Source organism: Andrographis paniculata, unplaced genomic scaffold (genome assembly GCF_009805555.1).
Source record: "Andrographis paniculata isolate CXL003 unplaced genomic scaffold, ASM980555v1 Contig57END, whole genome shotgun sequence".
Classification (NCBI taxonomy): domain Eukaryota; kingdom Viridiplantae; phylum Streptophyta; class Magnoliopsida; order Lamiales; family Acanthaceae; genus Andrographis; species Andrographis paniculata.
This window is the reverse complement of record NW_026137592.1, coordinates 3,303,158-3,447,336: the sequence shown is the minus strand read 5'-3', so window position 1 is coordinate 3,447,336 and position 144,179 is coordinate 3,303,158. Positions and strand designations below refer to the sequence as shown.

The window sequence follows — 144,179 nt, the reverse complement described above, 5'->3', positions numbered from 1 at the left end:
GCACTCTTACAATCTACTCGTAAGAGAAATTTTTTGTTCATCAAATCACTTTGAAATTTGGATATGCAAAGAACAATACTAGGGCTTCTTTTTTTTATAGTAGAATAATTTTTTTGTGTATCATTCCAATTAGCATAAGTAAATTGGATAATGACTTTCCTATTATCTTGTAGTTTTTTTAGTATTCCTTCATAGCCAATATCAGAGGCATTTGTCTCAACTATTTTTGGCAGGTTAAGGTCAGCTAGATGGAGGCACGGCATTTTAGTAATTTTCCTATTAATATCCTGTATTAGTGTTGTATGAATATCTGTCCAGGGTATCGGGTTCTTCTTTAATCTATCGTGAAGCGGTTTGATTTTTCTGTTTATGTCTGGGTAGAAATCTAAGACGTTGTTTAGACTTCCTAAAAATCTTTGTAATTGGTTTTTGTCAAGGATTTTATCGGGAAATTTAGTGGCAAAGTGAAGAGATCTTTCAATTGTGTAATAGTGTCTTGTGTTATATAGTGTCCTAAGAATCTTATTTTTGTTCGAAAAGGACTTATTTTAGATTCAAAAAGTACTAAAACATTTTTCTTTGTTATTGATAGAAAGGTACGAAGGTGTTTAAAATGTTCTTCTATAGTTTTTGAATAAATTAAGACATCATCAATATAGATAATACAGAATTCATGGAAATCATTACATATATCATTCATAATTTTTTTGAAATTCGGAAGATGCATTTTTTAATCCAAAAGGTATTACGTTCCATTCATACTGGCCGAATGGGATAGTAAATGCGGTTTTATATCTATCTTCTAGAGAAATTTGTATTTGCCAAAAACCAGATTTCATATTATAACACCTTCAATTAGCTCATACTGAAAATGCTACCGCCACACTGCATCATAAGGTCGTTACATCCTACTTCGGGCCCCACATTATAGTGTTAAGGCTAAAATCAACTATAAAAACGCATTATTATATAACAAAATCTTATTTAAGAATATTTACAAAACCCACTCCTAAACAAGAGGTTTTTCCGGTTAAAAATTTACATATAATATAATATATGTAAGTTCACTCACTTAGCCCGTCTTTCTATATCCCGAGACGTCCCCTGTTCCGGAGGTGTCATGCATACCTGAACCAAATATTTTTCTTAAAAGAAGTCTAGAATTAAATTCATTTTAAGGAACTAACGTGAAATATGTCATGTCATACCTTTTAAAATAAAGTCTAATCTTTGTCAATCATAAAATACATGTCATGTCATGCCAATAGTAAAATAATGCAACAAATATATCAAACTCGACAATGATGCACATGCACATATATATACATCTGTCAAAGTGACCAGCCAAAAAAATCTCGGCTCCATAATAATAGGCTCACTGCATCTGTCTAAGTGAGCAGTCGGAATAACCTCGGCTCCATAATAACAACCTCACTAGACCATCATCAATAAATAGCCGGAAAATCCTCAGCTCAAGGAAGGACCTGATAAACCCATAATAATATAACGGTCATCCGATCACTTCCATATACCCACCATACAACTCCCACAATAAATACATGGATAACCGAATGTTGTCACCATTAACCACAAGACGCCCCATAGTCTGTGATAGCGAAGATAGAACCCCCACTGACTAGCCCTATCCCGTGTAATGTAGTAGAATCCGTGCAACCTGGAATCACCCAAGGAAAACTCGGAAACTCTACTCTTCCTCGCACACCCTAATGGGATCACGTCTGGAGTTTGGCATATGATCCTAAACTACCGGTAAACCTCACCAGTGGCTAGCCCAATGAGTGGAACAACACCTAACACGAATTATTAAACCAAATACGTATCAACTACAATGGGTTTAATCCTTGAATGACTGTGCGACTAAGTCACCCAGTTGTCCGACTACTATCGTCCACTATCGCCAAAGTGTTACGGTACATCGGGGTCGAATATCCTAACCCCAGATGATGCCCTCGCCTAGCACTACCGCATACGGAGACTAAACGATACCATAAAACATAACCAATAAACCGTGCAATATGTGTGCAGCATGTCAAATAAGTAAATTTATCAGAAAGGGCTGGTGAGACAGCTCACATATCCTCATTTTCATAAATTCACCAACGCGAACAAATACGTATATCAAATATCATAAAATGAGAAGTCTCACACATGCATACGCACATATCTATATATATAAATATATACATGCACTGGCAGAATGATCCACATAATATCACATTAACATATTAATCAGAATCGCATGCAATTTCTTAAAATTAGATCTAATTAGCTATTGCTTACCTCTTATCAACACTCCTTAACTTTTGCAATATCACTCAAATCTCCTTCATCATACACATGCTCCTCCATCATACACTTGCTCCATTATTTACTCAAATCAGATGAGGTATATGCTTATTCATAGGAGCTACTTGTTTATTCAAAAAGCTAATTTCTATAATTAGCTCGTTGGGCTTTAAACTTTTATATTTAGTAGAATACGATATTCTAACTATAAAACTGTTATACCTCGTAATATTTAGATCTTTCAATTATTAACTAAAAATACTTAAATATATGAATAAACAGTCATATGCAATAGACTACCATTTTCAATTCAGCTTGGATCAATACAAAATTCTTATAATATAACGCTAGGACTCCGAATAGACTATTTGCTAAAGCAACTAGTCGATTAAATAGTCAATTATGAATTTTTTAAGAATTTCTAATTTAATATCTTTAATATCTAAATTTATATTAAAAAATTCATAATTAAACTATAAGTATAGCATAGAATACAATAACGAAGTTGGAATTGAAATCGAATGGCTAATTTTTTATTGTTTTTTCTTTTCTACTCATTCTCCTTCCTTCTGCTCTGCGTGTGCTTCGAAGGTGAGTGAGTGTTTTTTTTTTTTTCTTCTTTCATTTACTATACATATAAAAATATTATTATTATTATATATCATATTATTACTATTATTATTAACATCCTCGTCCGCCCACCATCATCATTATCATCTTTACTATTATTATATTATTAAATTATTAAATTATATATATATTATATTTTATATTTATTTTTATCGATATTTATCTTTTAACAATCTTTTCAATCATATTATATATATAAAATAAAAATAAAATTTATTCTAAAATATTAATTTTTTGATCCCAAAATATAATAAAAATATTTATTTGCTATAATAATATTATTTTACACACTTCAAAATTGGGGCATTACACATATCAAATTTTGAGAATATATAAGCGTCATATAACTTTTGTAATAAATTTCTTTTATTAGGAATAGGGTATCGAATCCATTTTAAAATTTTGTTTAACAATGTGTTTATTACTAACATTGGGGTTCCTCTTTCAATTTCAGAGATTTTGTTAATGTGATAACATGTTTCTTTCCTTCTCAGAAAGCACTAGGAAAATTAGAACATGTTTATTGTTTTATTAATTCAAACATATTAGAAATTCTTTGTTTAGTTTCTGGATTTTGTAGTTGAGTTTCAATTCTTTTATAATGAATATCCGTTTTTAATTCATTTAGGGTAAACATCTTTGATTGTACAATATTATGTATTGAAGTTGAATAGATAGAGCTGACTTCTAATAAGTTGGTTTCTGTTGCTTGTGGTTTACTTATAAAAGTAAAATATAATTTTTTTATTATTTATTTTGAATGAGATTGATTTCAGACCAACTGTATAAGGTGTAATTAAATTTAAAAAATGGGTTCCTAACATAACCATATGATGTATATTCTTTACTACGACAAATGAAGTTCTTAAATGAATTCCTTCATTTACTACAGAAGCTTCAATCTGAGATGAGACGCTTAGTATTGAATTATTTACTGCTTTTATTTTTGCATGAGTTTTGTGGAGGAATCTGGTAGGGGAAAATCCATCTTTATATAATTTAAGTCGGCTCAAAGAGTGCTATAGTATTTAGACAAAAATCCGTTAGAGAATTCAAGTTGTATTTTTATGATATATTTTCTTGAGGTGATTTCTTTTATAACATCCTTTAGAGAATTCAAAGAGTGCTATATTTTCTTTTCTGGTGTGTTTTGAATAGATTGTATTTGGTCTTGTATCGCCTCATTAGATGTTTCAACGACATCAATAGTGTTAATAATTTCGATAATCTTTTATATTTTTTGGGAGTCTTGGGTTTGTTGTTCTTTTATTTTTTTGATTTCATATTTTAATTTTTTGATTTCCTTTTGAAGGGTATGAATTGTAGGATTTTTTAATATATTTTTTTTATTTCCTAATATTTTGGTTAGATCATATGTCTATGGGCTAGAGTTATCACTACAAAAAAATAATATATTTGTAACGGAATTTCGTCCATAAAGTTCACGTAGCTAACGTAATTCGGTTCATAATTCCGTCTCTAATGTCATTAGTAACGAAAAAAGTAGATTTAGAAAGAAAAAAGTTTTGTTACAAAAATAATTTTTTCTTGTAGAGTATGTTGGTGTGTTGTTTTTTTAGATGTTGGAGTAATTTTTCAAAACATGTTTCTTGGATATCTAGATTATTTATCTGTTTAATTATATCAATTAAGTTTTGTTGTTCTTGTGTGATTGTGTTGATAGATAGACCAGAGCTAGAAGAATCTAATGAAGTTTCATCTTTTTCTATGTTACATCTTTTTTATCTTCATGAGATGAGTAAGAAGATTTTATTTATGTTTCGGATTTATCTTCTTCGGAAGATGTTAAGAAAAGATTATAAAGTTTATCAGTAATTTTTGCTTCAAGTTGTAACTCTTGAGTCTTTCTTCGAATTTTACAATATTTAGCTATATGTCATGTTTTGTTGCATCTATAGCATTTTATGTTATCTTTGTTCTTTCTTTTGTAGTTATTATTAAGAGGTTTTTTATATATTATTTTTTTTTGGTATTGTTGTAATATATAGGGGTTTTAAAGAGTTTGTAATCTTTTTTATGATATTTTCTATTAGACTTAGATGTTTCTTTGCAATTGTAATTTTCATTAGAAGGTTTAGGACTACAAGCTTCAAATTTCTTACAAACGGTTCTTAATACTATTTTTATTTGTTTAAGTTCTCATTTTAGGTGTTTTTGTATTTTTTATATCTTGACATATTCGAAGTGCTTCTTCTGTTATTATACTAATTAATTGGCCATAGGTGTAATTATGATAATCTATAATATGTGATCCTGATAAAGTTTTAATTCTATTTAGGACTTTTTCTCCTAATAATGTTGGTAATCCTGCGAGAAATTTTTCTTTCGAGAATGGTTGGTTTGATTCGTCACGAGTTAGTAGAGTATCAAGAAAATCTCTTTTGTAATTAGGGAAATCACTAAGTTTTTTTACATCTGAGGTTGAATAAGAGTTCAGTGTTTCTATTTTTAATATGGGTGGGATCTCCTAAAAAAAATATTGATATGGTCTAGATTAAAGATGATACGGCATCTTGTATAGTATCACCTAATTCATTTAAGATCGGAATTTCGTATTCATCTATTTTAATGGCATCTAATATATCTTGTTGTTGAGTATAGGTGAGATATGAATGCCACCATCGTTTTAACTGGACATTTGCAGCCATAGTCATTTGTTGTAACAGAAGTATGATTTGATGTTCTCCTAAACCATCGAAATTCCAATTATATGGGACGAAGAATTAAAGGGAGTTTGAGGGACGGGCTGAAATACAAAGGTGAGAGGGAGCGGTTGAGCATCCCAATTAATCCCAGTCTAATGTGAGGAAATGACATTTAAGCGAGAAGATGATAGTATATCATGAGCATATTCAGCGTTGGTGGTGCCTATTCGTGAAAGATGGGATTAGAGTTCTTTAATAAAGTCAGATTTTCCTTGTATAAGAGTTGGCAGAGGAAATTTTTAGATTTGATTTATACAGTGTTGTGAATTGTGTATCTAAAATATGAGATTCAATCCTTTCTAGATATTTTCCGATTGTATTTAGATGAATGTTGGTGTAGTTGGTTTGACCAATTAAATTTTTAATATTGACCTTTTCATCCTCATTAACTTGTTTAAAGGGCAGTATTTATTTGTTGATCTTTAATAGAAAACTTAAAAACTTATAGATTAGATTAAAGAGTGGTCTGATATATATATATATATATATTAATACGAAATATTATCTATTTATTTATAAAAAATAATAATTTAATACAAATTATTATTTTTTTATTATTAGACGAATTCGGGATGAGTTTTGTAAACCTCATAATTTACCTGTCAACAAATTTTAGGTCCCAAAACGTGCTTTATTTTACCATAGCTCCGTCTCCCCTTAAATTTGCTAGATTTATGGCAGATCCGAAATATTCATTTTGTTTTATAAAAAAAATAATAAATTTTTCTTTTTGCGTGAAACATTTATCCAGTGTCACTTTTTTGTAGCAGCTGCGAATTCTTACGTTATATAAATATATATATATATATATATATCAAAATACCCATAATATATCTTCAACGAAAGTAGCATTAGTATACCATGTGATAAAAAAAACCGAGTTCAGGATGGGATTTTGATAAAGTTTAAATTCTTAAAAACTCATAACCAGAAGTTCCAAATCTGATTCCAGCTCAATTCCCATGCCTACAAAGGATTGTGGCACCCCCACTAAGTCAAGTCCCATTGTTCAACAAAGAATCAATCAATCATTAAATTAAATTAAATTTATTTTCTACTTGACTCTCAATCACCATTCACCATACAAACTTGACCACAGAGTGTAAAAGAATCCTATCACATTAATGGAATGAGATGAAAACACATGAAAATAAAAGCAATGAAGACAAATAAATAAATATAAGTGTAAAAGACTAAAGAAATCCAAAGAAAATATAACCCCACATAAAACAGATAGAACCGCTTCAAGAGCATTCTTTCACTTTTATCTTTTTTTCAATATTCATTCATGACATGACACTGACACACCAAAACAACAGAAATTCCCAACAATAACATTGCATATATATATATATATGCCTAATCTAGAACACCAACATTTTATACACAAATCAAATTTGAGAGGGGTGGGGGGGGTTAGCAGCTCAGCTTCTGTATGCACAACCTAAAGTAGAAACTACTATATTGTCTTGTCACCCATCCTTCATTGCATCAAAATAAGGAGGAAGACGACCAAGTATATATATATATATATATATGTCGTGTAAGGTAAGAATTTGTACCATTTCTTGCATGGTGATGTGGTGTTAGAAAATCAGCTACACGTAATGTCGGCAACAAAAATGGGATCAGCAGCATGCCATGTGCCTTTTTTGTTCCAGGAGCATTGCTTCTTGTTGAATTTGCAAGACCTGTGTCCTCAGATCACAGTGCATAACCTATATATAGCACATGGGGTGGGGGGTGGGGTAACTTGGGTTGTTAGAGTACCACATGCACGCACATATTGGTTGATCGTCTATCTTGGGAAAGTGTAGTGTAAATGATTTAAAGATTATCAATTTTTTTACAAATAGTTGTCACCTGCAATGGAATGAATGTCACGGACAAGAAATCTTTGCATTCAGCAAGAAAACGATGGCCTTGTACGCTCGTATTGGAAAGTTCCGACACTAGTAGGTTCATCTGTTCCACCTGTTGAACCGATGCAGTAAAATGTTCAAGAACTTCAATAAAAACACTTACCCAAAACATTTAGACATAAAACCACATTATTTGATGCTGCATGTTTTATTCTAGGGAAAACAAGAATTCCTTACACAATGTACCTTACGGCCCACGGTAACATTCAATTAACATGCAAAAGACTAGATTCTAAAAATTGCGCTTACACTTAAAAGTGTGACTTTACATTTTAAAGGTATAATCGCGGTACTCATCAGAAACAGGTGCATTGCATGATATATACTAAAGGTCAGTGTATAGTTTGAACAATTCACTTATTAATGAACTACCTTTGATAACAATGAGCAGATTGAAGATGCCATTGCTTGCATAACATCAACAGCCGAAGATATTGCTAGTTGTACCTTATGCACATCAGCCTGAAAAAGCGAAAAGCACAGAGAATAAAGTCGGAGATGTGAGATTCTTTTAGTTAATCATGACAAACTACAAAAGACAGAAGGTCCATCACGTGCTTTAATAACATTGATCAAGTTTGGCAATGATGGATTCAATACAAAAAAAATCATTGTACCTTAGCACCACATACAATAGGAAGACGAACTGTACTAGCTTTCAGGGCATCTACAGCTGAAGACACTGAATTGCAGTGACCTGTATCAATCAGCCCCCAGCATTCCAAATGCGGTTCCTGCATGTAGAGATAAATGCCAAACAATGACCTTAACCTGTGGGTATCGTATGTTCATCTGTCACAGCAGCCGCTACTTAACCACATTCATTGTAACAAACACAAATGATAGAAATTTGGGACATAAATGGAGGGTGTGCACAGGAATTGGAGAAAAAAATCTTTATTTACAGTCTGACAAGGTAGCATTTGTAAGATTCTTCAGAATCAAACTATATAAATATTGATAGAGTAGATAGAATAAAGAAAAGAACAGAATCAAATCTTACTTGTTTCAATAATATATAATGAAGCTTCAGCTTATGCCTCACAAGTTGTAGTTCAATCCTCTTGGATGCAACCAAGTTCTGCAGTTTAGAGTTTTTCATCCAAGCATCATAGAGGCTTCCCTGGGGAGGTTAAAAAATAAAGCCAAGAGTTGAGATCAATTCGCCAAGAGAGGGCATATATTATAATGAATATACATATATTATAATTCTAAATCAAATTAAGGGCACGTCTCGCAGAAATCCCACACAACCAAATTATAGTTGAGAACCAGAAACCTCTGCTACAAAACATTTTCATTCCCAACCCTTTCACTTCCATCAGAAACCTCCAGTATTAAACATCCAGCCTCAAAATAAACACTTCTATCAGAAACCTCAGGTATTAAACATCTAGCCTCAAAATAAACTCTCTTTAAAATTTTGGAACTAATAAGAGAATATAACATCTTCCATATGGTTTTGACATAGATTGAGTATTACAAATTTGGACCATAGAATCCAAGAAGAATGTAAAACATACCCCATCATCGATAAACTCTAAACCTAATTTGGGCTCCACACTTACAGGTAAGGATAAAGTTGAAACAGATATAGATAATTAACAGTACTCCAAAAATGTGACAAAGACACGAACACCAGATCAATTTTTCAAAGTGAGCTTCAGAGATGTTTATTTCAAGGTTTCAGAAATTACAGTGTTTGATCAGTTATTCCAGTTTCGACGGTGAGAAATTAATGTTATGTTGGGACCTTGCAAATTTTGGAAAAGACGTTCTCTTCCAAAGAAGTCATAAAATCCAGACGTTTGTTAGCAATTAAACATTAGATTGTAATGCTGGAAAATGCCTGCATTGTCTATGGATGGACTCAAAAAAGTTCTGCCGATAAGAGCAAATGCCACACAAAGAATAAAACATAGTTTGCCCAGTATATCAACCAGATAGAATTTTCTGTGTAAGAATGATTATCTTGTGTCAAGCCTTTTCCAATTCTGTGCTGCATTTTATTAGGCAAATAAAAAACTTTTCAATGTACTTCATTCTTCCAAAGCCCAACCCTGATGTCAAATAGACCACTATATGCTAAGCCAGCTGTAAGCCATCTAATTTGCAGCTCAAATATATCAAATGCTTCTGATTAAGTTGTAAATATACATATTTGACTTCACACATGATAAGTTTTGGTAAAAGTAACATGACTGAACTACTAACATAACCATAAAGCACAGAAAAATCTAAACTCTGCATTGATCACATAACTTAATAATACCATGGTTTAGCTCCAATAAAGTGGCAAATTATGTCCATTTCTACCATTTCGGATTATCCATGTCAAGCTTAACTCACACGGCTGAATTGGAAGCAGAAAAAAGCACACAAAATCTGTGATATGATGCATAGACCAATTGCAATGGCGTTAATTAATTTATACTTTATTCACAAAGGGCAGGGAGAAGCATATACCTGTGCCATATGTTTTTGAAAGAACAAACTATGTTCCCGCTTCGCATTCGCTAGTCGCCACTGCAAAAGCCGATTATAGAGTAATCTCAACTCATGCGACTCGGCAATATAATTTTCTCCCAATTTGCCTTTCCTGGCATCAACAGAAAAGTGAAACATAGATGGTGTTCTACATATGTTACTTTCATTCATCGGTAAGCTGCCATTTCTAGCTCTTGGCGGAGTAGCCATACCCCTCATAATAGCACCAGTTGATGGAGTGAAGGCCTTGCCCGGTGAGGCAGACCTGACAACCCCTCTATGAGGTGATGATCCCCTACTTGTAGAAGCCTCCTTAGGCCATGATAAGAGACTATTATTCTGAACCTTCTTTGCTGCAAGCAATTTTGATGGAGCTACTGATCTATTTGTAGCAGCACTCTTTGGTGAAGGTGAATCAAGGTATTGCAGTTCTTGTGCTTTGTTACTCGGATCCTGCCAAATTCTTGCAGGCACAACCAAACCATGGGGTCTTCCTTTTAGTTGAATTGAATTTCTACTGGCAGTGCTCTCGAGTGAGACGCTCTTAACATCTGAGTTAATTGAATCACCGGATTTCGATCTACAATCAAGCTCAAGTCTGAGTCCACGACCCTCAGCATCGTTGGACCTTTCATCAGCCATGGATTTTCTCAATTCCTTGATTCCAGAATACGATCGAACCGATTGCACTCTCTCAGCGCTGCAATCCAAGCTCCGAGTGAGGACGCTCGAATTCTCGCTGCGCAACCTTCCCGGCCAACGATGCTGTTGCTGATTACTCGGCCGCGAGTTCTCCCAATCCTTCTCCTTCCGATCTCTACCCGGTGTAACCCCAGCTTTCCTCCTCTCCTCCGCCGTACCTTTCCTCGGCCCTACGGAGGTTCCAACCGTCGTCGGAGGTGCCTTAACTTTACTCACAGGTACCGAATACGAGTCTCCCTGAAACGACACAGATAAGCTCCGCATCGACGTTACTAGCATCCTCTCCGCACTAGAAGGCGTCGCCGGCGCCCGACGCCTCTCAGCAGACACCGCACGCTGCTGGCTCTTGGGCGTAGTAGCAACCACGGTTTTCGTGCTGGTGATCGGAGACCGAGGCCTCCTCGAAAAGGTTGAAAACCCTGAGGTGACCGAAGACGAAGTTGTGTTGGTCGAGGAAGAGGAATTGGAAGACGAAGACGTGGTGGCGGCAGACAAATACCGCGAAGTGACTTCGCGACTCTTCGGACGCCGTACCGGCGGCCCATTGCCGGCGTCGGAAGGCAGAAACGGCTTCAGCTTCGTATTTTCCGAAAGGCGGTGGGTCGATGCGACAGCGGTTACCATCTCTCTTATCACATTCCCAACCACCGCCTCCCTCCCCACCCAAAATTCCGCCCTAATTAAGCTGATTCAACGAGGGAACCGTGAGCTCGAACGCCTAGAGAGAGAGAGAGAAACGGAATGGGAGAGATGTGGAAGACGAGAGAGTAGAGAGCGAAAACAGAGTGAGGCTAATCGGTAATCGGAAATATGACCGTTGCCAATCCGACGTTTAATATATACATATAACTATATATACATACGCATATACATATACATACATACATCTGTATGTAAGTGTCTATTTTCTGACTAGGAAATAAATATATTTGTTAAATTTAATTATTATTTTATATTTAAATTTTCTTTTTAGTTACTACTGTAGAATTTTCTCTTGGAAAGTATTCATTAAATTTTAAAATTCTCCGTCAATTTCCATCGGAAGAGTGGCATTTCGTTTTATAAGCAGATTTTTGAATATTAATATCATATTAGATTGTATTAAAAAAAGATAAAAATACCTTTATTAGTACGGTGTAATATAAAAATAATGACATTTGTATAATACATTGTATAATATATTGTAAATTGAAATAGTATTTATTATGTTAGGTAGACAGTACAATTACTAAATTAGAAAATTATAATCTTGATTTGGAACGGATAAAAATAAAAAATCGTAATCTTTCAATGGGACGGAAGGAGTATTAAATACAAAACCCAAATTTTACAATTACATCTTCAGGTGTGTGTGGAAATTGGGTTTTAGATTTGAGTTTTCAATAACAAAAACTTAATTTGATGTGATATTAATAAATATTAATGTGATATTTTAATTATAAAATTAAAATTAATATATAACATAAAAAATAAAAATTCCATACCATTCCGTTCACGTCTGAAGTTTACATTTATAATGTGATATGTTTTGTTATAAAATATTAAAATTAATTTCCCTCCGTCCACATAGAAAATTTGTTTTTTAGCATATTGATCCTTAAATATTAATTATCAAAATATAGTACAAATAAAAAAATGACAAAAATACATGTATTAGTTTTTTATAATACAAATATAATGACATTTGTATAGAAAACTATACAAATATAAGTATATTTTTAATGTTAAATCACTACAAAAAAAAAAATGATATATTTGTAACTAAATTTCGTTCCTAAATTCACGTAGCTAACATAATTTCATCTCAAATTCCGTCTCTAATGTCATTAGTAACGGAAAAAGTAGATTTAAAGACGAAAAAATTTATGTTACAGAAATAATATTTTCTTGTAGTGAATACAACAACGTAAAAGGTAAATGTAAACTTATTAAGTTAACGGAGGGAGTATATAATATAAAAAATAAAAATTGCATACTACTCCGTTCACGTCTAAAGTTTACCGTTATCTTTATACTTTAACATTAAAAATACTTTCATATTTATATAATTTATATTTCTATAATAAAATACTAATAGAAATATTTTTATTTTTTCTACCTATTTTAATATAATAATTAATATTCAAATATTAACAAGTAAAAAGTAGATGTAAACTTTAGAGAATGAAAAAAATACACTTAATTTGACATTCTTTTGGAAATTAAAGGATATGTTTCTTTTGATGAGTTTTGAAAAATTTTGGTCTGAGTTTAATATTAAAATAATATACGATGAGATATTTTGTAAGAGAAAAAAATATATTTTTTTTAAAAAATCGTAAAGTTCAAATAGTAAAAAGTTAGAGTTAATGGCAAATGAGACAAACTTGAATAATAGTTATTAGTTAAGAGAAAGAGGTAGTATTATTTTAAACATCTACTTTATATAGATATATAAAACTATGAATAAATTTATATTATTTGAATTTTTCTTAGCTTAGTTATTTACATTATATTTAGAGCAGCATTCAATTTCTTATCTGTTTAAAAAATTTTAATATTTTTAAAAATAATAAAAATTTAAATATTTGATGTATTACCATAAATAAATAACGCTACTAAAGTGAAAAAAATAATAACATAGATAAAATTTGATTATTCAATTCAATTTATGTATATTTTTTATTATTATTACATAAATATCATTACTTTTTACACAAGTACAAACATAAAGATATTTTAGTTTTTTAATATTTATTTTATACCCACTTTCAAAATAATACTATTATTTTTTAAATTTTATATTAAACTCAAATATTCTTATTATTTTGAGACGAAAAAAATATTATATTTATAAGGTAACAACCTAAATGACATATATATATATATATATATGACAATTTTTTTAGAAAAAAACAAACAAACTCAAGTTTTACATAAAAATAAAAAGTAAAAAATTAATAAAAAAAAAAAGAAAATCATAAGTTAAAAACTGATATTTCATGTAATATGAGGTCTTTTTTAAAAAGTTAAAAGTAAATTTAAAAATAAAAATAATTTGATTTTCTATTTTAGTGTATTATCATAAAATAATTTTTAGAAATAAAAATAAACATAATAAAATTAAAAGTGTTATTAAAATGTCAAAATTATCAAAAAAGAACATTATGTTAATGTAAATATATCTTTTTTTACTAAACTTTTTATAATTTACTTTAAAAAATTATAAATTATATTTTAAAAAATAGTTATTTAGTATAATTATTAATACATTTATAAAATTTACTATTGAATTATATTTTCAAATTTTAATTTAAATATGATATATACTTAATTAAAAATAAAGATATATTTTTTTCAAATTAATAATATTCTATAATTTATTTTAAAAAACTTTAAAAAATCATATTTTAAAAATTTGACCTACTTATAATTAATTAAAAATCTATATTTTTTAAAATTTGATAGTTCAATTATATTTTTAAATTTAGATTTAAGTTTAATATGTAAATTAAAAATAAAAATACAATTGTATATTTAAATTTTAAATTAATCATAATATATCAATTCATTATTTTTAGTTACATTAGTTATTATTATTATTATTATTATTATTATTATTATTATTATTAAAAACTAACTATTAGTAATTTTAATTTTAAAAGTACCTCTGTTTTTTTAAAAGCTACATTCAATATGTTTTTTTTATTAATATATATATATATATATATATTTGAGCTTTAAAATCTATTTTTATTTTTGAACAAAAATCAATACAAACAGCTATATATATATATATATATAGAAAATTGTAAAAAAATCCCACATTGTACTCATGTATACTCACATGTTTACAAAAATCGTTATTTATATCATTTGGTAGCGCGTAGCCGCACGTCATTCCGCTTAGTATGAATGTCACGAGCGGCTAAAGGACAAAAATAGCAACTTTTACAAACATGTAAGATATATTTTGCCAACAAGATAAATATAGGACAAAAGTAATAATTAGTATATATAGGAATATTTTTTGCAATTTCATATATATATATATATATATATATAGAAATAGAAGTCTAAACGTCATTTGAGAAGCTCATAAGCGTGTGTATTTGACAATTTGTTTTTTAAATAAGTAAATACTAAAACTCAATAATGAATTTTGATAAATATTCAATATACATGGATTAATAATAATAATAATAATAATAATAATAATAATAATAATACTCCCTCCGTCCCATATAATTTGTTCCTATTTTTTATTTTCGTCCGTCCCACATAATTTGTCATTTCTTTTTTTGGAAAATTAATTATACACTTTAATCATATTTTAAAATTTAAAATTTAAATTTTTTTTAATCTTAATTAAACTATTTAGTTATCTTAATCTTAATCTATAATTATTTTTATTAAATAATAATTATTTTTACTAATACATTTTTTAATTACTTATTAATTATACTTTACCTAAATTCTCGTGTCTATAGTAATACACCCATGTTACATAGGGAGTAATATAGTTAAAATATTGTAAAATAATTTTATGTCACCATCTTTTATTATGTTACTAGTAGAAAGAGAATTATGATATATATATATATATAATTGATATTTATTGACATAAAAACATAATGATATATAATTGATATGTATTGACTTTTGATGATGACGTGCAATAAATTGTAAACGATGTCAATGCACTATTTTCAAATTTCAAAATCAAATCCAGAAACAAAAATTTAATTTACAACTTAAAAGTATTTTGAATTTAAATTGACATTAAAATTTTCAGATCTTATCAATTAAATTACAATTTGGTATTTATTTTAAATTAATAATGCGCACAAGAATTTGGAATAAAGCTGAACCCAAACTTTGATTTATAGTACACAATACATAATAATTAATCCCTCCGTCCCAAAACTATGGTTTGGATTGCCTTTGGCACGAAATTAAGGAATATTGATATTATATTGGTACTAGATAAAAAGTACGTATAAAAGACTTTTTTAATCTTGTAAGTGTATTAGTATAAAAAGTAGTGATAATTGTGTAATATTAATGAAAAAATAAGGATAATTTTATAATGATACAGTTATTTATGAAAATGAGACTATTGTTTTTGAACGAACAAAAATACTAAACAAGACTATTTGTATTTAAAAGAATGGAGTATTATAGAAAATTGGATTTGTTTTGTTTTGTTTTGGTTTGGTTTGACTGGAATTTTAATTTAAATAATATTTTTATATTAATTGTTGAAAATTATATTGTTTTAATGAAATTTTTATTATTATTTTTAAAAAATATTTTATCAGATGAAATAATATATGTTTATTACTTCTTTAATTTCAAATACTGTGCAAGATTTATTTTCGTCACGAGAATTTAGGTGGATAATATTAAAAAGAATAATTTAAAATTTTATTAATATGATTAAAAAGAAAAATGTATATTAACTTTCATTACCCTCGCCAACACTAATACCATAAATTAATGTCACGGTTGAAATTAATAGAAAGGGTATAATTGTAATTTTATAGTATCTTTGTTGCGCTTCCTTCCTTTTATTCTCGAATTCAACAGATTTTTTTTTAATTAAATATATAAATAATTAAATTAGCAAACTTAAACAAATGAAAGAAATAAGAATTTGTTTTTCATAATGTAGGCATGGGCTTTTTATTATGTAAATATATGTTAAACTATTAATTTTTTATTTTAAACTTAATAATATACTATTTTTTTTTTTTTTTTTATTTTTTATGATGTGAAAATTCTCAGCTGCTATCCGAATGTGCGCCCTGAGTAAACCCCGTCTGAATCTAATATTCTGCAAACCAGGCTCTACAAAAAAATAATATACTAATTTTACAATGTACTTGTTGTGTAATGAAATATGTTTATTATAGTGTAAGTATTTGTTATTTAAATATAAATATGTGTTAAATACAACTGAGATATTCTAAATGTAATAATATGCTAATTTTGTAATAGGTTTGTTATGTGTTGAAATATTCTCATTATAGTGTAAACATTTTATATTTAAATATAAAAATATGACTAAATACAAATGTGTTATTTTAAATGTAATAATACGATGATTTTGCAATCTACTTGCTGTGTGCTGAAATATACTCATTATAGTATAAACGTTGGCTATTTAAATATAAATATGTGCTATTATAAATACAATAATATGCTAGTTTTACAATCTTATTATTGTGCGTTGAAACCTGTACATTGTAGCGTGAGATCTAAATATAAATATATACTAAACTATAAATATTTTATTTTAAATTTAATAATATACTAATTTTACAGTATCCTTGTTGTGTGTTAAATATGCTCATAATAGTGTAACTATTTGGTCTCAAAACATAAATAGTAAAATCAAACAAATAAATAAGCAAAACTCATACCTAAGTTAGTAAATACAAATTTACCACTTATATTTTATTAGTTAGTTGAAGTGTGTAAAATGTTTTGACATTTTTTTTCTTTTAACTTCATGTAAAAAGTAATTATATATATACATATGTAATAATATATTTGTAATTTAAATATAAATTAAAAGTATTTTGATATTAGTGTATAATTACTTTTAGGGTAAATTCTTTTTTTTGTCTCGTAACTGGACTCCCTTATCATTTTAACCCCGTAAGTGGAGTCTGTCGCAAACTAGTCCCATAAGTGAAAAATTTCCGTTGTTTTAGTCCTCCAGCGCTGGAGACGCCCACGTGACTCACCGGAAGTCACGTGTCCGCCAGGTCAGCGACACGTAGATTTTTTTTTTTTTTAATTTTTTTTAATTTTTTTTCAATTGGACCAAAAAAAATTTAAAAGGCAAATAAAATTAAAAATTAATTTAAAAAAATTACAAAAAATCAAAAAATAATAATAAAATTCACGTGTCTGCCGAGTGTCGCTGACCTGGCAGACACGTAGCCTCCGACGAGCCATGCGGGCGTCTCCGGCACCGGAGGACGTTACGGGACTAAAAAAACAGTTTATCTTAACTTTTATTAAAAAGAAAAAGAAAGAAGAATATATCTTTGAGTCGAATAAATTAAAATATTGAAAATACTATTTTGATAAAAAAGTATATACTCCCACCGTCCCATTGAAAGGTTATCATTTTCCATTTTCGTCCGTCTCAAAATAAAGTTACAATTTTCTAATTTAGTAATTGTACTACCTACTTAACATAATAAATACCCTTTCAACTTACAAAATTACACAAATGCCATTACTTTTATATTACACTATACTAATAGGGGTATTTTTGTCTTTTTTACTACAATCCAATATAATATACTAATATTCAAAAATCTACGTGCAAAAAGCAAACGTCACCCTTCCAACGGGACGGAGAGAGAATTTAAGATATGTCACTAATATATATTTATATAATATTAAATAACTATTTTAATTATAAATTTACTATTAATTAAAATTCAAATTCAAATAAAAAAACTTTGACGTATGTAATAAATGCAAGAGTAAGGGGATGTTTGGTGACCAAAATTAGAATATAATAGTGACAAATCAATTGGCAAAAACATATACGCGTTGCTTCCATTTGTCAAGTGTTTAGTTGGTCCCCTCTATTTGTACCATCAAATATATATATATATATATATATATGTATTTGTTTATATATTAATTCTAAAAGTTTGAGGTTGTGTTTTTATTTTATTTTATTTTATTTGGATTTCTAACAATATGTATACTATTTATTTTATTTTTTTTCTAAAAAACATTATCAAATCAAATAATTAATATTTTTATTTTTATATTATATTAAAAATAAATTTTACATTCAAAATATCGCATCAACATTTATTTATATTATATCAAACAATTATTTCAATTCTAACTTAAAAATCAAATTCACAAACCAACCACGAGTTTTGAAGAATTTTAAAAATAATAAAAATTTAAGTATTTGATATAATATTTTTCAAAAAAAAATATCTATTGCAATATATATTAATTATTATTAATTAACGAATAATTTCAAACTTATATATTTCTAAACATAGCTTATGGGACTTTGGAATTAAGCAATGTATATGCATTCATTCTTATATATGAGCTAAAAATGAGAGTTTTGACCTACACTTATATATATATATATATATATTTATTATTTTTTTTTTTAAGACACATCTAAAAATATTAGTGAAATATTTGGATTGATTGCCCCGGACATACATCATTTTGATGAAATAACAAAGCTTTGCATTCATATGTGATTTCTTGTTTTTCTAATTTTCACAACAAAATGATAAAATCGATAAGATTAGCATACATTTGCTTGAATGATTCTTAAGTAAGTATTTTCAATTTTAAACTACACTAAAGAAGTCATATGATGCGATATTTTATGATAGAAACTATCGAGGCTTAATATTTTAGAAACCCTTTAAATAAATAGGATATGTTCATAGCAAAAATAATAAAACAAAATAAAGTTATTTGAATATTTAGAAAATAATTTAAATCATACATATTGCATTTGAGTTCTCTTTACACAATAGAACGAGACAATTTAGCTTCGAAAAGATACTCTTTTTTTTTTTTTTCGCAGCCACTAACCGAAAGTGCGCACTGGATAAACCTCCAGCCGAACGGTCATAAATCGAACCCCTACACCACCAGCTCATTCCTTATGGGAATTCGAAAAGATACTTTATTGATATAAAGAGAAGTTCAAATGATACATCTTTTTTCATTGTTAAGGGATTATAATTACTTAATTAATAAGCACTATCATATATTAAAGTGGCATTCAGCACATACATTAATATAACTCGAAATTAATTCGAAATAGGATATTGATTTTAGTTTTATTTAAACAGTATTTTGATTTAATATTTTGTGAAAGAAAAAAAATGCTTTTTTTTTTCTTAATTCAAAACTGCGTATTATATTGGATGAACATACATGTGCTCTAAAAGAAAGTAAATATATATTTATTCCGTCCACCAGATTTATTCTCTTTTTTTTTTATCTGTCCGTTAAATTTATCTCGTTACCATATTTGAAAAAATCAATATTTAATTTTACATTCATTCAACACTTGTTTACTACAAATATCACAACTTTATTAAATTATCTATTTATTCTTTTTAATTACTAACTAATTTTTCAAGAATATCTCTTACTATCTTTCTACTTTTTTTTCTTCATATTTTTAATAAAATATTAGTTATTTAATTATCGTTCAGAGCTTAAATGATATTTTTTAAAAATAAATAAAATATTATTATAATAATTTTTTTTTTTTATAGTTTTCAATAATTAATATATATATATTAGTGTATGCATGTATGAGGTCTATAATTTAATTAATTATGCTTTAGAATTGAGCTTATACTAATTAATTACAATTTGTCAGTGTACTATATGGATCTCTCGTCCAGTTAATTTTTTTATTGAGAATAATTTAAAATAAATTATTTTTTCAATTAATTTTTAGATAATTGATTATCAATTGAAATTTTTGAATATATAAAAAATACTTATATACAAACATTTCAATTACTTAATATATTTTATAACATGCATGTGTCAATAACCCTATAAGTGCTAATCTTTTACAAATTAAGGGTGTGTTTTTTGGAGATTGATTTTTTATTTTTTATTTTTTTTTTTGAATTTTTACTTGAATAACAGTTTGAATCTGTTGTTTTGTAAAAACAAATAATAACACTATATTTTATAAGAAATCGCGATGATTAATTGTATTTAAAAAAATTGGTATTATACTCCGGACTTGTTCGAGGTGAGAAGTATATGTCCTAAGAACAATAGAATATTTTGGATATGTTAATGCATCAAAGAAAATATCAACATTAATACTATTATATATTATTGATATTGTATATAAAAATACTTGAATATATATATATTTACAAACATATATAATTTTAAATTTTTAATTAATTAAAATTTCACAAAAGCCCTAAAATGTCAGCTGACAAATATTCTATGCTACTAGTATATTATAATATAGTACTAATAATTAGGGAGACAAATTTGTGTAAATGAAGCATAGGTGTGATGATAAAAGATGGTTGGTTTATGTTAATCATGATGCTTTGCAATTATTTTGCCTTATAAATAAATAAATAAATATGGTGTAACTTCACAGCCCAGCAAAGAATGAAAGAAAAAATCGAAAAATGAAAAGGGAGGAAAAATGATCATGTACATAATAATAATAATAATAATAATAATAATAATAATAATAATAATAAAATAAAATAAAAAGATAACACTACCCAAAAAGTGGACCTTTGTATGTATGAAAGTTGAAAAGGGATTTTGCAAGTGTTCTATGCATATGATATGATTTGCAAGCCAAGTCTTGACCCTCAAATGTGCTTTTCTTCTTTAATTAAGTTTCATTGCTTTTTTTGGTGCCTTTCTTATTGGCTTAACTCTCAAAGTCTCTTTATATATATATATATATATATATATATAATCATATATACACACTCGAGGGCGTAGAGATGGGATAATTATATAAAGTTGTAAAATAAACGAACTGTTTGTGAGCTCGACATTGAAAGTTTTTTAACAAATGTACATATTACTCGTGATTATGTATGATAAAAAAGAATGCATCCCCCTTATTGAATTACACTGCATTTTTAGGGTTGTTGAAATTTTATAAAAAAATAATAATAGAAAAAATTCTTATGAAGGTTGAATATCACTAAACTAATTTTACTGTTGGTAAAAGTTTGTTTTTATTGACATGGAAATTTGATATTTTCAACTTAAAATTAATAAATTGTATGTTACTCCAATAAATCCAATAACGCTACTTATCTATACAAGGGATAGTTTCGTCAATTTATATGTAAGGATATAATATATATATATATATATGATAACATATTCGATGGGTTCTCAGATAATTCGATGCAAATTTCTAGTGGTAGGCAAAAAAAAAAAGAAAATTAAGAAAAGACAATACAAATTAGTTGAAGAACAACAGGAGAAAACATTTTGTATTTGATTGACAATCAAATAACATTACTTCTGCAAAAATAAAGGAATAAAATTACAAGAAATAAAGAAAATAAAATGATAAAATTGTTGGATAAGTTGCAGGGTTTCGGATTTAGGGTTTAGGGTTCCGGGATCAGGGTTTCGAGTTCAGGGTTCCGGGTTTAGGGTTTATGAAGAAAAAAAAAAAAAAAAAAAACTTCAATAAAATTTTGCATTAATCTTCTCAATCATTGCACTCGATTAAATTTTCCTTAATCACCCACTGCTCCACTGCTTTCACATCTTCACCTATTGCCAATATATTGATCATCTTCTTTAATTGCATTTTTTTTCCTCCATTATTACTTCCATTATTGTTTCTACTATTTCATTGGCAAACTTCAAAGGTTCTTGTAACCTTCATGCAACCACCAATACTCCCTTAATTCAATTTTAAATATCTTGTTTTTGGAAATTAACTCCAAAGCTCTTTACCAACTTTATTCACCTCTCTATTTCAGTCGCCAAACTTCATAAGTCATCGATCGGATTGATTTTTCATCGTGGTTGCATTCTTTTGGACTGCCGCTAATCATAATGTACCATTGATTGGTCCAATTTGGATGTTTAGACCTGATACTAACAAAATTATGTTGCATCGGCCTAAGTCGTTTCGAATTTGGTTAATCAAAATTCTTCGGAATCCGCCCGCCATTATCTATGAAATTTTTGTGTAGCAATACAATTCACCCTTATATTTCACAAAATATTAAATACTATTAGATATGAAATAAATTTTGTAAGATATATACTTGAATTGCCAAGGAGTAATGCCGATTGACTTGCCACAAAAGACAATATATGTCATGCCACAATGAGTGTCTATCCATTAGATCGACTTGGCAACCATCCGCACCAAAAAATTGTTTCACTAAAGTGGGCGTCTGAGTTGTTGACAATCGAGCATTAATTGCAACCCATTTTTTACTTGATTGCTTCGGTGAATGCTCCCAAACTTGATCAATATTCATTTTGGATATGTGGCAATCGAGTCAAACTCTTTTTTTGCTCACGGTGACTCATGATTTGTTCCGATTCTCTCACCACTCACCACCACCAATTTTCTTTCGCCACAGCATGTTTGATGATCAAACTGGAGTTTTCTTCGCTTATTGCAACTACTGACCTGTTTAAATCCATTCATTGCCGCTCATTTCCTCTCAATGCAGACTATTTCTCCAACTTCTCGGCCCAAATTTGTAGTTCGATCATATGATATTTTCAGCATTCGCTCATCATGAATTTTATTCGCCAATCTCTTCCTTTGGCGACGACTCTTTTCAGTCCATGTCAAGCGCCTTGCCGCTTGACCAACCAACATCTTTCAATTGGCAAAACTATTCTTTAGTTGATTGTACAATAGGTGATTTTCTCATTGTACGATGGCGCCTTTCGTTTGCAACTTTTTTCTTTTTCTACTTATTTAACCATCATTTTTAAAAATATATATATATTTGAAATATTTATATAAGTTTTTTAGTTGTTCACTAAACTTATATAAATCTATTCGCAATTATAATTTTATCTACTCATAATTATTATAGATACTTTGACCAATAATAGTCAGTTTGTTATTAATTTTTTCTATTTATACCATCACTTTTTATCAACTACTTAATAATTCTTCTGGTATTCTCACTTTACTTTTTATCAATTCTATTTTTATATTAAAATATTATTTTTAGGGGTGTTTTTGGCAATTAGTTGTTAGTTTTTAGTTGTTAATTGATTAACTGGTAACAGATTCGATTAGTTGGTTAGTTAATTGATTCAATTAGTTGTTTATTTTAAAATATTTGATAAAATTATTGTTTAGTATTAGTTGTTTATACGTAAAGTAAAATGATAATTAAAAATATTTTATATGTTACTTTTAAAATATCTAATTGAATTATTTTGGTGTGGTGTATAGGATTTTTTAGAATTTTTATTATTGATTATTGAAATTTATGAAAATTTTATTAAAATATTTTTTATTTTTAAATATTTTGTAAGAAAATTAATGTATTTTTTATTGAAAAATATTAGTATTTTTTCTTTCCATTTGAAATAGTGTAAATAAAAAAAAATTAACAATTCATATATGTATTTTGATTAGTTTAATTTTTAATTAATTAATTAAATTTATAGTTTTAAATAAATATATTTATCGTTAATGAAAAATAGATGTGATAAAAAATATATAAATAAATTAACAGTGTTAATATTTTGTTGCCTTTATTTTAATAAATTTAAAAAAATTATAAATAAAATATTTTTTTAAAAAAAATTATAAAAATAAAATTTATAAGCTATTAGAAGAAAATATATTCAAATCATTATTATAAAATATAATAAAAAATATATATTAATATAATTAATAGATTACCATTAATATTATATACATTTATTATTGGTATGATTAATGAAATTATAGCTAATAAATATATTTATTAAAATTCAAATTTTATTATTATTATTATCTATATATTATATATATAATTTAATATTCATTATGTAATTTAAATTAGTTTTAAAATCATTAAAAAATCAAAAAAATAATAATAATAAGAAAAAGCTTTGAAATTGCGGGATCCACCGAGGTCAAATTGTAATAAATAATAAATTACATAATAAAAATTAAATTATGTATATAATATATAGATAATAATAAATTTTGAATTTTAATAAATATATTTATTAGCTATAATTTCATTAATCTTACCAACAATAACTATATAATATTAATAGTAACCTATTAATTAATATTATTATTTTTATTAAAAAATCAGAAAAATAAAAAAAGTTTTGGTCGAATGGGATTCATATCGAGCTCAAATATATAATATATACACTATGGTTGTCTAATAATTTTGATACGGTGTATTATTGCATGTTCCCAATATTATTATTACATTATCATAAAGCATCCCATGGACTTTGCGACCTACGAGTGATTAGAGGATTTGAAGATTTGTTCTGATCCATATGTAGCTTAATCACTTCACAACTAATAGTTATAATTTTCAATTCCTTATATATGATTTCAGGCTGATCATGCGCAATTCATTACAAGAAATTATCAATTTTATAACGAGATCTTTTCGTTTCTAAATTTATTTTTTCTGTTACTAATGATATTAGAGACGAGATCAGAGATGAAATTACGTTAGCTACGAGAACTTTAAAAACGAAATTCCGTTACAAATATACTATTTTTTTTTTGTAGTGATTATTTTGTATGTGATGGAAAAGTTTTATTGATAATGCACTCGGCATATCTCCAATCCATTTTTCCTATAGCGATTTATATGAAATAAATAAATAAATAACCAAATTAGAGCATACCTGGATCCATCGAGTTCTTTAATGTAGAATTGAGAACTCGACCAATTGGTATTACGGTCTTCCTCAACTAAATCGCCTAATGGGTCCTCATAATCTATTCCGATGGAAATAATAGAGAACAATCATTGATTTAGTGTATTGGGAACCATAACCGAATGTCCTTTATATAGTGATCAATAGGCCACCCATAATCACCTAATTGATACGCTATTTGGTATCTGCTCAATTTATTTTATATCAATAAGGTATTAATTGACTTGTTCTATAGATCACGTAATTTAAGTCAATCAAATAAATAATCTAATGTTTCTACAATCAAATCTCGTAATCGTCAATCAAATAAATGATTGATTATTTTTATAATTAGATTACGTAATTTAAACCAATCAAATAAACTAGAATACTAATATAATTGTATATTATTATTTATATATATTTAGATAAAGAAATATATATTTTCCTAACAGTATGTTCTAACCCAATGCAATGCAATACAATACAACCCGCAGCCTAATTGCGTTTACCATACATAAGCTGCAGGTTTGCATCCATCTTCGTCTTGTGGATTCGGGTTTAGGGTTAGGGTTAGGGTTAGGGTTTCTGCTTTTTATTATATTTTCTTTAAATTCATTAGCTACATATATTTCTGAAAATTTTCATAACTAATTTCATAGAATTATAAATGTTCTGTTGTAATGAAAACTTGCCAACAAGGAAGAATTTGGGGTTTTTAAGAATCATATATGAGTTAGGACATGCAAGAATCAGACAGAGACAAAGCTAAGTGTCGAATCGATTTGATATATTCATATAAATTTATTTACGTATATCCAAGGTTCGATATATTCAATACTTCTCCAATCTTCAACTCGAGGTTTCACAATACAACACAAAATTAATTTTTCTAAATTCCGACTTAGATTGAATGCAAACAAATTTCACCAACTTCATTGGTCACCAGATAAACCTGCAAAAAATATTACGACCAAAACTATTTATACCAATAATATGTACATACGTAGATATATAATTCTATCAATATATATATATATATATATAATAAGATAGTGATTTGCAATGACATTTAAAGTTTAGATATTTAAATTCTTCAATTACTTCTATTTTTTTTTTATTTATGTACTATCGCTCAAAATTTAATATTGTATAAAAATTAAGTCAAATTTTAATTTTTTAGAAGTTCAATTATTGTAATAAAGTACGTGGTGTTATAGTAATGGAATTTAAAAGTTCAAAATCTCGAACATTCGCTACCATTACTTGATTTGATCGAGTCAGTATATCACATAGACACATATAGCATATATTTTTCTATAATACAACATACGTCGTATTATAAGGTATCATATACTGAGTTATACCATGAAATATGTTGTATTATAAATATGTTACAATGATATATAATACTCCCTCCGTCTCAGATACCATGTCCATGTTGCCGTTTCTGTCCGTCCCACATACCATGTCACTTTCCTTTTTTAAAAAATGATTACACACTTTAATCTCATTTTAAATTTTTTAATTTTTTTAAATTTTAATTAAACTAATTAGTTATCTTAATCTTAATTTATAATTATTTATATTATAGGATAATTATTTTCACTAATACATTCTTAATTATCTACTAATTACACCCCTCCTAAAATACCGTATCTACAGTGTAGCAGACACAGTATCTGGGACGGAGGGAGTATATGCTTATTAACTTGATGTGATATGTTGATCCGATTAAATCAGCATCATATCCACAGTCTATATCATATACATCAAAATATATATATATATATATATAAATATTTTGTATCTAGAGTCTGCCACATAATCTTAAGACGCTCGAGATGACCAAAGTGGGTGGATGTGAAAATGACGCGTGGCTCGGGTACGCAAAAAATACTTTTTTTAAATGTAGATGATGTATTTTTTCAAAGAGATAAATGGAAGACAAAAATGATTTTGATATATATATATATATGTGATATTTTTGTAATTTTTTCTATATTATTGCTAGCATACTCATTTACTATTTTATTAAATTGAAAATTGTATAATTGGAATATAAATGGTGATGTTTGGTTAAAATAAATGCTTTTATATGTTATACCGTGATGATACAATATATTAATATATAATGTATGAAAAAATCATTTAAATTTTACAATTGTTTAATATAATCATATGATTAAAAGTAATTATTATCTTTGGGTGTATGTATATCTATATGTGGTAATAGTTTATGGTAAGTACAATAATATTTACAATTATTTATAGTAATTATTTAGGGTAAAGTTACCCTAATTTTTTTAGTAATTATTTATGGAAAGTATAATTGTAGTATTTAAAATTATCATAGTAAGTGTTTGTGGTAATAACATGTTGATTGTGGTAAGTAAAATAATATTTCTTAATTATTTATGGTAATTTTTTATAGAATTGTGGTAATTAACAGTATATATATTGGTTGAATTTCCTGGATCCAGTGTGTTTCTTTTGCTTAATGAGTTTGGAAATTTTTTGATTGGATCTGATATTAAAATAATGTTTGACGGGATATTTTGTAAGAGAAAAAAATAAATTTTTTTTAGGAAACACAGAGTCCAAATAGTAAAATTTGAAAAAATTTATCAAAAGAAACATAATACTATAAATTAGTTACGGTAAGTATAATAATATATTAATTGTTTATGGTAAGTATAACAATATATATAGTCTCAAAAAATGGTGTCTCCTGTGCTACCATTAGTATTAACATTTTTTTGTTCAATTTTCAGGGGTTACTTTGGGTGTGTTTGTTTTTTTATTTCGAATAAAAAAATTATACTATTGATCTCATGTGGTTTTTAATAAATATATATTATTTTTTTTCATAAAATATCATATTAAAATACTATTTAAATTAAAACTCAAATTATCATTTCAATTTTAGATCAAAACCATTGTTTGGTTTTTATTTGAGTTTGAATTTTGACGTGATATTTGTGAGAAAAAATAGTGTTTTGTTTTTTTATTATTGAAAATTGTTTGGACTAAACAGTGGAGATTCGAGTTCTGAAACTTAATTATACCAAAGACACAAAATGGGTGGCAATGTTGATCCATTGTGTTTGTTTGTGGGTTTGAATTTTTGAATAGCGAAAATTTGATTAAATAGTTTTTTGATGTGATATAAATAAATATCGATGTGATATTTTTAATGCAAAAAGGATTTATAATATACTATCTCCGTTCGGCTTTGAAGGTCGTATTTACTTTTTGCGTGTTGATATTTGAATATTAATTATTATATCAAAACGTAGTACATATTAAGAAAAAATTGTAAAAATACTCTCATTAGTGTCTTATAATACTAATAGAAGCGGAATTGTACAAAAAAAATTATACAAATATAAAGATATTTTTAATGTTAAGAATAATAACGCAAAAGGTAAATGTGACACTTTAGAGGCGGACGGATGGAGTAATATAATACTACCTCCGTCCGGCTCTAACGGTCTCATTTACTTTTTGCGTAATGATATTTAAATGTTAATTATTATATAAAAACGTAGAATAAATCAAGGAAAAATGACAAAAATACTTCTATTAGTATCTTAAAATATTATTAGAGTAAAAATCATTTTTGGTCTCATTCAATATCATAATTATCAATTTTGGTCTCATTCACAAAAAAAAATTATCAATTTTGGTCTCACTCAAATGAAAATTTATCAATTTTAGTCCTAAAATGGTTGACTGGGACTGAACACGGCCGTATTGGCTTGAACACGGCCGTGTTGGATGACTCAGAAGGTGACTGGGCGTCCCAGACAGCCAACACGGCCGTGTTGGTTACCCTGCACTTCTTAACACGGCCGTGTTCCTGCCCGTGTTCTGAACATAGCCGTGTTCTGAACATAGCCATGTTCTAGGCCATGTTCCAGTCCATGTTCTCAACACAGCCATGTTCTAGGCCATGTTTACGATCATATTTTTAATATAATCATATTATAAGTTATATTTATTATTATTTTTACTTTTTTATTAAAATTATTTGATATATATTTATAATTCAACAAAAATATTTTTTTACACTTATTTCATAATATAAAAAATAATCAATTTTTAATATTTTTAAAATATATAAAAATAATAATATATTAATATATATTTTTATTAATCATTATATATATTTTTAAAAATTTATAGTAAAAATTTTAAAATATTATTTTAAATTAATTATTCCTATAAATTATAGATTGAATTTATTATTCAAAATAATATTTTAAAATAATACTTCCTCCGTCCCACGTTGGATGTCTGGGTCACCGTAGACACGAGAATTTAGGATAAGTATAATTAATAGATAATTATGAATGTATTAGTGAAAATAATTATCATATAATATAAATAATTATAAATTAATTTTAAGATACCTCATTAGTTTAATTAAAATTTTAAAAAATTAAATTAAAAAATAGTGTGTAATTATTTTCCAAGAAAGGAAAGTGATATGGGATGTGGGACGGACAGAAACGGCAATGTCGACATGGTAAGTGGAATGGAGGGACTATTATTAAAAATATATATTAATATGTTATTATTTTTATATATTTTTAAAATATTAAAAAATAATTATTTTTAAAATTATGAAATAATTGTAAAAACTATTTTTTTTAATTATAAATATATATATCAAATAATTTTAATCAAAAAGTGAAAATAATAATAAATATGATCTACAATATGATTATATTGAAAACATGGTCATGAACGTTGCCTAGAACATGACTGTGTTGAGAACATGGGCAGAACATGACCTAGAGCATGGCTGTGTTGAGAACATGGGCATGAACATGGCCTAGAGCATAGCTGCGTTGAGAACATGGGCAGGAACATGGTTGTTTTTAGAACACGGGCAGGAACACGGCCGTGTTCAAAAGTATAAGGTAACCAACACGGCCGTGTTGGCTGTCTGGGATGCACAGTCACCTTCTGAGTCATCCAATACGGCCGTGTTCAAGCCAACACGGCCGTGTTCAGTCCCAATCAACCATCTTGGGACTAAAATTGATAAATTTTCATTTGAGTGGAACCAAAATTGATAATTTTTTTTTAATGAGACCAAAATTGATAATTATGATATTGAATGGGACAAAAAATAATTTTTACTCATATTATTATATAAAAATGTAGAATAAATCAAGGAAAATTGACAAAAATACTTCTATTAATGTCTTACAATATTATTATAATGATATTTGTGGAAAAAATTATACAAATATAAGAATATTTTTAATGTTAAATACAATGACTTAAAATGTAAATGAGACCCTTAGAGCTAAACGGAAAGAGTATAAAAAAGAAAAAATAATTATTTAATTTGATAATTTTAGAAAAAATAAAAAAAATAATAATTATTATTTAATTTGCTAATTTTAGAAAAAATAAAAAATAATAATAATAATATTAATAATAAACTGTGAATAATAAAGGTTCATGCTCTTTACTTTTTGGATAAAAATAATGTGTAGTGCAAGACCAAATCCAAATATTTAAAAAAATCATAACTACACAAATTGGCACTTGTGGAAGTTGGGGTTAGGCCGTCCATAAGACTAGCTACTCTGTCTGAGGTCTTGGCATTTGCAATTAATTAATTATTAATTTCAATTTTAAAATATTGTTACCAGAGATGATGACGGGCCAGCGAGTAGTGGGCCTGAATCGGCTGGCAGGGGATGTGAATTTGGTTGATTGGGCCGGGCCGGATGTGGACCATATTTTGATATGAGTAGCCCAATTTAAAAAATGTTTATATGTAGTATTAGCTCCTCATTAAGCAACTTCATCATGTGTTATTATGTTCTTACTTATTTAGAAAGTATTGTAGTGTATTATAATTTAATTAATTGATATATATGTATATATATATGTGTGTGAGAGAGAGAATGTATATTAAATGTTTTATTATGAATTACTGCCATCCGTCCGGCTTTAAATGTCTCATTTATTTTTTACGTATTGATCTGTGAATATTAATTATTGTATCAAAATATAGTACAAATTTTTAAAAAAAATTTGCAAAAATATTTTAATTAGTGTTTTATATTATTAATAGAAAAATATTTATATAAAATATATATATATATATAAATATAAAAATATTTTTAACCATGTGTGGCAGGTGACGAGGCATAAGAGGTTTAAACTCATAATCTCACCGTCCAACCCTACAGACCATCGATTACGGGACTATATCTGATTTGCTATTGTATTGAATAAGTGTGTGTGATTTTATTTTTACAGAGGTCAAATTAGAGAGACATAAAATGCAGCAGCTGTCATGCACAACTAGTCTTGGATGCTTTCTCTTTCATAATAATAATAATAATAATAATAATAATAATAATTTATATATTTATACATATATATATATATAAATTGATGGAGTGAGATATATATATAAGATGAGTTTAGAGAGCATTGTGTCATTCATGCGAGTCTTACTACAGATTTTTATTATTTTTTTTTTTTTAAAAAAAATATTATATTAAATAATTTTATTTTTTATATGATATTACAAATTTATTTTACATTCAATCAGTCTCTAATTATATAGCCTCGTATGATTATTCAAATTTAATTTTTTACTTTTTAAAAATTCAAATTCAAAAATTAAAATATTGCAACAAACAACGCCCATAATGATTGGGACTCAAATCCCTAAGCATGTTCAAAATAATCATATCATCCAACATTACAATTCTATAATATAATAATATTCAATTATAATTCATCTCCAGATTCCTTGTCACACTTTACACCAATTTCATTTAATTTCCATTCTTGACTATCTCCCTCTATATATATATATATATATATATAATAGTAGTATTAAATTTGGTTCATTGGGCACAGTGCATGTCAATATATATCATTTCTCCGTCCAATTTTTATTGTATTAAAGTATATTTGTATTATTTTTTAGTTAATTATTTTTTTGCTATGAATTAACTAATTTGTCCTTAATTGTACGATAGAGATTAAAAGTAATAAATGAATGGAGGGTAAAAATATAAAATTTGTGTCTAAAAAAAATAAGACAATAGTTGTTGAACGTCCAAATAAAAAAATAGAATATTAATTTGTAGATAGAGAGAGCATAAGTTTAAGATTTTCGTTACATAAAGGCAATAAGTCAATTAAAAAGGCAAATAAAAAACTCAAATTAATTAATTAATTAGTTACAAGAAAAGCAAAAAACTTTTTATTAAATTAATTAATTTACCAAATAATTAAATAATTCATACACACTTTAAATTATTATTATTATTATTATTATACTGTAGTTTCTGTATAACTTTATCGTAGAAATAGAGCTTAATTATATTATTTAATTAGTTAATTAAAAATTTAAGAATATTAAATTAATATTATTAGCCATGCTACAACGTGTCTGCGCCGTTGGCCATTATTCCCTTTCTAAAGAGTGCAAATTCTGTTTAATTAGTTAATTCATTTTAATTTGTTAATTCATTATTATGAAAATAAAATAAATAAATAAAAAGTTTTTTAAGTAATTAATTAGGTAAATTAAATTATTTGTACTCAATATAGGTAAATAAGAGTGTAGATTTATTTCCCCTATTTTTTAATTAATTTATTTGTATTTTGGAGTGTTTTAAATTTAAAGCTTTTTGAGCAGAAAAAATAAATTACCAAATAAACAGTTAATTAAACACACTCCTATTTTTCTTTGATTAATTAGTTTTAATTTGATTTAATATTATGATTATGAGAAAGACATTTTATAGAATAAGTAGAAAATAATGCTGACATTAGCGGTGTCAAAAGTAAACTCGACCCGAAAAAACCGAACCCGTTTCGGGTTTGGGTATTTCGAGTTTGAAAAAAATCAGGTCGACTCGAACCTGAAACGAAAAAAATTCGTGTCGTGTTCGGATCGTGTTTCAAGTTGACCTGATAACCTGAAATATCAAAATCATGTTAGGTTTTGGGTTTCGTGTTTCCGGTTGACCTGAAATTATTATTATTATTATTTTAATTTATAATATTTATATTATTTTAAATATAAAATAATATAAAAATAAAAATAAAAATGATATTTTTTATATCAATTTAATTTTTTTTAAAAATTTTCTGGTCTGTTTCGTGTCGGGTTCGTATCGGGTTTGTTCGGGTTTCGGGTGACCTGAAACTAATTCAGGTCAACCTGAACCCGACCTAAAAGAATTCGTGTCGTGTTCGGATTGAGTTCGGATTGACAATTTTTTTGTTATCCTCGTGGCTCAACCCGACACGAATACGACCCAAAAATACGAATCGACATCATTATATTGACCATAATTAGTTTGTTGTCACACTAACATAATAATAATACTAATAATAAAAATTAAAATCAGATGAAGGGGAATATAATTGTATTTAAATTTTTCTTAAATCAAATAGTCAATTTCAAACTTATAACAAAAATGAATTCAATTCATAATTTGCTGGTCAACTCCAAATTTCATTTTCCAACTTATTACAAAATTAATTAGCCTTTTGCTTAGGTCATTCACTCTATCGAAATCTGTATTATTATTTCAGCAACCAAATATATAATACTTCCCCAGTCCCATAAATATAGTTTTTATTGGGTTAGATACGGAATTTAAGAAATATCGATATTATATTTGCAGTTGTAAAAAGTAAGGGTAAAAGACTTTTTTTGTCCTTCTGAGTGTATTAGTGTAAAAAGTAGTGAAAATTGTGTAATAAAAATGAAAATGTAGTGTAGTTTTATGATGATATGATTATTTATAAAAATAAGACTATTGTTTTTTGACAGACAAAAAAGTAAATAAGACTATTGTATTGGAACGGATGAAATAGTTTATTTTATCATAATAAATATGTTCTTGTATCCGGTCGATTTTTATAAATTAAGGTAGTTGTACACACAAATACTTAATATATAAATTAAGCCCATTATTCCTTTGGACCATATCTACATAATTCATTGATTATTCGTTATAACAATAACAATGACAATAATAATAATAATAATAATTCCTCTGTCGTCCCGGTGCAAGGATGTCATTTACTTTTTGTACGTAGATTTTTGAATATTAGTATTATAATGAGTTGTAGTAAGAAAGACAAAAATACCCTTATTAGTATTGTGTAATATAAAAGTAATGACATTTGTGTAATATAATGTAAATTGGAAAGGTATTTATTATGTTAGATAGGTAGTACAATTACTAAATTAGGAAATGATAATTTTGTTTTGAGACAAACGAAAATAGAAAATGACAATCTTTCAATGGGACGAATGGAGTAATAATAATAATAATAGTAGTAGTAGTAGTACACAATTAGGTTGTGTTTGTTTGTGGGTTTTAGGTTTTGACTTTGGAGTTTTGAATAGTAAAAAATTGAATTTGAATAGTTGTTTAATGTGATATAAATAGAGGTTGATATTATATTTTGAATGTAAAATAAATTTGTAGTATAATATAAAAAAATAAAATTGTTTGATGTAATACTTTTTTAAAAAAATATATTTTAAATAATAAAAATATGTAATAAAACTCGCAAAAAATACAACTTAAAGACTCTGCAATGGCCAAAAAGGGAACGATAAAAATATTGAGGTACTAAGTCAAAAGTGAAACTAAGAAATAATTCGTATACAGATATATGTGTTACGTATGTATATGTGTTTACTTAGGAAAAATAGATTAATAAATAAAATAAAGAAATAAATATAAATAGGGTTGGTTGATCCTTGGAAATCCTAATAATGTCACAAGTTGCAACGCAATTTATTATGGGAGATTAAATTAAAATCCTATTCGGGTCACACTTCTAATAAATTCGATAATAATTGATGTATTAGTGTTTTGTGGTTGGAAATTTTTATAATATAATAAAAAATATATGAGAAGTAGCAGAAAAATCATAATTAACGATTTATTATAAATATTTTTACATACGAGTTACTAAATTTACTATCAGAAAATTAGAATACATCATCATTATTTGAGAGTCAGGGTTTGACAACATCATCCTAAGATTCCAAGATTTGACAACATCCTACTGTTTGTTTGAAAAAGAATATTTTAGCATGGCCGGAAGTTTGTTAATTATCGTATTCGCTTCCGCTAATATTTGATTTAAGAATTATTTCTTTCATTTGGTATCAGAGCCAAGTTTGGCCTCTGTGTTGCTTTGAATTTTCTTTCTCATCAAATTCTTGATTAAGATTCACTTTAATTTCTTATTTAAAAATATTTTGGTTTTTATTTGTTTTAATCAATTACTTTGCGATATTTTCTTAATAAATTGTTATTAAATTAATCCATACATGCATCTGTTTGTATGTATCACTATCTTTTGAATGCATTAATTGTATGTGTTTTTTTATTTATTTATCCAATTATTTTGGATTTATAAGTAATTTTATTTTATGTTTTGATAAAGTATGTTGTAGGATTTTAAAGTACTTATTAGGATTAGTTCAATTAATTTCCTTTGGATTTTATAGATTTAGATATGCATATTTGGCGTTTGCTTAATTTTATTTATTTATTCTGAAATCAAGGATCACAATTTCAATTTCGACATTATGATTAGATTAATTTATTTATTTAATCAACTGTTTGGGTGGAAATTGACATTTAATTTATACATATGCATTCAATTTGATGATTGCAAAATTTATTAATGTGCATATGTTAATGCATTTGCAATTAGATTTAATATGTGCAAAATTTATTTATTTATTATTGCTGATTTTATAAAATCAGATTAATTATGATGTTTAATGATGCAATTAATTTTGGATACAGTAGCATGTAATTATATGCATTTATTCAAATTCGACATTATGTATTGTGCAAATTCGACTATAATTATTTGGTGTATTAATTTATAGTTTCTTTGGGGTAGCATATTTTTGTCCTTGCGATTCCGCTGTATATAATACTATTTTTTGGACGACTTGATTATTTTTAATGAGTCCATAAATTAATTGTTGCTATTATAGTTTTAATATGTATTAGACGTACATATATGATATATTTAATGTGAATTTAATTAGCAATAAATAATATAATATATTTTATAAATTAGTTGAAACAGTAATGTTGTCAAAGCAGTCTCTGCTGTGTAGATCGGTTTATTTTATATGTTAGAAGGTTGTGTATGTAATTTATAAGGCTGATGATTGACCCAAAGGCAAGTCAGCGATTAAGTACTTACATGCATGTTTAATGACATTGAATCTGGTGATGATAATTTGATTATTTTTGTGTATGAACAATAGATTTGTCCAAAGATGGAGTATTGTTTGACACACTACTTTATTGTCAACTTTCAATTGTCAAAACAAATTTATCACTGGCGAGTCAGTAATTTGTCCAAAGACAATTGTTGATGTTGCTCGATAAGTTGTAATAAGATTGCTAATTTATTTTATAAATTCACATACGGAGCACTCAATAGCTTATAGACATGTGTACTTCAGATTGCATGTTCATTATGTTTGTGATTTATTTTAAATTTTATTTAATTAGGGAATAGTCACAGCATCCTCGATTAATTAAACATTTGTTCATGATTTATTTGAAATCACATTAATAGACATCGATTGTAATTATCATCTACAATGTGATGAGATCTATCCACAGGAGTCTTGTTATGTTTATATGAGTAATTAAGATAAAATATCGAATTGTATTTCTTAATCTACCCACAGGAATTAAGAAAATGAACACAATTTGATAGTTTTATTGTTAGGTTTTGTTTGAGTCTGATTGAGTAAAAACTTTAGCCCACACACAAGTCTTACGTCTTTAGATTCATGTCTTAACATGTTTACATTGGTAGAACATGTAATTTATTTGTCTCGTTTATTGATGAGCATGTATATTTAATTTTTGAGCGTTTAATCCTATGAATTTCTCTGACATTAAGTGTGATATTCCTGAATTGACTGGTGATAATTACAAAATCTGGAATGAGAGGATCCTCTTTCATTTAGGCTGGATGGACATTGATTATGCTGTTCGGAAAGACAAGCCGCCGAGTATTACTGAAACCAGCGAGCCAGATGATGTGGATCTTTATGAGCGATGAGAGAGATCTAATTGTCTTTCCATGATGCTCATAAAGACTAAGATCTCTGCTGGTATCCATGTGTCTGTCAATTAACATAATAATGTCAGAGAGCTTTTGAAGGCTATTGATGAACAATTCGTCAAGTCTGATAAGGCTCTTGCCAGTACATTGATCATTCAGTTTTCCACCATGAGATTCACGGGTGTGAGGGGTGTGCGCGAGCATATAATGCTTATGCGGGACATTGCGGCGTAGCTGTAAGCTTAGAGGTGATCATGTCTAAGTCTTTTCTTGTCCATTATATTTTTTGCACTTTACCTTATTAATACGGTCCATTTAAGATATCCTACAACACACATAAAGATAAATGGTCCATCAATAAATTGATGATCATGTGTGTTCAAGAGGATAAAAGACTTTTGATGGGGGAATATGAGAAAATTTAGTCTCTAAACTTAATAAATCCATATATGGATTGAAGCAAGCCTCCCGCCAATGGTATTTGAAATTTCATGATGTTATCTCTTTATTCGGCTTAGAAGAAAACGTCATGAATCACTGTATAACCAAAAGGTTAGTGGGAGTCGTATTTGCTTCATTATGTTGTACGTGGATGACATTTTGCTTGCAACTAATGATAAAGGGATGTTATATGAGGTGAAACAATTTCTCTCAAGAAACTTTGATATGAAATATATGGGAGAGGCATCTTATGTCATTGGCATTAAGATCCATAGAGATAGAAATCGAGGCATTTTAGGTTTGTCTCAAGAAGCCTATATCAAGAAAGTTCTAGAAAGATTTAATATGAAAGATTGTTTACCGAATGTAACTCTCATTGTGAAGGGTGACAGACTCGATTTGAGTCAGTGTCCGAAAAATAATTTTGAAAGAGAACGCATGAGAGATATCCCTTATGCTTCAACAGTCGGAAGTCTTATGTATGCTCAAGTTTACACCAGGCTTGACATATTATATGTTGTTGGAGTATTAGGGAGATATCAGAGTAATCCGGGTGTTGACCATTGGATAGATGCAAGGAAAGTGATAAGGTACCTTCAAGGTACGAAGGATTTCATGGTCATGTATAGAAAAACTGATGTTTTAGAAGTGATTGGCTACTCCTATTCGGACTACATTGGTTGCATTAACACTCGAAAATCTACATCGGGTTATGTGTTCATGTTGGCTGGTGGAGCTACCTTTTGGAGAAGTGCAAAGCAGTCTATCCTTGCTACTTCCACTATGGAGGCTGAGTTTGTTTCATGTTTCGAGGCTAGCTCGCATAGTGTATGGTTAAAGAGTTTCATATCCGAGCTTAGAGTCGTTGACTCTATTTCTAGACCGATCAAATTGTACTGTGACAACTCTGCTGCGGTGTTTATGGCTAAAAAACAATAAGAGTGGGAGTCGAAGTAAGCTCACGACATCAAGTATTTAGCCTTAAAAGAACATGTCAAGAAAAATAAAGTGGTCATTGAACACGTTAGTACAAGAGTTGATGTCCCTTGACTAAAGACATACCACTAAAGAATTTCAGGGATCACGTAGCAACTATGGGACTTAGTTCTACAATGTAGTTTATTTGCGCACATTGTTATTTGAGACTCTTATTCAGTTTGATGTTTTCTCGCGTTATTGTGCACATATTTGTTTATTATTGAGAAAACTCGCCTAAGTTTAACCCGGAATAAATATAAGATTTATTCATTAAATTGTGAATTTAGTTTAAGATGTTTGACATATCGTGATGCATGGAAGGTAACATTCGCTTATAGAACACCTACCGCCATGATTCATATGTAAAGTTTCTCGTTATATTGTGATGGTCTGAGTGGGCCAAGTAGGAGAATGCTAGTTTAATTAATTAATTAATTATATTTAAATTTTGATTATTTTTAGATTATCTTATATAATTAAATTAACCTTAAAAATTATGACCCACTTTTCTCTCAATAAGTCTATTACATTCAAAATATACGTGAGAAGTGGCAGAAAAATCGTGATTGACGGTTTTTCTTTTTAATTATAAATACTTTCACATACGGGTTACTAAACCTACTATCAGAATATTAGAATACACCATCGCTATTTGAGAGTCAGGGTTCCTAACGGTTCCAGGGTTTGGCAACACGTTCTTCCCACAGTTCCAACCTACTGTTTGCTTAAAGAAAAAGATCTCAAGAACAGATTTAAATTTTAACAATGGCGGGAGGTTTGTTAAGTATCGTATTCGCTTCCGCTAATATTTGATTTAAGAATTATTTCTTTCATATATTTGTTACCTTTTCCTTCCGATTTACCGTGTTCAATTTTTTATTTGTCTGTTTTACTTATTTTGTCATTTATTTAAAGAATTATATATTTTAATTTTATTCTAAATTTTTTAATTTAATATTAGACCAATTATTTATCTTAATTTAAATTTATAATATTTTTATTATACAATAACTATATTTATTAATTTATTAATATATTTTTAATTATTTATTAATTATATTTTTACTAAATTTATGTGTTTATAGTAAACACCGTAATAGGACAAAGGAAGTATATGATTTTTGTGAAATAAAAATATCTTTACTATGATATTTTTAAATATATATATTATTTAAAAATAATAGTAACAATTTATTTTTTAAAAGTTTGTACTAAAAAAAAAATCTAAAAAAATCTCATGTAAAATTAAATGTTGAGTAGTGATGATGTCTTGTCTAATTCATATTTCTGACACACACTTGCTATGATTTGTCTCTGGTCAAAATTATTTAATTATAATAATGTATATCATATATCTTATATATATATATATATATATATTTGTATATAACTCCTATAAAATTATTTGTAGGGTCTCTAGTTGATTTTATTTTTATTTTATTTTATTTTATTTTTTCCACAATTACTTATATCTCTAATTTGGACCTAAACATAGAACAATTAATACTACACAATTTAATGAACTATATTCATTATTAACTTCAGCTAAATAAAAAATAATACTAATAAATAACACATGGGGAGCCTCCAATTTTTTATCATGTTTCAAAGTAAGGGTGAGTAAAATATCTTAAATTTGAAAATTCGATCTAAATTAAACCAAAATTTAAAATTTAGTTTGAATTTTTGGATTGGTTTGGATTGATTTTTGCCAAATTTCATATTTTCGGATCAGATCGGATTGGATCGGTATTTTTAAAATTCGAATCAATATGAAATTCGAAATATAATTGTTGATGTAATTTTTCAACAAAAATAAAGTAAAATTCAAAGATATAGAGAATATCCTTAAACTTGATTAATTAGTGCCTGAGATTAGGAATCTCTAAACACTGTAACGTACAGAAAAATAAACTGGAAAATAAAAGACTGAAATTTAAAGTGGTGATCCCCAAATCTGACTTTGCTTTGTTGAAGTTGATTGAAGATATCTTGCCAAATGATGATTCAAACCTTTAACCGTACTGAAAACCGTCACCCGAACGGTTACAACGTCTCCTTCCCAACCGTCTTCCAACCCTTTTCATGCTGACACGTGTCCTCAGCAGACCAAAATTATCCTTATATTTCACTCTTTGAACCGACCACAGACCTTCCGCTCTTTTGGCCCGACTTCGTCCTTCGCCCGACCTGCTTCTTCGCCCGACCTCGCTTGGGCCGACCTCCGCATCAGCCGCCCTCCGTCTTCGACCTTCCTCTTAACAGACCTCCGCGTCTGCCCGACTTCGGTCTGGATTTGGATCAATTCTTGAGATCTTAACTTTCTTCCTTTTCCCGACCTGAAAGCCTCCCGACCTGCGGACTTCCCGTCCTGATGACTTTCCGTCTTGAGGACCTACCGACCTGAAGACCTTCCGTCCTGATTACTTTCCGTCTTGAGGACCTCCCGACCTGAAGACCTTCCGACCTGAGGTCTTTCCGTCTTGAGGACCTACCGACCTGAGATCCTTCCGACCTGAGGTCTTTCCATCTTGAGGACCTCCCGACCTGAAGACCTTCCGACCTGAGGTCTTTCCATCTTGAGGACCTCCCGACCTGAAGACCTTCCGACTTGAGGTCTTTCCGTCTTGAGGACCTACCGACCTGAGATCCTTCCGACCTGAGGTCTTTCCGCCCTGAGGACCTTCCGTCTTGAGGACCTTCCGACCTGAGGTCTTTTCGCCCTGAGGACCTTCCGTCTTGAGGACCTTCCGTCTTGAGGACCTACCGACCTGAGGACCTACCGACCTGAGGACCTTCCGTCTTGTATTTTCCTTAGAAATAAATCTATTTTCCTTGATTTCCTCACGGTGTCCTTCAGCCAGTTCAATCAACCCTATTGCCAGGCCCATTCTTCTTTTTACCTTGGGCTTTTAACCTAATTCTAAATTTCGTACGTAACAACTTGCCCGCCGCCAAGGGACTTTCAAACGCCATTTAACAATCAATGTTTGGAAGTTCATAAATCACCACCCTCTTGAAAAACTCCCTTAGCAACTGCACCAGTTACTGCAACACTCCTGATTAACTTCCTTCTCCGCAATATAAGCTTTTGTGAATCACAATCCCAAAACACTCTAACTATGGCGAATCAATACATTCCTGCCCTTCCTTTCGACGGAACCCTCCCGGAGGGCCCATTTTCAGCCTCAAAAGTACTAACTCCGACGATCCGTCCATACTGCACTACTCCTGAAGACTCAAATCGGATGAGGGAAGTTTTGGAATCCCGAAATTCTTTGGCTATCAACAATCCTAACTACCAAGCAGTTCGCATTCGAGACAGCATCAAAACCCATCTCACAGACCCAAAAGATCCTTACCGCGCTTGGTATCGACGGGTAGCAGAACACTTCCAGGCCCAATGGCGATCTCAAAAAATCGACCAAGCCATACTACTGTCCACCATGCCTATCAACCTGCATGAGAAGGTGCTGTTGGCCATGTCTGCCTTCTGGAATGCGGAAAATGGGACTTTCCTCCTACCATCTGGCCCCTTTGGTCCAACTCTTATGGACGTGGCAATGATCGCGCATCTCCCAGTCGTGGGTGAAGACCCTGTAATGGGAGCCCTAGATGGGCAGGAGCCATCAGAAGACCATCCAGGGTGGTCTTTACAAGGTGTGAAGGAATGGGGTTGGACAAAGTTCGCAACCGACCAGCAAGGGGCTCCAGGGACCCCTGTGACCGACCGGGAGCATACTGCCTTTATCCTTTTTTGGCTTTGTAGGTATGTCATTGTTTCCCCTTCCAAATGTGTTCTTCCTTCTCATCTCGACCTGGCCATTCATATCGCGTCAGGTCGGTTCTTTTCCCTTGGCACCCTGTTTTTAGCCAATCTGTTTGAAGGACTTACTAGGGTTAGCCTTCGTCTGACAGATAATGATAGTAGAAAATTAGACACTGCCGCATCGGGTCCTTTTTGGTTTTTAGAACTTTGGTTCCGTCTTTACTTCCCCAACGCGTTTAACTTAGGATCTCCGCCCACTATGCCAACAACTGAAAAACATTTGGGATTAGCCCTTAACCGACTCTGCTCAGGACGCAATAAACTCCAATCTTCCGATCCAATAATAATCGCAGTTTTAACAGATACCCGCAATAACTCTCGATTTTCTATGTATAAAAAGTATGCGGGCTATGCTCCCGACCATTTTTGGCCTTTTTCAGTACCAAATCCGCTTCCGACTCCTGAGCCTTGTCCTCATTCCACTTATCCTTTTGCCTGGGACGTTGCCCTCAAACCCAGGTCTCTTTTTAGTAGCAAAAAACTTGATAAAAAGGGGCAGAAAACCTTTTACACTTTTAATTATGAACCTCAATTCGTGGCGCGCCAGTTCGGCTGTTGCCAAGGTATCCCTGGACCCGTCGCGTGTCCACATATAATTTTTCAAAGCCCTGACCGACGAGTCCTACCGAATTCAATTCCTTCTTATATCTCCCAGCTCACCACGTATATAACTTCCAATTCTTATATTCCTTTCCGCTCCAACCCTGAGACTGTAGAAACATTCAATGAATGGTGGTCGGTTGTATGGCCCCTGATCTCCCCTGATGAGGGTCGGTTGCTGAACATACTCCTTCCCCCCCAAGGATTGGTTCTAGGGGCGGCTAGACATACTAGCACTCAACAACAAACAGCCGCCCCGGGGATCGGGTCTAGTGCTCCAACGCGAAAAAGGAAAGCGTCCCAGCTGCCAACACCCCCGACCTCGGGGACCGACCAGCAAACACTAGCAGACCTTGGAACAAATAGGACGTCAGCAAGGGCCCGACCCCGAATTGGTAATGTTTCTTAACACCGTGAACCAATTCACTATATCTTAACTTTGATGTCACATATTATTCACCAGAACCGACCTTGGCAGCACCGACCACACAACCGACGCCGACCCCAGCCGACCAACCTTTGGTCCCGACTGAGGCAGTTCCTCTCCAAACCCCTACTCCACTTCTCACTTTGCCAATGAGCAGTCGGACGGAGGACCCGACGAGGAGGCAAACTCTTCCTCCTGCACCGAGGAGCGGTCGGGCCAGGCACCCGACCAGGAGGCAATCTTTACCAGTAGTGCCTAGAGAACCAGTAAGTTCTCTCATCAGTAATACTTAGGATTCTAATGATCAACCCTGATATATTTAACAACCAACATTTCCATGATTTTTTCACAGACACCTTCACCCATCGGATCAGCAGCAGGGGTCTCTTCTGACAGCGAGGGAACTACTTCCCAGATGGGTCGCCCGCCATACATGGCATCAGACTCATCCATTTCGAAGGAAAGACCAACTGCCCTCGCCGAAGCTGACCCTCAAAACAACATCCTTGATGTTGCTGATCCCGAAATCGAAGGTGCCCCAGAGATTCCGGCTGCAGTGGCTCTAGAAGCAGCCGCCCAACCTGCAGCCGCCCAGCCAGCAGCGGCACTTCCTCTAGCAATCGAGTGGCAGGCAGAAGAACCACCTGTGGCAGCCCAACCTCCAGAAATGGAAGAAGTGTCTTCATCCGATTCGGAGACTTCTGTGAATTTGGTAAGATTAAACCAATCCATGCCACAATGTTTCTTTCAGAAAACACTAACTGTTTTACATACTACTTTCAATAGGGACCCAGGTCGGCACCTCAGCGACCATTTGCAGCAGCCGACGAGTCGGCTGCTGTTATACCAGCTGTCCGCCCGACTCGACCGACCTCATTGCTGCCCCCCTCACTGACAGCAGTCCGCCCAGAGGTAACACATATCTTATAAGAACAAATTTGCACCTCTCTTGGAATACTTATTGACATTGTAGGACTTGCAGGGGCCTTCGGACTTAGCTGTCCTATCGACTGTTCCGGTTCCGGCGGAGGCCCGAACCATATTCACTGAGGCCATTAACCATCCCTTGTCAGAATTGAGATCCGACTTATTGGACAAACTCATTCAGACGGTTGGTGGCCTTCTATTTTACACTCCAACGGAATCGCCAGCCGTCCCTATTCTGCATCGGCTGATGGAAAGACTTACAGAGCTCAAGACTGAAGTGTTAGTCATTGGACTCCTGTCAGCCGAAACCCCCCAGCCCGACTTCGATCAAACAACGCTGGAGAATTCTTTGGCTAAGACTCGAGAATCCCTTCAGCAGACTACTGGAAGGCTGGGCGGTCTCCTTAGCACGAAAGCTCTAGTTGATGATGCCATTCAGAAAAAGGAGGCAGAATTGCGGGAGCTGAGGAAAGAACAGTCTACCCTGGATAAGCAAATTACCAATGAACAGCGTCTGCTTGAGAAGTATACCAAAAATGAGGCTGAATTGGATCAAGAGCTGAAAACCCAAGCCCGATCCCAATTCATCATAAGATATCAGACGGCTGCCAATACCAGAAGGCTATCCAGGGATGAAATCAAATTGACCCATATAAAAACTGCCCTAGGGGCATTGTTGTAATACTTCCCCCTTTGTAACAACATTTGACTTAGTAATCCATTTTTTCCTTTCTTCTCTCAAGACAAGGATCACCTTTCAATTTCCGACTTTGTAGGAATCGAAACAAACTCCTTCTTTAAAAGAACATTGTTTCTCATATTTTAAGAAACACATTCCAAGGCATATTTTGAAAATCAAAACACTTGAAGTGTTAACAAACATGGCGAATGACCGACCTTATGTTCCATCAAACAACTGGCAGGGTGTTCTTCAACCCTTCTTTGTGGGTAATCACCCTATTGGAGGCCATGCAGAAGACTTGTTACATATACTCAAACAACTAGACTTCAAATTCCGATTCTCCCAACGAGGAAGAAGAACCATTCATCGTGTCATCCGCCTGATGGAAAAGGTCATTGAGGGGTATGAACCTCTTCGTGACATCCTTAGCCGCATTCCTGATCTCCATCACCACATGGAAATGATAGAAAATCACGCAGCAACTATACTTCCAGATCTTGGTTGGGATAACATCTTTTCCAATCAACGAAAAGTCTTCTCAAGATTACGGACCATTGTTGATCGTGAACATCAAGCCATAACAGACATGCAAGCACGTACCCATCAAGATTTAGATGAAATGCAAAGCCAATGGGAAAGGTACCGACCAGATTTGGAAGATCTTATTGAAGAAGAACCAGAGCTAATATCCACTCACTGGGATGAAAAGTCTGATTCAGAGGCAGAAAATTTCTCACCAATACATGATGACTAACTGAAATGAACCTTTAAATAGGTTCGAACCCTACAAATGGGTTCTGAATAATATTTTGTTTCAGGCAGTTTTGTTATCTGAAAAGGCAGGATAATACCTCTTCAGATATTTAGCATTAATACAATCATGTACTCTTCTACCTTCATGATTTACAATAATGAAAGCACCATTCCCAATATCTTTTTGAACAATGTATGGTCCTTCCCAATTCGGTGACCATTTTCCCAATTGGTCAGTTTTCTTATATGTAGGAAGAATGGTCTTCCAGACTAGGTCTCCTTTTTGGAATGTCCTGTGAAGAACTTTCTTTCCGTAACTCCTTGCTCTGATTTCACTCTGTTTCACACTTCGCTCTATTGCATGGAGTCGGTTAACATCCAAATCTTCTAACTGTTGCAACATAAGTTGTTGGTATTCTTCTGTAAGACCACTATCAGTAAATTCTGTTCGGCCAGATGATACTCGGATTTCGGCTGGTAAAACAGCATCTTGGCCAAACGTGAGTTGGTAAGGTGAGAACCCTGTTGCCGTATTTCTGGTATTCCTATGTGCCCACAAAGCCTGAGACAATAACAAATGCCACTTTCTTGGGTTCCCTTCAACCATCTTCTTTATAATCCCAATAATAATCTTATTTGCTGCTTCCGCTTGTCCATTGGCTTGGGGATAATAAGGTGAAGAATGATGTAAACGAACACCGAATTCTGCCAAGAAACTAGAGAACTTTTCCCCTGTGAAGACCAAGCCTTGGTCGGTTGTTATAGACTGAGGAATACCATATCTGTGAATAATTTGGTTCAAAACGAAGTCTATCACTTCTTTCTGATCCACATTTTTCAAAGCCACTGCTTCTACCCATTTGGTAAAGTAGTCAGTCGCGACCAATATGAAACAATGATGTTTCGATGAAGCAGGATGTATCTTACCAATAATATCCATGGCCCATGATTTAAAAGGCCATGGTTTTGCCAAGAATTGCAATTCGGTTACTGGCAAATGGTTTAAGTTTCCATGTTTCTGACATTCCTGGCAGCCTTTGGCAAATTGTATGCAATCTTGAAAAATCTTTGGCCAGAAAAAACCCAAACGATGAATGGCCCATCTCATATTCAGACCTGCCCGATGAGCTCCACATATCCCACCATGTACTTCTGTCATTACCTCTAGAGCTTCTTTAGACCCCAAACATTTCAAAAGTAAACCTTCAAATGATCTCTTGTACAAAATTCCATTTATCAATTGAAAACGTAAAGCTTTCAATCGTGTCGCAATCGAAACACTCGCACCTGGATTCTGTAAATACATGATAAGCTCTGTTCTCCAATCGGGCGCTATTTCGCCGTCGGACTCCTGCCTGATATCAACTACGCAGTCGGGCTCCTGTCCGACAGTCTCCTGCTCAACCATAACTTCGCAGTCGGGCTCCTGAACGACCGTCTCCTGCCCGACGGCCTCGCAGTCGGGCTCCTGTCCGACAATCTCCTGCCCGACCATAATTTCACAGTCAGGCTCCTGAACGACCGTCTCCTGCCCGACGGCCTCGCAGTCGGGCTCCTGTCCGACAATCTCCTGCCCGACCATTCGGTCACATATTGGGTCCACCTTTCCTTCTATGCCCGACTTGACCTCCGACCACATATCCTCCAGAATTCCTTTACATGCCCTTTGAGCCAATTCATCAGCACGTTGGTTTTCTTTCCTCGGAATGAACTCAATTATTACCTCTGAGATTTTCGTCAGTAACCGACCCACAATGTCCCTATATCTACGAAGATGAGGGTAATTGCAAACATATTGATTGTTTACCTGGTTGACTACTAATTGAGAATCCCCCCTTATTATTACAGACTGGACCTTCCTGGCTATTAAAGCCTCCAGCCCCAAAATTAAAGCCTCGTATTCTGCCGAATTATGGGTCATGGCTTCCAATCGTAATTGTAAATTGATCTTCTGACCATCAGGTCCTTGCAAAAAGACCCCTGCCCCTGATTTGTTTCCAGAGGTAGAACCATCAAAGAACATCAACCATGTTCTGGTACTTATATAAGGCACACATCCGACCTGTAGGGTATTCAGATATGATGAACAACCAAATGGTCGGACGCTATCACTATGAGAATACCCGACTTGGGAAAATTCTGCCAAGAAGTCGGCTACTGCTTGTCCATTGACTGCCCTCAAAGGGGAATGTTGAAGATCAAAAGGAGCCAATTTGATGGCCCACTTCATGAGTCTGCCCTTCATAGTAGGTCTCTGTAAAATCAATTTGATGAGATCCACCTTTGATATGACCTCAACTCTTCTGGGCAGCAAATAATGCTCGAGTTTAGTACAAGCGAAGACCAATGAATAACACATTTTTTCTGGCATAGTATAATTCAGTTCTGGTCCTGTAAGGGTTTTACTGAGATAGTAGATTGCCCTTTCCTTCCCGTCATCACCATCCTGTGCCAATAAACAGCTAACCACTTCATATGTATTTGCCAAATAAAGTTTGAGTGGCCGACCTTGTTTAGGAGGCATCAAGACTGGAGGGTGAACCAATGCCTGCTTGATAGCATCTAAAGCCATCTGTTGATCTGGACCCCATTCAAAAGCATTTTTTCCAGCCTTCAACAATTTAGTGATGGGTCTGACCTTGCCAGCAGCATTAGAAATGAAACGCCTCAAATAGTTCACCTTACCCAAAAGACTTTGGATTTCTTTAATCGTCTTGGGTGGCCGACTATCAAGAATGGCTTTAGCCTTATTGGCATCGATTTCAATTCCTCTCTCATGAACTAGAAATCCTAAAAAGCTCCCGGTTGATATTCCAAAAGCACATTTGGTTGGATTCATCTTCAACTTGTACTTCTTCATTCTTTCAAATGCCTCTTCAAGATCTCTCAAATGTTCGTCAAAACTGGCAGATTTAACTATAACATCATCAATATAAACTTCCATAGATCTGCCAATTAAATCATGAAAGATTGAATTCATGGCTCTTTGGTAAGTTGCCCCTGCATTCTTTAACCCGAATGGCATGACTGTCCATTCATAAATACCTAAAGCCCCTGGGCATCTGAATGCTGTCTTAGGAATGTCTTCTTCTGCCAAGAATATTTGGTTATAACCTGCATAACCATCCATCAGACTAAGGATTTTATGCCCTGCTGCTGCATCTATCAACATGTCGGCCATAGGCATCACATATTCGTCCTTAGGGGTAGCTAGATTCAAATCCCTGAAGTCGATGCATATCCTTATCTTACCATTTTTCTTGACCACTGGCACAATGTTAGCCAGCCACTCCGCATAACGGCAAGGCTGAATGAAACCCACTTTGAGAAGTTTTTGGATTTCTTCCTTGATTTGAGGCATTAGATCCGGGCTCATTCGCCTTGGAGGTTGTTTGTAAGGTTTACAACCTTCTTTGATAGGCAATCGATGCTCTATTAAACTTCTTGTCAAACCAGGCATCTCTGAATAATCCCATGCTAAACAATCAATGTTGTTTCTAATAACTTCGAGCATCATTGTTTGTTGCTCTTTAGACAAATAACCACTTAACCTGATCACTTTTGGAACCAATTCGGTTCCTAAATTAAACTCCAATAACGGGTCTTGTGATGAAGCTGTTGGTTCTGTTTTTTCTAATAAGTCGGGCCAACGAAATTGTTCATCTTTTTGGAGGTGAACATCCAGAATCTCTTTACTATTTTCTGCTTTATGTAATAATTGCTTTAAATAGAACTTATTAATAAGAGAACTACATACTTCTAAGCTTGTATCTTCCATTACAAACAAATTATACGGGAATGGGTGTGGCTTTATCATGAGCCATACAATAAAGGTGTTCTTTTAATAGAACATCGAGTTCTGGCCAGTGACTTTATAACCCTTGATTGGGTATTCCCTGGCCATGTACAACTGAGACATCGGAGCCACCTGACTGGAATAAAACACTGACTCTTCAACTTGTTCTGTTACATCGAATGGATTATCATTCGCTTCCATTTTGAAGACCTGATTTCCTTCCCAGAACATTAATTGTTGGTGCAGGGTTGAAGGCACACATTGAGAGGCATGAATCCAGTCTCTTCCCAGCAAGAGAGAGTATGTAGTATCTGCGTCCACAATAAAGAAAACAGTGGAGATCTTCTTTGGTCCGACCTCGATTGTGGCAACCATCATGCCTTCAGGCTTAGTCGGCTGCCCTGTAAAACTTGTCATTTCGAATTCCACAGGAGACAGATCATGAATTCCTTTCCCTAACTTCTTGAGGGTCTTCAATGGCATAACGTTAAAGACTGCTCCATTATCCACGAAAACCTTAGTGATTGGTTTCCCACAAATGTGAGCATTAACATACAGAGGTTTCAAATGAGAGATCGCACCCTCTGGAATAGGAGGAAACACAATCGAAGGTGTTTCCGAATGAGGGTCGGAATCTGAGGTCTTTGCCCCCTCTGTCTCCTCTAATTCACCATCTGCCAAGAATGCCCATAAAGGTTCGTCCATAGTTTCATCTACCAGACTCGCCCACGTCGGTTCATCACTCATCTGATTAATCTCTGTCATTCGACAAGGGATTCGTGGTCCCAGACGAGATTTAACAGATCTTGAACTTTCCTCTGTAGTTACTACTTCTTCCTTTGTCTTATCCCGAGATTGAGGTTGAACCGTCAAAGATTCAATACGGAATTCTTCAAGAGATGGATTGATGTTGATTCGTTCACAATGTTGGCATCTAAAACCTTTAATTATTTCATCTGCCACTCCTTTACCTTTCCCCTGTCCCGACGAACTTCTTTTGGTATGGTCGGAAGCGCCTAATCCGTCATTCGGTTGCTTTCCTGACCAGACCCGACTGGACCGACCAACTGGAGACTGAATGGCTACTCCCTGCTCGTTGGTCGTTTGTTCTGTAAAGACCCGAATGGACTGATCTCCTGCCAAGTGGTCGGCTGCTTTTTGTTCGTCGGTTAGTTGTTTTGCTGAAGGACCTCTTTTCCCATACTTTGCAGCATACCTGCGTTTGGCATTGCGAATCTGTGTACGATTCATACCCGGGAAACGAGGGTCTATATCAACTGGTAAAGGCTTTTTATTTCGAGCCCAATTGCTCCCGACCGACCCTGTTTTTCTGGTCGGGTGATCACGTACCAAAACCTTTTCTTTCACCTCCACATTAAAAGAACCATCTGGATGGTCCCACTTTTCAGCAACTGGCTTCTCACAAACTTTGAGTCGTTCTTCTGGTCGGCTGCTGTTTGGCCGACTTCCTTTTTTTGTTTCGGGGCTTGGCTGGTTTCGTTCCCCTTTTTGTCCATCGTTGGCCGAACTTTTCCTTGTTTCCGAACTTGGTTGGATGTCAACCATTGCCGTTGTTACATTCGGAAACGGTTGCTGGTCTACACCTAGAGTGATGTATTTGAGCCGACCTGTCTTGATGGCCTTTTGAATTTCCTTCCTAAAATGAGTACACTGACTTGTAGTGTGTGTGAAAGAATTATGCCACTTACAATATGGTCTCCCTTTGATTTCTTCTTTAGTGGCAAGTCTTTGGCCCTTTGGAATACGGATCTGCCCATCAGTCAGTAGGATATCAAAGATTTCATCAGCTTTCGAACTATCAAAGGTCGGTTGCTCCTTTCCTTCAGATCCTGGTACTGGCTTCAATTTAGGACATACATACGGTTTTCCAGAAAGGATTTCGGCTTCCATCTCTTCTGACTGATTAAAATCAAAGTCACATGTTTCTGTTCCCATACTCGCCATATGTTGGCCTCTATTACGCCTTGTTTCCGAACTTGGTTGGATGTCAACCATTGCCGTTGTTACATTCGGAAACGGTTGCTGGTCTACACCTAGAGTGATGTATTTGAGCCGACCTGTCTTGATGGCCTTTTGAATTTCCTTCCTAAAATGAGTACACTGACTTGTAGTGTGTGTGAAAGAATTATGCCACTTACAATATGGTCTCCCTTTGATTTCTTCTTTAGTGGCAAGTCTTTGGCCCTTTGGAATACGGATCTGCCCATCAGTCAGTAGGATATCAAAGATTTCATCAGCTTTCGAACTATCAAAGGTCGGTTGCTCCTTTCCTTCAGATCCTGGTACTGGCTTCAATTTAGGACATACATACGGTTTTCCAGAAAGGATTTCGGCTGCCATCTCTTCTGACTGATTAAAATCAAAGTCACATGTTTCTGTTCCCATACTCGCCATATGTTGGCCTCTATTACGCCTGTTATGCTGATCTTCCTCTCTGAACAAAGACTCTAAACGTCCTGCCTTGGATGCAAGACTTGCCAAATCCTCAACATCCAGGGCAGTGAGTGCCTTTCTTAAACGAGTATGCATATTCCGGACCACTAAATTGGTCATCTCTTTCTCACTGATTACCGTAGGACATCGTCCCTTCATCAATCGCACCCTTTCTATAAACTGTGAAGCAGTTTCTTCTGGATACTGTCTCAATTCAAGTAAATCAGTTAAAGAAACAACTGGCAAAGGATTAAAGAATCTAGCATGAAATGCCATCTCCAGTCCTTCCCATGTCTGAATTTGTCCTGGAGGCAAACTTACAAACCACGAAAACGCCGTTCTAGTAAGAGATAAACCAAACAGCTGTAACTTATAAAAAGGGTTATTGCCAACTTCTCCTAATTGTGCTGTGAACCGACCAACGTGTTCTATGGTGGAAGATCCGTCCTCCCCTGAGAATGCATGAAAGTCGGGTGGTCGAAAATTCCTTGGGAGAGGGTGTTCATTAATGATCCTTTCTGGGAAAGGTCTCTGATATGCAGGGCGGTTAGCCATCTGAGGAGTTAATCCATACTGATCCCTTAATATATGTGCAATCTCGTCAGGATCTACATGAAAGCGTTGATGATCAGGAACATGGAACGGATCCTGCACAGGAATATGAATAGGATCATGTATATATCCTTCAGGCCTGTCCTCTCTTGTATTGCTCGGCTGCGGATTGGTAACCCTTGGTCCCAGTGGAACATTGTTGGGAAAAGTCAAAGGAGATTTTCCCCTATCCATTCGGTTGGGATTTGTGGCACTTGGGAATGTACTATCCACGAATGATGGCCCTGCGAAATTTGCCTGTGGTCTGGACGGGGACACTCCTGGTGGCGTTTGAGTGGGTTGAAGACTAACCCTTGACAGTGCTTGATCTATCAAATTCTGCATTAGACTCTGTTGCTCACGCAACATGTTCGTTTGTTGCTCACGCAACAGATTCTGCATAACCAAAGTATGCTGGTTGTTCATTTGTTGAACATAAGACCACCAATCAGTTGGTGGTTGTGGGATTTCCCCGGCATTTGGCACAATGGGTGGTGGAACGGATTCTCCCACCGGTGCCGAAGATGATTGCGGTTGTGAACCTGCCATAACCCTTCCGATGATTCGGCCGGATCTAAGACGTATGAAATTATCGCCGGAATTGGAATGAGCAATTTTGTCTTGCTCCCACTGTGGTCGCCAATTTGTTGATGTAATTTTTCAACAAAAATAAAGTAAAATTCAAAGATATAGAGAATATCCTTAAACTTGATTAATTAGTGCCTGAGATTAGGAATCTCTAAACACTGTAACGTACAGAAAAATAAACTGGAAAATAAAAGACTGAAATTTAAAGTGGTGATCCCCAAATCTGACTTTGCTTTGTTGAAGTTGATTGAAGATATCTTGCCAAATGATGATTCAAACCTTTAAATATTCTTTGGGAAACCGTACTGAAAACCGTCACCCGAACGGTTACAACGTCTCCTTCCCAACCGTCTTCCAACCCTTTTCATGCTGACACGTGTCCTCAGCAGACCAAAATTATCCTTATATTTCACTCTTTGAACCGACCACAGACCTTCCGCTCTTTTGGCCCGACTTCGTCCTTCGCCCGACCTGCTTCTTCGCCCGACCTCGCTTGGGCCGACCTCCGCATCAGCCGCCCTCCGTCTTCGACCTTCCTCTTAACAGACCTCCGCGTCTGCCCGACTTCGGTCTGGATTTGGATCAATTCTTGAGATCTTAACTTTCTTCCTTTTCCCGACCTGAAAGCCTCCCGACCTGCGGACTTCCCGTCCTGATGACTTTCCGTCTTGAGGACCTACCGACCTGAAGACCTTCCGTCCTGATGACTTTCCGTCTTGAGGACCTCCCGACCTGAAGACCTTCCGACCTGAGGTCTTTCCGTCTTAAGGACCTACCGACCTGAGATCCTTCCGACCTGAGGTCTTTCCATCTTGAGGACCTCCCGACCTGAAGACCTTCCGACCTGAGGTCTTTCCATCTTGAGGACCTCCCGACCTGAAGACCTTCCGACTTGAGGTCTTTCCGTCTTGAGGACCTACCGACCTGAGATCCTTCCGACCTGAGGTCTTTCCGCCCTGAGGACCTTCCGTCTTGAGGACCTTCCGACCTGAGGTCTTTTCGCCCTGAGGACCTTCCGTCTTGAGGACCTTCCGTCTTGAGGACCTACCGACCTGAGGACCTACCGACCTGAGGACCTTCCGTCTTGTATTTTCCTTAGAAATAAATCTATTTTCCTTGATTTCCTCACGGTGTCCTTCAGCCAGTTCAATCAACCCTATTGCCAGGCCCATTCTTCTTTTTACCTTGGGCTTTTAACCTAATTCTAAATTTCGTACGTAACAATAATATTTTAATATATTTTTTATTATATATATTTAATATTTTATTATAAAATATTATATTTTAATATAAAAAAAATCAAAATTATTAATTATATTTTAATATATTTACTTTTATATATTATATATATATATATTTAATATTATAAAATAATAATAAAAGATAAAAAAATTTACAAATTAAAAAAATAATTAAAAATATTTAAAATTTTGTATTTTTCGGTTTGATTCAGATTTTTTAGTTCGAATTTTGGATTTTCGGATTTCGATTATTTCGGTTCGGTTCAGATTGATTTTTTAAAATTTCGGATTTTTAAATCGATTCGAATTTGGCAAAAAATTCGAACCGAAAATCCTAATGCTCACCCCTATTTCAAACCGGACAAATTTCTCCGTTTTTTTTTTTTTTTTTTTAACTTTAATAATACAAAGAAAATTATGTAGTTAATATATATATATATATATATATACACCTAAAAGAAGAAGGAATATTTCTGATCCACTTTATTCAAAATAATAATAATAATATGAAAATCAATCAGTAAATTAAAATAAACAAACAGACAGACATTCACGCGCTTTTTAAAAATCGTGTTTTCTATTTATATATAAATCGGCGTGGATAAAAGTGCGAGGAATGATGACAGATGATGACGCTTTTACATATTTCATTTCTCATGATGCTGTTTTACTACATGCCTTGTAATTCCTACTTACATACATACACTTTAAATTAAATTAAATTAAATTAATTATGAATCAAAATTTCTAAATAAAATTTATTTATTTCTTGTATTATTATTATTTTATATAATAATTATAACAATAATTTATAGATTTCGACGTACAACTGAAATGTGAAACGAAAGGGTTCATTCCCAAAAGTACAACTCGACTATTTTAAATAATAATAATAATAATAATAATAATAATTAATAGAATTGAAGAGTGGGCCCACGGCGACACTTGCCCATCATTAATCCCACTTTCATTATACCACTCTTGTTTTTTATTTTTTCGTATTTACGCCTCCTTTAAATCTGAGCCGTCGGATCAATTTTTGGATTTATTCCAAAAAAATACCAATGCAATATTTCTGCTAAGTCACCTAAATTGATTTACCATTTTGCCCCTCCACCTCTGTGTTTGGTTAAACGGTTCGTCGCAGGTGGAACTTAAATATCAAATTAAATGCATATTTTATATTTATTATATTATATTAAAAATTTTATTTTATATTTAAAAATTATATTAATATATATTTATATCGGATCAAATAATTATTTTAATTTAAAATTTTACTATTTAATATCAAAACTCAAAACCAAATCACACAAATAAACACACCCTAAGATTATAGTAATTTGACTTTATTATTTTGTCACATTTTATTTTATTTTATTTTATTATTATTTTTTTTTTTCAGTAGTTGTTCGTTTTTGTGTTAAAAAGAATAACTAGAAAATAGCAAACATAGGATAATAGAAGTAAACTAGCGTGCTGACCCCGAAGTTGGGATTATAAACTTTTTCCGGTAAATTTATTTTTACTTTTTATTTTTAGTATATCTATTAAATTTATTTTATTACTAATTTTGGTAAAGTCAATAAATTAATATTTAACTATTATCCTCTATTCAATACTTATTTACAACAAATGTCACTACTGTTATTACATTTTCTCTCCTAATTTTATTTTTTTTAAATTTTTTATTTTTTTTCTAAAAATATTCTCAACTATTTTTTTTTTTTTTACTTTTTATCACTTTTTCAATAAAATACTCATTTTTCTTAATCTCCGTGTCGAACCCAAATATTCTAATTTTTAGGAACGAAGGGAATACATAGCTAAACTAAAACTCCATGAGAACCGAACCCAAATGCAATTTTGGATTATTTGGTTGTCGTTTGAAATTGATTTGAAATAAATTATTGATTTAAATTTTTATTTAAATTGCATTTTGATGTAATATTTTATAAGAAAAAAAAATATATTTATAATAAAAACTTTACTATTTAATGACTCATATTTACACAGAGGTGTGAATTGGAGGTTGGTGTTCGTTCCAACAAAGCTTTTAATGACTTAAATAAATAAATACACCAAATATTTCAATAACAAAAAGATTGAATAAATTGTTTTAATTAATAAATTTGGTTGGAGTTATTTAATACCAAAACAACCACCAAATACCAATTTTTCGAGTTCAATCCATGGCCATTGTTCATTGTTCATCGGTCACACATGGTTCATCTTGCTTTGTCGAGCCTAATATGTAAGGTATTAGGTTTGGCTGTGAACTTGTGTTCGGACTTTCGAATAGCGATTGCGAATTTTCACGTCATAAAAAAAAACAAATAGAATTCGGTAAAAAAAAAAAAAAATAGAACTTAGTCAAACTTTTTCAAAATTTTTCAAAAGAGTCAATTTTCCCTAAAGTGAAAAAACTTACAGTAATAACAATATTTTTTATTAACGGAATAAATATTGGTGTTTTAAGGTGTGGTTGACAATTAGTAGATAACCGTTAGCTGATTCAATTAGTTGGTTTAATTACCGGTTTGTATTAAAATGTTTAGTAAAATAGCGGTTTGATAGTAGTTATTTATACGTAAAATGACAATTAAGAACATTTTGTATTTTATTTTTTAAAAATATTTAGTTGCGTTTTTTCATTGTATAGAATTTTTTAGAATTTTTATTATTACTTATTGAAAATTATAAAAATTTTAATAAATATTTGTTTTTTGTTATTTTTAAAATATTTTGTAAGAAATTGTATATATGTTTTTATTAAGTTAATCATTAATAATTTTTTTTTATTATTGATAATTTTAAATAAATTTATTCTAAACAGATTAATAATAATTTCAATTAATATTGGTGTTTGATGTAATAGTGGGGAAAGTAGTGAGTTTTGGTTGTTGAAACTGTGATTAATTTAATTAATTAATGGAAAAGAGGATATATTGTCACACTGCCTAAATGATCCATAAAAAAATAAAATTAGTGGGGTGGTTGTATAAGTTTCTAGTTGAAGTATTTACATGTGAAACTGATTTATTTATTTATTTTAATTTTTTAATTTTTTAATCTTTAACTAAATGAGGCCATAGGCGTTGCATAAATAAATTTAATAAATAAATGTCATGCCACATGGCTTAGCCCCACTTAAAACAAATTTAAAATAAATTCGATTGAAATTTACTCGAAAATTAACGATTGCAGATTTTTATATCATAAAAAAAAGTTAGTAATGTTGTAATGGTTGGTCACGAGTTCTTACCTAGAGCTCGTACTTGTTCCAACGTTTATTGATAATTATAAATTTACTTTTAAGGATTATATATAGTTTAGATTTACTTATATTTTTATTTTTGCATTATTGAAAAAAACAACAATATTACATTGATTATTTATTTTTTATAATTTACTATATAAAAAGTCTAATATTTTATTTAAAATATTACCTATTATGTTTATCCGATTTTTTATATAATAAAAAATCTAAAATACACTTTAAGAACATTAAAAAAAACAAAATAAAACAAAAAAGTCATACATATTACTTCCTCGTTCCATAAGAATTTTTCTCTCTTTTAGGTGTGGCAATTCGCGTCGGCCCAGTTTTTTTTATACTATTCCTTATTTTTATTTTTATTTTTATTTTTTTTTAAACTTTGAATTAATGTAGAATAAGTATATTTTAATAGTAGAAATGAGGAAGTGAACCCACAAGTAAACATATACAAATTAAAATCTTTGCCATTAAATCCTGTTATAATTTTTATTATTTTAAACATTAATATATATATAAATTTAATAAAATTTAAATATTAATTTTATAAACCGTGCCGGTCAGACACGGCCCGACTTTCGTGAGTCCGGGCACGGTCCGGTTCAAATCAACAAAATCTGTAAAGAAAGTAATAAATATTAATATAATATATAGAATATACCATATATTATCGGTCTTTTAATAAAATACTAATTGCTTTAAGTTCATGTGCTATGCTATTTGTATTGTGATGAATTGCTATTTATTTCATTTTGTTTTGCTAACTTAATTAAAGTACTGTGCTGATTTGACTTGTCGCTATTGTTGAGATATTTTAGATATTCAGTTTTAAAAATTTAGTAGATTTATATTTGAAAAAAAAGGGAAAGTCATCTCGTTTTCGACTCCGGTGGAGAGTGATCTCGTTTTCGGCTCTAGTTGACAGTAACTGTTCTTTTTATTTGTGAATTTTTTTATCAAACTCAAGTTAATTTCTGTTATGTCACTTAAGTTTGAGAAGATGTTGGGATATTTTAAATATTTTATAGTAAATTCTAAAATATCTCAACAGCTATCGTAACCGCGAACTTTTATATATATATATATATATATATAAGGATATATTTGTAGGTAGAATTATGTTTATGATAAGAAAGCAACAATTATCTAGTTGAATACTGCTCGTGCAAAATTGGATATGGATTTGTGGGAAAAATTGTCATTTTATATGAATTTTAATCAGGGCATTAATCATATTTATTGATATAAATTAATTATTACAAATATAGAAATATAGAAAATTAATTATAAATATATTATTATTATTACTATAAAATCTACCATTTTTGCCCAAATTCAATACATTTACACGTCTACACTCCACAGCCGCCGCCGCCGCCGCCGCGGCGCGCAGGTTCTCCTTCTTCCCCTCCTTCATCTTCTTCTGCTGCGCCTGTGCCCCGGTGACGCCCAGATTTCAAAAAAAAAACAAAAAACAAAAAATGGCCGAACCGTCGGTTTACGGTTGGGAAAATCACAAACCGAAACCGAACCGCGAAACGACGGTTTATATTCGGTTTGTGTCCGGTTCCGATTTGAACCATAAATGCCGGTTCAAAAATCGAAGAACCGGCGGTTCAGATTTTCTTGTTTTGATTCGATCTACGAGCATGTTTCCTTTCTTCCTTAATCGTCGCGAATCATTTAGACATTCACACCTCCGCACAGCAGTATCTCCCCCACGATAAATACTGCTGCAGTTAGTTTATATGTTTGTCTGCGTGTATATTTATATAGGGAGTGCCCTTTTGCATTGACTATCAGTATTGAATTGAAACTCTCCCTTTCGCATTCAGTTGTTCGCTGCCGGGTGACTTTTTTTTATTTGGTTTATTTTAAGCCTTGTTTCTCTCTCCTGCGCGCGCTATCTCGCTCTACATATGCGAGCTGACTGATAGTCGGGTGTTTTTTGATTCCCAGTTGGATTGAAGGTCCATCGCCTGCAACAATGGGCTTGTCGCAGGCGATCAGAATGTGGGCCTCGCCGCTTTTTGTCTTGATGGTGAGTTGATTGTCGCCGGAATTCGATTCCGGTGGGTCGGACTCCGACAAGATGATATCTTTCTGTTTTCGTTTTTGTTTCTGTTCTCTGCTGCTGAAATGGGATGACTGTTTGGTGAAAATTGAGTTTTTTTTTTTTTTTTTTTTTTTTTTTTTTTTTTTAATGTGTGAAAACGTGTGGTTGTCTCAGGTGTTTATCGTCGTGGCGGCGGCGGCGGCGGCGGGGGGCCGGTCCGATTCGAGGTTTCTTTTGACAGCTAATGCAACGGCCAGGTATTGTTGTTGCTGGTTGATTGTATTCAGCTTCTCGACTACATTTTCCGATTGCTGTGTTGTATGTGTGGTTTTCTTGTGGTCCTCTGCAATTTGTTAGAGTTTCGGCAGAAATTGAAATTCTGTTTTGGAAGATTATTTGGCTTTTTCTCTTTTCCTTTTGAATTTATAGTTCCCACCGATGATCTGTTGCCCGGTAAATCTGCTTTAGTTGTTGATATCGCTTTGCATAGTCTTTGTTGAATTGAAGAGATTAAAAGCTTTTCCTTTTTTCTGATTTTCAGACATTCGGAAAACTACTGTGCTATGTATGACATTTGTGGGGCTCGTACGGATGGTAAAGTCTTGAATTGCCCTGTTGGTTCTCCTGCTGTCAAGGTAAAAGCAGTGGATTATTTTGATTGCCAATAATTCAGACTTGGTTGAGTTTGGGGTATTTGTTTTGTGATTTTTATGGGTTGGATTTACTTTGATGGCAGCCTGATTCATTGTTATCTTCAAAGATTCAAAGTTTATGCCCTACTATTACCGGGAACGTGTGTTGTACAGAGGCCCAGTTCGATACGCTACGGACACAAGTCCAACAAGTAAGAAAAATAACTTTGTTAAGGATGTAATTGAGCTTGCCATGGCTGTAAGTCCCACGATTTATTAAAATTATTGAATGTGAGCTGGGCATTGAAAACCTAGAATTATAGTCATACAAGTTAATAATTCTGTTTCCCAATTGTGAATTTTGTAGGATGCACGTCTCATCACATTGGTTTTTGTTCTTGATTGTTCTTTCTATCAAAAGAATTACTCATAATTGCTTAGTTTATTTGTTGCAGGCTATTCCTTTTCTCGTAGGTTGTCCAGCATGCTTGAGAAATTTCTTGAATTTATTCTGTGAGCTTACATGCTCTCCTAATCAGAGTCAGTTTATTAATGTAACTTCCGTTGGCAAGGTCAGTTAATCATTCGACCAAATTACTTATTGCAAATATAACAGGATGGATTGTATCACAGGATTTTTGTGATCATGCTCTTTGTTCATTAAATACTGATCACTTTTCTTTTCTTGCTTTCTGTCCAGGTTGGGGATAATTCTACTGTTGATGGGATTCAGTTTTACATAACCGACGCTTTTGGTGAGGGGATGTTCGAGTCATGTAAAGATGTAAAATTTGGAACCATGAACACTAAAGCCATAGAATTCATTGGTGCTGGTGCTAAAAATTTTAGAGGTAAACTGGTTGTCTGTCTGATTCGAATTCCTGTTAAGTAGTTGTCTTTAATCATTATGCAGCTAGACGATTTATTTATTTTCCATTGATTTTTCGTTATCTTCTTAGCCACAAACTGAGGCTGGTTACTATAATTTATTTTTTTCTGGCAGAGTGGTATGCATTTATTGGTAAAAGGGCCCCTCTCGGTGTACCAGGATCACCGTATTCTATTGATTTCTTGCCTGCTGCTCCATTGTCATCCGGAATGAAACCTATGAATGTGTCCACATATTCGTGTGGTGATACGTCTTTAGGCTGTTCATGTGGTGATTGTCCTTCTTCGGCAGCCTGTTCAAACTCAGATGTTGCTCCTCCTCCCAAGAAAGATTCGTGTTCAGTGAAAATAGGGTCTCTAAAGGTGAGAACTTTCTCCCCACTTACCCTCTCATTTTCTAAAGATGCATACATTTGTTTTGAGTGATAAATTTTTTATACTTTTGTGAGTGAGAAGGCATAGAAATTCGACAAGTTACATTCCTCAGTGAAGCACATTACTTGGAACTTAATTTATCTTTCCATTCTTGATATTGCAGCCAAAATGTGTTGAAGTTGCAATGGCAATCGTGTATATTGCACTTGTCTCTGTGTTTCTGGGATGGGGTTTCTTTCACAGGAAAAGGAAAAGGAGCCCCGAGTCTAGAACCAGACCATTGGTTAATGTTCCCAATGGTGGAATTGTTCGCCGTATGAACAGTCAAAAGGATGAGAATAATATCCCCATGCAGGTGCATTAAAAAAATGGTTAATCCTTTTTCTCTTTCTAATTTACAGTGATTTTCTTGCCCTTCTTTCGTACTGAATCATGTTTGCTTCCCTGCGCTATTCTATTTCTCAGATGCTTGAGGATGTTCCCCAACTTTCAAATGGTGTACAGCTTTCAATAGTGCAAGGATATATGTCAAAGTTTTACAGGTGATTTACCTTATAATCACTAGAATATTACCATGCAAGAATTCCTTAAAATGATTTGCTCATGTTGCTGATGGGTATGTGATGCAGGAGATATGGAACATGGGTTGCTAGAAATCCAATTCTTGTATTGTGCTCATCAGTTGCAATTGTTCTTGTGCTTTGCTTAGGTCTTATCCGTTTCCAGGTGGAGACTCGGCCTGAGAAGGTATCTAATGGTGTAATCTTGTATCTTAAATTATTGGTATTGCCTGAATATAGTTCTAGAGTAATTTTATGAAACTTATGGAAGTCGTTTCATGTATGATTACAGTTATGGGTGGGACCCGGAAGTAGAGCTGCCAAAGAGAAAGAGTTTTTTGATAGCCATCTTGCTCCGTTTTACAGAATTGAGCAGGTATTATGCATTAACTATTGAGCAACGCTACGTCTTTACCTGGAACCATACTGAGATCTAGCACTGACATTTTTCAGCTTATAATTGCAACAATTCCTGACACTGTTAAAGGCGAAGCACCGAGCATTGTTACTGATAGCAATATCAAGTTACTGTTCGATGTACAAAAAAAGGTAGTTGTTTTCTGCTGTTCTTTTTTATGTTAGAAAAGTGTTGAATCCTCAAGTATTTTCTTGTGTATTTTAATATGTAATTATTCTACTGAACACGAGTTTTCAGCTGATAAGAGAATCTAACTTGCAACATAGGTGGATGCTATCAGAGGAAATTTTTCTGGTTCTATGGTGTCTCTCTCCGACATTTGCATGAAACCACTTGGGAAGGACTGTGCTACTCAAAGTCTTCTCCAGGTAATACATTTTTCTTAAAACCATGAGAATGTTTTGCACATATCTGAGTCATGGTTGAATTCCAAGCAGAGGTAAAATTCATGTTTCCAGTATCTGTTGCTCGATACCTCTTAGCATAACTGATTATTAACCTAATCTCTGATGTCAAATTTTGACTGTGATTATCTCTATGCTATCAAATCTTGCTACTGTTGGTTTTGGTAATTCAGCTTTCAAGTTTCGATACTCACAAGTAATATATGTCGTGACAGTACTTCAAGATGGATCCTCAAAATTATGAGACCTTTGGTGGGCTTGATCATGTCCAATACTGTTTTCAGGTATTCTCTAGAGTCTCCTCCTTTTTGATAAATCTTCGTAAAAGGCCTTTTCTCCTTGTCTTTGGACTTAAACTTGTGGAGTTGGAACACTTATTTGTTGTCTGGATGTTTCTTCTAGCATTATACGTCGGCAGACACATGCGCCAGTGCATTTAAAGCCCCTCTTGATCCAAGCACTGCTCTTGGTGGTTTCTCTGGAAGCAACTATTCTCAGGTAAGTTTTGGATTCTTTCTTGATTTTATTTTTAATTTTTACACATAGACAAACATGTTTTTGTCATTTCGAGCAGGCTACTGCATTCATTATTACGTATCCTGTGAACAATGAAATCGACAAACAAGGCAATGGGACCAAGAGGGCAGTGGCTTGGGAGAAAGCTTTCATTCAGCTAGCAAAGGTTTGCATTTGTTCTATTATTGATTTTTGACCGTAAGAAACTACAAGTCACATACATGAGCAGAATTTTCTTGAGCTAATCCACATTCAATACAGAAAGCCTGTGCAATTTATGTGTGCAGACACCCGCTCACACACACACACAAGCCCTTGAACTCTATCCTCTCCGCCTTATCTTTTCCATGTGGGAATTTTCTTTGTTGAGGTTTATATAGTGGGTTTCAATGATACTAAGACCTGTTTCCGTATGCAGGACGAGCTCTTACCCATGGTGCAGTCGAGAAATTTGACACTTGCATTTTCAGCGGAAAGTTCTATAGAAGAAGAATTAAAAAGGGAAAGTACCGCAGATGCTATCACTATTGTGGTATGGAATGGATCTTTCTCTCCGGAACACTTAAATCTCTATGCAATAACTATGCTTGTTTTCTGTTTGAAAATGATCGAACAATTCCTCTATCATTTATCTCGGGATGCTTTTTTTCTGATACAATGTGAAATCCATTTTTCTGTGATTAACAATATGCCTTTTTCTAATCTCACATATGCTTTCTGTTTCAGATAAGTTATCTTGTAATGTTTGCTTACATATCTTTGACTCTGGGAGATACTCCTCGATTCCCCTCCTGCTATATCTCCTCCAAGGTAAAATTCCATGAAATCTACACCTTTACAGATAGATATGGAGATATAGATTCTTAAGTGTTATTCTACAATGATACACACAAAATTGCTCGTACAAATTTGAATCCAAAATTTCCTCAAACCAGTTTTATGTTATATGCTTTAATCAAGTCCTTGCAAGAAATTAAACTCTTCGCTGCTCTGCAGTTTATATATAATATTGTTGTTTTAAATGCTATTTTTAATCATACCTCAATCGTAAACTACTAGCATCGACATGACATATTCTCTTCTTTTTGTTTGATACTATGCAACTTCTTTTTTATAGGTATTACTTGGCTTATCAGGGGTTGTGCTTGTCATGCTTTCAGTACTTGGATCGGTTGGATTTTTCAGTGCAATTGGAGTAAAATCAACACTCATTATTATGGAAGTTATCCCTTTTCTTGTTTTAGCAGTAAGTTCTTATCTTTTGGACACTCGAATTACCTAACTACATGTTCTTACTTTTCATACAATTTTGACCTCAGTCTTCTTTATTTATGGCTACAAATGTTTGTTTTGAGTTAAGATATAGCAATCTCCAAGACCTGACTGATACTTTCCATGTTTGGCAGGTTGGGGTAGACAACATGTGCATACTTGTTCATGCAGTAAAGCGTCAACTCGTAGAATTGCCAATAGAGGGACGGATTAGTAACGCACTTGTAGAAGTTGGGCCGTCTATAACACTAGCCAGTCTGTCTGAGGTCTTGGCATTTGCGGTTGGAAGTTTCATCCCAATGCCAGCTTGTCGTGTCTTTTCCATGTTTGCTGGTTAGAACTCTTCCATTTGGATCATAATTTCAACGTTGTTCCTCATTATGTGGTTGCGACGGCTAGTTCATAACCTGTTTTGAATTTTATGGCTGCTCTGTTCGCAGCTCTGGCAGTTCTCTTGGACTTTCTTCTTCAAGTCACTGCATTCGTTGCCTTAATTGTCTTTGATTTCTTGAGAGCAGAGGACAACAGAGTCGACTGTATTCCTTGTGTCAAATTATCCGACTCAAATGCAGATACCGAGACTGGTAAGCATTTCTGTAGACATAATACCATTAATCTTATGTTTTTTTGGGTTATCATATCAAAGTAGAACACTGATTAAACGACACAATCTAAAATGCTTAAATATTAGGTACCCAACATCAGAAGCCTGGACTGCTTGTTCGATATATGAGGGTAAGAGATGCATTCACTTAAATATATATATATATATATATGTGTGTATATCTGATTTATTTGATGTTATGGCATTTGAAGACATTCAAATATATCTAGTAAATGGAAGTGCTCTTGTGTAGGATTTTCATGCTCCTGTTCTCAACATTTGGGCTGTAAAACTTATCGTCGTCTGTGCTTTTGGTGCATTTACATTGGCGAGCATAGTAAGTTATACTTTACCTCATGGCAGTCTTTTAATCTTATGGTCAATTTTACTTCAGCAGCCACTTTATTGCTTTTACTTTTATTCACTTATCCATGAAGGCTTTGTGCACAAGAATCGAACCTGGTTTAGAACAGCAAATTGTCCTTCCTCGTAACTCATATCTTCAGGTCTCAAACACTATCCTTTTCCCTTACATTGTATTAATGTTTTAGTTTGTCTATTGTTGGATAAATGGCTTGTTCTTAACAGGGCTACTTCAAAAACATCTCAGAATACCTTAGAATCGGTCCACCGCTCTACTTTGTTGTGCAAAACTATAATTACAGGTACTTGTTTCGACTCTTTTTTATTTGACTGTTTTCATCTTTCTAACAACGAATCATGTCTTATTTTATGTATATTATTTCCTCAGTTCAGAATCACCTCAAACAAACCAACTATGTTCCATCAGCCGCTGTGATTCGAATTCTCTCCTAAATGAGGTGAATCCTGAATTCTGGCTAATTTTTGAAAATCGTGAGCCTCCAAAAACCTCAAAATGTCCATGTACTGCAGATTGCACGAGCTTCTCTAGTGCCGGATTCAAGTTATATTGCGAAACCTGCTGCGTCATGGCTTGATGATTTTCTGGTCTGGCTCTCGCCTGAAGCTTTTGGGTGTTGTAGGAAATTCACAAATGGAACCTATTGCCCTCCTGATGATCAGGTACACTGATCTTTCTCCAATCAGATAGTTGTATTGTCATCTTCGCGGAACACATCTGATGAAAGCTTTTTCAGCCTCCCTGTTGTTCATCAAATGGCGGTACTTGCGGGCTCAGCACTGTGTGCAAGGACTGCACAACGGTAACAACACATTTTTAGTATTTTTCGTATTTTTCTACCATCCGATCATTTACTACAACTCCTTTGTCCACTTTCATCATCTATACAACCTGTTGAGTCAAAGCGATTACAAAATTTTCATGCTTTAATCCTCCTATTAACGAAATAATGATTATTGGAACATGTTTATGAACTAGTTCTAGTGATGAAATTATTTGCAGTGTTACCTCCACTCAGATTTACAAAATGGCCGGCCGTCCACTGCTCAATTCAGGGACAAGCTGCCGTGGTTCCTCAGCGCCTTACCTTCTGCTGATTGCGCAAAAGGTGGAAATGGGGCTTATACTGGGAGTGTCGAGCTCCAAGGTAAATATTTAAACAACTTTTTTCCTTTTTTTCGATGAACTTAAGGAATCTCAGTGAAACAGCAACAGTTTTTCTGTAATCTCTGAAATCAATCTAACTATTATTTCCTCGTGTGATTAGGCTATGAGGATGGAATGATACGGGCTTCGTCGTTTCGGACATACCACACACCCCTTAATAAGCAGGTGCAGTTTCGTTTTGAAATAACGATTATTTTGTGGGGATGAATCACCGAACTTTTCTGTAACTGCATTATTTCCAGGTTGATTATGTCAACTCTATGCAGGCTGCACGGGATTTCAGTTCAAAGATGTCCGAGTCATTAAAGGTAATGTTCTTACTATGATTTGAGAAATGCTAATAATTAGGAAGCCGAAAACAGACATTCAATCTAGTTAAAACAAATTCGAATGGAACTAATCATAGTTTCTGATACTTTAAATTTCTCTGTTGCAGATTGACGTCTTTCCATACGCCGTTTTCTATATGTTCTTTGAGCAGTACCTTAATATTTGGAAGACGGCTTTGATCAACCTCGCCATAGCTATTGGTTTGTTCTCGGCTTTTTCTAAGCATGCAAACAGCATCTATTCATATTTGTTCCGATCAATACCTAACTTATCCAAGTTATTTTTTTTATTACGTCGTGATAGGTGCCGTATTTTTGGTTTGCTTAGTTATCACATGCAGGTTGGTAAATTTTTCCTTCTCTAATGCAATTCAACTTCGATACTGTTTTCCTCATAGATTACTTTGATTTTTTATGTTTAGCTTTTGGACTTCGGCAATAATTCTACTTGTATTGGTGATGATCGTTGTTGATCTTTTGGTAATCTTCTCTTTATTTATTTATTTTTTCCTTTTGAAGATTTGTTTTTTTGTGTGCTTTGAAGATGAATCTCGAAATGTATTTTTGGCAGGGGGTAATGTCGATGCTCCACATCCAACTAAACGCATTGTCCGTAGTTAACCTTGTGATGTCAGTCGGCATTGCGGTTGAGTTCTGCGTGCACATCACCCATGCATTCTTGGTAAGTTTCCCTGTCAAGAATCTCGGAAATCTTCATATTAAATCTCTTTTTCTTTAAAGTCTCGCGCCTCTTAGTGTTTGTTTGGAGGTTTGAATTTTGGATTGAGATTTGAATAGTAAAACATTTGAATTGGAGTTGTATGATGTGATATAAATAAATATTGATGTAATGTTTTGAATGTAAAATTAATTTTTAGTACTCTCTTCATCCCAATTTTCGTCCGTCCCAAAACAATAGTCTTATTTTCATTTTTGGTAACTAACTTTTTCGCCTTTTTACAAAACTATCTCCACTTTTTTCACAATAATTACATAAAGTAAAAGTATTTTAGTTTTTTAAAAACACTTTTACACCCAATATGAATATAATACTATTATTTCTTAATTCCCATGCCCATTTCAAATGTCCGTATTGTTTTGGGACGAAGGGAATATAATATAAGAAATGAAAAATAGATATTAGATTTAATATTTTTGTGGTGAAAATTTTGTGTGATTAGTATAAATCCTCAAAATCCTTCAAAGAAACACACCCTTAATGTATTTTATGTCAGGTGGCTAACGGAGACAGGAATCATCGGATGAAGGAAGCTCTGACGACGATGGGGGCCTCCGTGTTCAGGTCTCGATTCTTACCTTTTTAAAACGGATTGAATTGTTCTTTTTAAGGTTCTTGAATGATGGCTTCTTACATGCAGTGGGATCACACTGACGAAGCTTGTAGGAGTGCTGGTGCTGTGCTTCTCTAGGACTGAAGTTTTCGTGGTATACTATTTCAAAATGTATCTTTCGCTGGTGCTTCTCGGCTTCTTGCACGGCCTCGTCTTTCTACCCGTAAGATCTTCTTCATCCATTTTGTTCTTGTAAGAAAAGTGAATGTTTTTGCTATAATGTAGCTTGAAAGAAGGCTTGTGTGCTGTGTAGGTAATATTGAGCATGTTCGGTCCGCCATCAAGATGCGTTCTCATCGAGAAGCAAGAAGATCGGCCCTCGACGTCGTCGCAATTTTGATCCGTTTTATTTATCGATCGCATAACTTTTCTTGGATAGATAGATAGATGGATAGATGAGGATGAAGCAAACAAGGCTATGTACAAATAGTAGGTTAGTTAAGGTTTTAAATTTGATGATGTTGCCCAATTGTAGATTGATTTTATCCTTTTCGACAAAGCTAAGGTTAAGGTGGTTAGATTACCATGATTTGTATATTAGAAAATATATATGTTGAATCATATGATATATTTTATATCATGTAAATATATTGAATTGGATAGAATAGTATATTCTATGCAATTTGTTAAAATACTTTAAATATATTAAATAGGTAAATGTTAAATATTTAAATAGTATAGGACACTGTACACTCAATTAAAAATTTATGCACATTGTCCCGTAAAGGATGACTTATTGGGATTAGACTTGTGACCATGAGATCATGGGTTTAAAATAAACCTCACCTCAGGTCACTTGCCACATAAGTGTTAATTACTCTTATTTATTTATTATTTATAAAATTCTTGATTTTTTGGATAATAATAAAAAAAATGCATGATAACTTCAAATTCACTTTCTCAATTGATTGACATGCAATTAATACCCAACCGTTTTCATCCCCGTGAAGTGCCTATATATATATATATATATAGTGCATGGCTCTTTTTTTCATTTTTTAAACATATCTTGTTATATCTTTGGAAATATTGCGTTATGAACCGGAGACACTAGGTCGTATAAGTTTTATGGAGAGATGTTGTATCTCGATTCGATGTGATTATCGAATTTATTTTCATAAATTATATTTTATTATTGAATTTATTTTGATAAATTAATTTGATATCAAATTTATTTTGATAATTATATTCTTGCAATATAATATTTTTATTATATTTCTAACATTAATGATGGGCATGTATTATTCATGTATTTGGATTTCTCTCATTTTATTTTCAGATTCAGAGGTTTGTTTAGATAAAAGTATTCAGAGGTTTTTGAAAATTTGAAAGTATGAAAAAAAGTAAAAAGTTTTTGATTTGATATTTTGTAAAAAACAAAAAATATTTAATTTGATGTTTTTTGAAAAAATGAATTGTGTCACTGTGTAAACAGAGCCCTTTTCCTCTAGTTTATTTGATTGTAATTTAAAATTGATTATTAATTTAAATTTTTATTCAAATATTATTTTGATTTCATATATATATATATATTTTAAAATATTATATTTTAACACAACCAACTAGACTATAAAAAATATGTGAAATAATTTTTATAAATTAGTTGAATTGATTTGGAAATAAGTTCACAGGCCTTCTTCATAATAGCCCAATTTTTGTTTGAATTTATGTACTTGCTATGGAAATGAATTATTTATCAATTTTATAATATTAAACATATATAGTGCTTTCTTTTCAATCTAAAAAATTATCTAACATCCCTTCTCTATTTGCAGATGAATTTTACAATATTTATATCATATTTAACAACTATTAAAATTTTACTATTTCAAAATTCAAACTCAAATTACACCAAAATTATAGATTATAACAAGATTTTACCCCAATTACACCAAAAGTATATGTCTTGATCTTTCCAAATGTTCTAGTGTTTGATCACTTTCAGTCTTCTTTTTTTGGTTTCTTTTTCTATATAAAACAAGAACATATATCAATCAATCAATCAATACATATGAAGATAGACTTAGGTGTGGCAACACATACTCTTCCTTCTTATCCCTTTAGCTAGTCGAAAACTAGCTAGGAACTATTACAACGATCGCTCTTTAGAACATCGATCATAGCAATACAATTATTTAGTTAAGGATCGATCATATATATATATATATATATTACCTTCAATGGTTCGGTTTACCTGGAGGAGGAGACGGCTTTGGGATGTACGGCATTAGAGGAGCACCGTGTTGAATAGGTTTCGGTCTTATTGAAGCCTTTGAACTTGGCACAGGATCAATTGGACGATAATCTTCCAAGACTATATGTTCAAAAGTTGTTTCATTTTTTCTTCGGTTATCCTGCAATTGTGCAATATTAATTTAGGATTATATATATATATATGATTGATTGATCATATTTATTGTTTGATTCTTACCATAAGCTTCCGACTTTTGATTCCAAAAGTTTCCCCAATAATATGCTCGGTAAAATTTTTGCCTGCACGTATATATAATACACATTCGATTCGAAGATTTAAGCTTTCAAGAAGTTATCACTGCTTTTAAAAAACAAATGTATCTCAAGAATATTATGTTCAGAAGATTAAATTCATTGATACGATAAATCATTCATATCTTGCAAATTTTGATCGATTAGTCAACTGAAGAGAAAACATAAATTGCATTTGACTAGATTACTTTGTATCAAAAAATTATTAGGTAAACATGTAATTATAAACATTGAAAGATGAAGGATAATAATTCTATAAACACAATTACATAATTCTACTCACTAATAAAATAATATTATTCTCCCCGTCCACTCATATTTCTAATTTAGACTGTCGAGTTACAGAGTAATTATTTTTTTTTTAGTAACTGCAGATCGCATTTTTTTTTTTTACAAACATTCCTATTTTATCCTCACATCATTACTTGTATACTTAAAAAACGGAACAAAATTATCTTTACACTAGTTTTAACTAACCACTACAATTATATAAAGTAGGACATTTTTATCTTTTAAAAACACTTTTACATCCACTATCACTAGAATACTATTATTCCATAATTTTCTTATACATCTCAAATGTTCCTATTGTTATGGGACGGAAGAAGTATTATTTTTTAAATTCTGCGCAAAACAAGTAAATATATACTTTTAAATGCACGAAGAAAGTATTATTAAATTTATTTTAAAAAGTTAAATACCATATGTAAGTAAAAATTATATGATAAATTAAATAAAATGCATAGAATTTTGTTTTGTAATTTGGTTTCAATTTTTTTTATTATATATATATATATATATATTTTTATAAATATATATTATTTTATTTCAAATATTAAAAAAAAACACACACATGTAGACACAAGTGTCGATTTGCAACAAAAAAAAATGCTTTTAATTTGTTTGTTTAACATCTTTTTTACACGAATTTTAATATATATATTTATTTTTTTCAAAAAATCAATGTTGAAATAAGCTTATTGTTAGATGACAGATGGAGTATATATTTATTTAAAAATATTAAAAAGCTAGATAAAGAAAACACCCAAAATCTCACATCTCTAGGGGTGAGCATTCGAATTTTCGGTTCGGATCCGAATCGATTCGAAAATCCGAAATTTTTGAAAAAATCAATCGGAACCGAACCGAAATAACCGAAATTTGAAATCAAAAAATTCGTAATCCGAACCAAATCGAAAAATCCGAAATTCTAAATATTTTTATTATTTTTTTTATTTTTAAATTTCTTTTAAATTTTATTATTATTTTATAATATTAAATATATATAATATATAAAACTTAAATATATTAAAATATAATTAATAAATTTGAGTTTTTTATATTAAAATGTAATATTTTCTAATAAAGTATTAAATATATATAATAAAAAAATATATTAAAATATTATATTTTGGATTTCGGATTGGTTCGGATTTTAAGTATACCGATCCGATCCGATCCGATCCGAAAATCCAAAATTTGTTAAAAATTCAATCCGATCTAATCCGAAAAATTCGAACCAAATTTTAAATTTCGATTTGATTCAGATTAGATTTTCGACTTTCAGATATTTTGCTCACCCTACGCCTCTCTGCCTTTCACACACACATACAATTTTTAACAATTCACTTAACCACACATTTAAAAAAGATATAGGTAGCAATTAATTAATGATCTATGGTGATACCAACACATTCTCAAACTTCACTCTCATATAGATATTTGGTTGACTATGCAATTTTTATTTATTTGAGGGAAACTTCCTTATTTACTGCATATATGCAATATTTTTAAAATTTAAAAAATAAATTAATTAAAATGAATATAATGTATATGAAGGTCACATATGAAATTAAAATATATTAGCTTGAGAAACTGCAAAACGAAGGTTGCTGTAAACAAACAAGTAAAGTAATGACACTTTTAAAATGTAGCAAATATAATATTAAATGGAGATTGAAAGTTGAAACACACTAGCTAGCTAGAGATATTTTATACAACCTCAATTCCGTACGTTTACTTTTTGTGCGTTGATATCTGAATATTAATTATTATATCAAAATATAGTATAAAATAAAGAAAAATAGCAAAATATAGTATAAAATAAAGAAAAATAGCAAAAATACTTCTATTATTATCTTATAATACTAATATAATGACATTTCTTTTAAAAAAAAATTTATACAAATATAAAAATATTTTTAGTGTTAAGTATAATGATGCAACTTAGATGCGGATAAGGAGTATTTATAATCAAAGGTAGAATTGGAACACCGTGCTTACACACGAAGACATGATTCTAAAAAAAATACTCCATCCGTCCCATAAGAAGGGTTTCATTTTCTATTTTCGTCCGTTCCAAAACAAGGGTACTATTATCAAATTTAGTAATTGTACTACCTACCTAACATAATAAATATCATTCCAATTTACAATATATTATACAAATGTCATTACCTTTATATTACACAGTACTAATAAAGGTATTTTAATTTCTTTTTACTACAATCTAATACTCCCTCCGTCCAAAACAAGGTGCAACATTTGCTTTTGACACGAGTTTTTAGGTGGGTAGTATTAAGTAGGATAATTTAGAAATTAGGTGATGTGATGGAGAGATAAATATATATTTATTTTTTTATTTGGATGATTTGAGGGGATAAAGTGTAGGGCATAGATTAAGTATAATTAATTATTTCCTATTTTGGAAATATTGCAAAGTGTTTGGGACATACCAAAAAAAAAAATATTGCAGGGTGTTTGGGACGGAGGGAGTATAATATTAATACTAAAAAATTTACGTGTAAAAAACAAACGTTAATCTTTATATGAGACGGAGAGAATATAAAAGTAAAATAAATAAAAAAACAGAAAATAAATTTACCTGGAAAAGAGGTGGTGGTGGAGTAACCAATGTACATAACAACAGCTGCAGCAGCCCACATGAAGATGAACAAGAACAACAATCCAGAATAAGACTTCTTCATATTCTTCGATATATATAATATATATATATATATATGTATGTATTGTGTCCCTTAGCTTAGCTCTTTAAGAAGTAAAACCCTAAAAACTTGGGAGCATATATAAGCAGTGAAGTGCCATGGCCATGGCTTGCTTAAATAGAAAGAAGAGAACACATAAATGATGGATCCATTATTGGGTTTGGGTGGTGAAAATAATAATAATCATAATAATAATATTTGGAGAATACAGTTGCAGAATAGGGATGGTGATATGATGGAGGTTCATTGATAAGATTATTATTATTATATTGGAATTTCAAATTGAAGGGATGGATGGATACATATTGTCGATGCGCGGCTTCACCTAAAATGTTAAAGCTATTAGGGAAACGCATCATTAATTTAATTTATTTGTCTGTAAGGAGTCTCCAACACACTCGAGAGTCGAAATCTAACACTTTAATACTATATCGGATGTCGAATATATAGAACGATCGTTTTACCTAAAAACTCAAATTATTAGAGAAAAATATCATTAATTTATTATCCGAAAACGAGAATTCCCAATATATATATATATGTATGAATTATGAAGGAAAGGTGGTGTAGATGAGAAAGGTATATATGAATTAAATGATGATGAATTAAAGGTGGCGCAGTGAAATGCGAGCCTCTGCATGCCCTGTAGGTAAGCTTTCTTCAATGCACTATTTGTTTGAGGGTTTTAAATTTCGATTCGAATATTTGAATGGTAAAATTTTGAAATATTTTAAATATAAAATTAAATTTTAATATAATATAAAAAAAATATAAAATTATATATTTGATTTGATTTGATTTTTTAAAATAATTGAATAATTAAAATCTTTTAAAAAAATTGCACAAAAGGACACATATGTTTGGTTACAATTTAGGACACTATAATCAATACATTTTAGGGGAAAATAATGAGATTGTATTATTGATCATCAAAATAAGGAGTTTATATATAGACAATACAAAACAGACTCGATAGACTCAAATCTAAGTAATCTAATCTATGAATAAGATATAAATCTACTAAATCTAAAACTGAATATCTAAAATATGTCAACATCCCCCTCAAACTCAAGTGGCATAACATAAAACAACTTGAGTTTGATAAGAAATTTGAATATAAACGCAAAAAAGAAAACATAAATAAAAATAATAGTTCACTTTCCATTGGAACCGGAAACGAGATGACTTTCCACCCCGAAGCAAAAAACGAGATGACTCCACGGAGCCGAAAATGAGATGACTCTTCACTGGAGTTGAAAACGAGATGATTCTCCACATGAGCAAAAAACGACATGACTCCACCGGAGCCGAAAACGAGTTGACTCCACCGGAGCCGAAAAACGACATGACTCCACCGAAGCCGAAAACTATATGACTCCGCCGGAGCCTAAAATGAGATGACTCTCCATGGAGCTGAAAACGATATAATTCCACCGAAGGCGAAAAGCAGATATATCGCAACACCAAACAGATCGCACGCAGGCAACAGACAAGCAGCGGACATATGACAGATCGTAAACAGATTTCCGGCAACAAACAAGCAAGAAAGATGGCGGATTGCACACAGGCAACAAACATGCAACGACATATGACAGATTGCACGCAACAACAGACAGACAACGAACATATGGCAGATCGTTTCAGATTGCTCGCAGGCAACAGACAAGCAACGAAAATTTCAGATTGCACACATGCAACAAACAAGCAGCGGACAGATGGCATATCGGAGACGAGACGAGACAGATTTGCAAAAAGATAACTTGCAAATGCATGATCTCAAAATCACAAGACCTCCGGGTACAATTCAAGTTGAATGTACCCGGAGAAACACAGGTTGGTAGGCTATATCTACGGCATGAGGAAAATAGTGTCTGATACCATGTTAGAAATTTTGTGGGAAAATAATGAGATTGCGTTATTGATCATCAAAATAAGGAGCCTATATATAGACAATACAAAACAGACTCGAATCGACTCAAATCTAAGTAATCTAATATATGAATAAGATATAAATCTACTAAATTTAAAACTGAATATTTAAAATATAACAATTTCATTATTCAACAGTGAAATTCAATTTCAACCACAACTCTTATCTTGCAATTAAATGAACCATGCACTTCATTTTATTTTATAGTATTATTTATTTATTTGTTACACCTTTACCATTCTACTTTAAATCCTCTTTTTAATCTTTCTAGTCCAATCTTTTGGATTATAATACTTGTATATATTAATATTAAAACCATTTATCTTAAAAGACTTCATATAAGAAAAATATTTAATATATATATATACATTGTAAATAATGATTCTACTAAATAAATATAGATAATACTCTATCCGTGTCCACTAAATAATATTATGAAACAATCGTAATTTTCAACCAATAAATCTAAATAATAATTTTCAGAAAGTAATGTAAATATGAAATGCACCGCAATCGAGTTATTAAAAATCATCTTTAAATCTATAAGCTTATCTAGTTAAAAGATCCATCTACTTTTAAATAAAAGAAGCATTTTTATTAGAAAAATATGCTCACTCCGTCTACTTAATAAATTTACATTTGTCTTTTGCATCATTATACTTAATAATAAAAATATCTTTATATTTGTATTATAAGACACTAATAAATATATTTTTGTCTTTTTTTTAAATTTATTTATACTAAATTTTGATATAATAATTAATATTAAAAAATCAATATGCGAAAAGCAAATATCAACCTTCTAAGTTGATGAAGGGAACATATTATAAGAGATGAATACTATAAATAAAAGACATTTAATAATAAAATTATCATTTGTCTTTCTTCTCATTAAGTTTATGTTGACGCTAATCCTCTCTACAAATGAGTGCCTCAATAGGTTTTTCATTTAACTTTGAATTGTAAAAAAATTTAGGATCGAAACTTTAATTTTATTAACAAAACAAATTATATTTACAACAAAATATGAGAAACAAGGAAGGTTTGAGTAATTTAAGACTTGGTCACTCCAATCACTCACCAAAATCAACACAAAACACACCCAAATAGCGACTAACACACGAAAACCTACCCAAAAAATTCATGACACACAAAAAACAAACCAAACAACTACAAATCGAGCCGTTTGCAACTCGAAACGACCAAAATAGGACAAAAATTTGTGCTAAGAAACTCCATAAGATTACAAGAGGAAGACACCTTCGTGAATCCATGCTAGAGAGTGAGACAAAGAAAGAATAACAGAGGCCACAGAGAGTGACTGTGTAGAGAGAGAAAGTGAGAGTGTAAGTATGAACGGCAGCCTCTCGCACCCCTCGTGTGTGTGTGTGTATATATATATATAGGTTAAAATAGATCCAACGGTGGAGATCAATGCCCTAGATCGGACAGTCGACGCTCATCTCATAAAAAGAATGTGAATCCTTAGACAGGTCATGGGGTACAAATCGGGTCAATGCTCGGGTCGTGGGATAGAGGCGCAGGTTGCGGGATTGGGTCGTGGGTCGAGTCTAGTTCTCATGGGCTACATAAATGGGTGTAGTAATTGTGTTTTGGTGTATGATTTATTGGACCCAAAAATCTAACAAGAATGATATTCATTAATAATTCCACTTCCAACCCTAATTGTAGCAAGACTCTGAAGCTAAGGTTGAGATTGGAATGACTACGTGATATGTAATCTTTTAGATACCTCAAACACGAGTCATTGTAAAAAATATTGTCAACTGATATTGAAAAGACTTTATTTTCGATCTCCCAAGCCTTCAAGCATTTAAAAATGACATTGGTTACATGCATTACTTGGCTTGGTGCGAACATCTCGGCAAAGTTAAAAATCTTTTTCTGAAACTTCCACCTAGAATATATTAAACATCTTGTGATTATCATATACTCAATTACTCGATGATTGAATTTCTACGTATTTATTGTTAAGCTAATCTTGCTTACATGTTGTAATAATTCCTTCAATTTTGTTTTAGTATTATTATTTTTTTAATTTTCTATCTCATATATTGATAAGAAATTACTTCTCACCATCTTAGAGAAGTTATATGAAATTCAAGATTCGCATATTGAAATGACCATATAAAAGAATCATTATCTACAATACTAAAAAGATACTCATGTACGGTGACAGTTGTGGCAATGGCTTCTCTTATTTTCTTATTAGAATATCTAAACCTAGGACTTACAAACAAATTAGTTGTATTAGATGACTTAAATGAATTACAATTTATTTCTTTGTGAAGCCATATGTATTGATATCCACAAATAACCTCTTGAATGTCTCTTTAGATGTCTTGTGCTCGAATTTCTTCCCTTGATAACATATGCTGCAAATAGCTTTTTTTCACCTCCATCGCAATTATTCCATGCATTTGAATTTTTTTTTTCTTTTTCTCTTATTGAGACCTTAATTTGTTTGATATTGTCATTTTTTCATCATTTTTGTTATCATCTATCATGGGTATACTTCAAATGGAATTCATTGATATACTATTATGTGTGTCATTTGTAGAGGATCAAAAATATTTGTTTAATCAATTGAAGTCATTTTCTACTTTAAAATGAAAACAAATGCATTTAATGAGATATATTTAAAATTACAAATTATACTTGAGAATTAAGAGTGTTTTTGGTTACCGGTTGAATTATTGAGTTGGAAGTTTGATTGAGAGTTATTCATTTAAATTAATATTTGATTTATAATGTCATATATAAGATTAAAAAAATTGAAAATATATGTTTAATTATGTTAATAGTTATATTTCAATAATATATATAATAACAAATAAATAAATAAAAATTATTTATAATTAACATAAATTAATTTGTAAATATATAGTGAGTTTTGAATGAATATAAATATATTTGTTTAGTGAGGAGAAAGATAGAAATAAAAATTATTGAATGAATTCTAAATAAATCCCATATGATGTAATACTTTTTTTTTTAAAAAAAAATAGAGTATAGTGTTAACCTGGCCTGAAAAGTCAACCAAACATGCCCATATCAAATCTTGTTATTTTAGCAGTGTTGAATATAATGTTATTGGATTTGGCCCATAACAGTTCATTTCGGCCGGTCTGCTTCTTTAGAAATTCGACCGATCTTTATCGCAACCATCAAGAAATAAGCAGTGGAAATTTTTCCGGCGCCACTCGAACAATAGCGATTCCGAGTTTGGACACAAAGAAAGAGCAATTCGAAGTAACATTCTTTCAATGTTGATAAACCATGTAAAACATTCAAATATAAGTAATATTCTCTCCTAGGGAAATAATTATGTTATTTTGCTTGGACACAAAGACTAATAAATAATAATAATAATTTAAAGTAAAAGTGGGGTACGTAAAAAGTGAAGTGAAAGTATTATAGAAAATTTATTAAAGAATTGATAAAAATGTGATGTGACTATAATAAAAAAATATTGACAATTTAATTATTATTTATAAAGTAAAAATAATAAAATTATGAGTGAATAAAATTATTTGCTATGTATAAGTTTAATTAACAGTAAAAAAAAAATCTGACATAATTATAAAGTAAAAAAGAACAATTGTTTATGAGTTATAAAGTTTAAAAAAAACTGGACAAGATTGATTTATAACCGCTACAATTCCAAGGGATAATGTACAAATAGAACAAATGCATGCAACCAAATAATATAAAATCCTAAAACTAGTAATATTCGGGATTGGTTAATACGTTAATTTGCCCCGGTCAACATATAGGGTGTGTTGTACATAGTTGGATACTGTGTTTTAAAAGTAAAATTAATTTTTAGTATAATATAATAAATAAAAAATAAATGTTGTTGATATGTTTTTTGTCCGACCTATAAGACCCGATTTGTGAAGCGACCCGATCCACCTAAATATAATCTGATTCTGATTCTGATTCTCTCCCATCAGTTTAGACCGGTTCATCCTTCCCCAAATATGCTCTTATACCAATACGATAAAACCAGGTTTGAATCTCTTTATTTGAATCCCTGTCTGTTCCGATCTCATTGTCTTCTCAACAGGTTTGCTTATATCCCTAAACTTTTGGGTGTTTATCTTCTTCCCACCTCATCTATATATATGGGTCTGTTCTATTCCTTAAAGTACCAAGTGAAATGGATGTTCTGGGTGTTCTCTGTGACGGTTCTGTTCAACCTTATTCCAGTTTAGTCAATTCAATTTCTATCCATCGGTTCGGATTCTTTGGGTACCAACTATTAAAACTTTGTGGTGTCGGCAACATAGGAAGACTTGGAGTTTGGTGAAGGGGGTGGCTGTGATCTAAGCCTACTCCTTTGATCAAATTCTTGATTCTTTATTTATATTTTAAAAATCATTTAATTTTGTAAACCACTAATAATTTTTGTTGAGAATTTTTATTTTGCAGGTTTACTTGTGTTTCAAATCGATCTAAAATCATAACAGATGTTTAATTTAATATTTTTGAAGAAAAATTATTTAATAAATAGGAGAAATTTGGAGAAATTTGATAAAGGAACGCAACCATAAAAATAGATAGACGTGCTGAGTTTATAATGTATAGAATGTATTGTATTATGTTGTATTATGTGTTATCACTTAGTTTATATGGTGTATTCATATTATCTTTACATATATACCTATCCATTTATAGTTTAGGGATCGGTCTTAACTCGTATAATGTCAATGCTGAATAAATTTGTTGAGAACTATAGCATCGCCCAATTTATTCATATGAAAATATGTCACCTATAAAATCACAAATTAAATTGAAGCAGTCAAAACCTAATCCCCAATCATCAATCTTCTTCTGTTCATTTGAACTTCTAACACACATAGAAAATTAATTCATACTATTTAACTTTTGATAATACATAAAACACTCAATGTGATTTTTATTATGGATACAAACGAGGAAATTGTCAAAAATTCAGAAACTACACAAACCATACACCTTATGTATAAATTGAATGATAGAACAATGATATATATATATATATAAATCTCAATTAATCAATTATTAACTTTCCTGCAGTTGCATCGAATTTGTCCTTCATCCCCTGTCAATGGCTTTATCTTCCCCATTTTCACCATCGACTTTGCAAACTCTTTTGCAAATGCATCAAGATTATTGCTGAAAGTGTTGACAAGAAGAGCTGTTTCTTGAGTGGTGAAGAGGGCTTGATCAGAGTGCAAAAGCCCCTTTTCTACCACAATGTTGTTGTAATATTTTGTGTCGAAAAATGCCGGTGTAGGGTCGAGAGGTTGGAGATTAGTGCCGGCCCCGGTGGGCGGGCAAATGGCCTGAAGTTGGCTCCGGAAATCGCTGTCTATGTTGGTGTCGTTGTAGATCCGAGAGCGAAAGAGGCGGCACTGAGCAAAGCCGAGTGTGTGGCCACCAGAGAGCGTGACCATGTCTTTGAGGTCGAGGCCTTGTTTGTTGAAAGATGCGACTAGCGCCGGGACATCCATGAACGGGGCTGGAATGTCGTTGTTGGCCTTTGTTATGTTGGCGAATGTCGAATCCCGCCTTCCAAGTGGAACTTCCCAAGTCGGACCTCCCAACTGGGTACGTACATAAAATAATATTATAATTTAAAGATATACGACTCTGTTTACTTTGATTTTTTTTTCTTTGTTACTTTCTTTATTATAGGTTTTTTTTTTTTTTTTCTTTTTTACTTTCTTTATTATAGGTTTTTCACGATTTCTCGTAGAATTATATTCCGGCTCTAAGGATCTCATTTATTTTTTGGGTATTGATTTTTTAATAGTACAAATTAAGAAAAAATTATAAAAATACTTCAATTAGTGTCTTATAATACTAATAGAAGAACATTTATAAAAAAATTGTATAAATATAAAAATATTTGTAAATATGATTCTTAGAGGCGGACGGAGAGAGTATTATTTTTTTAAGAAATCATTACATTCAAATCATTTTTTTAAAATGAAAAAGTCATCAAGTATATAAACAGGCTATGAAATCATTAGAAAGTCTTAATAAGAGAGATATATGGTATTTTTTCACTTAATGTTTTTCGGTGGCATAATTTCTTATAATTTTTTTTTTCAAAAAAATTAAGTGAAAAAAGTCAACTTCAATACAATACAAAAAGTCATCAATGCAATACAAATATTATTTTTTATATTACCAATATGATTTTTTATACCTAACATACTATTCGCGAATGACAATGAAATTTAACTATAGAATGTGTGTTTGTACATAGTTTTCAAATTCATTTCCATATTGATGAATCTACCATAAAATAATTTCTCAACCAAAAATATATATATATATATATACCATTATGTACAATATTTATTTTTATTTAAAAAATAAAATCAAATAGGAACACATCCTAAGATTTGGAGTATGTCTTTACCTAATCTTCTTCTCCATGTCTTACAGAAGTTTCTATAAAATAATGTGGTTTTATACGTATGGATGCTTAATTCCTAATTAAATCATGTATGCTTATTAATATCTTGAAGCAAAACTTTTCCATTAGAATTGTTTAAAAAATTTGGTACTATTTCAAATATAGTAAAGATTTAAATTAAATATAAGATCTTGATGATATATAAACTAGATATTTGATATACTTTTTAACGGAAAAGTATGATATATATAATCATTAGTCATTTAAATTCTACTTTTGATATATGTGATAGAGTATTATGTTTTCTTTTAATTTTTTTTTTTTTCAATAATTTTACTATACAATTTTTAAGATTTTTTATAAAAAAATTATTAGAGTACTTATTATGGAAAAAACACTACAAGAAATTATCAATTTTGTAACGAGGTTTTTTTGTTCCTAAATTCATTTTTTCCGTTACTAATGATATTAGAGACGGAATTAGAAATGAAATTACGTTAGCTACATGAACTTTAGGAACAGAATTCCGTTACAAATATACTATTTTTTTTTGTAGTGAAAGGATAGTATTAGTTGATCATCATATGCAAACTAATTAATGGGGTTACGAAATCACTTAATAAGGCTTATATATATATATATACACACATTACCGCAACGACGGAATCGCGAGCAGCAAGCGTAAGAATGTCAGCACACGACACGACTGGCCCTCCGCAAGCCTGATCGACCTCATACTTGATTCTATCGATAACATCAAACCCTCGAGCCGAGTTGTTGTTAGGCACTGCGAACTTCTCGCTCACAAACTGTGGCGTCGAATCTAAGAGGATCGAACCATCGCAGCCCTGGAAGCATGGTAATCAACACACATCATCACCATTGACAACCAAAAAAATTAAACAGAAGAAAACCCTAACCCTAACCCTAATCCTAGCTCCCAACAACAAGTAATTACACATTGTTGAAAAACTATATACTTCCTCCGGCCCATATAAAATGTCAATTGTTTTTCTTTTTTTCTATTCCACATCATTTGTCATTTTTCTTTTTAAAATAATTATACATTTTAATTAAATTTTAAATTTTATAATTTATAATTTTTTTAATTTTAATTAAATTATTTGGTCATCTTAGTCTTAATCTATATTTATTTTTATTAATACATTTCTTAATAAATACTAATTATGTTTTTTTTTTTCTAAATTTTTGTATCTACAGTAAGTGGACAAATTTTCTAGAACGGAGGGAGTACTGTATAATTAATGACACATTTTCTTATAAATTTAAGTTTTTAGGTGGGATAATTATTTAACACAAATTACCTCCGTCCACAAAGTTTGTGCTTATTTGATACGAATTTTAATAAATATTAGTTTGTGCTTATTTGATACGAATTTTAATAAATATTATATTATATTGGTCGATTGCGATATAAAATAAGAATATGTTGAAAAATACTATATGATTAAGTTAATAATATGAGAGAGAACTTTTGATAAATTGGATGAGTAAGCCGTAGTGACATATTCATAAATAATTAAAATATTAAATTGTATAAATTAAAACGTGTGTAAGAGTTATTTGTTATTAAAAAAAATGTATCTTTTTTGTGAATAAACAAACAAACCAAAAAAGAACGTGTATAAAATTGGTGGACAAAAGAAGTATTACATCAACGAAACAATCGTGAAAATGCAGGCGCAGTATGGAAGCTCCGATGCGCTTTTCTTGCTGCACGGCTTCCTCCACGACGCGGCGAACCACAGGCAAAGCCTGAGGGCAGATTGCGTCGTAATAACCGGGATGCAGTGGCTGAGCAAAGGCTATGACAGCCATGGATAGAAGAAGAAGGGTTGTGAATGTTAAGAGAGACATGATTTGGGGATTTTGATTGAGTTTAGGTTAAGAATTAGGGTTTTTGTACAGAATGAAAATTGGAATGCATGCAGCTGTATTTATAGATAGATATATGATGATCGGTATACCAACTGTCCTCAAGTTGGCTAATGAATTCATAAGTTCAAATTAATTAATAAATTGATAAAAAAAAATGAATTGAAATTTGTTGAAAGAGTCACAAGAAATTATTTGTTGATTACTCGCTTGCTTGTACAATAAGTTTGATTTACCAATTTTTTGGGTTTTTTGTCATTTCTTGTTCATAATATTTTGGGTAAACAATAAAAATTAGTCCCTCCTCAAATAAAATAGTAGAAATGTTCTCTATAATAATAATAGTAGCAGTTTGAATGAGAATACGTTTATTTATTTTTTTGGATGACTTGGGAACCCGCAGTCGTTATCCGAAAGTATGCACTGGGTAAACCTTCCGGCCGAACCTAATACCCTGCAAATCAGACCCGACAAGAAAGTCACACTAGGCGAACCATGTGTGGCAGATGACCTGAGGCGTCGGGGGTTTAAAACTATGACCTCACGGCCACAAGTCCAACCGGGTTTGAATGAAATTATGTTTGAATGATTATGGGGAGGATATGCTTAATATATTTGGTTTTAAAAAATAAAAGATGTATTGAAATAGTAACAACTTACTCTCTATTTTTGTTTAATATTTATAATTTTGAAGTATCTTTATTCTGGTTACGATAAATTGTAATATATTATAGAAGATATATATATATATATTTAATGTATTTTTGTTGATTTATTTTATTATTATTTTTTTTTTATATTTTTATATGTATTTGATGGATATTATATTATCGTTCGGATAAAGTTTTTGAAAATTTGTGTACCTTTAAAACACTAACTGAGGTTAAAATTACTAAGCACCTGAAATGATATTAATGGATGTTGTTTGAATGACTCTGGGGATATGCTTAATACATTTGGTTAAAAAACAAATAAAAGATGTATTGAAATATTTTAAAAATTATGTTTAAATATAATATTTTTAAAATAATATTTTAGAAATAAAATAAAATTTTATATAATACAAATGTATAGTGTATATACATGGATGTATTTCTTGTGAGATTTTGGTAGTAATTCATTATTTTAATTTTTTTTACTCAAAAATATCAAATCAAACATATGCTATTTTTTATTTGTTATATATTTAAAATATAAAATTTTCACTCACAATATCACATGAATATATATTATATCACATCAAATAATTATATTTGAATTCAAAATTTTACTATTTAAAATCAACATTCAAAATCAAAATTCCACAAATAAACACATAGTGTACATATAATTTTGGTTTGATAAAATTAAATTGAAAGTTGTGCATATATTATACTTCATCGGTAAAATTATGTAGGTTTGTTTCGACACACCTATTAAAAAGTAATGATACTTTATTGCTGAAGTGTGGTACATAAGAAAGTAACCTTGATAGTATAAGAAATTTATTAAATATTTGATAGAAATATGATTGAATTAGTTATTATTTATTAAAATATAAATAATAAATTATGAATAAATAAAATTATTTAATATAAATAGAGTAACATCAATTTAACTGATAATTACAAAAAGAATTATGATATAATTTTAAGAAAGGAATGGAGTACTAATTTATTTATTTAAAAAGAATTATACCCCCTCCTATAAAAAAGGTATTCATTTATGTCATTATACCTGAGAGGTCGGGGGTTTCACAAGTCCAATGCACTGCCAGGTCATCCCTTACGGGGCTAATGATATTTATTTTGATTCGCATAATTATTGTTTCATAGTTGTATATATAGAGAATTATTAAAAAAATATTATATATTTTTGGAAAGTCTGCCTATAGCCTAGCTATATGTATGAAAAATCAGCAAAATTATACATTTACAATTCTACTCTTTTTAAATAATTTGTTCAGGGTATGCAGTTAAAATTTGTAAATTTTTTCTTGGTTTGTAATTATCATTTATAATTGATGATTTTATGATTTAGCAACTCAAGACATGGAAACAACGGAATGTAAGATGCGTGGCTCAAGATATAGGTACCATGTAAGTAGAGCAAATATTAAATTTTGACATTAACCATGCATTAATTCTTTACACCGTGTATACATGTTGATCCTTACCAAGGTTGTCATGACGCCTTTCTGCGGCATGACGCATGTGGATTGTCATACCGCTATGGAGACAAAATAGGGAACACAGCGCACGTGTATGGAACTTATTATATGTGTAATGTTATACTCCCTCCGTCTCACTTATGGTGTGTCCACCTTTTTATTTTCATCTGTCCCATTTATTCTGTTACTTTCATTTTTTGGAAAAGAATTATACATTTTAATTTATTTTAAAATTTTTATTTTTTTTTTGAATTTTTTAAAACTAATTAGTTATCTTAATCTAAAATTAATTTTATTATATGATATTTATTTTTACTAATACTTTATTAATTATTTACTAATTATACTCCTCCTAAATTTCTGTGTCTACAGTAAAAGTAAAAGTAAAATGGACACAGCAGCTGAGACAAAGGTAATATATTATATGAAATTAATGTATATAATTAATTTTATAGTAACATGTCAAGAAAATACAAAATAACTAATTTTATAGTAACTTTTTCAAACTAGGATGAATAATATCACTAGAGTTCGTTTCATATTCGATATTTGTTTTTTCAATTTTTTTTTTTTTTTGGTTTTTTTTTTTTCTTTTTAAAAATAAAAAAATAAAATCTACCTTTAGTCGACAATTACTCTCTTGTGCCGTTATCTCTATTGATGAGTTTTAAGTTAATGTCATACGACGTCGTGTAGAAGAAATATTTCATAACATCTAAAATTGAAGTTTCTATTACACATTTATTTTTAAGTTTAAAAACAGCTTCATGTGTGAAAGAGGATTGAAAAGGAAATTTTACATTTCTACTTTCCCAGCGTGAATGAATTAGTAAAAAATTGTAATATATATATTTACTAATATAATTCACATATATATGATTAAAATCTATCTTCATGGCATACAAACTCAAAGTCCCACGTTGACAAATTTGAAGAAAAATCTATATTTTATAAGTTATACATAAACTCCGCCGGTATAAGATCTTTCGGAATAAGTCCAAAAATAATCGGTACATATTACGCCCAAAGCAAACAATAACATAGATTATTGGGCAAATCCAATATTTTATAAATTATGCATAAACTCTATTAGTATGATGTCTTTTGGAGTAAATCCAAAAATAAATCCTTGATGATTCAAGCTTAACACCGATGGTGCTTCGCTTGGCAATCTTGGAGCAACAGGAGCGGCTGGTATCATCTGTGATTCAGCCGGGGCAGTACTCATTGCATTTTAAATTCCGATTCCGCAGGCGACGAACACTTTGACAGAGCTGATAGCGATTGAGACTGGAGTAGGGATAGCGATTGACCGAGGATTGATACCGTTATGGATCGAGACATACTCGATGGCATGCATCTCTCTGTTATCCACTGAGACGAGCCACTGGACTCTCCAGCGATGCCTTATGTGTATTCGGTTGCGGCTTAGGGATGTGACTTGGAGGATATCGCATATATATAGAGAGGGGAACCGCGTCGCAGATGCCTTAGCGACTTTGGCGGTTTCTCTCCCGATTGAGCGGACATTTCTCCCTTCAGAAATTCCTTTGTCGATTAGAGGCCTCCTTCGAGCGAATGCTGACGGTCTCCCGACCTTCTGTTTTAGGTAGCAGACTTTACCCTATTCCTTGATTCTTGACTTAGCCTTGATAGATAATATTTAGACTTGATAGCTTAGTATTTGATTTCGATGCCTTAGGCATATTGCTTTAGGTCTTAATACCTAGACTACTAGCTTGTCTTGTCTGTTTGTTTTATTGAGAGACTGTATAACTTGTATATAGAATTACGTATGACTTGATTCCGTTCGGCTACATAAACAGCCCACTCTGGGTGCAGCCACTACTATATAGTTTCTTTTAAAAAATAAAAATAAAAAGAAATAAAAAATAAATCGATACATATTACTTCAAAAGCAGACAATAACATAAATTCTTGGGCAAATCCAAATTTCATATTGAAATATTTAAAGAAAAAATTATACCTTTAAAATCTTACAGTTCCTCAACAATATTGTCGTTTACAAAATAAAAATAAATTAATCAATGAAAAAAAGAAAATAAAAAATTGAGTTGAGAAAATTGTACTTTTATTTTTTTGATGTAAAAGATTGGAGTGGACATATTAAAATAAAAAAAATAAGAAGATTTTGAATAGCCGAAAGTAAATAGTATTCCCTCCGTCTGCTTTTAAGAGTAACACATTTACTTTTTGCGTCGTTGTATTTAACATTAAAAATATCATTATATTTGTATAATTTTTTGTATAAATGTCATTCTATTAGTATTATAAGACATTAATGGAAGTATTTTTGCAATTTTTTTTTAATTTATATTACATTTTTGATATAATAATTAATATTCAAATATCAACACACAAAAAGTAAATAGGATCCTGAGTGGAATGGAAGCAGTATTAGCTTTGTTATGTTTTTAAAAAAAGATCGACTTACATGCAACTTTTTCTCACCAATGATAAAATAAATTAGAGTTTGCCTTGGATTTGGTCTTGACTACTTGCATTAAATAAATAAATAAAATATGGAATAAGATAAAAACAGGGGTGGCAGTACAACTAATTACAGGCACTGTCTTAATCGATATTCTTCTTGTCTATTTGTATTTTTATTTATTTTTTTTGTATATTTATTTGTGTTTTTTTTTTTAAAAATGTCACACATTATATAGCAAGGTTTTATCAATTTCAAAATATAATGTTAGATATGAATTGAACAGTCAAAGAAACAGAACAATAAATTAGCTGTGTGTCAAAATCAAAGGTTCACCACAAGATATCTTTTTTCAACAAATTAATTAGGGTCTGTTTGATGGTATTTGATTTTCAAGTGTTTTTCTTGCACGTGTATTTCCAAAGAATATTAAATATTCAAAATTATATTTTTATTATAATTAATTATTATAATAAAAAAATTGAAAATATAAGGTTGAATGTGTATAAAGGTTGCAGTATCTTGAGCAATGGATACAGATGCTTACTTGTTAATGAAGAAAATAACCAAAATAGAAAAGGTCAAAATATGTTTTTATATATTGTTGTAATAATAATAATAATAATAATAATAATAATAATTTATTATAAATTACTAAAGCAAATAATTGGGGGCTATAGAAATGGGATAAGTCGAAATTTAGGAAAAGGCAAATTGGAATAAATTATAAGGATAAAATTTGAATAGTAAAATTTTTAAACTAAATCAGTAGTATTATGATTTGATATAAATAAAAAATTTATGTGATATTTTTAATATAAAATTGATTTTTAATACTACCTCTGTAATTAGTAAATAATTAAAAATATATTAATGAAAATAATTATCCTATAATATAAATAATTATAAATTAAGATTATGATAATTAATTAGTTTAATTAAAATTTATAAAAAAATAAAATTAAAAAAAAATTTAAAATGAGATTAAAGTTTATAATCATTTTTCAAAAAAGAAAATGACATATACGTGGGACGGATTGAAACGGCAACGTGGACATGATATGTAGGACGGAGGGAGTATAATATAAAAAATAAAATATATATTTAATTTGATATTTTTTGTGAAAAAGTTTTTTATCATTAGTAAAAATTTAATAAAATGTGGTAAAAGAACACACTTTAATAGTATATTATTTTATTGCTCTTTTATTTATATACATTTTTTCAATTAAAATATTGTACCAAACTATTATATAAACAAAATATATAAACACGAGTCCCGTAAAAAATGACCGGGTAATATGAGGATGAACTCGTAACCGTGAAATTATGAGTTCAATACATATAGACAAGTAAATTTCTTTTGAATTTCTCACGCCTCATGATCTTATTGCGGATTCCTATATTATAAAAAAATAAATAAAAAAACATATAAACACAAATACGTCGTAATAATTTGCAACTAAATTTACGGATGAAACTGAGAAAAATAGTCAGCATTTTTAAAAAATATTTACTTTGAGATTGTTTTTAGTTTTTAATTTTTTACCGTGCAATCGTCATTTTATTATATAAAAATATATTACATACTTCCGCTGTTCGATTCCAAGGTCCTATTTATTTTTTGCGTGTTGATATTTGAATATTAATTACTCCCTCCGCCCAGTTAGAAAAATATACATATTTCTATTTTGAAACGTTCAATTACAAAGTAATATTTCATTAAATGCCTCACTTTTCTCTACAAATATCTTTACTTTACATCACATCATTACTTTTAAACCAAAAAACAAGGGCAAAATATCGTTACACTACTTTTAATTACACACTATAATTAAAATACTATTATTTCTTACATACCGCGCCAAAAGTAAATATTTATTTTGTATGTGGACGGATAAAGTATTTTACAAAAATGTGGTACAAGTAAGGAGAAATGACAAAAATACTTCAAAAGTGTATTATAAATTGTAACGATATTTGTACAAAAAATTATACAAAAAAAAAAAAGATTTTTTAATATTATGTACAATAACACAAAATGTAAATTGAACCTTAGAGCCGGACAGCTGAAGTATATTTTTTACAAAATACTTCATCTGTCCCAAAATAAAAGTCTTATTTTGTCATTTTCGTTCATTCTAAAACAATAATTTCATTTCCATTTTTGGTAATTACTTCTCCACATTTTTACAAAATTATCCCTATTTTTTTACAATAATTACATAAATAGAGATATTTTAGTCTTTTAAAAAACTTACACCCACTATCCCGGTAATACTACTATTCTGTAATTGTCATGCTCATCCCTCATCCCGAATGTCCATATTGCTTCAGAACGGAGGGAGTATCATATCAATTTAATAATGTATTTTTCTTAAAAATTGTGCAGTTTTGCATATATAGAATAATAATGTGTTGTTTGTACATATAAAACTTGCTTATTTCTCTATTAAAATTTGTAAGGAAATGATATGAACTAAAATTGAATTAATAAAAAAATCGACATTATCATTTTAAAAATCATTGACTAAAATTGATGTAGGAGTAACCAAAAGTATACTTTACCTATGTGACATAAAAAAAAATTAAGAACATACTACCATAATAAAATGAGACAATAATGAAGCTCTATTTTCTGGCTATTTACAGTTAATAAAAGAATTTTTAACAAAGAAAACCAAATTAAATATTTATTTTTTATTTTTAATAATTATTTTAATTAAAAATTTTATTATTGCAAATTTAGGCAATAAACCTAATTAAGTTCTAAAAATGAGAACATAGCCAATAAACCAAACTAACAGATTCCGAGAGGGGCCATAAAAATCATATAACAAAAAAATAAAATAAAATAAAATAAAATAAAATAAAAATAATCACATATCAGTTAAATTCTAAAAATTGAGTTAAATAGTTATAAATTTCCTATCAATCTTTACAAGAATACAAAAATCTTCCCCATTGTTAGCTTTAAATTAATGTACCTATAGATTATTTCCGAGATATAATACTCCGCAACATATGAAATATACCGCGATTCATGCTCGCTCACCATGAACTTCACAGGGATAAAAATATAAGGCCGGAATGGACACCAATGGCCGGGGCGTATGGATCTATCTACACGATTTTCTGAAATGCTGATGACACAAAATGTCCATGAAAGCGAACTATGCCCGAGCTACTTTACCAGCACTCAGAAAGCTGTACACGTCGCTGCAAATGGCTACGGAGCTTGAAGAAATGGCCAGGAGCATCATAATCCACGAGACTATTTTGTCATTGCTCGTCGCGATCCCACGAGTGTCCCTACATGATCCAGACAAAGGCAGGCGACGGAAATATCGATTATTAGTTATGGCGATTAGCTCATCGGACAGTTCATAATACCGTGATTACCTGTAAGATTTTACCCCTTATTTTATTTTTCTAACTTTATTTTCCCTTCAAAAACATCAAATCAAACACTCAATTTTCATTTATTTTATTACACAAAAATCTAATTTTACATTCAATTCAAAACATCGCATCAATACATATTTATATCACATTAAACAACTATTTCAATTCAAAATTTTACTATTCAAAATCAGAACCTCTCAAGTCGTACTTCTATTTTTTTTATCGGAGTAAAAAATAATGCATGATTTCCGATAAAAATGTATTATTTATTCTTACGGAACATTACAATAAAATACTATTTTAATCGAAACTCAAATAAAAAAATTCAATTTCAAATAAGAACTTGTAACTTTCAACAACGCTACATAATTTAAACTTCACTTCCATTCGAAAAATTATTTACTCTTCACAAAAAAACTAACTATTCAATCACTTCCTAACAAGTAGTCATTGAAAGAAATATATGTGATTTTCTAAACCTCAATTCACCATAAATATATGCTTCTTCCGTCCGCAAAATTTACTTTCTTTTTTCATTTTCGTCCGTCCATCAAATTTATTTTATTACTAATTTTGACAAAATCAAATATTCAATATTTAACTATTAACCTTCTTTCAACTATTATTTACGCACTATTTTTACATTCTCTCTTCAATTCATTTAACTACTAACTGAATTTTTAAAAATAATTTTAACTACCTTTTTTTTTATTTTTTACCTTTTTTTTAACTTTTTCACTAAAATATTCAATTTTTCTTAATTTCTGCGCCAACTCCAAATATGCTAACCTTTACGGACGAAATAAGTATATATATATATATAGCTCAAAACTAATGTTTACCTGAATATAAGCTACTTATATCAAAATTGAATACTATTGAACCATTTTATAATAGCTTATATCATATGAGATACATAAATACAAAAATAAACCACTACTTAAATCAAGAAGTACACACCTGAGTGCAATGGCGGCCGGGAAGATATATCCGACGGTGACAGCAGCTGTGGCGCCGGTAAACTGGAAAGCATCCCATATGGTAGGCACAAAGTTTGCTCCCAAAAAGATGAGGCCCATGAGAACAACAGTTACAGAGAAGAATCTCCGATTATCGTAGGTGATAGGGATGGCGTGAGGGAAAATGAGACCATCAACATTCAGCCGAAGGGAGTAGAAAACTATCGGGAATACAAGCATCAAATGGACAGCGTAGCTCATTCTCACAACATCATTAAACGTGGAGCTAAACGGGATGCCGAGATCTCCATCAAAATTGGCAAGAACATCATCCATTGTTTCATTGCCAAAAAGAAGAAAACCAAAGAAGCTCGTAGCCACGTATACAAAAGTACACAGGGCTATTGTTGCCCGCACAATGGTCTTCATCTGAGAGGGGTCGGTTAGCTCATTTTCTATCGGGTGAACTATAGATCAAAGTTTAGAGAGAATTAGAAAACAAGTCAGCCTACAAAATAACATTTTGACATTTTCATCCACAGGAAGGTAGTGTCATTAGATTAGCAATCAGGTGTTTCCAGACCAATATCCGAGAAAAGAACATCACTAGTTTAAGAACATTTTTGAGACAACGTATGTGGTGCAAGTAACATAACATCAAACTACATTACAGTTAATCAAAAGCAAAATACTTTTAGTGTCTTAAGGAGAAATATTCATTTCCATTTGGGTCTAATATACAAAAGACACGAATAGGTAGACTTTAAACATAGCCTAGTTTAGCATGAACTACAAATTAGATGCTTAAAATGTCCAATTAAACTTAAAATCGCCTTGGATGATCACTTTTTACATTCAATGAGTAAAACCCACATAAGTTAAAGCAGTATAAAAAAAAATCTTAGATAGATGAGATGTAATTATTTAAAATAATCTTAATTATTTTAATCTTATACTTAAAGTAAACAAGCCCATATAATACATGCTTATTATAAATAATTATCATCTAGCAGCTAAACACACACCTTTAACATAATATGGCATCAGATTGACCATATTCAAATCTCAATGTAGCAAATTTAAATTAAGAACAAAATCTTGCTAGCAATATACATTTACAAATACATAATAAACAATAAAGAAAGAGAGATTCAACTTATTTTGAATGTAACAATAGCAACAATAAAGATCTTGTAGATAATATTGACAAACTTTTAGTAATTTACATATTTTACTTGTGTTGCTCTAGAAGTTTCAGTGCATTTAGGCTTGTATAATCAAATTGTTTTCATAATTAAACACCCCCTAGTTCAGAGGCATGAAAATGGTAGCTTTTTATTAAGCACATTCCTTGCAACAGGGTATGGTGCAGATGCGGTGTTCAATTCTACGCCTTTTACAACTATGGCTTCAAACACGTATGGTAATTCACCTTCAAAACTATTTCTCAAGGATTCTGTCATTTTCGAACCAGCTAATGCAATTGAAAACATATGTTAAGGAATTTCAAGTAACCTTACCATTGTGGTGACAAATGTAAGCTGTGACAAGTACTGGAACAGTTGTGAAAAGCTTCCAGAAGGATGCTTGATCAGCAAGTTCAGGCAGCAATTTAGGCTTTCCAATGCTTCCATTTATCAACTTGACAATAGCTATTCCAGCTATGATCACCACAAACACAACGGCCAGGGCAAAAGACAGTGCTGATGTGTAACTCAATGAATCTGGCACCTCAAATATTGAATTAGTTGACTTATGATATTATCCTCATACCTCTAATATAAAAATATAAAAAGTTAAAATGCAAAACAATCCACTATTAACTGAAAAGGCATGAGAACAATGAGCCATTCTATAATGCACCAACAATTAGAGCTATGGATCCAACACGGATGTAGGAAAGAGGTATGAGTTCCAGTTAGTCAGTGTTTGTTAAATAAAGAATTCACACTAGCACAAGTTCCATAAAAAACACTGTTCATTCAATAGATTAAGCAAGATCAAAGAGGCATTGTCTCTTGGAGGCCCTCATTTGATTTAGCCCTTGTAAAATCATGCAGGGAATTCATCCAGCTCAATAATCAATTGATAAAGAGGATGAGAATCTGGACTCGCTAGATAGTAAGTAGTGTGCATCAAATGTCCATAGGCAAACAAGTACATACCATTGAATCACACAAAAAAAAAAAAAAAAAAAAAACCTTAGGTATAATGCGATCTGAAAGCTTTATCAGTGTTTCTAGTTGTTTAATTTTAGTTGATGGAACATGTTCCTTAACATTACCATAGAGTTTTCTTTAAAATTTTGGTGCACTGACAGCCTGACACCAAACCAACAAGCTGAAAAAGGAATAACTCCAGCTTGTCATTTGGTTTAGTATATTCACTTTTATTGAAATTGTAAGTCCTTTATTCAGTCTTTAAGAAATAACAATGCTAAACATCATTATCAACATCAACAATTCAAAGTTCTCTAGACAAGACAGACTAAAGAAAACAAACACCATTATGCATTAAGTTATTAACAATGTAAGAAAGCAGTATTTCCTCAATCCTTCCCAATCTACTGAGGAGCCAATGCAATACTATATTATGAGTTAACTATGAGGGTGGATGACATATGCATAATAATAAAAATGATAATAAGATGGCACAAAAACTCACCAACACGCTTGAATGAAATCAGAGGTACGAAAACAAATATGGTTGTGAGGAGCAATATCGAAGAACGAGTAGTCCACCAATGAAGACCAAACCATTCTTCCAGCACACCAGTATGATGCACCCCTTGTGACCATGTTTCCGATAGCACATCACCTGTCAAAATAAACAAAGACCAAAAACCAGTACAAATTAATTAGCCCCCCAATAAAGAGCTAACCAACTACCAAATAAAGGTTGAATTATTGTTTTCCATTAAAGCAACAGAAGGCCATGCCGTGTCCACTTGCACAAATTATTGGATATTCTGTATTAAGCAATCAAAACAGATGCATAAACTGAGTTGTCATATTCGATCTTGCCTTCACAGATACCCAAGGCCCAAAATCACCACATAATAGGAGAGTGTTTGTTTGGTGTTATTTGTAATTGCCCTAAATGTTTGTTCTCCACCAGAAACTAGGGCAACTCAAATCCCTAAAGGAACCCAAATGAACAGGGGAAAACATACGAAATAAATTTCTCCTCTCAAATTTATCGAATAAACCTAAATTAGAAGAACGATATCCAACGGTTCCATTAAAGATAGAATTAAAAACAACTCTATCAACGATGAAACCGAAGAATTGAAGAATTTATTATTGTTTTTTTTTTTTTTTTTACCGATAATAATCATGTAAACAACGAGCATCCCGAGGTTATTGATCACGATACACATCTGCAGAATCGTCCGCCCCGCGACAGAGAAGGTGTCCCCGGCCAGACCGGCGTACGACGTAGTCTTCGAAGCCTTGCTGAACCTCAGGAGAATATCTATCGATTTCCTCGTCAACGTGCCGGCCAATACGATCATGATCATACCCGGAATCACGCCGAGTTGCTTGAGCGTGGCAGGCAGGGCCATGATTCCCGCGCCGACGACTGTGGTCGATAGATTGAACACCGCGCCGAAGAAAGATGCTCCGTCAAACTCGCCGCCGTGCTCCTTGGGGAGGAGCGGCGTCGCCCGCTGGTTCCGGCGGTGCTTTCGGTCGGAAAAGGGCATTTTTGGTATTTCACCAGGTAAGAATGTGAACCCGAACTCGGAAATGAAAATTTGTTGATAATAATAGGGAGTATATATTTAGAGCGTTGCAGGGGATTTTTACGCGGGAACTAAATGCTAATCCAATTATCGACTGACACGTGTACATTCCATACGGTGTAGACTTGGTCTATCGACACTGCGTGCAGTTTGAATTTTCTATTTTTGTCTTAATCGTTATTCTTGAATAGACATTTTGCACAAAATTTATTGATGTCTTTATGAAAAATTATTTTTCAGTTCCACCTAAATTATTCATATTTTTATTTTTGAAAATATAATTATATTTTAAATTTTAAATTTTATCATTTTAAATTTTAATTAAACTATTTATTTATTTTAATTTTAATTTATAATTATTTTTACTATATAAAAATTATTTTACTAATATACTTCTTAATTACCTACTAATTATACTTTATTTAAATTTTCGTATATAAATAATAAACCTAAAATATCTGGGACGGAGGGAGTAGCCTTTTTTTTTAGCTGCAAATATTTTTGGAAAACACGAGTCGTATTATTTTTTTTGGACTTTGATTTTTTTTAATTATTATTTAAAATAATAAATTAAATGTAATATTTCATGTAAAAAATATTTTATATTTTTTAAAAATTATTAATATTGGGTTATAATGAAACTAAGGGTGTGTTTCTTTTGATTAAGTTTGGAAAAAATTAGTTTGTATTTGATATTAAAATAATGTTTAATTAGATGTTTTGTGAAAAAAATAAATATATATTTTTTTTCGGAAAACGCAGGTTCTAAATAGTAAAATTTGAGAAAATTATGTTAAAGAAACACAGTAAATTTACAAGAACATACTCATTTGCTTTTATTATTTCAAAATTAACTACTTCATGGTATGAAAAATGTGTGTGTATATATATATATATATATAGTAATTGTTGAAATTCTTATTTTGGAAAAATTGAAAACAAAATTATATAGTAGATATTCCTTTGTCTCACTCCAAAGATTTTGATATTTTGACTTTTCTATTTTATGCAGTAATTATATTTATAATGATATATTTATTTTTAAGTAAAAAATAAAGTATTTTGATATAAATATATAATTATTTTATTAAAATATAAAAAAATACTTTTGAGTGGGAAGATCAAAATAGTAAATATTATACTTTGAATGAAAAGAAAATATTAAATAAAATATATATAATTTCTGAAAAACAAATTTTTTTTTTTTTAAAAAAATCAAAATCTCAATAAGTAAACAATAAATAAGTTAAATGATAAAATATAATTATCCACGAGTTACATCGCTTGTGCTGAATTGAACAATATCCTATCTTGTCCTAAATTGGACTAGATTGAATTAAATTAAACTAAAATTAGAGCTTAAAATTAGATTAAACTCAAATTTAGTTGTGGGATTATTTTATGTAGAGAATGGTTACATTAGTTGTTGATTTATCAAATCAGCACACATAGCATATACAAATAATAAACATCTTTACTACACACAACATATGTTATTTTGTAATAAAATTTTGTTTTATTTGTTCATAATTACAACGTGTGTTGTATAAGAATATGTTGAATACTAAAATCAACTGTTGCATATAAATTGTTAGACTATATCATGTACTGTATTTGTATTGTATCAATATAAACGATGTGATGTCTATGAAAATATAATGTGATATATGTTAGGACAGTATATGCTGTCAAACACAATTTAAATTCACTTATATAGAAATGAAAATAACCATATTTAAGAATACAATTGTTTAATTAATTTAATTATGAATTTTAATTAAGAATTTTCTTATAATAAAAAAATATCATCTAACATATACTCAATTATTACTTTTGTCATTATTTATCTTAGTGGAAAAATATATGCTACATATTTGTAAAAGTTGTTATTTTTTTCATTTGGCCGCGCGTAATATTAAAACAACGGTTGTCTCACGCACGGCCAAATGACAGAAATGACGATTTTTACAAACATATATAATATATTTTGTATAAATAAAGGAAACAAGTGATAATTGAGCATACCTAAAGGATATTTTTACAATTTTTTCATATGTAGCCGGAGTACAAAAAATACAATTTTTACATATGTGTAGAATACATTTTTCCTTCGAGATAATAATAGATAAATGTGATAATTGAGTATAAATAAATAATATCTTTTACAATTTTACGTTAAATATATGTACTTGAAAAAAAATCATTATTTTCGAATTGGACCAAGCTGATCGAATTTAACTAATGACATCCATGAACATTTCTTCAACACAAACTCACTCTCATTCTCATGAATCCAAAGTGGATTGAAACTAATCCACTCAACACTCAATTAATTTTTCACCAACTTACTTTTTTCTTCAACATATTCTTTTCAAACAAAATGTCCTTCAATACTTACTCATTGTGTATCCTTTTTTATTCATAATTTGATTTCTATCATATAAAGCTTCAAATTCTTCTTTTTCAATGAATAGCTCCGAGAAACTAAAGCTTGGCACTTTTGACGATCCACCTTTAGCAACAAAAAAATTCTACCCTTAGTAATTCACTAGTAGTGGATTATGATGGATCTTATCTTCATCGATCAACTTTTGATCTTAATGGTATTGGACTGATGTCATTCGACGTTCCAACCACTTGAAAAACCAAGTATTATGTCTCTCTTGTTAATGGCTAAACCCCGCCCTATTTTTCTATTCTTTTGTTCGATTACCACAATAAAAACCAGTTGTTATTCCTAAATGGAAAGGCCGCTGAAATCTTACAAAAATTAATATAGTCGTTAGTTGATTGAACTTGAAGACCATCGTGGTTCACCGACGGTATGCAATATTGGGCTGTTGGATGACTGTTATTCCTAAGATTGTCTGCCATAGATCTTTTACAACAGGAATTGCCTGCCATAGATTTTGCATCGGCGTCAAAATTGTTTGCTGTTGGATGACTGTTGGTGACAAATTTCAATTCCGCGTTGGATCTTGTCTTGACTCCTTAGATTGAATTGCAACTATTTCATTATGATCACCCAAATGAGGAATGTCGGCTAGTTGGCGCAACATTTCGTACATAAATCGTTAAGTCCAATTTGCAATGTCGAATAAGTCTCTTAGCATATGAAGACGGTTGCCACCCGATAACAAGTAGTGCGATCCTCCATTCGTGAATTTCCATTTTCTTGGTGTGAACTATCTTGGTTGGACCGTCTCTGAAGAGCGTTCGACAATTCATTGATATTTTCTTTTTATTCTCTAATTTATCAGTCTCTCGGGTCGCAATTGCATAGGCTGCTAATCCTACTATGTTGGATTAAAAATCCAATTGTGGATTAAATGTAACTATTTGGGCTATCAGTTAGATTAAACCTATATTAAGTGATCTATTATTTATTGGGCTTAAATGTATTTAGTAAGTGCGGGCTTCCTATATGCGGAAACACAATAACTATTAATTAGGTGATGAGACCAATTAATAAATTAGGAATATAAATTAGAGTTGTGATCCAAGTCTAGACGCAACATCCATTACTTTCCATATCTCATTGAGGCAGTAACAATAGAAGCCCTAGTAGTTTTCTCAGGAAAAGTTGCGCTATAGACTTGAAGAAAACAAAATCCTTCATCAATTCAGGTCAGATTTATTAACTTTATTTTATTATCTCAATTATTTCGATAAATCCTGGGCTTAGGGTTTAATTCCTGATAAGTTCCAACAATCGATACCAGATCCTTTCCGTGTTGAATTATTGGGAGATTTTATGCAATCGATTGGTGTTTAGTTGATCGATTTTAAATTTGCATGAGTTTTGTTGTCGAATCGGCCGACCACTTAATTCATATTAATTACTCGAAATTAAAATCTGACTTTATATTGGATCGTAAATGCAATTGAAAAGATATAGGATTGCAATTGAGTTATCCGGCAGATTCTGGATTCTTTAATTAGAATGACTAATTGCTCAATCAAAAATTAATTAATTAAACTTCAATGACATATGTGCATACATATGTCATTATGTGTCACACCTGTGATTGGAATTAAATGGTTGGCTTTTGTTTGTTGGTTTCCATATTTTTATTTATATATTATCGAATATATTGTATGAATGATGCGGGTATGTTTTTTTTTTTTTTTTGATAAGTTTGGTAAAATTTTGGTTTGAGTTTGATATTAAAATAATATTTGATGGGATGTTTTGTGAAAGAAACAAATATATTTTTTTTCGAAAAACGCAAAATTCAAATAGTAAAATTTGAGAAATTTTGGGTAAAGAAACATTTCGGAATCAATTCAATGATCAGAATGTTAAATTGTATTCGTGTATGCTTGCATCGGTTTCTGTGAAATTATAAATGTGCATGTATTGCATAAATCAAATTAGGCATCAAGACATCTTTGGATTATGTCAAATCGAGTGATATCAAGAGAGAATGTCAATCTGTACATTTATTTGTTTACTTATGATTGTTAATTTGTATATAATAATCAATGAGAATACAATTTGCACTCCCGGGTCATATTTATAAGAGTTGAATTTATGTATGTATGTATGACAAGAGCATGTTTGTCTACATAATTATTATTTTAATAATTTAGCGAATCGATATGCCATTTTGTAATACTGGTACATCTAAAAAAAATAAAAATTGACATATGCAGTTACTTGTGATATTTTGTTCAATGAATTGAAGTTTAATACATAGTTATTTGATTGACATTCAAGATTTTTTTTTTTATTTTATTGGTTCAATTACTGGATGCAACCGGTATAAATATATGTGCAATTTAAATAAAATAGTATTTGGATGTTTGGTTATTTTTATTCATTTATTTTGGAATCAATGAATATGTCTTAATATCTGCACCGATTTTGGCAATATGATTAAATTAATTAATTTATTTAATCAATCGGTTGGGTCGAAATTGACGTCCAATTTATATATATGCATCCAGTTTGATGATTGCAAAATTTATTAATTAACGTGCGTATGTTAATATATTTGCAATTAAATTTAATTCAGAATTTATTATTATTCATTGTTGATTTTTCGTAAAATCACATTCATTATAAACTATTTCAATTTCCAATTAAGTTTGGGATACGACAACATTTAATTTTGACAATATGCATTTATTCAAACTCGACTATAATTATTTGGTGTATTAATTCATAGTATCTTTGGTGACATATTTTTGTCTGTGTAATTCCGTTGCATTTAGTATTTTCTTGACCTACTTGATTATTTTAATAAGTCGAGAAAATTAATTGATGTTGTTATAGCTTTCATCAATATCTTATATATATATATATATATATCAGTTTCTTTAAAGTCAATTTAATTAGTAATAATTAATATAATATATTTTATGAATTGATTGAAACATTTATGTTGTCAAAGCAACCTCTACTGTGTAAATCGGTTTATTTTATATATTAGAAGGTTGTGTGCGTGATTTATAAGACTGCTAATTGACCCAAAGACAATTCAGCGATTAAGTAGTTACATACATGTTTAGCGACATTGAATGTGGTGATGATAGTTTGGTTATTTGTGTGTGAATAATAGATCTGTCCAAAGATGAAATGTTGTTTGACACACTACTGTATTGTCAATATTCGATTGTCAAAACAAGTTTATCACTAGCGAGTCAGTAATTTGTCCAAAGATAATTGCTGATATTGCTCAATAACTTATGATAAGATTGCTAATTATTTTATAAATTCACATACGGAATATTCAGTTGTTTATAGACATGTGCATTCAGTTGCTTATACATATTTTTTATTTTTATGGAATCAGACTCGTATGCATTGAATACAACTTTGATTCTAATTTGGTTTAAGAAAATTATAAATTCATTAATAATGCATGCTTCGTTTTGACGGTGAAAATCAAGTATTTCAAGTTGCCAAAGTAACCTCTCTTATATGAGATTTTTACTTGATAACTTAAGTGTTTATGTATATTTTAATTCATGTGATTATTCTTCGGCCTAAAGACAGTCGGTAATTAACATAATGAAATATACATCTGCGATAATATGTATGAGATGATTATATGGATTTAACTTATGTGAATAGTGAATCAGTCCAAAGATTGGTTACTGTTTGACATTAGTTATTATCCGTATATGATTATTGCAACAATATGACTGTTAGCAATCAATGTTATTGATCCAAAGATTGATCATTGATGTTGCACTTAGTGTCTTGGGATGAGAAATCATTATTCTTGAACTTCATTGTGCTTTATAAATATTTATATATATTTTCGGTCCCAATATGGTATGAGAACAAATGTAAGCACTAAAAAGAATCAATATCGATTCATTTAGGCTGCATGAATCTTGATTTGACATTAAGAGTAGACCAACCCATTCATACGGCGAAAGACACTGCAGATTAAATACAGTTATTTGAGAAGTGTGATAGGTGATCATTTAGAAAATTACTCCATACATTTTTCGAAGGTACAATATTTGATGATATCATTACTGCCAAGAGATTCCTTGTCGAAACTAATAAATGTTTTACCAAAAGCAATAAGGCGGAAATGAGTACTCTCTTAAGAGTCTTATTACCATAAAGTATAACGACAAACATAACATAAGGGAGTACATACTGAACATGTAGTATTGTTACTAAATTGAGGGCACTTAAGTTAGACCTTTCAGAGGACATGTTTGTACTATTGGCCTTACTCTTGAAATTAGTTTAACTTGAGTTCATAGACACAACTGGGGGTGTATTTTAGTGTAACAACTTACATCAGTGTGTCTATGCAAGATTATTTTTATTTCCGAAAATCAATTGATGGTGAAAGATACATCTATATGGGTGACGACAATAAGGTTAAAGTTGAAGTCATTGAAAATTTTAGATTAGTATTGAGTACTCGTTACTATTTGAATTTGGATGAGACATTTTTACGGTACCATCTTTAGTCGAAATTTAATTTCGATCTCTATTTTGAACAAATTCAGTTATTATTGTTCATTTGGATATAGAGTTTTGTCTATTCCAGAATTCAAAATCGATTGGAACTAGTACATTATTTGATGATAATAATTGTCATTTGCTTAATAGTTTGGCTTCATATCATAAATTAGTTATTGAACATATTCGTATAGCTTCCATAATTGCGGATCCGCTTAATTACTAAAGAGTTTCCACATAAGTTCTATAATGAGCATGTTGCTCGTATGAGAGTGGAACCATATAAGATATTTCGGTTTAGTGGGAGCTGATTAACAATGTTCAGTATTAAGTTTTAATTAAGTATTTAGTTGTTCTGAATTAAAGTTAAAGTGGATCAATTGGAAATAGGCATGATTATATCACATTACATGAAATCTCCATGTTGTGCATCCGCACTTGATCGAATTTTAGGTTATATTAGTGTTGTGACCATTGATGGGTCCCAATGCATAAATACAGTGACGGCCACTTTGATCCTCATTTGTGTGATTTATAGATATGATTGGTAAAATACATTAAAAGACCTGATAGCAAAATATTCATGAGCTCATAAAGTTATTCAGTGTACATTTACCCATGTGAGAGATTGTTGGATTAAAAATCCAATTGTGGGTTAAAAATCCAATTGTGGGTTAAATGTAACTATTTGAGTTATCAGTTAAATTAACCCTATATTAAGTGATCTATTATTCATTGGGCTTAAATGTATTTAGTAAGTGCGAGCCTCCTATGTGTAGAAACCAAATAACTTATTAGTTGGGTGATGAAATCAATTAATAATAAGAGATATAAATTAGGGTTGTGATCTCAGGTCTAGATGCTAACATCCATTACTTTCTATATCTCATCGTGGTAGTAACGGCAGAAGCCCTAGTGATTTTCTCAGGAGAAGTTGCGCTATATGCTTGAAGAACACAAATCCCTCCATCAATCTCCAGATTTGAATCCTCCAGCGCTAATGTAATCAAGTTAAATTTATTAATTTTATTTTATTATCTCAATTATTTCAACACGATAAATCCTGAGTTTAGGGTTTAATCCATAATAAGTTCCTACATAGTATGCATGTCAATTCCGTTGGCCTAAAGAGTGATTTGACCTTAAATTTTGAGTATGAGAGAACCAATAGATTCCCAAGTCACTTAATATGTACTCCCGGTTATATATTTATCTTTGTGGGAAAATAATAAAAATCAATTGAAGAAAAACACACAACGATAAATTGTATTAGATTAATAATACCAATTACGAGAACATAACTAATTTATAAACAAAAAAAACAAAACGAAAAATATAAGAATATTGAAGTCTTTATGTTTCTCTTAATAACCATCTTAGTAATCAATTAATTATTTCCAAATCTTCAAGTTGTCTCAAAAGCCTATTTTTGTTACAATATTTAAATTGAAATACTAATGTTATAAAAATAGACGCTGAATATAATATTTTCAAATGATTTTTTTTTATATAATATAATAAATGAAAATTGTTTATTATTTCGATGATTTAAAGAAAATGATAAAAATAAAAAATAAAAAATCCAAACCTTATATATATATATACACCCACTAATTTGAGCTCCAAAAAATCACTCAAATCAAATACTTCTATGAGGCTAATCAACGAAATTAATTTCTAATGGGCCTAGCCCACGACAATATTGCTTTAAGCTTTTTATTTTTATTTTTTTGCTATATATTTATGGTAATATATATATATATATTTAAAAATATATATTGCATCATGTACATATAATTTTTATTTAATGTATTATATATTATCTAAAACTTGTTTTCTTTTTAAAATATTATATACAAAACTATATATATATAATACCAAAAATTATATAAATTAATAAAATTTTTTACTATTTTAAAATATCAAAATACGAAAACATAAGTAAAATGATATAACTATTGTGAAAACAATATCATATTTTCCCGGGCAATGTTCTTAATATGAAATGCACTATTAGTGGTTTAGTATATCTCATACTTGTTTATATTTTGAGTTTTACCTAATCGAAAAATATATGTATATACATTAATGCAATTCAAAATTGGCTCGACATAATCCGATCAAAAATCAACTGAAATTGTTTTATATACTCCCTTCGACCCACATAATTTGTTCATATTTTTTATTTTCGTCTGCCTCACATAATTTATCATTTTCCTTTTTTGAAATATAATTATACACTTTTAACACATTTTTATTTTTTTAAATTTTTTAATTTTTTAATTTTAATTAAACTATTTAATTATCTTAATTTTAATTTATAATTATTTTTTACTAATATACTTTTTAAATTATTCACTAATTAAATTTTACCTAAATTCTCATATCTACCGTAAGTGTCCATGTTGGGCCAATCAAAGTCGGTCTCGCCTGTTTGGACAACTTGATCTGACGACCTAAGCCCAAACTTGCTAGATTATGGGCCAGGACAACAAAATCTTACATCTATATGAAAGCTATTGGGACATGCTTAGTCTTATTTTTTATTCTTAAAATCATACTATCATAAATTGAAACTAATCATCCTACAATCATTTTGAAAGGATTTTCCAATTGCCAAATTTGCTTTTCAACCTCCTTTTTTATTTTATCATTTTTATGTTGTTGTTCGGAATTGACTCAATTTATAGGGTATGTTTTAGTTTTTGGGTTTGAATTTTTGAATAGTAAAATGTTGAATTTGAATAATTATTTGATGTAATATAAATAGAGGTTGATGTGATATTTTGAATATAAAATAAATTTGTAGTATAATATAAAAAGGGAAATTTAAATGTTTGATATGATATTTTTAGAGGGAAAAAAGAATTTAAATAATAAAAACATGTAATAAAATCCACAAAAGAACACAACTTTAGGGTTTCAAAACGACTTTTATTTTGAAAATTACTCTCTTATTAGGATGTCTCGATTTGTACATCAACATTATGCAAGTATATGTAAATATAACAATTGTGCAAATTGTGCAAATAAAAGTTCGATGGTTATAAGCCACATATCTCGAATTTTCAATTTCGATTATTCTTGATCATTATGTGTGACATATTTTTTTTTTTTTCTGTAATTATTTTTATACAATCCTACTCATTAATTAACTAATTATAGAGAATATGTGAGGGTTTTTATTTTTTTTTTCCAAAAAGAATATGAATAATGTAGCCTACAATGTTTTTATGATGCAGCCAAGAAATGTTATTAACACTGGACCATGACAAATGTGTCATATGCTATTTTATGACATGACTGTCAGCATATATATATATATATAATTCAAATATTAATTGACAATTAGTTTCTTAATCTGTGGTTGAATTATGAAGTGTGATATATGTTGAATTTGCAAAAAAAATAAAATAAAATGATTGAGTGAATGTACTTGGAGATTGAGTAAATTTTGACTGTATATATTGTTATTAATGCTTTGCATGTTAGTATTTTTAAGAAATAAAAACAATTTTTTCTTGTTGATTCATATTGTTAAGCAATACAATTTAAATAATGATTTTTTACATATATTATGTATGTTTTCCTTCTAATTTTCTTTCTTATTACAAAATATTTCATCAAATATTATTTAAATAAAAAAAACTAAACCAAAATTTTTAAATCAAACTCAAAGAAAGGGAAGGGTTTAAACGAACGACAAAGTCCAAATATATATTAATTTATTTCGACAGTTTGCAGTAGTACTACAGATCACATAATTCATGAATCACAGCAAGTGGCCTTCATACATATACATATACATATATATATATATAGTTTTCTGGAGAAGAAGGTTCACGTGAGTAATATATGAGTTATATATGCACCAAAAAATAATAATTATAGTGATAGCTAAAGATGCATGGAAACGAGGGACCATAAAATTAAATTAAATTCAGGTAAACTGTTTTTTTTAGTCCCGTAACTGGACCCCTTTATCATTTTAGTCCTGTAAGTGGAGTCTGTCGCAAACTAGTCGCATAAGTGAAAAATTTTCGTTGTTTTAGTCCTCCGGCGCCGGAGACGCCCGCGTGGCTCGCCGGAGGTGACATGTCTGCCAGGTGTCCCGCCAGGTCAGCGACACTCGGCGGACACGTGGATTTATTTTTTTTTTCTTTTTTTTTAAATTTTTTAAATTTCTTTTTAATTGAATGAAATAAAAGAATAAAAAATACAAATAAAATTTAAAATAAATTAAAAATAAGTTTTAAAAAATAAAAAAAAAAGAAAAAATCCACGTGTTCGCCAGGTCAGCGACACTTGGCGGACACGTCACCTCCGGCGAGCCACGCGGGCATCTCCGGCGCCGGAGGACTAAAACATCGAAAATTTTTTACTTATAGGACTAGTTTGCGACAGGCTCCACTTACGGAACTAAAATGATAAGGGGTCCAGTTACGGGACTAGAAAAAACAGTTTACCCCATAAATTAAATATTTTGGAAATGGAAATGAAAATGAAAATGGATAGGACAGTAAGGTTTCATGGTATGAAACAAGTTTCCTCTGTAGGGAACACATGTCTTTGCTCTTTCACTATATATATTTAGAATTGGAGCCATGTTTGTATTATGTAATGTCTCATATATATATATATATATATGTAGATAGATATATATATCTTTTGATTTAATTTCTCCCGTTTAGTTGTTGTCACTGATTTATTTTCTTGTTAGGACATTCTTGTCTTGGCATCGACACATGAGTATATGTAGAAATATATATATATATATATAGATATGTGTGTGTGTACGCGCGTGCTCTTATCCTTATCCCTTCATCGATGGATGGATGGGCGAAGAAAAATGATTAATGTGTGAGCTACGTAACCGTAAAATGTTAGGGTTTATATATATTGACGGTGTGTAACGATTCGACTGATAGAATATATTTTTATTGAATCAAATCTTTGTATATGATATCTTTTATTAGCACTTATTGTACTTCATCGAAATCTCGATCATTAATAATGATAACTAGACTTCCTCGGAGCAGCTAGTCATATATTCCATTGATTCCTTTTTTATTATTTTTAGAATTCATTATTTCACAAATTTGAAATAAATTTGAAAGAAAATAGAAATGGAAAAGAAAGATGATGCATGTCGAATCAAACTTCTCTAACAATCCATTATTGGATTTGTAAAATATCATACTATATATGTATATATATATATTTCTATGATTTATTTCTGTTTGAATATTTGCGGAAAAATAAAAATTGTATTATTAACCAAAATATGATAATTCCAATGTCATATATATAGGCATATATGTGGGCCACAAAAGACAATACATTAAAAATATGCTAACACCCTCCTCAAATTCAAGGTGGTAAAATAAAAACCAACTTGAGTTTGTTCGACAGTGTGGAGAACCGGTCTGGGAAGAGGGGCTTGGTGAAGATATCTGTAGTCTGATCCTCGAAAGAGACATCAGATAGATGAACAGTACTTGCATGTATATACTGATGAATAAAGTGACAATCAATCTTAATATGCTTAGTACGTTCGTGAAAGACATCATTATGGAAGATCTGAATAGTGCTCATGTTGTCATAATGGAGGAAAGTGGAAGAAGGCTAAGGAACTTGGAGATCATAAAGAAGCCAATAAAGCCAAAGAAGCTTTGAAGGCGAATCTGCAAAAGCACGATACACAGGCTCTGCACTGGAGCGAAAAACGAGAGTCTGTTTCTTACTGTGTAAAGAAACAAGGGAACTCCCCAAGAAAAAACAATAACCTGTGATGGAGCGATGATTAGTCGGATCACCTATCCAATCAGCTTTAGAGAAATCAACAAGAACCAATAAAAAATCAGCAGAAAAGTGAAGACCAACTAAGATTGTCCCCTTAACATAACCAAGGATACGGAACATTATGGGACCACTTTCTGAAATAGAGTTTTAGATTAGTGCCCATCATATTAACCTTTCATTATAGTAGAAATAGGTGCAATTATTTTGCAAATATATACATTTCAATTATCAATAAAATTTAAGAATTCTTTTTATGATTCCCGATTTTATGTATGTTATTAAAACATGTTACAGTACTGCTATAATGTATAAATATAAGTAACATATTATAAATGGGTAAACTATTTTTTTAGTCCCGTAACTTGACTTATTTATTATTTTAGTCCCGTAAGTGGAGCCTGTCGCAAATTCGTCCCATAAGTAAAAAAATTTCGCTGTTTTAGTCCTCTAGCGCCGGAGACGCCCGTGTGGCTTGCCGGATGCTACGTGTCCGCCAGGTCAGTGACACCTGGCGGACACATGGATTTTATTATTTATTATTATTATTTTTTAAATTCATTTTTAATTTAATTTTCCTTTTTTTATTTTTTTATTTGTGTTCAATTGAAAAAAAATTAAAAAAATAATAAAATTCATGTGTCCGTCAGGTGTCAAGCCACGCGGAGGACTAAAATAACAAAAAATTTTCACTTATGGGACTAGTTTGCGACAGGCTCCATTTACGAGACTAAAATAATAAGGGAATCCAATTACGAGACTAAAAAAATAGTTTACCCTTAATATAATTATATTATATTTGCCTCATTCCTCTCCCAAGTTTAAAACTATCACATTTGTCTTGCCTATTTTTTTGTCTTGCTCCCCTTAAATCTTTTTGTTGAAATGTGTAAAAACGACAGAGTTTGATCAATGTGAATGACTCGTTACTCCTCCTCCCTCAAGATCGTAACAACTTAAAAAAATTTACTTAGATATCTTTCTTATAAACAACATGTCTCAATAAACAATGTTTTTCATCCAAAACTCGCATTTGAATAACTTAGCGTGTAAATTCCAACCCGATAGTCTCACTTGAGGTGTCCAAGCTTACCATAGATCCATAAAGCCAATTTTGGATTCTTGTTAGCTTTGATTGAAAATTTTGATTGATTTTTCTTTCTCTTACCTTATTTTGATGGCATTTGACCGTCTTTGTTTCTTTAATCATATTTACCGAAGAAGTTTCAAGATTATTTTTATCCTTTACTTTGTCATTTTCTTGCGTAGGGGAAATTCCTTTAATTCGCAAGTGATTGTTGAGTTGTTCTAATGAAAACTCTCCTTTTTTCTGTTTTAGCATATGTTTAAAGTCTTTTTAAGATGGTGATAATTTTTCAATAAAATTTTACACCAAAATGAATCTGTTCATTCTCTAACTGTATTGGGTATATTGTCCTAGAATGCACATAAGTTTATGGAATTGCTTCATAACTAGCCATAAAAGATTATTATATAATTGTTAAAATTATTGACAAGTAATTTCTTGTTTGATGCATCTGCAGACATATATTTTATTTAAAGGGAATCCTATAACTCTTTCGCTTAACTTATGTAATGATAAATATCAAACAACGCATTAAACATATCATTCAGAATGTGGTTTATGCAAATATAGTCGTCATTTTTTCACTTGCTTTTGCGCTGAGTTGTCTCCAAATTTTCATCTTTAGTAGGCTCTAAAATGGAGTTAGCATATACATCACCTTTAGTGTGGTCAACAATAAACGGATCTTCTTATACCATTTTAGAAATTATGACAATTGATTTTTGTCTAATTTTTTGAATTTAAAGTCACGTCTCTCGTGGATTCAACCATACTTTTCCTCTCATAAGAAATACAATTTTCTATTATTTGAGAAATTTGAAAAAAGGACTAAGAGTTGAACAATACTTGGATTATTATTTCAAATCGTGTATAGAAAATACTTTTAGAAAATTATATTTCGACCCTATTTTTGAGGTTATATGAAATCAATATTTTGAGGATAATCTGAATGCATTCTTTGTTTTGGCATAAAATAGGATAATAAATTCAAAAATATTTAAGTGTTGTTTGTAGCTTATTTTTTATCAGACCAATTATTTAAATAAAGGAAAGGTTGTGACATGAAGACTCACGTATTTTTGCTCCATTGCATTGAAAGAATGATCGAGAAGATGCATTGTTCCATTTGGACTTTAATAATTGCATTGTTCCATGAAGGAATACAACTCAAACAAAAGCACAAAGGAAAGAGAATCAAATGGGCCAAATGATCGGGTTTTTCATAGATCGGTTTTGATGTTCAATTATAATCATAATTATTCTTCATAGATTGGATATAATGTCCTATCTTTGTGTCTTGCTTGATCTGAAATTATGCCTGATTATCATATTTGGTTGGACAGTTTGTCCGATTTATTTCTTGCTATACTCAATGCATATTTTGTAATGTTTATTTTTGTACCAAAATCAATTTAGAAATCTTATTTAACCAAAAAAATTGAGTATAATCTCATGCAATTTTCATACTAGATCAGGTATCATATTCTGTAGTGTCTGATTTTGTACCATATCATTGGTTTGATGAAAGATATTTTCATTTGTTGTCATTTATTATTGTTTTGACTTGTATAGACCCTTCAAAGGAATTAGAGATAATTTTATGCAATTTTAACATGTTTAAGTGATTTGAAACTTCAAAGCATCAACGTAAAAAAACATTGTATTTTGAACATGTGATTTAAAATTTGCATCATTTCAAACGGTCAATAAATACTATTTAAACGTTTAAATCGCAATAGGACGATATATACTTTAAAGTATATATGTATATTAAATACGCCAACATACTATTAAAATTTTGGAATAAATATATTTTTAGTCTCATATGTGATATATTCTCATTTCGATATTTAAAGTAAAATTTTTATATAAGTGATTGTCATATATCTCATGCATAATTGTTTAAAATTTCGTTTGATACTAAAATATTGTCACGTGTTCCGACGTGTTATTTCTAAGGAAGATATGAATTGATCATATGACAATTTCTAACAAGAAATATTTAATTTAATTTTGTGCATTTATTAAAAAAATCAACATCTTTTTTTAAAAAGTTCAATCAAAGACAATATATATATATTTGGATATAGGACTATATATTTACATTTTTTTTAATTGTTCTCCTATTATTGCTACAATCCAAGAAGATTAAATCGGTCAAAATTAACTATTTAACAAGGCTATTGATAGGTTGTTTTTCAAGATGGGGATAAAAATTCAAAAGTTGATTTTTATTCCATCCTTTTTTTTGACACAATTATTTCACATGAATATTATTAAAACAATACAATATATACAATTATACATTGTATATAGTTTATTCAATCACAATAAAGTGTAAATTCAACATAAAATATTATTTTTAAATTACCTACACAATTCGTTATACCAAACATAAAAATATACCAATTAAAAAATACAAAATATCGTGAAATGAATTCTATTCCATGCTTTATCAAGAATAATTTTCAAACAGGGCCTATATATAGGCCGCAGGCACCATACTAATTTTTTTTTCTTATAGCATTGTTTAAGTTTCCAGAAAGCATCGTTCAATCCTTCTAATCACAACACTAATCAAGAATTCAGAGAGCACCATGTATATACTCTATAGAGCATTTATGTAGAACACCAAATATATTTATGTAGAGCACCAAATATATTTTAGTAGAGCACTAGATATAATTATGTCTGAGTATTAGACATATTTTTCTAAAAACAAACATATAGCACATAACTTTTATTTCAAAATTACAACTATGTGCATTAAAGATTGATGTTCTTTGGATATTCACTCTTTATTTTTGAGAAAAATCAATACTGACATCCAACCAAAGACATACATATATACACACAGATTAAAATAAATAAATAAAAACCAAAGATAGAGGCTAAATTGTATAAAATTTATTTGTAGTTTCACAAAATTGCATAAAATTCCCAATACTTTCAAAATTGTCAAACTTACTATTGGTTTCATAAAGTACGCGTCTAACCCCCGGTCGTTCTTATGTAATGGTATTTGGCATACACGCGCTCAAACTGCAAATAAATTTCAAAATACTAATTTCTAGACTTTTAAAATTATAGATATATTCATTTCTCTCATATTTAGCCTCAAAGAATATTTAAAAAAAAAAAACTTTTAAAATCATATAATTAAAAATAATTATTTTTTAGTATATTCACTGTTTTTAGATGAAATAATAAGAATAATGAGTACATTTGTAATTTGAAGAGTTTAGAAATGAAGATTCTTAAATTTATTCGAATTTTTTGTGCGTGCAAGTCAAATACCGTTATATAAAAACGACCGAGGGGATCAGACGCAGAATTTATAAAACTACGAAAAAGTTTGACTTAGTTTTGAATAAAAATTTTGCGCAATTTCGTGAAACTATCGATGTATTTTGTGTAATTAAGCCAAAGATATATATATATATACAAAATTAAAATAAATAAATAATATTAATGCATGTAAATAATAATAATAATGCATGTGTGTGTACTATGTTAGCACAAACACTTATTGAACACCTCTACGTGGACGTAACAATCATTCTCCACATTTGAAAAATAAATAAATAGTACAATATAATATATTTACGTATTGAAAAGAAAATGGATGTTTATGAGAAGAAATCAAATTAAATTAAATTAAATTAAAGTAGGCAAACAGATAAGATCCAACACCAGAAATAACACAATGATTATAAGATCAGTACAATATCAACAAAAGGTGACCACTAGCTAGCTACCACCAATTTAATTTAATTTCTTTCATGGGTCCATTTTTTTTTATTTTATTTAGGACCATATATACCCATTGCACGTCAATCACTAATTATAAACTATCTACTAATTAATTACTCACCATATTTTATTTATGTATTTTTATGATATGATGAATTAATGTAATTACCTAACTCTATGAAGCAAATATATATATATATATATATGTATTAATTTTTATTTTTCTTATAATTCAAAGCATATGAATTGAAGTCAAAATTTGTTGTCTCGAATAATTACAGAAAATTATTAGGAACAAACTTGTCCTTATATATATTTCCTGCTTTTCTGCCATCATTACCTCCGTGTCTTCCTCATCATTCAAGATTTTCATAATTATTTGAATTTAATGTTTTAGAAGAATAAATAATATATGTATATATATATATTTATGACGTAGGAATTCGGCAGTCGCTATCCTATCCAAAAATAGGTATTGGGTAAACCCCCGGCCGAACCATGCAAATCAGATCCGACGGAAAAGTCATACTAGACGAGCCATGTATGGCAGGTGACCTGAGGCATCAGAGGTTTAAACCCGTGACCTCACGGTCACAACTCTAATTCCTACACCACCACCAGGCCATCCCTTACGGGACAATAAATAATATATTTTCATATTGAATTGTTATGATTATAAAGTAAAAAACCTGTGTTTGTTTGTGGATTTGGAATTTTTGAAAATATTGAATTGTTATGATTATAAAGTAAAAAACCTGTGTTTGTTTGTGGATTTGGAATTTTTGATATGGTGTTGAATAGTAAATGTTGAATTTGAATAATTGTTTGATGTGATATAAATATATATTGATGTGATATTTTTTAATGTAAAATAAATTTATAATATAATATAAAAAAAATTAAATGTTTGATGTGATATTTTTTTATGGGAAAGAAGAATGTAAATAATAAAAATCTTGATAAAACCCACAAAAGAATACTATACACTAAACAAATTTGAATTTATGATCTCATAGTTACAAGTTCACCTTCACACCATACCATCGGATCATTTTTTACAAAACAATTTGCTTATAATCTTTTTATATGAAAATTTGGTACATTTTTATAGAAATAAATATGAAATTGTATAATAAAAAAATTTTAAAAATATATATACAAAGAGAATAAAATATTAATTACTTAGGCTCTTTTTTGGACAATAATTTTGAATTTTTAAAATTAATACAAAACTAATATATGTAATGTGAACTTTTGTATAGAATAATGAATAGTGTCAAAATTTAAAAAAATATAGTGTGTGATTATTTATATTCTAATGTTTCCAGTTTTTTTTTTAATTTTGATTTTTTTATGTAAAATAATGTCTGATGTAAAATGAAAATACATAGTAGATTTCATAATTGAAAACACAAGCAAGCACAACCTTGAAATTTTGAAGACAAATCAATTAAGGTTGTTATCAATTTCCAATTAAAACTTGTAAATCATATATATATATATATATAGATATATATTAATTAAACTCAATATAATTTAGAAAAGACTTTATATTTATATGAAATTTTCATCGATCACTTACAAATCAATTATGCTCATAATTCAATTTAATTTCAAACTTTAGGAAAGGCAAATGATATCTTAACCCCTTTAATTAATTTCTTCCTTTTGCTATATCACCTTCAATGATTAATCTCACGTGTACGTTGTCATCAAAATTCTATTTCACACTATATTGAAAGAGTTAAAATATTTTTTGGAAATTCTAAAGTTTGCATTATTAATAATCAAAATAAGGGGCTTGTATATAGGTATTCTAAAACAGACTCGATAGATTTAAATCTAAATAACGTAATTTAATGGATATGACCAAATCTAAATCTAAATCTAACAAATCTAAAACTAAATATCGAAAATCTCTCGACACCCCCTCTCAAACTCGAGTGGGATCGCAGAAACCAACTTGAGTTTGACAAGAAAGTTAAAGAAAAAACCAAAAGACGCAAACGCAGATAACAGTTGCTTGGTCCGTTGTTGGCACCGCCGCTCTCGACTGAGCTTCTATTCTCGCACATAATAGTTGCTCGTCTGAAGTCGCCTTTGCCGCTCTCAACTAAGCTACTGTTCTCGAACGCAGACATGAATTCTAATGCAAATGCAAATAACAATTACTTTGTCCGTCGTTGCCGCCGCCGCTCCCAACTGAGCTCCTATTCTCACACATAAAAGTTGCTCGTCCAACGTCGCCTTTGCCGCTCTCAACAAAGCTTCTGTTCTCGAACGCAGACACAAACTCTAATGCAAACGCAAATAATAATTGTTTTTTCCGTCGTTGCCGCCGCCGCTCCCGACCAAACTTCTGTTCTCGCACATAACAGTTGCTCGTCCGACGTCGCCTCCGCCGCTCTCAACAAAACTTTTGTTCTTGAATGCAGACACAAACTCTAAAGCAAACTCAAACTCAGACAAAATTGTAGATATATTTCAAAATCAAAGACCTCCGGGTACATTCAACCTGAAATGTACCCGGAGCAACGAGGTTTAGTAGGCTATATCTATCCCAATAAAAAAATAGGCTCTGATACTATGTTAAAATATTTTGTGGAAACTCTAAAGCTTATATTAGTGATAATCAAAATAAGGCGCCTATATATAGGCAACTTAAAACAGACTTGATAAATTCAAATATAAATAACGTAATCTAATAGATATTACTAAATCTAAATCTAAATCTAAAAAATTTAAAATTAAATATCGAAAATCTCTCGACACAAAGAATTCTGGGTAATTTTTTATTTATTTATTATTTATGAAAAAAAAAAGTGTATATATATACATGCATGATATTAAACCATATAGTAGAAAACATGAAAGATAGGGGAAAAAATCTCTCAATTTCAGCAAGTTATATAAATTGAATAAAACTCAATATTATAATACATTTTCCATAGTAAGTATTTTGCTATTATTTATAATTTGAAATATTAAAGAATTAAAAAAAAAATCTTTATTTACAAGTAATATTTGAATTTTTTTTTTTTTTTATAAATCTAAATGCAATTTATAAACTAATTGAAAAAGAGCAAATTAAATAAATATATATTAAATTCATGCCACCTAAAATACAGTGGAAATTGAAAACAAATAACAAATAAAATGGAATAGAGATGGTAGATATGGGCACTAAAATAAGTGCAAATTTATGTAATTCCAAGAGCTCCGGGGTTGGACGTCTGACCGTGAGGTCATGAGTTCAAACCCCCGACGCCTCAGGTCACCTCGTCTGGTATGATTTTTTTGTCGGACCTGGTTTATAGAGTATTAGATTTTGTTTGGGGTTTACCCAGTGCGTACTTTCGGATAGCGGCTGCGGATTCCCACGCCATAAAAAAAAACAAAAAAAAAAACTTCATTTAATAAATAAAACATATAAGTTCACACTAAGGTCTTATTATAGGATATAATCCTATATAATATTAAATTATAATTCCTATATATAAAGACACAAATTTGCTTTACAAATGCAGAATATATAGGTATGGGAAGCAAACTTTTAAAGAAAACATTTACATAGAAAATAATTTAATTTAGGGTTAGTGGCACATAAAATAGGGCAAAAAGCCCAAATAATCATGCCCCATAATATATATCTATATATATATATATATATATATAAAATGTAGATAAAGTTGGTGTAAAATGAAATAAAGTAGAGTAGAGGGCTTTTTTGAATTATGGGAGGGAATGTCTGTTTCCTTTGAGAAAAGCTGAAATGAGCAAAAGTAGAATGGTCATCATTGTGTCATCAACAAACTTATTTTATTTTTTTATTTTTTTATTTTGTGGTCAAAAGAAGCATAGCATTTCCCATTTTGCATTATTGCCATGACAATATGACATGCATCACCTCTCTTTTATTATTATTATTATTATCGGATTGATTACAATGCTAATTAGAAAAAATTAATTTTTAAAAAGTTCTCTTCAAAACTTCAAAGAGCATCAATTAAAAATTTCCAAATCACCCATAAAGAATTTAAATAGTAAATTTTAAATATAGTTAAGATTTTTTGAACTCTTGAATAATATTTTTGGACTTTTGATCGATACTTTTCTTAATTCTTAAATGCTACTATATGAAAAAATTATATTACGACTCGTGTTCTATATGCTATGGATTTTTAGTTCTTGTACTGTTATTTTAAAAATATTAATATAAATGATATCCGAATTCTTGATCTGCTTTAAGGACTCTGAATCGATATTATTTGAATAAATTAGCACGGTTCTGAATTCTTGACCTGCTTTCAAGATTCTTAGTTATCCCATACTCATATTTCTCATAATTAATGCCTCCAACTTATTCCTTCTATTTTGTACAATCTCTATCCCAATCTTCATCGCTTTAGGACAAAAATATTTTTTTCTTTTCTATTTTCTTTTCTTGTTCATTTTCATAATTAGCCTTATGGAGAATGAAATTTTAATTGTAGACCCGCCACACACAAACACACATGTATCTATGTGTCTATATGTAAGTACAATTAATTAGTTTCGTAAAAGATGACCATGTGAATTTGTTCAAATTCTTAATCTCTTAGGTTTTGTCTTGACTTTTATTTTGGTATTTTGTATTATTTTGAAGTTACTTTAATTGATATATTTTTTCTTTTTATATATATATGATTTTTTTAATAAAAAGCAATATAAGTATAGTATTTTATTTAATTTTTATCGAGAAAAAGAATTGCTTTGAATGAAAATTTTTAGTGAATGGTTATAAACACAAACCAAATTCAAAAAAATTGCAAATTATGTCTTAATCGTGCGTGTGTATATTTTTTAAAAGTTTTGTACAATTTATCAATAATAATTTCAAAAAGTATTATGTCAAATTTTTTATTTCTTCTCATAAAATATTATATTAAATACTTGAATTTTTAGTATTTTTAAAAAATTTCAAAATTTTGAATCTTCAAAAGTCATATCTAAACTAAATCTAAAAAAAACGGCACAAATACCACTTATAATAATATATCTACTTCTAATAATTTATTATTGAGAAAAGTGATATTTATATTAGTAAAAAGTAGTATATATATATATATATAACAAAATAGAATTTTAACTACTAAATTAAATTAAAGTTCATTTTGCAATGAGAACTAAGATAGAAAATTGCCTGATTTTTCTTTTTTTTTTTTTCGTTATAATTCTCGAAAAAAAAAAGAAATTAAATACTTGGTTAATAATACGAAAAAAAAAAAAAAACGCATTTTCCTCTCACCACTACCCAAAAGCAACTACAACAAGTTTCTCTTGATCTAAAGTGATCGAGTAATCTTCACTTAAACAGTTACCTCATAAATCGTGCCACGCGCCGGTCATCGGAAAATGAGCCGTGGTGAGCACCACCGGTCTCGAAAGAGGGGCTGGGGCCCACACACCGGAATTGCTCGATGACTTGGCAAAAATAATAGGAGCCCCGAATTTTTCAGAGCTCTCTACTCGGGAGCTACTCATGGTTGTCAGCATAGACGATGGATTCAGAAAATGTTGTTGGACTATATTTGCTGGCGGATCCGCGATGGATTGGGCCGACTCCGGGCTGATCAAATCGTGTAGCGGCACCGAGAGTGTAGCATTTTGACAATGCCCTATGCTCGGGTTCGTCGCCTTGGAATTATGCAATTCTACGGCAATGCGGTCTTGATGATTTTGTGTCACCACTTTCCAGTCGGGCCGGTTGGTGATGTTGTCCGTCTCTATGCTTCGCCGGGCAATTTCTCCGGTTGGCAAAGTGTTGCTCGCCATGATTTTGTCCACGTCGTAGCGCGATATATCGAAGTTGGTAACTGCATTGGCGCCACGGAACTTGATTGCCGCAATGTCGTATGCCTCGGCCGCTTCTTCTTGTGTGCCTACGTTAAATAAATACAAGAAATTAAGACACTATTTACATACTTTCTCTGTCCCACTTCAAACAATTCAAGTACGTCATTTGGGATTTTACAAGATATTAAAAAATAATAGTATTTTATTGGTCAGTAAAAGTGTAAGAAATTTTGACATTTTTGTCTTTTTATTTTATATTTTACATATAAAGTAATTGCATGTGTAATTATATGTTTGTAGTTTAAGTAAAGTTAAGGGTATTTTGGTATTACCGTACGATTACTTTATTAAAATATAAAATAAATACTTTGAAGTGGGACGTAAAAAAATAGTAAAAAATGTACTTTGAATTGGAACGAATGAATTATATAATTCTAAATTTTTTGATACTATTCATCAACAATAATCTTTTTAAAAATATATATATATATATTTATTAACTATTTTTTAAAAAAATTCAAAACTCCAAATACATCTATCTAAATAGCCATTTCAATTAATATAAATATCATGCAATAAAAATTCGAACATATATAATATTTCACGGCCAATTATTCATTTATATTGAAAGTAAATTTATAATAGATGAACATTTTTTTTTTTATTTTTAAATTTTGTTATTCCCTAGTTCGAAAAAAGCAGCCTTAAGAAAAGGAGTCAAGTAAAATTAGGTGAAAGCTGTACATCATCAGCCTTACAAAAGCATCACTCACACAATAAAAGTGAAAGAATACAACTTTTAAATTTTAAATATATGAATACAATTTTTCTTTTTTTTTTTCATTTAAGTTCAATTCGAACCCAAATTGTGCAAATTTTACCTTAAACAATTGTGGCAGTTAAAAATGGAAATTTTTCAATTTTCACTAGGCAATGTTATAGACATATATATATATATATATACTACACCAACTCGATCATTTTTTTATGACTATATTTTGATAGACAAAAAAAGAAAAATATTCGAATGGGACTAAGATTGTATCACAAAATATAAAATGAATCGAGTATTTTCCAATGGGACCAATAATGTTATTTTTATCGGCATTTATGAAGTTGAGACTTACTGAATGTTCCGAGATAGAGATCCTTATTACCAGCTACACGACCGATCCTCGCCTGCCATCTTCCATGCTGATGGTGCCTGTGCAATAAGAAATTAACCTGTTACATAATTATATATATATATATATAAATAGTTAAAACGATAAGGTTACGAGGAAGATTCGAAAATGGACCTTGTGACGCCTCTATATATGGAAGCCCCTCGAGAAAATCCACTGCTTTTTCTGCATTATAACAAATGTGTCAATGCATGTAAGAAACTAGACAAACAAAAACTCGAGACATTAATTTTCGAGAAAATTAACGTTGTCATTGTGAATATATATATATATGTGTGTATGTATGGACCTCCTTAGATGGGCGACGTATTCTTGCCGGCTCATGTTCTGCATTTCCTGGAGTTCTTGATGGTAGTTTTCCAACTTCAAATTGAAAAAAATTAAAATAAAATCAATACCTAGCAATTTGATCATAATAAAATTGAAATAATGCGAAATATATATTTATTTATTTATTTATGTACCCCAAAGTTAATATGTGTAGAGGGTCCCCAATATTTGAGAGCAGCAAGATCATAAGCTCTTGCAGCCTTCTCTTCCTTATCATAACCTCCTAGAATTTGTTGTAATAACCAAATCTCAATTATTAATTTACTCAAAAATAATTTAATAATTTATAATAATGAGAAAAAAAATTAATTTCCAATACTCACCAAGATAGACTGATAGATTATTATTGTGTGATGGACATGGCATGGCAGCAACACCAAATCAGGACAAAGATTAAAGAACGAGTTAGGTGATGAAAAATGTGGTCAAAAAGTAGTAATGTATATATTGTAGATCTAGGGACATTTATTTATTTATTTATTTTATCTATTTATTTATTTAGATTTTTGAAAATAGTGAGTGAGTGACCTTGTCTTCCTTTTCTGGTTTGGCCTTCCTTCTTGCAACTGTTGTCCCATAAGTGAGCTTCATACCTACCTGTCCACCTGTGTCTGCAAACAAACATATGCACTATTATATATAATTAATTCACACATTATTAATTGTTTTTATTTTGAATTTAAATGAATGATATAAAACTGACAAAACAAAATCTTACAAATATATTGCTAAAACTAAAAGTGTAAATTGTAAAATCTAGGGTTTGTTTGTCTACAATCCAAACTCTGTGTTTTTACTATTTAGACTAATGTTTTTCGACAAAAATATATTTTTTTTTTTACAAAACATCTCATCATATATTATTTTAATATCAAATTTAAACCAAATTTTTTTCAAACCCATAAAAAAAATATACAGCTTTTTTTTTAAAAAAAATAAATCACAGGCTAGAAATTGAGAACAAAAACAATGAAACCAAAGTATTTTCTTCCAAAAGCATTACATATTTCAGAAGCTAAGGATTTTTGTTGATATATTTTTGACAATGAAAGAAATTAATTATAAAAATAGAAAATAAATAAATAATTAACCTTGTAACTCCTCGATACTGAGATGTCCTCTGGCCAAAAGTGTCGATGGATTTCCTATGAACAGTGGGTTTATTATTATTAATATTATTGTTATTGTTAATAGGTGTGTCTGTGTCTCTGTGTCTCTTCTTGGAGTTCATATTCTCCATGGCCATGGCTGCTGCTGCAGCAGCTACAGTAGTAACAGTAGTGTCTGCAGTAGAAGAGGGTGAGATCTGGCTGGTGACACAGCTCGATTGGGAGGCTGGGCTCATCGAAAGACTCAGTGCAGACTGCAACTCACCCATGGCACCATTACCATCGTCCATCCATGTCTTCATTATTACATCCTCGGATGTCATCATTTCAGGGTTTATTACTTGATGATATGTAGTGCTACTGTTGTTGCAGCAGCCTGCAGGATCTTAATTAATTCAAAAATCAAAACCCACTATTAATTAATTAATTAATTAAATCAAGAATCTGACTGACTGACTTACTACTAGGTTGTTGGTGTTGGTGTTCATCATGATGACCTAAGATTCCAATATTTCCATTGGTGTTGAGGGCAGAATAGTAATTGTAGTTGCAGTGTGAAGGGTTGTAAAATGTGGAGTTGGTCGTGTCGAGGCTTAACACCATGGCAGCTGCAGCAGCTGAATCGACTAGTACTGGTGGATGCTGCAAGATTTGGAACTGATGTTGATGATGATAATGAGCTGCAGCTGCCATTGGCATTGCCATTGGGCCTCCCAAGAAATCCTCCAGTTTCGGAGATGCTGTCGTCGTCGGCACAAGCCCTACAGAATTAGTTATTCATGTAAGAAGATTTAACTAATTAATTAAACAGAATAGTATATTATATAATAATTTGATGATCAAACCTAATTGTGTGTGGGAGTTAGTGGAGAAGGAGTCCATATTGATGCAAAGAGAGCCATGGTCGGATTGGAAGTGTTCGTTGGCAGGCACGCCGAAGAAGAAGCTTCCAGAAGGGCTGCTGCTGTCTTCATTATTACCATTACTATTACTACTGCTATTATTATGGTCTGAAACTGAACCAGCAGCCTCCATGTTCATGTGGGGTGAGAGGGAAAATCCCAACCAGTTGGCGGCGGGGGAGGAGGTTTCATGGCCAACTATATTCTTGATGGGCTTCATCTGCATCATCATCGTCGTCTTCACAGTGAAGAAGAAGAAGAAGAAGAAGAAGAAATTGATGGAAGGAAGGAAGGAAGGATGTGTGTTTCTAGTCCAACATAGGGAAGAAAATATTATATTGAGCAATCATTTCCACAAAAATCCCAACTCTTAAACTACTTCTTCTGTAAACACTCCTGCTCCTCTGAAGATATATATATATATATATATATATAGAGAGAGAGAGAGAGAGAGAGAGTGGCTTTAATGAAAACAAAAAGAAGAAAGTAGGATGGAGTTTGAGCAAGTAGAAATGTGCTGGATAATGGGTGGCAACCAGCATTCCTTTACTGCATATTTTGGGGATCTGTGTAACACTATATATATATATATATATATATAAACAGATCTCACGAGAGCGATATATCTTAAGATTTTTTACAATGGGCACCAGCCCCTTTTTTTTGTTTTCCTTTAATACAAAATTGTACCTATACACTAATGTGTTTGTTCTAGTAAAAATTTTAAATTTGAATAGTTGTACCATGTAATATAAATAAGTTTTGATTTGATATTTTGAATGTAAAATTGATTTTTTTTAGTATAATATAAAAAATAAAAAATAGGTATTTAATTTGACATTTTTTATGAAAAAATTGGAATGAATAATGTATTTAAAATCTAATCCCCAAACCAACGCACCCTTACTATATATATTAGAGTGAGAGAGGGGAGAACTTTGAATCCACTTGATTAATGGTTGTAGTGCTAGTTAAAAATTTATTGATTGATTCTGAAATTGGCCCAGCATTCTTGGGACATTTATTAAATAATACAATGTTCAATAGTAATGGCTTTTACTTTTTTAAAAAAAGAAAAAACAAAATTAAAATTAACTTAAAATCTTTTTTAAAAATAAAAAATAAAAGCATTAAATTAAATATATATCTTTTTTTTTAATTATAATATTAATTTTCTTTTTTTTTTATCAAATGCTTTCTTTAAAAAATAAAAAATGTATTTTTTTTTAATTTATTTGTTTGAATAATAATTTGCATACAATCTTTCATTAAAAAAATTTAACTTAATTTTATAAAAAATTGAATAATAGAATTTTTGGGAAAAAAAAAATGCTCACTAAACAACATCTAACTTTCTAGACAACCAAAGATCTCAATATTGACATAATAGGAAGAAGGATCTTGGATTGGATGGAATTGATTTACATATTATAGGAACATCCTCAATTGATCATCAGAATGTGCTAATAAATTTTGGTAATTCGAGCTACAATATGTTAGAAATTATTTTTCAATTAAATGAAGTTTACGTGACACTTTTTCTTATAAAATATATAATCCGTCTATACAATTTTAGCATATTTTAAATCCTATTTTTATTGAAAAATATAAGATAGTTAAAGGTATTTATAAAAATTGTTGAGAAATGGAGAGAGATAATGTAGATTATATGTAACAATGACAATGACATTTGTTCTAACTAAATATTGAACTGAAAGTAATAGTTAAATTCTATATTTTAACTTTGTCGAACCAGTAATATGATAACTTTAATGAACAAATGAAAAATAAAAAAAATAAAAATAAAAATTGACAAATGAAAAAATTAAAAATTAAAAAAAAAATAAAATTAAAAGCATGCCTCATCAAATTTGAATGCAACTTGAAACAATGGATGTTGTAGCTTTTAGAAAGCGCATTGATACATATTTATTAGCGAAAATAAAAATAACAAAAATATATTTTGTTCTTTTATCATTTCAAATTAAAATTAATATTATTTATTATGTCCAATTTTTAATAAAAATAAATTATTGTTCTTCATAAGACATCACATCAAATAATATTATTTAAATAAAAACTAAAATAAAAATTTTATTTCAAATCAATTTCAAACAAAAAAAAAAAAATTATGAATGTGGAATTATTTTTGGCCAATAACTTGGAAGACCTGTGATACATCAACCCGAAACCCAGATCCGATAACCGCGAAACGTTCCCGGTTCTTTGTGAGACCACCGGTTTATTGCTGAACCACCCCAATCTGAGCTGAACCGGTCTGGATCAGAGTTATATATATATATATATATGAGTTGTAACCGGTTCAGAAATGTGATACACACTCTTACTCTCGCTCTCTCTCCCTCGACGTGATTCTTCTCTCTAAAAGCCCTAACACTCCGACGGCGACTCCAATCGATCTTCCTTGATTTTCTCCGGTGATCGGTCCAGCAAAGTGAAGGTTTAGCAGTGGACATCAATATACATTGTGTTCTGAGGCTGTTCCTCGGTTTGATTTCTTGGTTTCATTTCTTGATTTGTGCATTCCTTACAGTGTATGGTGTATATTGTCTTTTTTGGAGAGAATAGGCTTAGATCGTTGATGTTTTCCTTAGATCGAGGTTTGGTTCGCATGATTGTTGTGTTTCTGTAGATGTCGATTGTGTTTGGGTTTGTGTTGTGCACTACATTTGGTGTTTTGGTTGTTTTTCGTTTGGGTAACCTAAGTCCGAGCTAGTTGTTTTCGTAATATAAAAGATTCTTTAAGTTCTTAGCTATTTTGATGTGTTTCTTGTAAATATAAGGCTTGTCGATTTTGAATGTGTAATAACAAGTGGTATCAAAGCTTATAAGCCTGTTTTTTGTTTACTGGAAAGTCTAACATCAAGTTTTAATAGTGAAAAACTTGTTCTCATTGTAAAAACCAAAAGGTTTTTTGTAAATAGACTTAAGAGTGTGCGAGATCTTGGTTGCGAACATTGCTGAAATGAAAACCTGGCTTGTCAGTGACTTTTTTCACCTCCGTAAAGTTTGTTTCTCCTTGTAAAGGTCTGAAATAAGTCTTGTAGGAGATTAAGATCTGAAATCACCCTTATATGGTTGATTTGTATAATTTCTTTTAGTTGAACCATCCAAACTTTACTAATCTGTGTGTTAAGTGCGCAGTGAACAAGATTTTGACAGGTGGAGTTGCTTGGATTACGAAAAAAAAGTCAAATGATTGTTGCAGAGCAAGGAGTGCGGTAAAATTTTGTTTTAAATTTCAGCAGTAAACATGTTGTTGTGTGTTGTGTCTATTTTGTTAGTTGATAAGTAATTTGTTGTGGCTGTTGTGTGTTTTGTTGTCAAGTCTTGTTTGAATCAGTTAGAAAATTGTTTTTCTGTTGGAAATATTAACTGCACTAGAAGTTGGTTTCAAAAGAAACTAACTCTCGGATTGGTTGATATAATTCTAAGTTGGAATTAGTTGCAAATTCTGGTTTAGGTGTGCAAAAAACTTAATCTGGTTATTCTTTAAATCAATCCGTGTGAGACTGGGCTGTTTCTTTGAAAATACAGTGAGTTTTTTTTTTTAAATCTAAAAAATGGTAAATCAAATTTATTTTAATGTACAGCCCTTCGATGGAAAAACTGATTTTGCTATTTGGAAACAAAAAATGAGAAGTGTTCTTGTAACTCAAAGATTAATAAAAGCCGTTGAAATTGATCTAGCAGTTGATATTCCTACTGCGAAGAGGAATAAGCTTGATGAACTTGCATCATCTTGCATTATTTTGAACTTAGCTGATCATGTAATAAGAAATTAGGGGTTTATGAATCAGCTAAGGATTTGTGGGACAAATTAAATAATATGTTTACAGAAACTTCTCTTCCAAATAGGATACACCTTTTAAAAAAGTTTTTTAGATACAAATTAGACCTTACAGAGACAATAGATGTTTAAATGTTTTTACCAAATTAATACAAGACATCAAACTGACAGGGGATAAAACAATAGATAATTACAGTTCTATTGTCTTGTTAAGTGCTATTCCTAGTTCATATTCAGATGTAAAATTAGTAATAAAATATGGTAGGGATGTAATTATACTTGATGTGATTATAAATGGTCTAAAAAGTAAAGATGTTGACTTGCAACTTTATAAATCTAACAAACAGTCACATTGTGAAGTCATGCATCTTAGGGGTAGATCTCCTTTTAGACCTAACAAAAATGGTTCTTCTTTCAATAATAATAAGCAAGGGAGTGGTTCCTATAATAGTTAATATAAGAAGAAGCCTAGAAGTAAGTCTAGGAATAGGTCTCAAACACCCTCTAAGTACATCAAATGGTGTTTTAATTGTGGGGATCCTTTACATTTTATTAGGAATTGTCCTAAGAAAGGTCGAAACAATGCTAACAATAATAGCCATATCAACAATGGAACAACCCATGTTAATGCTACTTTAAATGAGCAAGCAAACTTGATATTACATGATGATTGTATAAGTGAGGTGTTTTCTGTAACTGCTGGATGTTCAAACATAACTGATTTTAACAAAAATGAATGGTTGTTAGATTCAGCATGTACGTATCATATGACTCATTTTAAAGAGTTTTTCTGTGATTATAAAACCCTTTCAAATTGTAATAATACAATGGCAAATAAGGACCATTGTTTTAAGGTTTAGCTCAGGAAATATTTTGAAACTTTGCAATGTGAGACATGTACCAAATTTGTCAAATAACTTGCTTTCATGTGCCGGTTTGTCTTCCCTAGGCTTAAAGAGGAAGTGGGGAATGAAATTTATGAAAATTACAAAGGATTCTTTAGTTGTTTTCAAGGTTGATTTGAGAAATAACCTATATGTAGTGACTGTTGTGCCTATTATTAAATTTGAAGTGTGTGTTAATGCTATAAAAGATAACACTGAGCTGTGGCATAGAAGGTTGAGTCATTTGAGTAATAGAGGATTAGAGATTTTACAAAAATTTGGGCACTTTAGGTCTAAAAAACTGTCAACTTTGCCTTTTGTGAAAATTGCATTTATGTAAAACACCATAAGGTTTTATTTCCTCAAAAACCCCTTGAAAATAATTTTTTTTTCAAATGATGTTTTAGAATATCTTCACTCGGATGTGTGGGGCCCTTCGAGTGTACCCACACATGGTGGAAGAAGATATTTCTTGTCCCTAATTGATGATTTTTTCAAAAAAGTATGGGTTTTCTTGTTGAAACAGAAATCTGATGTGTTTGAAACTTTCAAAAACTGAACAATTTCAATTGAAAATCAAACGAGTAAAAGGATTAAGTGTTTAAGAACCGACAATGGCTTGGAATATTGCAATACTTAGTTTGACAACTTCTGTGTTGAGAATGGAATTAGAAGACATAGGACAACCCATTATACTCTACAACAAAATGGGTTTGCTGAGCGGATGAACCGAACTCTATTGGAAATAGTTCGAAGCTTACTAGCTTCTTCAGGTTTATCCAAGAGCTTTTGGAGCGAAGCTGTTAAAACAGCCTCCTAAATAGGTCTCCTTCAGTACCTTTAAAAGGTGCTTGTCCCAAGTCTATTTGGAGTGGTAGGGATATAAATTTGTCAAATTTAAGGGTCTTTGGTTGTTCAGCATTTATACGTGTTTTAAATGATAAACTTAAGCCTAGGGCTGAGAAATGTGTCTTTCTAGGATAAACCGAATGAGTTAAAGGATATAGGTTGTGGTTAAACTCAAAGCCTGATTTTAAAACATTTATTAATCGAGATGTAGCATTTAATGAGAGTGAAATGCCCTGTTTGAAACAAAACCAGTCCTTAATTGATGATAATTCTATAGTAAGTGACTCTAATAATACTCAAAGTGGGGTGGAACAAACTCACTTTCATTGAGCTGAAGAAGAGGCTGAATTAATGAAGAATTCTGCTGTAGATATGGCTGTTTTTTAGTCAGCCAATTCTGATTCAGATTACAGTACAGAGGATGCAGAGACTGATTCTAATCTTGCTGAAATTGAACTTTATAATATTGAGAATTATCAACTTAATACGGATATAAGTAGGCGGAACATTAGACCACCATCTAGGTTAAATGACTTTGATGTGATTTTACTTGTTTATAATGTATTTGAGTCATTAGATGAGAATGAACCAAAGTCATATAACGAGGCAATGAAATCAAAACATAGAGATGAGTGGATTAAGGCTATTAATGAGGAGATGAAATCTTTAAAAGATAACAGTACCTGAAATTTGGTGCAACGATTGCCAAATTGTTCTGTAATTGATTGTAAATGGCTATATAAAATCAAACAAGATGAAAATGAAGTTAGATTTAAAGCTAGGTTGGTTGCTAAGGGGTATACTCAAAAAGAGGGTATAGATTACAATGAGATATTTGCTCATGTTGTTAAATATTCCACTATACAATGCATGCTTACTTTGGTTGCTTATTTTGATTGAAAATTAATACAATTAGATTTAAAAACAACATTTTTACATGGTGATTTGTTTGAGAAGATATACATGAAACAACTGGAAGGTTATTTTGATAAAAACAAAACAAATCATGTTTGTCTTTTAAAGAAATCACTCTATGGATTAAAATAGTCTCCTAAGCAAGAATATAAAATTTGATGAGTGTATGAGATTTATGGAATTCATTAGAAGTAAATTTAACCATTGCTTATATTTTAAAATAGCGTGTAAACATCCCACATTCTTGCTGTTGTTTGTTGATGATATATTGGTAATGGGTCCTAGTTTGGAAATAATAAATCATGTGAAAGATTGTTTAAGCAAGAAATTTGATATGAAATATTTAGGGGATGCAAAAGTAATTCTTAGCATGAATATAGTAAGGAATAGAATAGATAATGTGCTGTTTTTAAACCAGTCCACATATATTAAAAAAAATTTCAATGTGTAATGCAAAATACTTATCAGTCCCTTTAACTTCTAATTTCATTTTGTCTAAAGATCAGTGTCCAAAATCTGAAAATGATGTGATTTACATGAAGAATGTTCCTTACTCTAATGTCATAGGCTCAATCATGTATTTAATGGTGTGTACTAGACCTGATTTAGCTTATTCTATTAGTTGTTTGAGTTGCTATATGGTTAATCCGAGTGTGGAACATTGGAATGTTTTAAAATGTGTGTTTAAGTATTTAGTTGGTACCATTGATGTTGGGTTAGTTTTTGGTAAACATATAAGTGAGATTAAACTAAATGGGTATATAGATTCCAATTATGCAAATGATAGAGATTCTAGGAAGTCAACTACATCTTAAATATTTCACACTATGTGGTTCATGTGTTAGTTAGAAGTCTCAACTTCAACATATAGTTGCTCTTTCTACTACCGAATCTGAATATGTGGCTATAACAGAAGCTCTAAAAGAAGCATTATGGTTAAAAAGTCTGTTAAACAAAATTGGTTATTTGAAAAATGATGCCACTATTTTTTCAGATAGACAATCGGGTATACAGCTGTGTAAAAATCCAGTTTTTCATGACCGAACCAAACATATAGACGTTAGGTTTCACTTTATTCGTGATATTGTGCTTAAAGGTCTTTTGAAACTTGAAAAAATTCAAACTGAATACAACCCTGCGGACATGGGAACTAAGATTTTGTCTTTTTCGAAATTCAACTTGTGTAAAAAACAGTGTATATTGATACATTTGATTATGACTGTTTGAAACTGGAAGTTGAATTTTTTATTTTTTATTTTTTGCACTGTTTTTTGTTGCTGTTTTGGCTTGAAAAGTTGATTTTTTTTTGTGATTAAAATTTTCGAAAAGATTGAAAGCAATCGAAGCTCGGACAGTGATGACACCCATGTCTAACCACTTTCTCCATGCCCAAAAAAGTGGAGATTGTGGAGTTATTTTTGGCCAATGACTTGGGAGGCCTGTGATGCACCAACCCGACCCGCACAACCCGAAACCCAGATCCGATAATCGCGAACCGTTCCCGGTTCTTTGTGAGACCGCTGGTTTATTGCTGAACCACCCAAATCTGAGCTGAACCGGTCTGGATCAGAGTTATATATATATATATGAGCTGTGACCGGTTCAAGGATGTGATACACAGTCTTACACACTCTCTCTCCCTCGACGTGATTATTCTCTCTAAAAGCCCTAACACCCTGACAGCGACTCCAATCGATCTTCCTTGGGTTTTCTCCGGTGATCTGTCCTGCGAAGTGAAGGTTTGGCCGTGGACATCGATATACGGTCTGTTCTGAGGCTGGTCCTCGGTTTGATTTCTTGATCTATGCATTCCTTACAGTGTATGAAGTATATTCTCTGTTTGGGAGAAAATAGGCTTAGATCCTTGATGTTTTCCTTAGATCGAGGTTTGGTTCGCATGATTGTTGCGTTTCTGTGGATTTCGATTGTGTTTGGGTCTGTGTTGTGCACTACAGTTGGCGTTTTGGTTGTTTTTCGTCTGGGTGACCTGAGTCCAAGCTAGTTGTTTTCGTAATATAAAAGATTCTTTAAGTTCTTAGCCCTTTTGATGTGTTTCTTGTAAATATAAGGCTTGTCGATCTTGAATGTATAACAACAATGAATACAACAATATTTCGAGTAGTTTTACTCGACATCAGCTGGAAGCTTCCACGGAGCGTCTATAAAGGTTTTATTTATTTTGGCTCAAACCCGAAACCTCAGTCATTGTTGAACACTTCCCAAAGAGGTTGTGTAGTGTTTCTTTAAGGTTTGGATATGAGCTTGGATTAAAGAATATTAACAAAAAATTAAACTAAAATAATATTTGATGTGATATAAATAAAATATTTGATATGATATCTTTAATGAATTATTTGTAAAGTGTTTGATTTGATAAGTATGAAAATAAAAATTATATGAATAATGCAGGAAAAAAAAAAAGATTATAACTTTTTATAATTCATAGGGAAGTATTGTATTGTTCGTACAATAGTTGAGGTTCATATATGCATGTAATTAACTTATATAGAGTATTTTTTGTTGATATCGATTATTGTGTTAGATATTGTAATCATGAGTGATATCTGAATGTGATGTATATACAATAGAATGTGCAATAACATTTTAAATATAAATTTTATAGCTGAAGTAGATGATTTTCTCAACTATTGTGTCATCAACTGCGGCAGCTATAGAATTAACAGCAACATAAGCCATTTTTGTAAATATTATGCTTTCTTTTGATAGATGAGATTAAGTATTATTTATACTTAGAGGGATTTAGTAAGATTGTAAAAACTACGAACTTGTCATGACACGTGATATGACATGAGTAGTAGTCCATAGCTGTCGGATGTCCATAAAATTGACGACTTAGATTGCATTAGCACTATGTTGATACATAGGATCATCATAGTCAGAGTGGTTAACAAGCCGAGCCGAGCCAAGCCGATACGAACCGAATTTTAAGTGTTCGTTAATGTTCGCGAACAAGGTTCGTGTTCATTTGTTAAGCTTTCGAGCTTGTTCGTAGTGTTCGAGCTCGGCTCATTAAAATTTTTTGTCTCGTTTAAGCTCGATTAAGTTCGTTTGAACTCGTTTATCTTACTTTTTTTTAATTTATATATAAATTAAAAAGAAAATTTAAAATTATTTTTTATATATTTTTTAAATTAATATTTTATTTATTTATAAATTATAATTTTATATGTATATATATTATTTATAATAAATATATTATTTAAACGAACGTTCGCGAACAAAGTTCGGCTCATTCGTTAATCAAACGAGCCTGTATATGTTGTTCGGTTTGACTCATTAATATTCGCGAACGAGTTTTAACCGAACCGAACTGAGTCGAGTTCACGAACGGCTCAATTCGTTTAAAAACTCTAATCATAGTCAACGGATCGATATATATTGTTATATTTCTTATCCATGTTTTTGTTTAGATAAGTTTTTTCTTTTTTTTTTTTTTGAGAGTTTTGAGAATTTTTTAGAATATTTTTTTTTAAAATTTGATATAAATAAATATCATATGAGATATTTTGTTTAAAAAATATTTTTTAAATATAATCTTTTAAATAAAAATATACATTTAATATGATATTTATTTAAAAATTATTTTTAATGAACAGTACCAAAGCTTTCAAAAATATGAATATAAACAAATTTCTTGATTTGATAAAAAAATAAAAAGTGATATTATTTTATGTGAGAGTTTAAGAAGCATGAAACATCAACATTTAGACGGCGTTTAGCAAATAATTTTTGAAGAGTTTTTAGTTTATTGAAGAGGTTTTAGCTATTTGATCAGTCAAAAAATTAATTTAGATGTTTGGTAAATTAGCTTTTTGAAATAGCTTTTTGGACTCAAAAAACTAATTTCTAAAAAGCTAACTTATCCAGCATTTTGAAATAGCTTTTTCTGTAAATTTTTTTTTAATTTCTTATATGCCCTTAAAAATTAATTATGCATTTTACACAAATAAATATATTTTGATTATTTATTAATTATATTAGAATATTTTATTATATTATTGTTTTACTTTTATAAATTTAAAATAATTGATTTTTATATAAAAATTATTTTAATTGTAAAATATATAAATTTATTAAAATCAACATAAAATAGAAAATATAAATACTAATAAATTATTTTCATATTAAAATTACATTATATAAATTTTATACTAAAAATAAATTAAATTTATTAAAAATTATAAATATAATGAACTAATTGATAACTAATATAATAAATATATACATGAAAAATTTATTATTTTATATTTTACATCATTTTCAATAGAAAAAACTATTTATATATTTTAATAAAAATATATTATTTTTTAAATCTAACTATAATAAAAATAAATACTTTTAGAACACTTTTACAATTTTCAATAACTAATAACAAAAAACTTCAAACATTCTAAACTCAAAAGAACATAATTGAATATACTAGAAACAAAAATAAAATAGAAATGCCCTCAATTGTCATTTGACGTATAAACAGCTAATATCAAACAGTTATTTTACCAAACATTTTAATACAAACAGCTAATCGAATCAGCTAGTCAAACCAACTAATTCAATCAGTTAACAACTATCAGCTAATTAAATAAGCTAACAGCTAATAGCTATCAGCTAATTGCCAAACACGCCCATAATGACTTTGGGTGCATAACTGCATATAGATTGTGATAGAAAAATTAAAATTACTTTCATTTTTTAAAATTAGAAAATTTATATTTGAAGAATGAATGATTTGTCATTGTTGCTTTTTTTTTCCTCATATTTAGATAAATGAAAAATAGTGAAACACAAAGCGTATTTATTTGACAATTTTTTTAGTTTATTTCAACTATTCTATTTTCATAATTTTTTTTTATAAAAATAAATTATTTACTCTTATAAGTTATCCCGTTGGACCTGATTTGCAGAATATTAGATTCGACCGAAATTTACCCAAACGCACTTTCGGGTAGCGGCAACAGGTTCTTACGTCGTCAAAAGAAAAAAAAAAAAAATCAAGGGCAATTTATTTTTTTAATTGGACCAATTAAATACACCAATAATATCATTTCTCACTCCACTAAAATATTCTCTTACCCAATTTATTGTCTTCTCCTAATTTATTAATCATCTCTTTTTTTAGTCCATTGTAACACAATTAATTCATATAACTAGTTGCATTTCTCTATTATATTCCTCAACTAAATTATCTATTTTACTATAAATAACAATAATTCTCATTCTCTTAATTCCCTTTCTATACAATTATATTTTGTCATTTCTCTAAATATTTATTCACTATACCAAATATACCTAATAATTTAAAGTGCTTTTAGGTTAAAACTTACCAAAATTATAAAAATTCTTGTCAAAATAATCTAAATCATCAAGAATAGGTTCCATCAACTTTATTCTATTAAGAAATTGTATCTATCAAATCAACCATCAATTAATAAGTTTTTACTATTGCAAATTGCAAACACATTTATGTACATGTGTATATATATATATATATATATTTAAATAATAATAATAATAATAATAATAATAATAATAATAATAATAATAATACATGAAAATATTGTACAAAAAAATTGGTGGATTAGTCAAAGACCTTATCTCAGACAAAAAGAGGAAGTGGGGGCTAAGTGTTTCATATATTCTTGGAATGATTATATAAAGGCCCCTCCAAAATCACCCAAAACATCTATTCCCATTATTTATTCATCTTTTTTATTTCTTTTTTCTTTCATTTCTTTTAACTATAATCACCAATCATTATTAGTTTAATTTATCCTCATATAAGCCCTATATATATATATATTGCTAAACAGAAATTTTGAAAATAAATAAATAGTGCAGAAAATCTATACATGTGAGAAAAGTACAACAATTGTAACAAGAAATTATTCACATTTGGAAGCATTGTTGTAAATCTCAATTATAGTCATGTTCATTATTACTCTATTCGTCCCAGCTAAGATGATAGTTTTTAGTTGGATACGAGAATTTAGAAAGTATAAATTATTTATTTAGATAGCATGAGATCAGTTATTTAATAATTGTATGTAACATAAGTATATTATATATGATTAAAAAAAATAAAATATATGCTTAAATATTTTTAACATTATATCTCAATAAAATATATATAATATGAATATCATTGAATAAAATTTTATATAATACAATAAATAAAAATAAAAAGAAGATAAAAATTTTATTTATTTATCATTATCATAAATTACTTATATAAAAAAATGAAGTTTTAAAAGAAGATAAAAATATTTGTTAATTGAGAAGAGAGACGAAAATAAATGAGTTCTTGAGTGGATTCTACGTGTAAAATATTATAAATTTAATTAAATTGATTTGTATTTGTTTGAGTGTATTTAACATTAATAGATTTACCAAATATAGAAATGAGTGTGAGACGGACAAAAAAATAGGTCATTTGTACGGAAAGAAGTATAAAATAACATCACATTTGTTAGAATATAAAAATGAAGTTCTCTATTTCAATCATAACAAATTCGTACATATTTATAATGACGTACAAATCAACTAATAAAACAAGAATCCTACAAATTTTTTAAATAAGATAACTACCATAAATATAGTATATATTTTCTAAATATATTTTTACACCATTTCTCAAACTCAAGATTTGACCGAACAAACTTGAGTTTGTCGGAAGAGACAGAAAAAGATGTAGTTGAGATTTTCTAAGAACGAATTTGAATTTGCCAAGATTGACTGAAAATAGTGTAGTCGTCCACTGGATCAAAGTCAGAAGCAAAATTCTCAACACCATTAGAATTGAAAATAGGACTCGCTCACTCACAACGGAACTAGAATCGAAAACAGGACTCGCTCACTCTTAATAGAGCTAGAGTCGAAAGTAGGACTCGTTCGCTCACAACAGAGCTAGAGTTGGAAACATAACTCGCTCGCTCTCAATAGAGTTAGAATCGAAAACATGACTCTCAACAGGGTTAGAGTCGAAAGTAGAATTCTGTCATGGAGGTCGAAGTAGCAGAGACGGAAACGACATTGAAATGATAGCATGGCCGTTGATAGGAAACAGATCCATCAATAATATTAAAAACTATATACGTGATATAACGGGTCATGAATATACCCGGAGAGAATTTATCTCTAATACCATGTTACAATATAAAATTGAAATTTTTTATTTCAATCATAAGAACTCATACATATTTATAATGACGTACAAATCATCTAATAAAGTAAGAATCTTACAAATTTCTTAGATAATATAACAACCATAAATATAATATATATTTTCTAAATATATTTTAATAACATTAAACACCAATGTAGTCTGTTGACTCAATGTTTTTTTAGATGAATCGATTTTTTTTTTTTTGTGTGTTGTACAGGGACTATGTTTATAATATAAAAATAATATTTTGTATTGAATAATTGATTTTTTATGAGTGAATAATATATATTATATTAATATGTGTATATTTTATATTTTTTTAATAATATTTAAGGGAAATTGTTCCATTAAAAAATAACTAATTCAACATAAAAAAATCAATATGCATAATTCTCATCTAACTACTACTATGAATTGGCATTAGCATTTATATACATAATTTTTTAAACACTTTAAACTATTTATCAATAATATTTTCTTTTAAAATATCACATAATATTCATATTTTTTTTATCTACAATATAATATTAAAAAAAATGATTTTTCATACAAAAAACCCGTTCAAAACGCGGGAAAAAGAAATGCCTAAAGGTCTAAGTCCCCACGTCAGTTTAAACATTACATTCAACGCTTATTTATATGACAATAATTATTCATTTTTATTATTTTAAAAACTTTCTAAAATTTCAAAACTCCTAATTAAATAAAATTATTTCAAAATACTTAGAATTAACAAATTTTGCCATATGCTCATTTTTTTAATCAAACTACATATTCAATATTCTCCATTCGGTACTTTTAAAAAATACATAAACATATTAAAATATATAAATACATATCTTTACTTAAAATATTACATGAAAATATGTCATTGATACAAAATATCACATTCAACATATATTTATATTATATTAAGTATCGACTTTTTATTTAAAATTCTACTATTCCAAAAATAATTCTAAAAATTCTAAAAATATTTTAAATCTTGATGTCGTTGGAACGAAAAGACAATTGTATTTGATATTGATAAATTTATAGATATATATATATATTATCCCCTCCGTCATTCAAATCTATATTTACTTTTTTTTTTTTTTTGATTATCATAAAAAAATATTCTCGTTTCTTTTTTAAATTAAAAAATTATTACACTTTTGTATTTTTTTTTTTACTATAAAAGAAAAAATTAACAATTATTACTCAGTTTTATTAAAACTCATTTCCGGTCGAATGAACACACATTTGCACAACGGAGGCACTAACAAATATCAATGCAAATAACAGTTCTTTTGACTTCAATGGTGGTGTATTTGTTTGTTGTTGTGTCTTTTTTTTTTTTTTTTTTTTTTGCAAATGGTCTAATCAAACAAAGTCTTTTAGATATAAGTATAACAACCTTGCTATTGCTTCAGTTCCATCTACTCCGAATAATCCAAGGGAAAAAAAATGGTTAAATGTGGAGTTGGGAAATGGATTTAAGGTTGGAAAAAGTAAAAGTTTGAATTAGATACGTTGGCATTTGTTTTAATTGTTGTTATAATTTTCATAGATTAATCAAATGATTATATATTGAATCTTATCCTTCCTAAGTCAAGATTGGAGAGATATTTTATAAGTCGAACATGCAAAAGGATATGGAAATAATAATAATAATAATAATAATAATAATAATAATAATAATAATAATAATAAACTAAGAAGGTATTTAATGGTACAATTAGTTAAATTTGGTCAATTTTTGCAACTAAAAGTTAGTAGCTATATATTTTGTTATTGAATAAAATGATTGGAGGTGGTAGTACACATATTACTCCACATTCTTCAATAAACAGATGATATTTTTACTGATTATTGTATTTCTGTGTATTATATACATACATACATCAAATCATGAAGATGGAGCTTTTCGTGTGATTCTCTAGAGAGATGTGTGAAAGTTTTTTGAGATTAATCGAAGTAAAAAAAAGATCGACATTGGAAAAGTCTTCAACACCTATATTTTGTTATTGGGTGTTTTCTTTCTTCGGGAAGAAGAACATGTTTTTGATGGATTGATCGAGATATTGAACCAATGACTTGATTGTGAAAATCTTTGGAGAATTCATATTTTACTTGGGGTATGTAACATGATTGTGATTGTTGAAGGATTCATTAGCTTTGGAGGAGTTTAAGAAGTGAATAAGTTATCCATTTAATGGATGATCAATTGTGAATCCCGAAGATGTTTTGGAAAAAAAAAAAAAGAAGACAATGAGGAGATCATCCATAAGTAACATCCAAAACAAAAGTGCAAACGATCAAAATTGAGTCATTGCAACACAGCCTTTGCGAAGAGGCCAAAATTCACTTGAACTTGGTAAGGGCTACAATGTCAAAATTGCATAATTCTCGTATGGTTTTGAAATTCAACATAAATTCACATGTACTTAAAAAATTATATGACGCTCCCTTATACTTTCAAAAACGTTGCGTGAAATTTCCTACCATGCAAAAAATATAGATGAAAATCATCTTCTCATCACACAAAAAATATAAAAAGGGGTTTTCATACAATATTTTTTAAAGTATAAAGGGCGCCACGCAATTTTTAAAATATATTGGGGATTTAACCTGAGTTTTGAAACTATAAAAGAATTAGCGGTAATTTTGCCGGGCTACAATTGCTTTTTATACTTTTTCAATAGTTTTGTTGTTACTCTTGTTTGGACATTTTTTGGGATGTTTTATATTTTACTCCTTGTATTTTATTGGAATGATCTAGATTGGTACCTGAGAAATGCCCTTGTTACTCGGAAAGTTAGAAAAACAAATTTATTGTTGTTTTGTTTAACTCATTCTACGTGTATCATTTAGTATTGCATACGTTATCTCGATACACACCAATGACATGTTTATGAACAAATTTATCTTTATTATTTTTTATGTTTCTACTTATTATTTTGATTGTTGCCCAGAACAAAGTTGCTTACAATTAGACATGCATACTTTGGAATCATTAGATATATGTTAGATGTGATGTTTTGAACATAAAAACATGAATGAATATTAGGTTTGAAATTTTTAGGGTTAAAAAATATAAAACAGTAGAGTTAATTTAATTTAGTTTTTTTTTTTAAAAAAAAAAAGAAATATATTATAAAGATCTTTTGCCCTAATGTGCGGCCCAAGAGATAAAAAAAATAATTGCGGAAAATTCCCTAGGAAACTCTTTACACATTTAGGCTGACGTGACCAAAATAGACATGTCATTCACTAAAAAAAACATATATAATTTATTTGTAATAGAACTTAAGAACGGATAACGTTAGTTACGTGAATTTTAGGGATGAAATTTATGATAAATTTCGTATCTTATGTTATTAGTAACCAAAAAAGTAAATTTTAAAATAAAAATAAAAATAAATTGTTAAAAAATACTATTTTCTTACAGTGATTCCGGGAATTCTAAATGCATTTTGTGCATCAATGGAAATGTACATGGTTAATTATTTCTATATCGATTTTTCTCCAAGAAATAAGTATCATGCCCTACGGATTTGTAGTTGATGGCTAGGGAATATAAAATTATGCTAATAGTCACTATAAAGAATAATTTTCTATTAAGAATACTAACAACTTAGTAAAATGAAAGTGAAAATAAAATAAATAAATAAATAAATAAAATGTATACAAATAGAAAAATAGTCATATACCATCATCAATTGACAAGAGTGATTTACTCCAACAAAGAAGAACATATCATAATAGAATCCCCAAGATCTAAAGGGTTCTTGAAGATCTATTCAGATTCGAACAAAAAAATAAAAATAAAATAAAATAAAATTAAGAATTTTATTAGATATAAAACATATATGTATTTATTTTATGAACTAATGGAGTGAATCATTTTGTTGTAAATATTATCATCAACATTTCTTCTAATATTTTAGAATTGAAATAACATTCAAGGTATTATTAATTTTCTTGGTACACTAATACTCCCTCCGTCCCACTTCTCATGTCTACCTTTTCATTTTCGTCCGTCCCACTTATTTTGTCACTTTCTTTTTTTGGAAAATAATTATACACTTTAATCATATTTTAAAAAATTCAATTTATAATTTTTTTAATTTTAATTATACTAATCACTTATGTTAATTTTAATCTATAATTATTTATATTATATAATAACTATTTTCACTAATATATTTTCAATTATTTACTAATTATATCCTTATAAATTCTCGTATCTACAGTAAAACGGAAAAAATATCCGGGACGGAGGAAGTAATAGATTATAACAAATATTGAAAAATAATTTATTCATTAGATATAATTAGAGTTGTTAACGATCCGAGCCGAGTTAAATTTTAAGTATTCGTTAATGTTCGCGAACAAGGCTCGTGTTCGTTCAGTAAGCTTTTGAGCTCGTTCGTAGTGTTCGAGCTCGGATCGTTAAGAATTTTGTTGTTTGAGCTCGTGTTCGTGTTCGCCTCGTTAAGAATTTTTGTTATTTGAGCTCGTGTTCGTGTTCGGCTCGTTTAGGCTCGATTAAGCTTGTTCGAGTTCGTTCGAGCTCGTTTGTCTTATTTTTTAAAATTTATAAATTATAAAGAAAATTTAAAATTATTTTATTTATATATTTTAAATTAATATTTTATTTATTTATAAATTATAATTTTATATATATAATATTTATAATAAATATATTATTTAAACGAACGTTCGCGAACAAAGTTCGGACTCGTTCGTTAACCAAACGAGCCTGTTTATATTGTTCAGTTCAGCTCGTTAACGTTCGCGAACGAGGTTTAATCGAGCCGAACCAAGCCAAGTTCACGAACGGCTCAATTCGTTTAACAGCTCTAGCACTACAAAAAAAATATCAATTTTGTAAAAAAAAAATTTCGTTGTTAAATCCACTTTTTCCGTTACTAATGATATTAGAGACGGAATTAGAGATGGAATTACGTTAGCTACGTGAACTTTAGAAACGAAATTCCGTTACAAATAATCTATTTTTTTATAGTGTAGATATAGTAAATATGAAATTCACTTCATACTACCAGACCATTCTTTACGGCACCACATATTTACATGTATGACTGATTGATTTTGCATATATATATATTATTGAGGGACAAATTTTCAAATAGAAATGATTTGTTTTGAATGTTGAAAGCAAAATGAAAAAGGTGTTTTTGAGAGGGAAAATAAATGCAGAAACGTAGTTACAATAGGAAAAGAGTTTATAATATGGCAATGATGAGTGAATCCACCATCACTTCTTTGTTTTTAATTTAATTCATTTGGCTGTCAAACAATAAAATTTTATTTTTATTTTTTATTATTATTATTGGTATGTAAAAATTAAATAAGTGTCCCAACCTCTTTAAAGAAAATCTCTCATCTAATGATCACTATCCTTTCCATCCCACTTTCACTATAATTTTCCACAACACATATACATACATACAATATTTGGAGTTGTTCACTAATTAATGGATTTTAAATATATATATATATATATATATAGGCATTGAAAATAATAATTTTAAAGATAAAAGAATAAATTAAATAGTACAAAAATGAAAGTAAAAAAAAATACCAATTATTACACATTTACATTAAAACATGTGTGTCCAAAATTATGAGTATATATTTTGACTACGGAAATAAATATATTTTCTTAATATACAAATTTTACAATATTTAAATATGTATTTTAAATTTTTTCTAGTCATTCATATCATAAGTAAATATAAATTAAATGAAATTTGTCCAATTAAACTTCTAACTTCAGATACAACTATCAATCATGTTTTATAAATAATTAAAATAACAATAATAAAAAAAAAAAAAAATTGAAAATAAAGAGTGTAGAAGCCCAATTAATTTGGGCCTAACAAATTATCTATCTCATGTAAGGCTGAGTGTTCACTTCAAAAGTTCCATATTTTAATATATGCCAAATCAAATATTATGGCTTTATTTGCTTCTGAATTTTCAATTTAGATTTTATTATTTATTATTTTATTTTTTTAAAAATACCAAATCAAATATATATATATATATTTGTATTATGATAAATATTAATTTTACATTAAAAAAAAATTATATAATTCGTTACAGTAATTCTGAATTCCATTTGTTTTAAATTGGAAGAGAAATTTTTTTTTTTATTTTTTATTTCTTTTGATTAGTTCTTGGTAATTCTTTGGAAACATATATATTGGATTTGAAACTTTTTTTATTAGTTAATTCTTCTTCTTCTTCTTGTTTTTTTTTTTTTTTCAGTGGACATAGGAATTTATTCCGAATC

General features: G+C 30.4%; 6 protein-coding genes across 7 annotated transcripts; 1 reads left to right on the top strand and 5 right to left on the bottom strand.

Annotated features, from left to right (window-relative positions):
• Nucleotides 1-6,799: 6,799 nt before the first annotated feature.
• Nucleotides 6,800-11,578, bottom strand: LOC127256825 (QWRF motif-containing protein 2-like). Its single transcript, XM_051283032.1, has 6 exons — nucleotides 10,052-11,578; nucleotides 8,589-8,708; nucleotides 8,203-8,319; nucleotides 7,958-8,047; nucleotides 7,527-7,637; nucleotides 6,800-7,381 (listed from the first exon to the last, which is right to left on the bottom strand). Exons 1-6 carry the CDS (start codon nucleotides 11,396-11,398, stop codon nucleotides 7,292-7,294), a joined length of 1,875 nt encoding a protein of 624 aa, XP_051138989.1. The 5' UTR covers nucleotides 11,399-11,578; the 3' UTR covers nucleotides 6,800-7,291.
• Nucleotides 11,579-59,568: 47,990 nt separating this feature from the next.
• Nucleotides 59,569-69,459, top strand: LOC127257464 (uncharacterized). Its single transcript, XM_051283897.1, has 39 exons — nucleotides 59,569-59,721; nucleotides 59,832-59,913; nucleotides 60,103-60,185; nucleotides 60,470-60,563; nucleotides 60,665-60,772; nucleotides 61,016-61,132; nucleotides 61,261-61,411; nucleotides 61,564-61,811; nucleotides 61,987-62,178; nucleotides 62,289-62,365; nucleotides 62,453-62,570; nucleotides 62,676-62,759; nucleotides 62,837-62,932; nucleotides 63,068-63,169; nucleotides 63,421-63,489; nucleotides 63,608-63,703; nucleotides 63,780-63,887; nucleotides 64,140-64,253; nucleotides 64,448-64,531; nucleotides 64,839-64,967; nucleotides 65,128-65,326; nucleotides 65,434-65,577; nucleotides 65,685-65,728; nucleotides 65,851-65,934; nucleotides 66,035-66,103; nucleotides 66,186-66,262; nucleotides 66,349-66,418; nucleotides 66,492-66,641; nucleotides 66,716-66,781; nucleotides 66,982-67,126; nucleotides 67,247-67,311; nucleotides 67,389-67,454; nucleotides 67,583-67,676; nucleotides 67,780-67,816; nucleotides 67,898-67,955; nucleotides 68,047-68,157; nucleotides 68,711-68,778; nucleotides 68,855-68,990; nucleotides 69,081-69,459. Exons 2-39 carry the CDS (start codon nucleotides 59,860-59,862, stop codon nucleotides 69,165-69,167), a joined length of 3,894 nt encoding a protein of 1,297 aa, XP_051139854.1. The 5' UTR covers nucleotides 59,569-59,721; nucleotides 59,832-59,859; the 3' UTR covers nucleotides 69,168-69,459.
• A 1,277-nt stretch (nucleotides 69,460-70,736) lies between these two features.
• LOC127257420 (uncharacterized) lies at nucleotides 70,737-74,431 on the bottom strand. The gene is made up of 3 exons (XM_051283827.1): nucleotides 74,217-74,431; nucleotides 71,259-71,320; nucleotides 70,737-71,181 (listed from the first exon to the last, which is right to left on the bottom strand). The coding sequence occupies exons 1-3, from the start codon at nucleotides 74,317-74,319 to the stop codon at nucleotides 71,005-71,007; spliced, it is 342 nt and encodes a 113-aa protein (XP_051139784.1). The 5' UTR covers nucleotides 74,320-74,431; the 3' UTR covers nucleotides 70,737-71,004.
• A 6,655-nt stretch (nucleotides 74,432-81,086) lies between these two features.
• On the bottom strand, nucleotides 81,087-84,618 carry LOC127257372 (cationic peroxidase 1-like). The gene is made up of 3 exons (XM_051283758.1): nucleotides 84,375-84,618; nucleotides 83,354-83,548; nucleotides 81,087-81,879 (listed from the first exon to the last, which is right to left on the bottom strand). Exons 1-3 carry the CDS (start codon nucleotides 84,576-84,578, stop codon nucleotides 81,328-81,330), a joined length of 951 nt encoding a protein of 316 aa, XP_051139715.1. The 5' UTR covers nucleotides 84,579-84,618; the 3' UTR covers nucleotides 81,087-81,327.
• A 7,469-nt stretch (nucleotides 84,619-92,087) lies between these two features.
• On the bottom strand, nucleotides 92,088-97,302 carry LOC127257371 (amino acid transporter AVT6A-like). Its single transcript, XM_051283757.1, has 5 exons — nucleotides 96,886-97,302; nucleotides 96,226-96,378; nucleotides 95,082-95,285; nucleotides 93,563-94,028; nucleotides 92,088-92,509 (listed from the first exon to the last, which is right to left on the bottom strand). The coding sequence occupies exons 1-5, from the start codon at nucleotides 97,265-97,267 to the stop codon at nucleotides 92,371-92,373; spliced, it is 1,344 nt and encodes a 447-aa protein (XP_051139714.1). The 5' UTR covers nucleotides 97,268-97,302; the 3' UTR covers nucleotides 92,088-92,370.
• Nucleotides 97,303-120,140: 22,838 nt separating this feature from the next.
• LOC127256846 (AP2-like ethylene-responsive transcription factor ANT) lies at nucleotides 120,141-124,721 on the bottom strand. 2 transcript variants are annotated; one of them, XM_051283064.1, is made up of 10 exons: nucleotides 124,183-124,721; nucleotides 123,799-124,098; nucleotides 123,320-123,713; nucleotides 122,757-122,839; nucleotides 122,552-122,560; nucleotides 122,363-122,451; nucleotides 122,188-122,261; nucleotides 122,013-122,063; nucleotides 121,842-121,918; nucleotides 120,141-120,800 (listed from the first exon to the last, which is right to left on the bottom strand). In XM_051283064.1, the coding sequence occupies exons 1-10, from the start codon at nucleotides 124,469-124,471 to the stop codon at nucleotides 120,241-120,243; spliced, it is 1,926 nt and encodes a 641-aa protein (XP_051139021.1). In that variant the 5' UTR covers nucleotides 124,472-124,721; the 3' UTR covers nucleotides 120,141-120,240. The 2 variants fall into 2 exon arrangements, with proteins under 2 accessions (XP_051139021.1, XP_051139020.1); XM_051283063.1 differs by having other exon boundaries at nucleotides 123,320-123,722; nucleotides 124,183-124,720.
• Between the last annotated feature and the right edge of the window lie 19,458 nt (nucleotides 124,722-144,179).

What these genes read in the sequence shown, in the direction of transcription:
- LOC127257420 (XM_051283827.1), bottom strand. Translation starts at nt 74,319, where the DNA reads ATGAAGAAGTCTTATTCTGGATTGTTGTTCTTGTTCATCTTCATGTGG. An exon ending in CACCACCACCTCTTTTCCAG is followed by an intron (nt 71,321 to 74,216) that starts GTAAATTTATTT and finishes ATATACGTGCAG; the next exon opens with GCAAAAATTTTACCGAGCAT. An exon ending in TCAAAAGTCGGAAGCTTATG is followed by an intron (nt 71,182 to 71,258) that starts GTAAGAATCAAA and finishes GCACAATTGCAG; the next exon opens with GATAACCGAAGAAAAAATGA.
- LOC127256846 (XM_051283063.1), bottom strand. Translation starts at nt 124,471, where the DNA reads ATGATGATGCAGATGAAGCCCATCAAGAATATAGTTGGCCATGAAACC. An exon ending in TACGTCGCCCATCTAAGGAG is followed by an intron (nt 122,064 to 122,187) that starts GTCCATACATAC and finishes GTTATAATGCAG; the next exon opens with AAAAAGCAGTGGATTTTCTC. An exon ending in ATATATAGAGGCGTCACAAG is followed by an intron (nt 121,919 to 122,012) that starts GTCCATTTTCGA and finishes CTTATTGCACAG; the next exon opens with GCACCATCAGCATGGAAGAT.
- LOC127257464 (XM_051283897.1), top strand. Translation starts at nt 59,860, where the DNA reads ATGGGCTTGTCGCAGGCGATCAGAATGTGGGCCTCGCCGCTTTTTGTC. An exon ending in TGCTTGTTCGATATATGAGG is followed by an intron (nt 65,729 to 65,850) that starts GTAAGAGATGCA and finishes GCTCTTGTGTAG; the next exon opens with GATTTTCATGCTCCTGTTCT. An exon ending in TGTGCAAGGACTGCACAACG is followed by an intron (nt 66,782 to 66,981) that starts GTAACAACACAT and finishes AATTATTTGCAG; the next exon opens with TGTTACCTCCACTCAGATTT.
- LOC127257372 (XM_051283758.1), bottom strand. Translation starts at nt 84,578, where the DNA reads ATGTCTCTCTTAACATTCACAACCCTTCTTCTTCTATCCATGGCTGTC. An exon ending in TTCACGATTGTTTCGTTGAT is followed by an intron (nt 83,549 to 84,374) that starts GTAATACTTCTT and finishes CCATGCTTCCAG; the next exon opens with GGCTGCGATGGTTCGATCCT. An exon ending in CTCGCGATTCCGTCGTTGCG is followed by an intron (nt 81,880 to 83,353) that starts GTAATGTGTGTA and finishes GTACGTACCCAG; the next exon opens with TTGGGAGGTCCGACTTGGGA.
- LOC127256825 (XM_051283032.1), bottom strand. Translation starts at nt 11,398, where the DNA reads ATGGTAACCGCTGTCGCATCGACCCACCGCCTTTCGGAAAATACGAAG. An exon ending in TTCAAAAACATATGGCACAG is followed by an intron (nt 8,709 to 10,051) that starts GTATATGCTTCT and finishes TAACCTCCCCAG; the next exon opens with GGAAGCCTCTATGATGCTTG. An exon ending in TGACATTCATTCCATTGCAG is followed by an intron (nt 7,382 to 7,526) that starts GTGACAACTATT and finishes TGCTATATATAG; the next exon opens with GTTATGCACTGTGATCTGAG.
- LOC127257371 (XM_051283757.1), bottom strand. Translation starts at nt 97,267, where the DNA reads ATGCCCTTTTCCGACCGAAAGCACCGCCGGAACCAGCGGGCGACGCCG. An exon ending in TGTTTACATGATTATTATCG is followed by an intron (nt 96,379 to 96,885) that starts GTAAAAAAAAAA and finishes TTATTTTGACAG; the next exon opens with GTGATGTGCTATCGGAAACA. An exon ending in CCGGCCGCCATTGCACTCAG is followed by an intron (nt 92,510 to 93,562) that starts GTGTGTACTTCT and finishes TGGATCATGTAG; the next exon opens with GGACACTCGTGGGATCGCGA.